This window comes from Colletotrichum graminicola, assembly GCF_000149035.1.
Source record: "Colletotrichum graminicola M1.001 genomic scaffold supercont1.56, whole genome shotgun sequence".
Taxonomy (NCBI): domain Eukaryota; kingdom Fungi; phylum Ascomycota; class Sordariomycetes; order Glomerellales; family Glomerellaceae; genus Colletotrichum; species Colletotrichum graminicola.
Genome location: NW_007361060.1, coordinates 170,092 through 304,561, shown reverse-complemented (window position 1 = coordinate 304,561; position 134,470 = coordinate 170,092). Strand labels below are relative to the sequence as shown.

Sequence of the window (134,470 nt, the reverse complement as noted above, 5' to 3'; positions counted from 1 at the left end):
TATAAATAACTATAATAAGTAAACTTATAATACTTTAACTTTTCTATAAGTATCTTATAGTAATAACCTACTAACTAGTAAAAAGAATTAAGTATAACGTTAAAACTAAACTCCTTTATTACTAAAGTAAGTTTTAAGTAACGTTATATAAAAAAAGCTTTTTAATAATCCTTTTTACTAGATATTATATTAGTATTATAGAAAAAATGAAAAAAGTATAATTAATAACTCCTTAACCTAGGAGATATAACCTACTTATATAGGTCTTAAGGGTAAGACCTTTTAGAGAAAAGACCTAATATTATAACCTAATAAGTTATAAGCTATATTACCTTATATAATAAATAAATAGTAAGTAGTAGTAGTATTTATATAAATTAGAAATAAGGAATAAATAAATAACTCCTTAAAACAGAAGACTATAGTATAAGTTATATAAAGATAAGGAAGTAATAATAAAATAAAGTAATTACTAGTAATTATAAAAGTAAGCGCTTACTAGTATCTACTAAGCGCTTACCTTATATAAAGATAGTAATTACTTATAACTATTAGTTAAAGGAACTATTTAGGGAATAGTTAGGACTTATATATAGGATAGACTTAGACGTACTTAAGGATAGACTCCTATAGCTCTTTAGTAATTAACTTATAATATATTCTCTAAATACCTTTTAGTATCTAACCTTAGTAATTTAATTAATAAGAAGCTATATAAGCTGCCTTATAACCCTAAGCCTTAACTAATTACTAGGTAATTAATAAAGATAATAAGAAAGAGGAATACTATTAACTAGGTACTAACCTCTGCTTACTATTAGTAGAAACCTTACTGTCTAGAAACTAGCTGTAACACAGGAGAGATTCTATTCCTTATATAGATATATCTAGCTTACTAGAATATTCTATACTTACGTAAGCTGCTTATAAATTAACTTAGTAGACGTATAAGATTATAACCCTAACTAGATAACCTAAACTTAAAGTAATAACCTAGATAGTTAAAGAGGAGTAGTAGAGCTAATCTTACTCCTCTTAGAATCTTCTAGCATCTTTAATTAATTATGTAATTATACTGCTTACGTAGTTATTATATATATTAATCTGCTAAGTTGGTAGATTATTAATATATATATCTTATATATATATAACCTCTATAATAGAGGAAATATAAGATAAAGAAGTATAAGAATACTAGAGATATTCTTACTTCTAACACTAAGTAGTATACTACTACTAGGACTTACTTAGATACTATTAAAATCCTTAAATAGTATATATATATTATTAGTAGACCTATTTAGTAGAATAAGTTTACTTATAGCCTATATATAATACAATTCTTTTAATACTACTTATAAGATAATATCTTTAATATCTACTAGAGCCTAACCTAAAGGGATATTTATAACCTAAGTAGAGAAGAAATTATTAACCTTATTTTAATCTAGTAGTAAAAGTAAATTATACTAAAGTTTAGCCCTAATAGTAACTACCCTAAGGACCTATAGGCTAAGCCTAAAATAACTATAGAATTCTATAACTAAAAGCTTATAATATAAGCTACTATAAAGGTAGTTAAGTCTAATTAGAGTAAGATAAGTATACCTTTAGATATAGTTACCCTAAGAATAAGTAACTTTATATTATAAACTCCCTAGCTATAGTATAAAGAACTACTAAAAGGACTTACTTTAGACTACTTAAATTAGGGTAGCTATAATAATAAAAGACTAAAGCCTATACTAAAATTACTCTCTATAAGTCTCCTTAGGAATCTAAGAGCTATACCTAATATTATACCTAAGTAGTTAATTTAAGGCTCTACTATACCTAACCAGGATAATAAAGAGTAGTCCTTAGTATCCCTAAGTAATTAGTACTACTATATTTAGTAACCAGCTTACCCTCTAGATCTAGCTTCTATAACTAATATAGCCTTATTAGTCTATATAGAATAAAAAGAACTATAAGTATCCCTAAAGCTTTTAATACTAAATATATAAGATATATAAAAGATAGTAAAAGTAACAAAAGTCTTATATATAAGAGAGCTAACTAGAGAGGAATATATTAAGATAGTTAATAGCCTATATAAGGTAGTAGCTGCTAGAACTAAGGCTTAAGATTTATTCTTACTACTAATATAAGTACCTAGATAGGAGGGATATTAGTAATACTACTAAGGTATTATATATAATAATACTAAGGCTAAAGAATAGGCTAAGAGGAAGAAGAAGTAGAACTATAAGAAGGGATCTAGATAGTATTAAATAAGAAAGAGGTAACTATTACTAGGTATAATTAGGATAAAATAAGTATATATTAAGGAATTACTTTAGTCTTTAAGTTTTTTTACTTACTTAGGTAGTATAAAAGGAAAGTATAGAAGATAATTAGAAAAGAATTAGGTAGGCCCCTTATTAAAAATATATTTTCCTCTTAGTATTATAACTATAATTTAAGTCTTTTTATAAAAAGGTCTAGCCTATCTTACTTAAAGTAAAGAGATTATTATATATATACTTATTAATTAGTATAAGAAACCTAAAAAGCAGGCCTACTACTTAGTTATAACAGAATTAGCCTTAAGTAGGAATATTAACATTCTAATAGCCCCCTTTAAGGGCATTTCTAGTACTAACCTTATCTAGTTAGTCTGTGCGCCTGCTAGTTAAGGACTTACGGTCGCACGCGACTACTTATTAGATTACTATTATAATTACCTACTCTTTAGACTTATAGTAGTGTAAATTAAATACGTAATCTTTATAAGCGTGTAGGGTAACACGTATATAGTTAGCTAAACCACTAAGCTAACTAGGCTTATAACCTATAAGAAACCTAAAAAGTAGGCCTACTACTTAGTTATAATAGAATTAGCCTTAAGTAGAAATATTAATATTCTAATAATTAGTTAAATACTTATTCTTTTAGAAGTTAATTAGTTACTTATTTAAATTATTATTATATAAAAGCCTAGTTAAGATAAAAAGCTATAATAATTATAAACCTTAAATAAAAGCTAATAAGTAGCTAAAGCTAATATAGTTATAATAGGTAATAGATTAGTTAATTCCTCTAATCTAGAGCTATAGCTAGTAGTAGCTATAACATAAGCTAGTACTAGGTAGGGTTAGTAGGCTACTAGTTAGTATATATATTAGTATAATATAGGGCTAATAAGTAGATCTATTAGTAGAGCCGACTAGTATAGGATCTATCTATTCTTATAGTTATTAACCTGTAATAAAGGCCCTAAAACTATTAAAATATACTTATCTAAGTCTAATTAGGCCTAAATAAGTAGTATTACTATAGATTTATCCTTAGTATAAGACTAAGTTAGTTACTCTTTATAAGGTAACCTAGAGTATACTAAGGCTATAGATATAGTATAGTAGTATTATTAAGTACTAACTTACCTATTATTCTTACTCTATATTTTACCTTAGTTTTAATAAATATAAATTTTACTAAATAATAATTAGGTTTATAGGCTTTATAATCTTTATAAATATAATATTAATAAAGTAAGGATATATTAAGGTAGTAATATAGTATCTACTCTTATAAAATATAAAATATATATAAATATTCCTTAGTTTTACTAGGTTCTATAAATACTTTATAAAAAACTACTAAAGTATTACTATACCCCTTATAGATAAGCTTAAAAGGACCTAAAAGAAGTAACGTATATATATAGCAAGCAAGCTAACATAGTAAGTAAGCCACTTTTCCTACCTTTCTATTATTTTAATAAGTTAATTTAACTATATTATATAAAATTAAATAAAACTACATGTTACCTTATTCTTTATTACTATCCTAAACTACCTTATAGGTTTATACGTTATGTCTAGTCTTTCTATAATTACTATATTATTACATAAGTAGTTTACTACTCTCTATATAACCCCCCTTTTAGAATATTTCCTTACCTCTAGCTTTAATAACTTCTTTTTCTCCTTATAGTGCCTCTACTTTAGCAGTATTAAGTAACCCTTTAAGATATAGTTAGGTCTTTTTAGCCCTCTAGCGCTTACTAAGTACCTTTATTCCTATATAAAGTTAATAGTTCTCTACCTTAATAATAGTAAGTTAATATACTAACTTACTAATACCTTTTAACTAAAAGTTAATTACCTTATATATTAGTATTAGTAAACTTCCTTAATAGTCCTTAATCCTTTTTTTTAATAAAGTAGAGCTTTATAGGCCCTTAAGTGCTGTTATTAGTGTCTTTAGGTCCTATAAGCCTAAGCTACTTAGACATAAGTTTACTAGTGTTAGTGTCTTTAGCTTAAATTCTAGGTAAGAAATAATAACTTTAGGATTAAAAGGTATAAGACTAGCCTGTTAGAAATCTGCTTATATGTTTATTTTCCTTATTAAAGTAAATAATACTACTTTAAAAGCAGTAAAGAAGTTATTCTTAGTAATATACGTAATTTATATCTATATTATTTTCTTAATTTCCTTACTATATAAGTGCTTTAAAGGGCTAAAATAGCTAATATTAAGAGGCTAGAGCCTATATAGTAGATAGGGAGGTATATATAAAGTAATAATCCCTTTTTCTTTATAGTAGTTATTAAATTTAGTTAATTTATAGCTGCTATAGCTATCTAGGATTAGAAGGTAATAAGTACCTTTTATATAAGACTTTATATACTAATTAAAGTGCTTTAGCTAATTTAGGCTAATCTTATTTATAGTCTATTTATTTTTACTTAAGTAGATACACTATATAGCTAGAAATTTACTATTAAGGTACTATAACAAAAGGTAATATTTACCCTTTATAATAATATATAGAGGTATTACCTAGCTATCTATATATATACCTTAAATAGTAAAAACCTATTCCTAATTACTAGGCTGCTTTATATAAGGCCTTCCCTTATAATTAGAAGTTATAATAACCTTTATATATAACAGTATTCTTATTAGGAACCTAGTCTTATTAAAGTTATAGATATTATAATCCTATATCTTATACTTTATAATTATGTTTTATATAAGTGTAAACTAGCCTTATATAATTATAGGATCTTTAGCTAAGGCCCTCTAATAGTTAATCTAACGTTAAAATTATATTTTTAATTAGGGTTATTACTATATAAAGTTCTCTACCTATTAAGGTCTAATACACGTCCTGTTACATACGTTAAGGAGTTAATTAGCTATTTCTTATACGTCTTCTTGTTATAGAGGAAACCCTTAATTAATTAGGTTAATAACCCTACTGTACTAATAACATACTAAATCACGACCTGATTTGTATAGCACGGCTCTCTAAGCAGCTGGTGTCACCCTAGCTGTGCTAGGATGTCTAAGCGTCTGTAAATCAGGTTGTAATTTACTTTTTATACCTAGCTATATAAGTTCCTTAGAGATTAGTTTATTTTACTAAATTAGGTTATAATTTAGCTTTCTAGGATATCTTAGCCTAAAGAACATATTGTCTAGTATATAATAATTCTAGCTCTAGATTCCCTTTAACTACCTTTATACTATTTATATAAGATAATAGTATATTTAATAAGCTATATATAAACTAGCTACCTTAAAGAAGTAAAAAGAAATACTTTTATAAGTGTCTATTTATTTATTATTAATAATATATAGCTTTTAATTTATTTTTATAAAGATTACTTTATTACTTTATTACTAACCTTAAGTAAAGTTACTAAGTACTTATAGTTATAATATTAGATATTAGTAAAGAGGTATAAATAAGTAACTTTTTTACTATAGTGTTTATATCTCTACCTCTAAAAGCCTAGTTCTACTAGACTATAACCTAATAGTACTCTTATTAATTACTAGCTTTAGTGTTATAATAAGTTTTTTTATAATCTTTACTTATTTTATACTATTAGTAAGCTAATAATTATATAGTATCTTAGTAAAAAGCACTTATAGGCTACTACTATAAGGCTAATAAAAAGTAGTAGTATAATTACTTTATTATATATACTAATATATTTATAAGCCTAGGTTTATAACCTATCCTAGTTATAATACTAGACTATTTCTTAAGCTAATACTACTACTATAGAAGTTAGACCTATTAGACAGCCTAAAGAGCTATGTTACCTATATAATATCCTGGCGCATAAAGAGGCATTTTGTTAGCACGTAAGCCATGCCCTAGACAAGCCTTACTCTGCTGCCTAGGAGGAGGCTTCTAGAAAGGTAGTAGCATACACAGAACTGTAACCCTGGCTGGAACAGACAGGATAGGAGCGGGTGTACGCGAATGTGAACTGCCAGCTTCTCTATTCCCTAACTCTACGGCCAGTAGAGCGTTTATATTGTCCCCTTCTTTTGGCGGCAGGCCTGTTGTAGCAAGATAGTAACATCGTTAGCCCTGCTAATGACGAGGCCAAGATTGGAGCGCTCTGCCGCGCGACATACAATATTATTAGTCGATACAAAGAAACAGCAAAGACGTCCGGCAGAAATCTACTCTGCTGGCTGCGCAGTGTGTAACTAAATAACTGCTACCTAAAACTATTTACACTTATAGTAAGGAAGAATACTTAAGAACGTTATATTTCTATTCTGTAAAGATTTATGTTAATGATCTTCTAGGCTTATTGGTTGTTAAATACTCTCTAACGAGACGTAGCTAGTGTGTTATTTACTAAACAGCACTGGCTTGCCTGTAGGAAGGTCTGGAATCATCCTGGCCTGGATATAAATACTCCTTAACGCAGGGAATATAAGAGTCTAACCACAGGTATCTCTACAGATCTAGAAAGTGAGGACAGGGAGGAAACTAGTGACAGGGATAAGTAGGATGAGGACGACAGCGATTTAGACGACTATAATTAATAATTACTAGCTAGCAGCGATGATGATGATGAGGGTTCTTAGCTTGATAATTTAAAAGACTACTTTTGTGACGATAGCAGCTAGAACAAACGGAGTACTAGTACTGATACATAATGTCTAAGCCCTTTAAAAGACGAGGCGGTAGAAGCTGTAGGCGTAGGGAGCCTAGATAAGCTTCTGTTTAAGCTTATTATACTATTCTATACGTAAGAAATTCCAGATAGGGACCCTAGTTAGACCTTACTGGTTTACTTTTCTAGAATTCTAGGATTTACTACAGACTTCTAGAGCTTCTAGCCACTAAGAAACTATACTAGTTATCTTGCTGCTCTTATCTATATCTAACGCCTCCTCTTTCTTAAGTACGTAGTTCCCTAAAGGGGGTATTCTAAGATAGGTATCCTATAGCAGAGTTGATAAGGTGGTCTTACTAGGCTTCAGGATGTAAGGTATAGGTTTACCGTCTTAGGTGTAGAGTCTCTATTTAAGGAGATGTTTACCCTGCTTTGTTTTGGTAGGAAAATAGCTGCTAATAGTACCCTGCCTTTTATCTTTTATTAGAGCAACGACAAGGAGACAGTAACTGTGTTAGACAGTTGTTCTATTAATATAAATAAATTTAAGAGTTTGCTAAAGGACCTTATCGCTAAGGCAGATTAAGTTTATTATTAGCTTCTATACTATCTTTTACTAATTAAAGACCTTAAAAGTGTCTAGAATGACTTTATATAGACTGATATAGGGTTCTCTTTTATTTACTACCCTGTTAATAGACTATTAAAGGAGTACCTAAACCTGTGTAGTCGAGCTTGCGCAGGAACTGAGGTAAGGCTTGCGTCTAACGGGAAATAGCGTTATGCACTTGTATAGCGTTATATGTTAAAGGAGAGACTGTTTCTTAAGCATCTTGCTGTGCTTATATATATTACTAGTGGCGGTTAGCCTAGAAGCTCTGACATCCTCTACCTCTAGTGTGAGAATATAGGTGCTGCTAAGCGCGGGATATATATGTAGAAAGGATTAGTTGTCTATCTAACATGGAGCTATAAAGCCAAGCAATTAACAAACCTAGAGTTCTATGTTATGAGATTTCTCCCTTAACTAGTTAGGTAACTTCTCTTTTAATACTTAGTTTATATCTAGCCATTTGTTAATATGCTATCTTGCGAAGTCTTTACTACTATTTAGGGCCTGTGCTCTACCTACCTCTTTAGACAAGGACTAGAATTATTAGCGGAGCCCTGGCCTCTATCCTGGCTGTTAAGGCTTATTAAAAAAGCGTCGGCCTAGGTCTGGGGAAATAAAGGCGTCTTGACGTAACTCCTACGTCAGCTCTCTGTAGGAATCACTAATAAACACGTCTGCTATGTAGGCCGGCCGTTTAATCTCTATGACGATTATAGTCTAGAGGCTAACGGAAATATAGTCTTCGCCTGGCAGACCGTACACCGTCCACTCTAACGGGCTAGGACGTACGGACTAGACGGCGCCTATCCCACGCGACTACAGCCTGCGTTAGTCAAGCGTTACCAGTGGGCTTCTTCCTGCTGGCACTCCTTCCTCGATTTAGGGCCAAGAGAGTCATTCAAGGGACCAGAGACTGGTACACGCAGGAGGGCTGATTATCTTTTAACGTTAGAAACACTAAAGAAGAGGGCAAGACAAAGTTATTCCCTAATAGAGAAGGCGTCTTCAGGGCCTACTTAAGACTAGATAAGGGAATCTGTTTGCGTATTGTAGCAGGCTCTTAAGTATTATGACGTGCCTTCTTAGGTACCCCTAAGTCAAATGCTCCTTAAAGGATTATTATAGGTATCTACTTAGGATTTACACCCCTTACTAAGGTTATAACTAGATATAGAGCAAGAGGCATCTATAGACAAAGATCCTTTTCTGTCTAAGCAGTAAGTAGCTCTAAGTAAGGCTAGGGAGCTGTATTTACCTACTCCCCCTCTTATATAGAGGTACTATAAGCCTGATCTAGGAGACCCTAATAATGTAAACGCAGACGACTTAGTCCTTCTGTTACCTTCTTAACCTTATCTAGTTAATAATTCTAAGGTAACCTATATAGAAAATCCGATTAGTAACTCTTAGCCTAGTAAAGAAACCGATACTATTCCCTTAGGACTGAAGTACTTTGACTATCTGCCTGAATTAAGGCTTCTTGTATGCCTTTACTGCTAGACTTGCGTTACTATGCCGCGGATTTGACATCACCTTTGTTAATTCCCCTATTGTCTAGGAAGGAGTGAGGTTAACAAGGTTTTTGAGTTTGCTTCCTTACTAGACGTTATCTGCCGAGATAAAGAGCTTAGGCTACTTATAAAGCCTGATAGATATATACCTATCTGGCAACTTGGTCCACCTAAAGCCAACGGATTCTGGTGTGGAATGAATGCCAGCTGTTTGTACATTAGGACAGATCTCTGGAGAATTTGTGAGCACTTAAGACAATGCTATGGCTGGGAACAGAGGATAACAGTAGGGCGTTATGGTAAAGACTAAGACAAAGCGGTTGGTCTATAGAAAGGCGCCGTGTACTACTAGCGTCTCTTTTTAAGGGGCGTTTATAGCAAGTATTTTAAAGTTTTACTAGCATAAGGTACTGAAGTTTTTAGGGTCTTAGGTTATAGATATTAAGAGAGGCTAAAAACTTAACAGGAGATAGAATTTACTACTACAAAACTGGCTATTTTATTTTTAGACTATAGAATAGCTTGTTTATGTTAGAGAATAGTGTTAAGGAGTTAATAGCTAATTTTGGTAAGGATTAGGGTATGCTTAGACTATATAAAAATAAACTAATAGAATTCTATAGTAATATTAACGTTTAGATTAGGGAACTAAGTAGAGTAAATACAATAGTAGGTATTAGAAGTATCTTACCTAATAGTTAATACTATTAGTAATAGTTTCTATATAAATAGTTTATTTACTAAGGGTATTTAAAAAACAAGGTTTATAGCTAGGTAGCTATAATTTTGTTTTTTCTTAATTCTAGAATTATATCTTAAATAAGGCTTCTTTAATATACTTTACTACTTCTTAAAATATATTTTTAATATCTTTACGCTTATAAGGTTCTTATTTACTATATATATATAACTAGTATAACAAAAAGACATATCTATATATATTTATAGGTTACTATATATAGACTAATAAAGAATAAAATTAATAAGGTAGAATAATAGGCTATTACTATAAATATAATTAAGAACCTAGATAACATTAAGACACTAAGTAATAACTACTAACCTATTTAAGAGCTTAAATAACCTAAGGAAAACAGATACTAGTGCACTTTTAGTAGTAAGATAGGAAGTAGCTACCTATTTATAGGGATAAATCTACATAGGATTAGGGAGTATCTTAAGGCTATACACTATTAGGATTAAGGTCTCTAACTAGGACGTTAGGCTGCTCTTAAATAGGTATAAGATAGGCTATAAAAAGCTAGCGTCTATTACTAACACTTCTTTATATATAGCCCCTAAAGTAAGTACTTTAAGGTAGTAGCTAGCTATTATTTATAGAGAGAGAACTAACTTAAGCTAGTATAAGATAATAATATATATAAGGTAGTAGGCTGTTTTATAGCTAAGGTAGCTAGGATCTATAAAAAGAAAGTAAAAAACGTTAATAACCTAGATAAGTTCTTAGTACTAAACGTATAAGTTAACTAGCTTAAGGCAGCTAGGTATCTCTAGGCGTTTAAAGAGAAAAAAAAGCTATTATAGTTACTTATCTTACTTAACTATAGTAATAAAAGTAATAACCTAACGTAATATAATAATAGTGGTTTATAAGTTATCTTTATAGCGTTTAAATAGTATAAAAATAAAGTAAAGTAGTATATAAGACTAAAAATAGTGTTATAAAACCTTTTCTTTAAGGCTAACTAAATAGAGATATCTAAGGAATAGACCTAGCTATTTTACTTCTACTAAAAGCTAGTAATAAAAAAGAAGTATATATAGGTTATTTTCTAACTATTTAGTTATATTATTTGTATTATAATAATTAAGATAAGAGAGAAAAAACTACTATTTAGGTTTATAATAAGGAAGTAGAAAGTATTTAAGTCTATAATATAGGTAGCTAATAAGGCTAAAGAGGAACTTACTAAGGCCTAAGGTAATATAAAAGAGGTAGTAGTTAAGGCTACTATAAATAGGTTAAAAGAGGAGGTTATAAGTATATTTATATTAGTACTTAATTACTAGACTAAGGTAACTAAGTATAATAGTATTCTTATTAGCTTTTTTATAGTGCTTAGTATTAAGGCAGACTATAGGTAAGAGGACTTTAGTAGCTTTATACCTAAGCTATTAGCTATTATAACTATAGCTTAACTCTTTATTATAAAGAGCGTAGTAGACTAGTAAATTAAGGTAGTTATATAGCGTATATAAGTAGGCTAGAGCTAGGAGAAAGTAGAGGACTAGGCGCTAAGCTATTTTAATCTTATAGCCTATATAACGTAGTAGTTTATAGTAATAGTAAATAAGAGGTTATAAATAACACTAATATAGTTTATTTTCTAGCTATAGAACTTCAGTATAAGGGTATATAATAAAATAGTAGTATGAGGTTCTATTAGCTAAGATAAAGATAAGATTATATTTAAGAAAAGCTAACTTAGTGTTATTAATATCTAGGGTATAATATAGGCTATAGTAGCGTAAGTAGAAGAGATCTTATTTTAGAAGCTACTATTTTACTAAGACTTTATTAAGTAGTCTAGCGCTAAGCTTAGTATACCTAAGGTCTTATAGAGTATAACTAGTAATAATATATTAGACACTATAATTAGTTTATTAATTATAGATATAATCTTTTAAGCTAATAAAGATAAGAGCTAGGACTAGCTATTTTATAAGGTCTAGAAAAATAAATAGCTCTAGGCTAGGTTCTTCCTTAAGGCTAATATAAGGTTAATAAATCCTAGTATATAAGTAGCATATAGGTATAAGTAAAATATAAAGAAGTTCTTAGTTATATTACTATTCTTAGTTTATCTCAGCTATAGCTAACTAGTATAAGCACTAAAACTACTAATAGTCTAATACTAAAATATAGCTAATAGTAGTGTTTAAAATATTATAATAGACTAAGGCTTAGTTATAATTATAATAAGTATTTATAAGGGCTACTTATAGTTAGAGGGGGAGAAAGTAATCTACTAGTTCTTACTATATAAGGTTAGATTACTACTTATATACTATTTATAGCTAGTACTACTATTCTAGAAAAGTATATAGGCTAATATAAAGGTAGCACTAGATATATTCCTAGTAACACTATAGGGCTTATAGGAGTCTACTAACCTATTTAAAGATAATATAGGCTATAGTAAGGCTAAGGAGAATAATAGAGAAGTAAGTAATATAGAGGCTAATATAGGCTATATTAGGCCTATAGGGGTAGCTAGAGAGGACGTAAGCTAAAAACAGTAATAGGCACTAGTAGCTAGGCTGTTCTAGACACTAGACTAAATAGTATATATACTATAGCGGTTTAGTACAGCAGGCTATAAGCAGAAGATTAATATTAGCACTTAGTAGTATATTACTATAGCACTAAGGTAGTAGTACTTCTAGATAGGTATATAAGAAATAGTAGCGTTAGATAGGCTAGGTTATAAAGATAAAGACAGTAGTAATAGTAAGGGAGAGGATAACAGCCTATAGGATATATAGGTAAGGTATAAGATAGTAGTAGTAAGGCTTATCTATATATAGCTACTAATAGAGGGCGTGTTTAAGATAAATAAGCAGTAGGTATACTTCTAGTATATTAGTAAGGAGTAGTACTATCTTATAAGGTTTAGGTTAGCTATTAGTAGTATTAATATATTTCTCTAGCTAGGCAGGAAGAGAAAGAGGCTATTACTACACTATAAGGTAATAAGGGAGGTATAGATATAGTAGTAGAAAATAGTCTTCTTAACTAACACTAGGTAAGTACTATAAAGGCTTTATAGGGATAAGGCTTAGTTCTAAGGCCTTTAGGAGTAGGTAATTAGGGCTATTATAGTAAATAAGAGCCTAGTTATAGTAGTAATAAGTATAGGTAAAAGTAAGAGCTTATGCTTTATACTCCTAGCAGCTAGCTACCTAGGTAAGGTAATAGTAGTAGTAGTGCTACTAGTGTCTCTACTTAGGGATATAGTAAGGCGTTACAGCCTACTAGGGATTAGCTATATAAAGTAGAAACATAAGTAGGTGCTAGGGTATATACTAATTATATCTATACCGCTAGAGTTAGTAATAAGTAAATAGTTCTAGGACTATCTTAAGGGGCTTTAGGTTATAAGGTAGCTTAACTAGATTATAGTAAATAAGTGCTATATAATACTAAAAGGTAGTAAGAAGTTCTAGCTATAGCTATAGAAGCTAGGACAGCTTAGGCTTATAAGGGTGTAAATAGTATATCTAATAGTAACGCTACTACCTATACGTTAGCTAGACTTTCTTATATTACTATTTATAAAAGAGATAAAGGTAAAGATAATATAAATAAAGATAATATAGATAAATACTTACTATAGTATATAGATAATAAGGCTAGGGTTAGGGGGTAGTAAGGACAAGATAATAAAGGCAGTAGGTAGGGTGCTAGACGTAAAGCTTAAGGAGTATATATAGCTAGCTAAGATAATTATATACTATTAAATAGTAAAGAAGACTAGGTTACTAGTAGAGCAGCTAGGGTGTAACGCGTACTACTATAAGATTAACATAAGGGATAGGAAGGCGGAGCAGGTCTAGGTGTAGGCTAGTAGGATAAAGCAGGGCAGGTATAAAGAGAGGTAGGTAATTATAGTAACTAATACGCTAGGGCTAGTGATTAATATAGCAGATATTTAGGTGGTATTACACATAGGGATACTATATAAGATAGCAGACTATATATAATAAAGTAGAAAAGTAAGGTAGGATAGTCTAAGTAGTAAGGCTATTATAGTAAAGGGGGCACTAAGAGGTAAGGCAGTAGCAGTAGGGCTAAGTATAGGATTTATAGTAAGTAACTATATTAGTAGGGCGTACTGCTAGCAGGTTATGCTTAACTTAGTTATAGATAGGCAAGAGGACTAAAGCAGGTGTAAGGAGGGTAAAGAGGTGTGTAACGTGTGCTAGGCAGAAGGGGAAGGAGGGGAAGAGGAGGAGGAGGAGGAGGAGGAGGAGGGGGAAGACAGGAATAGGGAGAAAACAGAAGTAAGAGCGGTCTAGAGGTTAGGCGTAGAGGGTTTCTAGGTGGTTAGGGTTAAGGAGCAAGAGAGACAGGTAGTAACGTTGCGAGAGCAGGCGCGACGTAGGCTAATAGATAAGGTAAGGGAGGTATAAAGGCTTAAGGCGATTCTTAAGGAAAGGCTGGTGGTGGGGTGTCTGGTCTGCGCGGCTGGTGACGGGGATAAGGCAAAGGAGTATATAACACTTAAGTGTAGGACGGCACTAGAGAGAGGCGTAAAGTTTAAAAGGGCGGTGTAGGAAGGGTAAGCGATATAAAGGTAGCTCTGGTAAGGGCGGGGCGCAGAGGCGTACGGGTGTTGCTTTAGGTGCTTTGCGCTACAGGCGTTATGCCTAAGCTAGGAGGAGATAGAGACAGGTAGGTGGCAGAAGAAGAAAGGGATTAGGCGGTGCTAGTATATAGAGGTTATTATAGGGACGGTTAGGTACGTAGCAGCATAGCAGGTAATGTAGGGGGACGTAGAGGAATTATATTACAGGCTAGGGTATAGAGGTAACAATGTTAAAGGAGAGGAGGCGTAGGGGTAGCTAGGGAAAAGGATTTTATAGGGGACAGTAGAGGGGATTAACTTATGCCAGGCGTTTGCTTATATAGTAGATGGCGTAGAAGGGTTAGATTAGAGGAAAGGGGGAAAGCTATAACTACTAGGGATTCTACTGTAGTAGGATACTAAATAAGATTAAAGCGAATAATAACGGTGTTTAGTAGGGTTATAAGGACCTATAAAGGAATAGTATACTTTGTATCTATTTTATAGGGTTACTTATAAGGCTAGGAAGCTATTACGTAGGGTTAGACGACGTGGGTATTGTTTGTCTGGACTAGCGCTCTTGTGGCTTAGTCTATTAGGATTAAAGGGTATCTGGGGTTGAAGTTAGGAGGGGCGTTTAAAGTGTTTAATAAGGTAGGGACGGTATTAATAGGCTGGGCTAGCGCTCTTAACAGGGTTATAGTAGAGGAGGACTGGGCGTTATAGGCTATATAGTGTATAGAGGCGGGTAGTACTATAAGACGTGGGGAAGGGTAAGGAGGGTTATTAGAGAAGATGTATATGTCAAATGTGGTGGAATTACACGTGAATTAACCGGCGAATGCACAGTTGCCATACGGCAAATCGTCAGGGAATAGGCAGTAAATTAGCCCCACTTTTAGGGCAAGTCTACTAATAATATTACTAGGATTAGCTAGGGATTTCCTAACTAAGAAATAAAGGGTTTTCCTTATTTCTATAGTAATTTACTATAGATATATAATATATAATAGAATTAATTAAGTAACTATTATAATCCCTACTATTAGATAATTAATAGTCTAATATATATATCTATAATAACTAATATACCTATCTACTAATTAAATACTATTATAATAATTAATAAGAACTATAATAATAAAGTAACTATCTTATAATTATATAGTAATTAGTTTATATAGCTTAACGCTATCTAAGTAAAGGTAAAGCGTTATAATCTCTAGGAGTATATTAACCTAGAGGTTATAACAGCAGACTAATTAATCCTTAAGATATATCTAAAGAAACTAATAAAGCTGCTTATAATATAATATTTATACGCCTTAACTAAGGATAAGCTTACTACTTACTAAGAGGTTACTATAGCTATAGTAATTACTAGGATATCTTAGTAAGTAACTATATAGCTATATATAGTAAGAAGTAAGGCTATTATAGCTATATCTAATAGGCTTATATATAAAACTAAATACATAATAACACTAAATAATCTTAACTTATATAATTTTATATACTTAAATAGTAAGATAAGCTACTATTATAAGGAAGTATATAAGTATACTACTTAGTAAAAAGACGTTAAAGACGTAGCTAACGTAGTTAAATCTACTATATCTATAGATCTTTAAGAAAGATATTATAAATCTAATAAATTACTAGCTAAATAGCTTAATAAGCTTAGCGTAGTAGTAAGAATAACTAAAAAAGAGCATATAAAGTACGCCTATAATAAATATAGTAAAGTGTTAGTAAAAGCCTAGTAAAAGGCCTTAACTATTAAGAAAGATCTTACTATATAGCTTAATAAATAGAACGCAGCCTATAGTAAATTAGTATAAGTTAATTTACCTAACTACTAATAGCTATTAATTTAGTTTAATAACCTTACTACTACTTTATAAAATAGTTTACTTAGCTCCTAGCTAGATTTATATATAGTAACTAGTAAAATAATAAGTAACTAGAATAATCTTAACTAGTAGTCTCTCTATAAGATAACGCTAGAGAGGGTTAAAGCCTTTACTAATAACTTACTATACTATAGCTAAGTAGGCTATAGCGTATTTAGCCTAACTAAAAGTAATAGTAATAATAACTTAACGTATAGTAAAGACGTAGTAAAGGAGAATAAATTAACTAATAAGAGATATTACTATTAATAAAGTGTAAGTAAAAAGCTAAAGTACCTTATATACTTTAATCTTTATTTACTATAACTTTACTACTTTATAAATAAGTTATAAAGGCCTAATAATTAGTAGGTAAATATATAACGTTAGTAATAAATTAATAAGTATATAGTAAGTAATCCTAACCTTACTAAATAAGTATAAAGAATTAAGGCTAAGTTATATTAACTATATAGTAGATACTATATAAAGGTAGCTTTTTACACTACTTTATAAGGCTATAAGCTAGGTAATTTAGCCTTACTTAATTTAGGCACTACTAACTATATGTTTAACTATATATTATAGTTTATTATATTAGTAGTAGCCCTAATTAGTAACTATATCTAGGCTAGTACTACTTAAGTTATAATTAAAGGATATAGTATTATAGAGATTACTTTAAATAGCGCTAATAGCTTACTAATAAAGCTCTATATATATAACGTAATATATTATAGCGTATTTACTATATTACTTATTTTCTTTATAAGGCTATATTAGTAAGGTATATAGTAAGATATAAGCCTAGGTAATAATTACCTAAGGCGTATAGATTATAGCCTTATAGGCTATATTAAGGAATAAGCTAACTAATAAGTGCTTAAATATTATAGGTAATATAGCTATAGCTAAGAAAGTAAAGGCGCTATTACTACGTACTCTACTAATAATTTACTACTAACCCTATAAGTAAGAAATAAATATATAACGTTAACATAATAATAACTACTTTATAGTAATATAATAATATAGTATAAGTATCTTAACTACCTAGGTGCTAAGGCTTTATAAAGGATTATAAATACTATATATAAAGTACGTCTAACCTAAGTTAACGCTATAATAATATAAGACTATAATTTATATAGTCTTAGTAAGATAAGGCAGTAGGTTTACTACTAGCCTTATAAATCTATTATAAATATAGCACTAGGTAATTACCTAGCGCTAGACTTTTATAATCTTAAATAAGGCTATATAGGATACTACTTAGTAATAATAATCTTAGATTAGGTAATAGGCCTTATATAAGATTTCTACTTATATAGCTACTACTAAGATACTATTAACTTAATAATAAGGGGCTTCCTTATAATACTAAAAACTAAATATTTAATTATACTAAAAGTTATTAAGGCTAACTTAGAAATCCTACGCCTTAAGTAACTTATAGATACGCTTTTTAATTATAAAATCTCTATTAAGCTGTTAGTAGTAAATACCTAGGCTTAAAATAGTAGCGCTAAGTAAATTACTATAATTATTAAACTTAAGGCGTAATATATATAAATTAATATAAAATTACCTAAAGTCCTATAGCCTAAAATTATAACTATAGCTATATACCTTTATAATTAAACGCTATTAGCAGCTTAGGGGTAGAAATCCTTATATTAATTATTTTACTTATATTTTATACTTAATAAGTACGCTAAGCCTTTACTAATAGTAAAGCTAGATCTTTTATATTTATAAGCCTATAGCTACTAAGCGTATATACTAATAGCAGACATATAACTATTATAAAACTACTAGTAAAAGCTTATGCCTATATAGATTAGATTCCTTATTAGATATATATTTAGTAACTTATATTACGTCTAGTATTTAGTATAAAATAAGGTCTTTACTATATATAATATAATATTTAATAAGAAATAAATCTTTAATAGATTAATAAATAAATTACTTAATAAGCTCTATAAAGCTAACCTTATAGTAATTTAATAATAAATCAATAAGCTAATTATAGCTAGTAGTTAATCCTTATTATATAAAGAAGCTAATAAAGAAATAGATAAAGTAATAGAATATACTAATATTACTCTACTAGGCGCTTTATAATTAGGTAACGTACTAGAATATCTATATAAGTAGGTAAAATTTACGCTTCTTCTTACTTTACTACTATTACTACTAAGCGCTTTTTTTATAGCCTTTATAGATTCTAACGTAGGGGGTAGTAAAATAGGAACTAATAGCTCTAGATTAATTAATCTAACAGCTAATAGCTAAATAATTACTAATAGTAAAATAATTAATAGGTAAATACCTAAATTAATAGCTAATAGCTTATTAATTAATTTATTAATAGCTAATAGCCTATAAGCTAGTAACTTACTAAGAACTAATAGTTCTAAAGTAATAAGGATAGTAATCCCTTATACTTTATCCTATCCTTATATAATTAATTTATAAGATATTACTAAGCGTAAAAAGGTATTAAATTCCTAAGTAACTACAGCTAGCCTATTAGGTAATCTCTAGCTAGTAGTAACCTTATTTAAAGGCGTTATAAAAGGGTATTATCCTACTATATATATAAGTAGTTAGATTACACTAAGGACTTTATTTAAGGCTGCTTTCCTTATAGGGCTTACTTTATAGTAAAAGATTATAGACTATATATAAGGTAGCTTATAGGTAATAACGTAGTCTAGTATATTATAAAGTTAACTAATAAGTAAAGATTACTACCTTTAGCTAAAGTATACCTAAGGCTACTTAATTAACTATATAACACCTAATAGGTATAATAATTATAAAGACATTACTAGTAAATTACTAGCACGTAATAGAGGAGTTACTAGACTTTATAGGCTAATAGGCACGTATTAGAAGTTACTACACCCTCTACTAATCTATAGATAGTTAAAAGGCTACCTATATAAAAAATAATTTAAAGATACTAAAATAGCGTATCTATATAAGTATAAAACATTAAAGTCTTAGGTAATAGTGCTATAAGTAGTAGCTAAAGGGTATTAAGTTCTTAGCTACTACTAGGTATATACCTATAAGCTTAATAAATATAGTTAATTAACTAAATTTAAAGTAAGACTTATAGTCTATAGTAACTAATAAGCAAAAGATCTATAAGATACCTATATAGCTATATTAGTAAGTATATTATTTAAAATACTTATAGTAATAGCTACTTATTTTAATCTAGAATTACTTTAATATAACGTAGTTAATATGTTTATTTACGCTACTATTAATAAGGTAGTATTTATAAAGATACCTCTAGGCTACTAAATTACTAGCTAGATCTTCTAGCTGTTAAAAGCGCTATATAGGCTTTAGTAATTACTACTGCTATAGTAAAAGCACCTTAAAAAAGGACTTACTATATAGGGCTTTTACTAAGTGCCTAATAAGAATTACTATTAGAAGAAGAATTATATTATATTCTTTTTTTATATTAATAACTATATATTAGCCTATTACTATATAAATAAAGCGTAAGTAAGTAATAAGATAGTAGCTCTTTAGTAATAATACTACCTTAAAGGTAGAGGCCTATTATAGTAGTTCCTTAGCCTTAAGGTAATTTATAACTAAAGTAACTATTATCTCTAGCTCTTATAAGTAGTATATTATAATAAAGTAACTAAACTACTACTAATAAATAAGAAATATAATAAATTATTACCTATAGTAAAGGCTAAGCTATTACCTAGTAAATATATAGCCTTATTATAAGAGGTTAATTAATATTAAAAAAAGGTAGAGATAATCCTATATATAGTAGTAATAACTTAGCTAGACGTCACTTTTATAGCTAGCTAGCTTACCTACTTTAACTATAATCTAAATCTAGATTACTAAAAGGCAGTAAATTATATACTTAGGTATCTCTATTAAATATAGCACTTTTACCTTAAATATAAAGTAACGCTAGGTAGTAAAGATAATATATTAAAGGTCGCTTTAGACGCCTTATTTACTAATAACTTACTAGACTATTATAGCTTATAAGCGTACACACTAAAGCTATTTAGAGGGCTTATCTCCTAGTAAGTAAATAAATAAGATATAGTAATAATATTAACTACTAAGGCTAAATTACTAGCCTTATTATTTACTATAAAGGAAACACTTTTTACTAGTAGATTAATTACTACACTAGGTATTTAACTATTAATATAAATAAGAACTAAATTATTACTTAATAAGTAGGTAGCTACTAAATAGCTACTAACTATTTATATTAGCTATAATAATACCTAGACTATTAGGCTTATTACTAAGGAGCTTATCTAACTATAGATAAGGCTATAGTATATAAATATTTATAACTACTAGCTATAATAAAAAGTAGTAGTAAATTAGATTACTATTAAATATAAGAAGTCTACTAAATTAATAGCTAATAGATTAATAAAGGCGCTTAGTGCGCTATAATTTACTATATTTATAGCTTAATTAAATATAAGTAATTAATACGTACGCCTTAAAGTAAATTAATAATAAGAATTAGCTAATAATAAAGTTAAGCTTTACTACTAAATAAAGGAGGAAAACGTATAAGATATTAAAGGATAATTAATAAATAAATAGGCTATATATAGAGGATATTTAGTATAGGCTCTATAGTGATTAACTACGTTACTAGCGCTAAGGGGGTGTATTAAATATAGTAGAATTACACGTAAATTAACTAGTAAATATATAGTTACCCTATAGTAAATTATTAGGGAATAGGCAGTAAATTAGCCCTACTTTTAGGGTAAGTCTACTAATAATATTACTAGGATTAGCTAGGGATTTCCTAACTAAGAAATAGGGGGTTTTCCCTATTTCTATAGTAATTTACTATAGATATATAATATATAACAGAATTAATTAAGTAACTATTATAATCCCTACTATTAGATAGTATACTTCTTAGTAAGAATAAAGTATTTATTATAATAATTAATAAGAAGGTATTAATTAGAGTAAGAAAAAGTAAATAAGAAGGAGGAATAGAGATATAAGAATAAGATAACGTTATTATATAAATAAAGGACAACTAGTATACTATAAGTATATAGCGTTCGTCCTATAGGTAGGGAGCCTAGAGGAGGGAGTTAAGTAAGGTAGAGGTTAGGGTTAGTAAGGGAGCGTAGGGTTAGGGTTAGCATAAGGCTATAGGAGATAGCAAGCAAGAAGGAGTTAGGACTAGTTAGGGTTAGTAGGAAATTAGGTAGGGAGGAGTATAAGCAAGCAGGTTGTATAAGGTAACTAAGCAGTTATAGCGGCAAGAATAGTATAGGGTTCCGTAGGAGGCTTAGTAACAAAAGTAAGGTTAGGGTTAGTAGTAGGAGGGGGATAGACTAGGGGGTAAGGAAATAGAAGTATAAGTATCTAGGGTTAGGTAGTTTATAAGGTAGTATAGAGTAAAAAAGTTTAATCTAGGTATATAGATAGAGTTTATAGTAAAAGTATAGTATAGCAGTATATATAATAGGGTATAACTTAAGGGTAATTTGTTTTACTAGGTTACTATAATAAAGTAGATTAAATAATTCTAAGATTATAGATAAAGAATAGAGGTATATATTATTATCTTTATAGTTTATAAGGGTAATAATGTTAATATAGTAATTAAGAAGCTCCTGCTTACCGCTTCTAGTTAGCGCATCCCCCCCCCCCCCCCCCCCCCCTACATGCTTACTAAAAGCAGTAAGTAGTAGTTTTTCCCCTACTTATAGTAAGTACTACTTGTAATAAAAATAGGGACTTAGAGAAATTACTATATATAGGCAAGCTGTTTTAAACTTTACTTAATATATAATACTATATACTATATTATTTATAATATACTATATTAATACTACTTTTGTTATTAGTTATTTTATAGTTAATAATAATATTATTAGTTATTTTAAAGTTAGTTATTATATAGTTAGTTATATTATTATTAGTTATATTATAGTTAGTTATTATATAGGTAGTTATTTATAATAGCTTTAATATAGTTATATATATTAATATATATTAAAATCTTAATATTCTTACTTAAGGCTAATTCTATTATAACTAAGTAGTAGGCCTACTTTTTAGGTTTCTTATAGGTTATAAGCCTAGTTAGCTTAGTAGTTTAGCTAACTATATATATGTTACCCTGCACGCTTATAAAGATTATGCGCTTAATTTACGCTACTGTAAGTCTAAAAGAGTAGGTAAATATAATAGTAAGTCTAATAAGTAGTTACGTGTAACCGTAAGTCCTTAACTAGCAGGCGTATAGACTAACTAGATAAGGTTAATACTAGAAATGCCCTTAAAGGGGGCTGTTAGAATATTAATATTTCTACTTAAGGCTAATTCTGTTATAACTAAGTAGTAGGCCTACTTTTTAGGTTTCTTATAATATATAATACTTATTATATTATAAATTAATTAATATATTATTAAATTATATTTACTATTTATATAGTACTTAAAAGTCTTTTATAAATCTTAGTTTTTAAGTATATAATATTTTAAGTAAAATATATAAATAATACTATACTATAAGTAAAAATTTAATAATATTATATATAATTAATTTATTTATTTTTTGTTTTTTTTATTTTATATTATATAGTTATATATTATATAAAATATATTTAAAATATAATATAATGTAAGTATAAATACATATATTATCTCTCCTATATAACATAATATAAATATATATATTATATTTATATTCTATTATATTGTATTTATATTATATCTTTATGTTATATTATATGTTATATTGTTTTAAACTCCTATAAATATATTTAAACGTAGATACTTTAGACTATGAGACTAGTAACAAGGGTAACTAAAGTAATATAAACAACAGAATTAATATAGATACACCAGGAATTAATATAGACGCACTAGCCTTATAGACGCACCACTGTTTACCTTTCTAATTAGTTCAAAAAAATAGTATATCCTTATAAAGGCGGTAAAGGCAATTACACTAACACTGCTATTCTTTATAGCTATAAAAAGGACCCCCTTGGGCTACCTTAATAGGCTGCCTTAATAGGCTGCCTTAATAGGCTGCAATGGGCTGCCGCGATAGCCTGCGATGGGCTGCCGCGATGGGCTGCGATGGGCTGCTGCGATGGGCTACCTCCTGTGGGCCTGGCAGAATTTGGTTGCACTAACAACAATTTTTTAAACCAATCAGGAAAGTGAATAGCGGTGCGTCTGTAAGGCCGGTGCGTCTGTATTAACTCCTGGTGTATCTATATCAATTCCTATAAACAATTAGGATTACTATCCTAGTATAGACAATCTTAAGGAAAGTATAAATAAATCTAAGCACTACTGTTAGATAGACCAGGTAGATAAGCATCTATTAGTATACTTTCAAGAAAAGAAGAAGTAGTTATAGATTATATAAAGACTTTATTAACATAGGACAGCTATAACTAGTTTTAGGTTATCATAGAGAAAATAGACAAGTAGTTAGTAGAGTTATTTAGAGAGTTCTATTAAGTTCTTAAGTATCTTTAGGAGACTACCTACTATAAGACTAGCGCTAAAAGTATCTAGTAGAAGACCATAAATAGTATGAATTAGACTATATAACACTATAGACAAGCTATCTAAACAATAATAATAATATACGTTATTTTATGCTAAAGGATAAATTTAATTTTTACCTGCAAAGCTGTTTATATAATTAGACATCTCACGTTATCTAACCTATATAAAGAGGACTACTTTATAATAAAGGTAGCTTATAACTAGGGTGGGCAGGCTATCTTAACTTCTAAAGTCAATGGAAGTAATGATTACGTATTCTTCATCATCAGGCCCAATCTTCTCAGCACCCATACGGCAGATTCCGATCTTCTCGACAGGCACATCTTCCATCCAGACGTAATCCTGATATTTCTCAATAAGCCCTTTTGCATCAATAGAGCCCGAAAGGGTTTTCTTCCTAGCATTAATAAGTGTGGCGTGAAGCGATAGGCCAAAACCATTCTTGTCCACGACATCAGCTTCTTCAAAAATATGCCTGATCTTGTGGCAAAGGCGATTAAAATCGTAATGAAGGCATATAGGGGGCGCAAAGAGAATATCGGCGTGGCTTTGATCAGCAGTAGGGAAGGCATGAAGTCCGTGGAGCGAAATTTTGACTGGCGTATTAGGAAGTAGGGGCTTTATGCTTTGAAGAACCTCTGTTGCCTTTTTAATATCTTTGGCTTCAGGAAGGCGCATGTTGCCCAGAGTAAGGTGCATGGTGCTAAGAGGCCGCACTACGGAGCTTGGAATTCCCAAGTCAGCAATATTTGTTGAGAGGTCGCGCAGGCTGGCGGACAGCTGAGGCCTCGAAATCGTCGTGACAAGCGGGATACAAAGAAAGTGAGTGTATCTCATGTCTATAGTTTGTGTAAGAAGAGGGCTAGAAAATAGAACGCGTGTTAATTAAGTGATAGTCAAGGGGTCTGCTAAGGGACTGTTAAATTAATATATAGACAGCTAACATATCCTCTTAGATCTAAGATAAATACTATATATAGATCAAGAAAGTATTTCTGCTTTGCTGCCAGTAGTATTAATATTAAAGTAATTAGTATAGTATACTATATTTCTAAGCTGTCTCATAAATAGAAACTACCCCACACCTCTATAAGGGCCTGTTTAGCAATATATGTAATTAGTATAATAGTTTAAAAAAGGTAGTAGTGATAATAGTTAAGGGGGATGCGGCATTTTTAGATGGCCTGGATGTAGGGATGGCCTATAAGTAAAGTAGGGTATAATAATAGTATTTATAACTTTACTACATTTACAAACTAAGAAGAACTAGTCCTCTACAATCTTTATTATATTACCTTTATAAAATTTATATTTTTACTAGATAGTAAGGAATAGAGAATATAATTATATATATTTCTAACGTTTACATAGAATTAACACATTATTAGGATAGAAAAACTTATTTCTACCCCCCTGTGAAGTATAATATAGTGTAGTATCGGCTCCCCCGTAAGGATGTAGTCTTCCGGTTAAAAGTGGCGCTAAGTTCATTTAGACTAGAACCTAATAAAAACGACATAGTAATAAGAAACCTTATTTAATTCATGCTATAGTCTAGACCACCCTTCTCTCTTCCCCTCGCGCCGCAGACACAATTTTATTAGCATATGGCTTAACCCCCCTATAAGCAGGCCACCTCTACATCTAAGCCACTTTACCACTACTCTTCTTATAGGCTTTCCTATTTATAAACAACACTTATAAGCAAGCTTTTAATATATAGTATAATATAAAGTATAAGCATTAATATATATAGCTTTTTAGCTTAATATGTAATATATATATTTTAATATAAATATCGTTTTAGTGAAATAGCCCTTTTATTAACTATTTCAATATAAAGTAATATAAAAAGTTTAAATCTAGGTTAGAATCGTTTTATATAGTATAATAACCAAGATATTATAAAAGTATATCTATAAAGTTAATAAGCTTTACTTATAGATCTCTATATTACTTGAAACTAAACTATTTCTAGTTCTTACTAGTATGTTTAATAAAACCTATTTTCATATATAGAATATAGTATATATAGAGTAGTACAGTATACTATATAAGACTACTTAAAAAGGAGTACTATATATATTATTACTATTTTAGGAATTTCTAGAATTATTATATAGGTTATACTACTATAACTAAGTTTTTAATTTATAATACTATATTATATAAGAGAACTTATATATAATTAATAGTATATAAGTACTTGATATTATTGTATATATTAAAGAAAAATTACATATCTTATATATAAATAGCTATTTAAAATAACCTATTTTCTTACTTTTACTCTCCTTCTCAAAAGCTACTAGATCTATATATAGTATACTTATATACTATATATAGTACTTGTATATACATAAGCAATAAGAAGCTTAGTAGGATTCTTTGTAGAATTATAACTGTTTTATATAAAAAGCTATAAAGATTTATAAAGTTTTAGAAAATACTACGATTTTCTTAGTAAGGAGAAGTAGCTATATATTTACCTCTATTTATTAATACTATATTGATTTAAAAATAGTACATAAATATAGAAGAATAGTATAAGTATTTAAAGAACTCTTTAGATTCTTTTGGAATGGCTTGGATGTAGGAGTGGCCTACTTATAGGGGGGTTAAGTTATTAGTACTTCTTGTATTCCTCCCTTACCTGTTTTGTTTTACACTTGCGCCCTAACTCTTAAGACTGCTTCATTATGCGCCCTTTTGTTACAACTATTTACTGCTTGTGGCTGCTAGCCGCTGCAGCCCTGTCGTTGCCTCCGGGAATAGAACTAAGGCACTATCTTAGCTCCAAAGGTGTTAGCCCATTTCAGCCAACAGTTTCTAGTCAAGACAACAAGCTTGTTGATAAAAGACATCTTTCCGCAAGCCAGCACTCCCCAGTTGATACCCGAGACATCAAGGATGGTATCTATACTAAACAAGAAGGGATATGGCTTCGGGCGAATGCAGAGTCTTGCCCGGGAATCCCTGATCTCATGCACACCACAGCAATGATCAGATCGACTCTGGATGAGGCGGGTATACCTTGGGCCATATCTGGTGGCTTTGCCCTAATACTCTACGGAGAACCAAATCGTTGTACATCGGATATCGATGTCTTGATTCAGACTGATATTGCTCATCTCAGAAATCGATTAGCCATAAACAAAAATTTCATTGTCCCTGGAGACGATTGGTGGGCAAACTCGGGACACTTAAGAACCTATTACAACCATAATAATAGGTTTTTCGAGGTGGATTTCAATATTGCAGGTGAGTGATTCTGGTGGACTTCTGAATAAATTTAACCATGCAACCTAGGTTATGCAAACACACCCAAAAACTTAGAAGGCGTTACCCAAGAGATTAGCCCTAAATGGAACAGCGATAGAGAGCTGGCTTTCGTCAATTTACTGCAGATAGAGAAAATTCTGCTGTCTAAGGTCCGGGCCCTAGCTGCTCCACAGCGAAAGAAGGATGAGAAGGACATGAAAGATATTGCCTGGATTATTGAAGCGCACCCTGAAGCTGTTACACGTGCACAAAGCGAGTTGACTATCGAACAGCGGCAACTAGTGGTCCGTCATCTTGTGGCGACTAATTCGCCCCTTGTATCTAAGGCTAAGAAACTGCTTGGAATTAATTAAGGAGGTCACACTGCTGCCGACAGTGTTAAGTAGAGCATCTGTAATGCCCCTTTGGGATTAATTAACGATAATGTTCCCAATGGTTAAGTTAGACACAGTCAGGAGTACAAGACAGAATACAAGAAGCGCCACAAGAGACACTCAGGAGAACTGGCTAGAGACAAAGAAATAAGAGGGCTCTAAGTCGAGTAAAAGGCTATCTATCCCGCAGGCAGGATGGGAACAAGAATGTAAAGGGAAGGAACAACTTTAAATAGGAACAGTTCTGCTTAGAATTAGAAGACAAACTATTTAACCTATAGAGTAAAAGAATTAAGATAAAGTATACTTATGAAATAGTAGATATTAGAGCTTTAGCAGCGAGGTTAAACATTACTTATCTAGAGACCTACATACACCTAGTTTCTGTCTAACCCCCCCTACACGCCCTATAACGTAAAGCTAGAATAGCTTTGTGTGGCGAATATTAGCAGCAGCCGCTACAGATATGGCCTACTACCTAAGTAGACCTTTAGAGCTACAGTCGCGGCCTAATCAGCCCCCCCCGCCACCGGACCGGCCCCCCTGCCCCCTTTATTTCACGACCGTAAGGATCTGTGGCAGCGACAGCGGCTCCTTACGGCCGTAAAAAGGTAGCACTACCCTCCCCCCCTCTCTGACCTATTAACAATCTTATGGCTGTAAAAGGAAGGTGTACCTATGCCTATTACTTTTACTATCCCTATTGCTACCTTTATCCCCCTGACTTTACAGCCGTAAGGATTTATATAGAACAGGTTACTAACAGTTACAGAGCTACTAATAGACTTCAAACTAGTTGCTTTAACTAATTAAGCTAACTAGTCAAAAGGTCTACTAATGCTCAAGAGATCTATATAAGCACTGCTGTAAACACCACCTATATGGCTATTCTGGCCCTTCTAATCTAGGTAGGGAAGTTATCCTGATATATTCTAGTAGGCAACGTATTAGCGATATCCTAGATAGCAAAGGGTGTCCTAGAAACACAGCACCCTTAGATTTATATAGATATAGATAAGTAGTAAAAATAGTAAAGTATTTTTTATTCTAATACACTAGGTAGATAATGTTCTAAAATAAGATAATCTAGTGTACTAAGAAATAGAGAAGTAATATATTGCCTTCTGTCTAGGAGGCAAAAACACCTTAGAGAATAAGAAATAGAAGCCTAAAATATAAGTATTTTAAGTAATAAGATAATTTATACTAGTAATAGGCTATCTAGACATAAGGTAACAAGAAATAGAATTAGAGGACAATTATAACTTAGTAAGTTATAGTCAGTAAAAGCCCTACTAAGGTAAAAGTGTAAGCAGTATAGCCTTTATACCTATAAGTTAATTAGATTATTATATAGATAACTGCATAAAAAAAAAGAACTATAGTATAAGTTTTATAATAATAAGAAGGAGTAATAAGTAATAAGTACTTTAGGTAAAGGTCTAACTAGTAAAAGTTACTTTTATAAGATAATAGCTATAGGCACTTAACTAGGTAGGGCTTAATAGTAGGTATTAGTATATTATAAGACTTAAGCTTACAGAGCCACAGGAATAAGGGCTCTGCTACTAGAAAACTAAATAGTAGGGTAGGTCTACTAGAGGGTTAGTAATCTGTTACTAAGACCTATAGTTATTACTATAAATCTTTTTATAATTACTTTTCTCCCTATAAGACTTTATCATAAAGTTATTATATAATATTCTTTAAAGAAATAATAATAATAGATATAGCTATAGTCTTTTTTCTTGTTAAAAATAGCCTTATAAACTCTTTTATTACCTCTATAAAAAGGTCTATTATTGTTAGCACAACAGGTAGGCTTAGATCTCTTAGAGAATAATAGCCTAAGAGTATATAAGAGAGTATATCTCTTATATAAAGATATATCCTATAGAAGAAAGGATATAGGATAACAGGGGTAGATATAGAGATATATAGATATAGATATAAAGAAAGTATAATAGTTAGTCTTATTGTTTGATTACTAACTATTCTAATTTACTTACTTAGAGAAAGAATAAGATAGAATAGAAACAAGAAGAAATCTAGCCCTTATATAGACATATCTAGCGTACTAGAATATTCTATACTTACGTAAGCTACTTAGAAATTAATCTAAGATTATGTAACTTAATAGCCTAGTTAGATAACCTTAACTTAAAGTAATAACCTAGTTAAAGAAATAGAGTTAAGAGGAGGTTTCTTAGATAATCTAGTTCTTTCTCCTATCTTCTACTAATTACGTAATTAGACATACTTACGTAATTAATATATATATCTTATATATATATAACCTCTATAATAGAGAAAATATAAGATAAAGAAGTATTAAGAGTATAAGAGATACTCTTAGTTCTTATATATTAAATAGTAGGGATTATAATAGTTACTTAATTAATTATGTTGTTATGTTATGTATCTATAGTGAATTACTATAGAAATAGGGAAAACCCCCTATTTCTTAGTTAGGAAATCCCTAGCTAATCCTAGCGATATTATTAGTAGAATTACTACTAGAAGTAGGGCTAATTTACTACCTATTCCCTAATAATTTGCTGTAAGGCAACTGTGTATTTACTAGTTGCTTTATATGTAATTCTACTACATTTAACACACCCCCTTAGCGCTAGTAACGCAGTTAATTACTACAGAGCCTGCGCTAAATATCCTCTATATATAGCCTATTTATTTATTAATTATCTTTTAATATCCTATACGTTTTCCTCTTTTATCTAGTAGTAGAGCTTTACTTTATTATTAGCTAATTCTTGCTATTAATTTACTTTAAGGCGTATACGTTAGTTACTTATATTTAATTAAGCTATAAATATAGTAAATTATAACGCACTAAGTGCCTTTATTAATTTATTAGCTATTAATTTAGTAGACTTCTTATATTTAATAGTAATTTAACTTACTACTACTTCTTAGTGTAGCTAGTAGTTATAAATATCTATATACTATAGCCTTATCTATAATTAAATAAGCTCCTTAGTAATAAGCCTAATAGTTTAGGTATTATTATAGCTAATATAAATAGTTAGTAGCTATTTAGTAGCTACCTGCTTATTAAGTAATAATTTAGTTTCTAGTTATATTAATAGTTAAATACCTAGCGTAGTAATTAATCTACTAGTAAAAAGCGCCTCCTTTATAGCAGATAATAAGGCTAGTAATTTAGCTTTAGTAGTTAACGTTATTACTATATCTTACTTATTAGCTTACTAGGAGATAAGCCCTCTAAATAGCTTTAGTACGTACGCTTATAAGCTATAATAGTTTAGTAAGTTATTAGTAAATAAGGCGTCTAAAGTAACCTCTAACGTATTATCCTTACTACCTAGCGTTACTTTATATTTAAGGTAAAGGTGCTACGTTTAATAAAGATATCTAAGTACGTAATTTATAGCCTTTTAGTAATCTAGATTTAAATTATAGTTAATATAGGCAAGCTAGCTAGCTATAAAAGTAACGTCTAGCTAAGTTATTACTACTATATAAAGGATTATCTTTACCTTTTTTTAATATTTATTAACCTCTTATTATATATTTACTAGGTAGTAGCTTAGCCTTTACTATAGGTAATAATTTATTATATTTATATTTATTATTAGTTAGTAGTAGTTTTACTATTTTATTATAGTATACTGCTTATAAGAGCTAGAGATAATAGTTACTTTAGTTATAAATTACCTTAAGGCTAAGGAACTACTATAATAGGCCTCTGCCTTTAAGGTAGTATTATTACTAAAGAGCTACTATCTTATTACTTACTTATGCTTTATTTATATAGTAATAGGCTAATATATAGTTATTAATATAAAAGAAGAATATAATATAATCCTTTTTCTAATAGTAATTCTTACTAGGTACTTAGTAAACTCCCTATATAGTAAGCCTTTCTTTAAGGTGCTTTTACTATAGTAGAGGTAGTTATTAGAGCCTATAAAGTGCTTTTAATAACTAGAAGATCTAGCTAGTAATTTAGTAGCCTAGAGGTATCTCTATAAATACTACCTTATTAATAGTAGTATAAACAAACGTATTTACTATATTATATTAAAGTAATTCTAAATTAAAGTAAGTAGCTATTACTATAAGTATTTTAAATAATATACCTACTAATATAGCTATATAGGTATCTTATAGATCCTTTACTTATTAGTTACTATAGATAATAAGTCTTACTTTAAATTTAGTTAATTAACTATATTTATTAAGCTTATAGGTATATACCTAGTAGTAGCTAAGGATTTAATACCCTTTAGCTGCTACTTATAGCACTATTACCTAAGATTTTAATATTTTATGCCTATATAAATATACTTTTATAGTATCTTTAAATTACTTTTTATATAGGTGGGATTTTAACTACCTGTAGATTAGTAAAGAGTGTAGTGACTTCTAATATATACCTATTAGCCTATAAAGTCTAGTAACTTCTTTATTACGTACTAGTAATCTACTAGTAATGTCTTTATAATTATTATACCTATTAGGCATTATGTAGTTAATTAAGTAGCCTTAGGCGCGCTTTAGCTAAAGGTAGTAATCTTTACTTATTAGTTAACTTTATAATATACTAAACTACGTTATTACCTATAAGCTGCCTTATATATAGTCTTAATCTTTTACTATAAAGTAAGCCTTATAAGGAAAGCAGCCTTAAATAAAGTCCTTAGTGTAATCTAACTACCTATATACGCAGTAGGATAATACCTTTTTATAACGCCTTTAAATAAGGTTACTACTAGCTAGAGATTACCTAATAGGCTAGCTATAGTTACTTAGGAATTAAACACCTTTTTACGCTTAGTAACGTCTTATAAATTAATTATATAGGGATAAGATAAGTTATAAGGAATTACTATCCTTATTATTTTAGAACTATTAGTTCTTAGTAAGTTACTAGCTTATAGGCTATTAGCTATTAATAAATTATTTAAACTATTATTAGCTTTAATTACCTTAAGTAAGTTACTAGCTTATAGGCTATTAGCTATTAATAAATTAATTAATAGGCTATTAGCTATTAATTTAGGTATTTACTTATTAATTATTTTACTATTAGTAAGTATTTAGCTATTAGCTATTAGATTAATTAATTTAGAACTATTAGTTCTTATTTTACTACCCCTTATATTAATATCTATAAAAGCTATAAAAAAGGCGCTTAGTAGTAACAGTAGTAAAGTAGGGAGAAGTGTAAATTTTACTTACTTATATAGATAATCTAGTGCGTTACCTAATTACAGAGCGCCTAGTAAAGTAATATTAGCGTGTTTAATTACTTTATTTATTTCTTTATTAGCTTCTTTACGTATTAAGGATTAATTACTAGCTATAATTAGCTTATTAATTTATTATTAAATTACTATAAGATTAGCTTTATAAAGCTTATTAAGTAATCTGTCTATTAACCTATTAAAGGTTTGTTTTTATTAAATATTACGTTATATATAGTAAAGACCTTATTCTACACTAGATACTAAATATAATATAAATTACTAGATATATATCTAATAAGGAATCTAATCTATATATAGGTAGTAAGCTTTTACTAGTAGTTTTATAATAGTTATATATCTACTATTAGTATATATACTTAGTAGCTATAGGCTTATAGATATAAAAGATCTAGCTTTACTATTAGTAAAGGCTTAGCGTGCTTATTAAGTATAAAATATAAGTAAAATAATTAATATAGGGATTTCTACCCCTAAGCTACTAATAGCGTTTAATTATAAAGATATATAGCTATAGTTATAATCTTAGGCTATAAGACTTTAGGTAATTTTATATTAATACGTATATATTACGCCTTAAGTTTAATAATTATAGTAATTTACTTAGCGCTACTGTTTTAAGCCTAGGTATTTACTACTAACGGCTTAATAGAGATTCTATAATTAAAGAGCGTATCTATAAGTTACTTAAGGCATAGGATTTCTTAGTTAGCCTTAATAACTATTAGCGTAATTAAATATTTAGTTTTTAGTATTATAAAGAAGCCTCTTATTATTAAGTTAATTATATCTTAGTAGTAGCTATATAAGTAGAAATCCTATATAAGGCCTATTACCTAATCTAAGATTATTATTACTAAGTAGTATCTTATGTAGCCTTATTTAAGATTATAAAAGTCTAGCGCTAGGTAATTACCTAGCGCTATATTTATAATAGATTTATAAGGCTAGTAGTAAATCTACTACCTTATCTTACTAAGACTATATAAATTATAGTCTTATATTATTATAGTATTAACTTAGGTTAGACGTACTTTATATATAGTATTTATAATCCTTTATAAAGCCTTAGCACCTAGGTAGCTAAGACGCTTATACTATATTATTATATTACTATAAAGCAGTTATTACTACGTTAACGTTATATATTTATTTCTTACTTATAGGGTTAGTAGTAAATTATTAGCAGAGTGTGTAGTAAAAGCGCCTTTACTTTCTTAGCTATAGCTACGTTACTTATAATATTTAAGCACTTATTAGTTAGCTTATTCCTTAATATAGCCTATAAGGCTGTAATCTATACGCCTTAGGTAATTATTACTTAGGCTTATATCTTACTATATACCTTACTAGTATAGCCTTATAAAAAAAATAAGTAATATAGTAAATATGCTATAATATATTATATTATATATATAGAGCTTTATTAGTAAGCTATTAGCGCCCTTTAAAGTAATCTCTATAGTACTATATCCTTTAATTATAACTTAGGTTATACTAGCCTAAATATAGTTACTAATTAGGGCTACTACTAATATAATAAACTATAATATATAGTTAAATATATAGTTAGTAGTGCCTAAATTAAGTAAGGCTAAATTACTTAGCTTATAGCCTTATAAAGTAGTATAAAAAGCCACTTTTATATAGTATTTACTATATAGTTAATATAACTTAGCCTTAATTCTTTATACTTATTTAGTAAGGTTAAGATTACTTACTATATACTTATTAATCTATTACTAACGTTATATATTTACCTACTAATTATTAGGCCTTTATAACTTATTTATAAAGTAGTAAAGTTATAATAAATAAGGATTAAAGTACGTAAGGTACTTTACCTTTTTACTTACACTTTATTAATAGTAATACCTTTTATTATTATATTTACTATCCTTTATTACGCTATTAGCACACGTTAGACTATTATTACTATTACCTCTAGTTAGGCTAAATACGCTACAGCCTACTTAGCTATAATACAGTAAGTTATTAGTAAGGGCTTTAACCCTCTCTAGTGCTATCTTATAAAGAGACTACTAGTTAAGATTATTCTAATTACTTATTATTTTACTAGTTACTATATATAAATCTAGCTAGGCGCTAAGTGTGTTACTTTATAATATAGTAATAAGGTTATTAAACTATATTAATAGCCTTTAGTAGTTAGGTAAATTAACTTATACTAATTTACTATAGGCTACGTTCTATTTATTAAGCTATATAGTAAGATCTTTCTTAGTAGTTAAGGCCTTTTACTAGGCCTTTACTAACACCTTACTATACTTATTATAGGTATACTTTATATGTTCTTCCTTACTTATTCTTACTGCTACACTAAGCTTATTAAGCTATTTAGCTAATAATTTAGTAGATTTATAATATCTTTCTTAAAGATCTATAGATATAGTAGATTTAACTATATTAGCTACGTCTTTAATATCCTTTTACTAAGCAGTATACTTACGTACTTCCTTATAATAGTAGCTTATTTAGCTATTTAAATATATAAGGTTATAAGAATTAAGATTATCTAGTGTTACTATATGTTTAGTTTTATACGTAAGCCTATTAGGTATAGCTATAATAGCCTTACTTTTTACTATATATAGCTATATAGTTACTTACTAAGATATCTTAGTAATTACTATAGCTATAGTAACCTCTTAGTAAGCAGTAAGCTTATCCTTAGTTAAGGCGTATAGATATTACGTTATAAGCAGCTTTATTAGTTTCTTTAGATATATCTTAAGGATTAATTAGTCTACTGTTATAACGTCTAGGTTAATATATTTCTAGAGATTATAGCGCTTTACTTTTGCTTAGATAGCGTTAAGCTATATAAACTAATTACTATGTAATTATAGAATAGTTACCTTATTATTATTATTCTTATTAATTATTATAATAATATTTATTTAGTAGATAGGTATATTAGTTATTATAGACGTACGTATTAGACTATTAATTATTAAATAGTAGGGATTATAATAGTTACTTAATTAATTATATGTTATGTTATATATATCTTTAGTAAAATCCTATAGGAACAGGGAAATCCCCTTTATTTCTTAGTTAGGGAAATCCTAGAGAAATCCTGGCCATATGATTGGTGAAATCACCCTGAAAGTGGGGCCATTTCACCGCCTATTCCCCGACAATTCGCCGTAGGGCAACTGTGTATTTGCCGGTTATTTCACGTGTAATTCCGCCACATTTGACAATTATAATCCCTACTATTTGACAGGTAATTAAGGTGAGTTATATCCTAAGCAGCACTGAGCATGGGTGACGCGAGCCTAAGCAAGAGCAGCGATGCTGACTAACCTAGCTAGGACACTGGGGCCTTAGGTTTTGTGCACGACTACCTAGGTATTCTGTAACGTTCGTCAACCGCACCGACCAGCTCCCTCGCTTTGTTTAACACACTCGCAATATGCCCACGAGTCTCAGACGAAGCGAGCAAGCTCCGCCGCCCCTTACTTGGCCTCCTCCGACGCCGCATCCTTACCAAGTTGGATGAAATCTCTGCAACCTGATGCGCCGAAAGAACTACCGACCAGCAGCTCCAGTCCAGTCCAGTCCGGCCCAGTCCCTTTTGTTATTACCTATTGCCCTTATTAAAATAAGTCTCCTACGCTAAGGGAAAAAGGGGGATGGACAGCTCGCCTCCACCGTTGAGTTGCTGCACCATCCCCAGGGCCCGACTTGCATGCAGCCCGCCCTCCTCTCTCTACCTACTTCGTACGTAGATTACGGAGCAATGAACCCCGACCCTTCCGTCCTTCCTCTCGTGCTAAGCTAACCTCCCACTCACTTCATATACTCGCGCTTCTTACCTTGCCGCCCGTTCATTCGGATGGCGCACCCACGAAGCCCCGTCCCGCCTCTACCTTCACCAAACGCTCCGTGGCATGCCCGGCTGCTAGAGCCGAGTAGGATCGGATTGGCTCCGACAGGGCTTCCAGATGCTTGACATTCGATGGAAAGGACTTGAGGAAAAATCATAATTCAAATAAAGCAAAATCAGCCGACACACATACCCAGGCGCAACGCTATGCTGCCGCCGACCGAAGCGTGGCAGCTGTTGAATCGACCGTTGTTGCGCCCCCCATTCTTCGGCGCCCATGGCATGTATACAAGACATTTTTACTTTCGCACAGGGCCGCCCGCCTCACTTCATCTTCTTCCTCAGCCAGATCTTGCCTATGCCCGCGGGAAGGCCAGGGGCCTGATCAGAGTACTGTTGAAGCGCGTAATTGGCAGCGATAACCTTGCGTTGATTGATTGCTCTGTTGTGTGTGTGTAACTCTTCCTATGGCCCACGGCCATCGCCGATCGGCTGCCTATTAAGGGGCAAAATGCACAGATCATAATTTTTCCTTTGTTTTAGGTAGGGAAATCTATCTAGAAAATAACTAGCGTATTTGCTGTTAATTACCCTATATTTATCTAGGTATTTATAGCCGTATTACCCACTTTAACACGCTCTCTTAGATTAAAGCTATTTACAGCGCTTAATCTAGCCTTTAATTAATAATTTTATAATTATAATCGTTATATAGTAATTAGCTATCTATTATAACAGTCGCTATAACTATAAATTACCTCTATCTACCTATTTAGTTACCTAGGTAACTAACTAAAACTAGAGTGCGTATAGTTAAGTAGTATTACCTACTACTTAATAACGTAATATAAGATAGTAACTTATATTAGAGCTCTAGGGTTTAATCCTAGGTAGAGGCAAAAAGACTTAACTATAGTAACGTCTATAAAGCCTACTAACCCTTATAATTAGTTAGTTATTAGATTATCTGCCTAGAGCTATAAATAGTATAAAATATAGTAACTTACCTAGAGCTATAGATAGCGTAAAATATAGTAACTTACCTAGAGCTATAATAGCGTAAAATATAGTAAAGGTAGGTGTTAATTTACCTAGTAAGCTAATCCCTCTATTCTATTAAATATAGATTACTAGGTGTAAGGTTTAGTTACCTTAAAATTAATATTCTCCTTAAACATATCTACTAATATAGCTAGTCCCCTAGTGGATAGAGTTTTACTAATTTTAATTAAGGTATTTAACCTTTTTTAGTTAGCCTTTTAATAAATCTATAGCCCTAATTAAGGCAAATCTAACTATATAATTTCTAACTAGAGAATCCTTTTTATTATTAAGATATAGTGGTTTAAAGTTTTTAGTATTTACTTATAGTATTCTTAACGATGTTATAGGGGAAAGTGGCCCTACTTATCTAGTAAATACGGCCTTACGTAATAACTATCCTAGTTATAACTATACCTACTAGATCCTATTCCTCTGTTATACCTAGCCACCTATAGTATTATTAATTACCTTATTAATTACTCTATTAATTACCTTTTGTTAATTACTTCTTTATTACGTAATTTAGCTTTATAATTTACTTATATCTATACACTTTAGTTATATAATCCTAATTATTAAATAAATAATTACCACTTTTACTATAGTAAGGCCTTTATTAATCTATCTGCTTTTAACTTAGCTAATAGCGTGTAGATAACGTTAATTTACCTATTAGTAATTTCCTACTATAGCTAGTAATAGTAAATATTAATATGCTATAGTTATGTCTATAATTAAATAAGCTCTTTTATAACTAATCTAATTATCTACTAATTATTATATTAAATTATAATAGGTATAGCTATTATTAATTAATTACTACCTATTAGCTCCTTTATTAATTAATTTATAAATATTAACTCCTTTACAGCCTATAAAAGCGTAAGGAGCTCTACCTCTATAGTTAACATAGTGACTATCTGCTGCTTATTTACTCTCTATCTAATAAGGCTACTAAATAGCTTAATTACGTAAGCCTATAAGCTTTTGTAATTAATTAAGTTATTAGTAAAGCTTACGTTAGAGGTAATAATTATCCCTTTACTAGATCTAAATTTAAGGTAAAGTCCTTTTATATAGTAAAGGTATTATAGTGTGTAATTTATTACCCTCTAATATATAACTAATAGGTTCTAATTAAATTACGCTAACTAGCTAGTAGTAAATATAACGTCTAGCCTTATTATTACTACTGCGTATAGGATTAAACTAACTTTACGTTAGTAATTAGTAATCTTAAAGGTTATAGCAGTCTGCTTTAAAGGTAGTAGCTCTTTATTACCTATTAGCATATAGTCTAGTAGTAGCTAGACTTTATTATTAATTAACTTTAAGATCTTATTAATATATATTACCTATAAAAGCTATATCTTATATTACTTATAGTTATAAATTACCTTTATACTAAGAAACTATTATATCTTATTACTACCTTCTAAGTAATACCTCTCTTTTATCTCTTTTATTACTTTATTAGCCTTACTTTAGGCAGACTTTAGGAAAGTAAAGACGTAATTATTAACATAAAAGAAGAAGGTGATGGCGCCCTTTTGCTAGTAGTACGGCTTACTAGTAACTAGCGTAAATCTAAGGTTATAGAGTCTTTTCTTAAGGTACCTTTACTATAGTAGTAGTAATTATCTTAGACTATATAAGGCTTTTAGTAGCTTAATAATTCTCTTGTTATTATAATTTAGATACCTTAGTAGTAATTATATAAACACTGTTTTATTTATATTAGTATATATAAATATATTTACTATATTAAATTAGATTAGCTCTAGATTAAACTTAGCTATAATTACTATTAATAATCTAAATAATAATCCTACTAACGTTATAGTATAAGTATTATAAATTATGTTCTTTACTTACTAATTACCTTAAATTATAAGCCTTACTTTATACTTAATAAGGTATTTATATTTATTTAGCTTATATATATATACTTATTAGTAATTAAGTATCTAATTATTACTAGCCTCCTTAATACTAACTTTATACTAGCTACTTATTACTTTATAGCTTTATAAGTAATCCTTTTTAGCCTTATAAAAGTTATCTATAAATAGGTAATTTTATAGATTAGCGTGTGTATTAGGCAGACTAAGCAGATCCTTTATATAGATCTTACGCTTTACTAAATTAGTCCTATAAGGGCTTCCCTACTGTATTATCTCTGCCTTATCTTTAGAGCCTTTAGAGGTTACCTCTTTTACTAATTAACCCTTTTACCTAGTGATTTAAGGGGGCTAGCCTGTAAATTTATTAGGTAGATTAATCTGCCTTAAGGATATCTTTACGTTATTTTAACGTTAAAGTGTACTAGCTATAAAGGCAGCTTACTATACCTCCTATAGGAATATCCTTCTTTAGATAATATAGTTAGCGTAATAAATCTTATTACTTTTACCTTCTTACCCTCTTACGTTAAGAGCGTTATTTAATTATATAAAGAATACTAATTATAGTAAATCTAGTAAAGTAATTAATATAAAGTGTAACTTTATGTATTTATAAGTATTTATATTTTTAGTTATAAGGAAATTTACTAGCTAATTCTTAGCCTTATTAATAGTAAGATCTATAGCTTCTCTACTATTAGTAACATCTTTATAACTTTACCTAGTTACTTTTATAATCTATTTATTAATAGTAGCCTTATTAGTATTACTTAGCTTATTAACCTATTTATCTGTTTTACCTAAGAAATAACTATCTTTATTAAAGATTATATTATATATAGTAACTACTTTATTCTTTAGTAGTATATATATATAGTATTAGTTAGTAAATATATATCTAATAAGGTAGCTAATATATACTTTTACTTTAAATTATTATAATTAGTTATAGTTAAGTTATATATTAGTAGTTATTATATATACCTAGTATCTAAATACTTATAGATAGCTAATATATAGTAGCAAAAGTCGCCCTCTTATAGTATACTATATCTTATATAGTAACTACTATCTATATAACTCTAAAGGAGTATAGTTATATAGATACACTACAGCCTTAAGAATCTCTAGCTATAAGTAGTGCAGTAGCTTAGATCTAAGCCTTATTACTATTACTTTCTCCTTAATTACTATAGCGATCCTTTTAGTACTACTGTTTTACGCTTACGTGTTAGGCGCTAAAGGCTTAAATAGGATTCCTAGACTTTCTATAGCTTCCTTTACTTATAGATAGGACGTTATAATCTTATTATTATACTTAATTACTATTACTTTAGTAGCCTTATATACCTTAATTATCTTTATAAAGTTAAGAACTACGTGCTTAATATTATTAGAGTTACGTTATTAGAGGTAATAATCCTATATAAATCCTAACTTATAGTTAGTTAATAGTAAGGCTAACTTAAATCTACTATAGCCTTACTTAAATAGGTAAAAATTAAGCGTAATCCTGTTACCTATTACTACGTATTTAATTAACTCTTATAGCTAGTAAGATATCTACTAATTAATCTTACTTATTATATACACTTTATATTAGTAAGTAAGGATTTCTAGCACTTTGCCTTTAATCCTTACTCCTCTAGCCTTACTAGTAATCCTATAAAGTATACGCCCTCTAGGGTAGCTAAGCTAATTATACTAGCGTAGCGCCTTTACTAGCTAAGATTATTAGTAATAATCTAGGCTGCCTTTAGCGTTAACTACTACTGCTATAGGATAAGTAGTATGCGTATTTTTTACCTTTTTACTAGCCTTAATTACTTATTAGCTTATAAATTTATCTATATTAAATACTATAAAGTAATTATTAGCCTTATAAATATAATTATTAGATAGGCTGTTATCCTACTACTATTTATTTTATAGCTTTAGCGCTACGTATAACACTAAATTATAAGATAGTAATAGGTAATACGCTACGTTACATAAGGTAATAGTAATATTATAGCTATTTACCTTTACTTTAACTACTATATTACCTTATCTTTTAATTAGTATTATTACTTTACCTATATAAATAAAGTTATCTAGATTTACTAGTAATATACTAGTAAAGTAATAACGTAAATAGAAAACGTAAAGGGTTACCTCTAAATTAAGGATAACGTAGTCTTTAAGTAGATATCTAGCTACTATAAATACAGCTAACTACTATAATAGTGCTCCTTTTGCTTACGCCTTTTTACTAGTTAGCTATTAATTTATTATATTATTACCCTTTAGCTACTTTAACTTTAGTAAAGGTAGCTTATTTATCCTCTTTAATATATTAGTAATAGGTATATTTACCCTCTTTAATTAATCCTTTATATATTAATCTATAAGTGCCTTTTACACCTGCTTAATTATATACTTACGTAGTATCTAATTACCCCTTAGCTTTATCTTACTAGCGTAGTAGTAGTTAGGGATCCTATAGCCTATTAATCTATATAAGTTATATCTATTATGTTAATTACAGGCTATAGGCTCCTTTCTTACTTAATTACTATAGTTATTATTAGGCGTAGTAGTTACTATAGTAACAGGGCTAAATACCCTATAAGAAGCCTTTATCTAGGGCCACTCTAGCTCTACTATAATCTAAGCCTAGATTACTAAGATTACATTATAGTAAAGAAGCCTACCTTTATAAGTAAGTAGGTAATTAGTAGTTTTATACGCTTTAACCTATAGCGCTAATAGTATATATTTTAGTGCCTTTATTAACAGTAAAAACTATTTACTAATTAACTTTACTAAATACTACTTAACTTAGATGCCTTTAGATATAGCTTCTTCCTATTTATTTATCTATTTCTCTAACTCCTTTATATTTATAACCTTATAATATATAGCCTTTCTTATAACCTTTTTATACTTAGTAATAGTAAGATCCTTTGCCTTATATAGCAGTATACCTGCTCTAGCCTTAAGATTCTTTACCTATTTATATAGTAATTTCTTACTGTTATAACACTTTACTTTAAGCTTTAGATTAATAGTTAAATAGATATAGGCTATAATACTATTAATATTCTTTTTAGCCTTTTCCTATTTATATAGGTAACAGACGTAGACCTTCTTGTTATATTTAAGTTACTTAATACCTGTATTAGATAGTTAGGCAAGCTTAGTTACCTTAGCTACTAACTACGCTAGTTATAATAGTTAGATATCAATTGCCCTTATAAGTGTGTAACCATTTAATTGCAGTAACAAAACAGGTGACCTGCGTACTCTTTTGTACGGTCTCATTTCTTATTGGTTATGAGCCCAGCTTTTGCAATATAAAGACTGGATAAGACCCTTTTTTCTTTATATCTTTCTAAGATATCTATTAGAGTTGATCTCTAGATATCTTCCTATACTACCTGGATCCTCTTTATCCTTATAACATTACCAACCTTTATCTAAACGAATATCTTTTACCACTATTCGAATCCTCTTTTCAACACAAATCTAACGATACTATCCCCATCTCCATCCAACCACTACAACGATCGATTCCGAGCCGATTCTATAAGATACCTATAAAATAAGAAAAAGATAGATAAAGTTACTATACCTGCACTTTCTAGCAGCCAGAATTACTCTACCTAGGCAACTAGGTTTAAGGCTTTACTTATTAGTAAAGATATCCACTTTCTGGATGTAGTACCTACTACTGCTGCTTAGATAAAGGCTAATTCTAAGGCTTTTGCCTATATAAAGCTTTTCTGTGAGGATAGCCCTCTAAGGGTTATAAAAGATTCTAAATTAGGATTTAAAGCTTGGAAAAAACTAAAGGATCTATATGAGCCTACAGGATTTACCAATGAATATCTTACCTGTAAAGAATTCTTTAATACCTCCCTAGATTCCTTTGACTCTATGGAAGCCTACCTTAATAAGGTTAAAGAGCTTATAGATAACCTAGCTTTAAAATCTATTGCTTTACCTAAACAGGTTATAATAGCTTAGATTTTAAATAGCCTAGATGAGAGCTATAATGGTTTTATTACTAATATTACTTAAGCTTTACGAAAGGATCCAGAAGCCTATAATCTTAATTCTCTCTTTACAAATCTAATAGATAAAGCAAAAAGGAAGCCTAATACTATACTATATACAAAAGGGTTAAATAAAAAGCCCTAGAAAAAGCAGAAAGGATTATACTGTACCTACTGTAAGCTGAAAAGCCACGAAGTAGCAGATTGCCTTTTCTTGCATCTAAATAAGGCTCTAAAAGGCTGGAAAAAGCCTATAAATAAACCTATAGATGGAAAAGAGATATATAAAATCCATAAAGAAAGGTCTAACCTTAAAAGGTTATAACTAGAAAGAAAACAGAAGGCTTTATTAGCTAGAAGGGCCCTTATAGAGGAAACCCTATCTGATGAAGAAGAAGAAGAAGAAACAGCTAATATTACGCTGGATATGGATATTGATAAAGAGGAAAACCTAGAAATAGGTACCCCAGAAGACGAAGATCTAAACTTCAAAGATATAGTAAGTAATAACCCTTCTATATCTTATAAAAATAACTCTTCTAATATATATAAAATAGGTAATATAGATAGACCTATTGTAGATATAAATAAGAATGTATTTTGCCTTAATACTGCTGTAACTATAAATGTTATATCTAATAAATCCTTATTTATAAATACTAGAACTGTAAATAAAACAGTAAATTAGGGAGAAGCAAAACAACAGAAGATAACCCTTATAGGAGATATTGCTATAGAACTGTCTAATAGTAGATTATCTACTAATAATATATATATATTAAAAAACTGTTTCTATATGCCACAGTTAGGTATTAACCTATTAAGCCAAAATAGTCTTAGAAAGCTAAATATTACTTCTTTATTTTAGAATAAAACAGTTACCTTAATAAATATAAAAGATAATAGTACACTTTATAAAGGGGTATTTAAAGATAAGCTATTTTTCCTTAATATAAAAACATATAAAAAGAAGGATCTACAGGCTCTTAATATAGAACCTAATAACTATATAAATACTATTAAGAATACCTCTACTATTAGAAAGAAATATACCTTTAATAAGGTTAAAAATATAGAACAAGATAATTATATAAAGTGGCATAATAGACTTGGCCATGTAAGTCCACAGGTTATAAAAGCTTTAAAAATTAATACTAATATAACTAATAATATAGAAATACCTTTAGAATATAACTGTAAGGTCTGTTTAAAAGCAAATTTTACTACTAAGGTAAATAAAATATCAGATAATAATAAAAAGCAATATAATTACCTAGAAAAGGTAGCAAGTAATCTATATGGCCCTATAACCCCTCCTACCTATAATAAATATAAATAGTTTATAATATTCTTAGAAAAGACCTCTAGGGAAGCTTCTATAACATTATTACGATCTAAAGAAGCAGAAGAAGTAAATAAAGCTGTATTAAAGTATATAAATATTAAGAATATTAATAAGAATAAAATAAAGAACTTTAATACAGATAGAGGCTCTGAATTTAATAATAATCTAATAAATCATACTTATATAATAAATAGTATTAATTATAATATAAAGGTGCCTTATACTTATGAACCTAATGGTATTATTGAAAGAGTTATAAGGACTATAACTAATAAAATAAGAGCTTTATTATTAAGAGCTAATCTACCTCTATATCTATGGGGTGAAGCTGCTCTAATAGTAATAGATCTATATAATATTACTCCTTATAAGTCTATAAATTATAAAACCCCTTATGAGATAGTAAATAAAGAAAAGCCTAATATAAATAACCTAGTTACTTTTGGATCTATCTGTTACTATAAAAATCAGGATCCTAAGATAAAGAAACTAGATAATAAGGCTATTAAGGCTATAATAATAAAGCAAATATATATAAAGTATATGATTTTTAGAAGAAAAAGGCCTTTTGGACTAGAGATATAATAATTCTAGAAAATTAATTTATATTACCTTCTTCTAATAATAATAATATAATAAGTGGTAATATAACTAATAATAGTGGTTTAAAAGCCTTGAATCCTTTAGAAGAAGATATAGAAAATACTAAAGATAAAGATAATAATAAAACTAAGATAATAGTAGAAATTCCTAAGCTAAATAAAAAGGACCTTAGTGATTATAAATGGGTAGCAGATTAAGAAAAAGCGCTTATAACTATAAAAGACTGCCCTAATATTAGTTATATCCTATCCACTATAAACAATAGGCAAAATAAGAATAATATAACTAAAAAGGTAACCTTTATACTATCTATATCTACTTTAAATACACCTTCTATATATAAATTAGCTATTTCTAGTAAAGAATATAAGCTATAGATTTAAGCTATAATAGAAGAAGTAGAAAATTTAGATAGATTTAAAACTTGGTTTATAACTACACTACCTAAAGGGGTAATACCGTTAGGAGGTAGATAGGTATATACTCTTAAGTAAAATAATAATAATAATACTTTAAAATATAAAGCAAGATAGGTAGTATAAGGTTATAATTAATATATAGGTATAGATTACCTAAAAACCTTTTTTACTACTTATAAGCTAGAAAACTATAAAGCTATACTTATATTAGCTATAAAACTAGGCTGGGAATTAAGGCAATTTAACGTTACTAATGCCTTTTGCTATGCTAATATAGATAAGAATATATATGTTAAACAGCCTACTGGTTTTATATATAATTTTAAGAGTAATACCTATAAATATAACTATAATAATAAAGATATAGATAAAAGCTTATACTGTAAGTTAAATAAAGCCTTATATGGGCTTAAACAGAGCCCTAGACTCTGGTATAAATACTTTAAATCTATTATAAATAAATTAGGATTTAAAGAAAATCCTTATGATAAAGGGATCTTTATAGCTAATAATAATAAGATAAAAGGGGCTATAATTTGCCACGTAGACAATATAATAATTATTTGCCTTACTAATAAAGAAATAGATTATTTCTATAATACTATAAGTAAAGATATAAATATAAAAGACTTAGGAATTCTATATACTTTTCTAGGGAATAAAATAAATATAGATAAATATAATAAGATCCTATATATTTATTAGACTAGTTATATAAATAAATTACTAGAGAAATTTAATAAGAATGATATAAATCTAAGAGATAGTCCTGTTAATCCTAACTTAAAAATTAGGAAAAATAATAACCAGGCTACTGAAGAGGATATAAAGATATATTAGCAACAAGTAGGCTCTTTACTTTACACTAGCTTAAAAACTAGGCCAGATATAATATATGCTGTTAATATATATGCCTAATATATGAGTAATCCTTCTAAAGAGCATTTTTTAGCTCTAGATTATATATAGGGATATTTAAAGAAATATCCTAATCTAGGCCTAGTAATAGACTGTAAAGTAGACCTACAGATAGTAGGTTTTATAGATTCTAACTAGGCTGGAGATCTAGATAATAGAATATCTACCTCTGGTTATATATTTATCTTTGGTTACTATAATATTATTAGTTAGAACTCTATAAAACAGAAAACAGTAGCTTTGTCTAGCTGTGAATCTGAATATATGGCCTTAACAGAAGCTACTAAAGAAGCTATATACCTATATAATTCTTATAAATATATATATAAAGAATTAGATCTGGATTTAGAATTAAATAAACCTATAATATTAATAGATAACGAAGCTGCTTAGAGAATAGCAGAAAATCTAGAACTACATAAAAGAGCTAAACATATAGATATTAAATATTACTTCTCTAGATTACATATAAATAATAAGGATATTAAACTATATCATGTCCACTTTGTAAATAATTTAGCAGATATATTTACAAAAGCAGTTAATAATAATATAATTAACTACTTTAAAGATACTATAAATCTTAATATAAAGGGGTTTTTACCTAAGCCTATAAGTAATATAAAATATAAGGCTTTAGAATATAAGGAATAAAAGAGGTTTCCCCTTCTTAATTTTTTTTACCTTATTATAAGGATTTTTTTACTATATATAACTATAAAGGGTTTAAAGTTTTCCCTTATATATATATACTAGGTTTTTTCTTTTTTTTTACCTATATAACACGTAAGCTTTATATAAATATATAAACCTTAAGGAGGTAACTTAGATATAAAAGCTTATATAATTATAACCTTAAATTTAACCTTAAATTTAACCTTATTTATAACCTTAAAGTAACACTACTATATATATATAAGATATCTAATATAACCTTTACTTCTAGATATAGACCTATAGAGATTTACTCTCTAGTACTCTGTCTCTAAGAAGTATAAAAAGTAGATATATATAATTAGTAACTAGATTTACTCTAGGGTACTAAAAATAGAAATATCCACTTAAATAAAACTAGATATCAAACAGACCGTATTATACGGTAACAAGCTGTAACAAGTAGTGTAACAGGCTGTAACTAGCTTAAAACAAGCTGTAACAATATAAGGTTTTAAATCTATATAATAGTATAATAAGTATAATATAATATAAAGGTTAATATATATATTACTAGAAATATAGAAGTTAGTTAATTATATATAGAGATAAGATCCCCTTAAGGGATTCTAGCTCTCTATGCCTTCTAAGCACAATAAAACTACACCTATCTTTCTACCTATCTATTTCCCTATCTATCCAGTTAACCTACTGATCTACCTGTCATTTCTTAGTGGTTATGAGCCCAGCTCCCAGTCAATCTCAATTGACTGAGTTCGATGCACGGTCGCGACACACATAATAGAGGGTCTTTACCTAGGAATCTAGGGTTTCTACCTCACATAACATAACGTGTCCAAGGCCTATAAGCTTCGTAAGCCCTTGAGGGGGTGAGTTAGATATCAATTGCCCTTATAAGTGTGTAACCATTTAATTGCAGTAACAAAACAGGTGACCTGCGTACTCTTTTGTACGGTCGCATTTCTTAGTATAATAAGGTCTATAACCTTATTATTAGCCTAGTAGTTAAATTATCCTAGGCCTATTAGTTAATTACTTCTTTAGTTATTAGGTAGTTAGTAATAGTTAGCTCCTCTAGCCTGCTGTTAATAATATCTACTATAGTTATATAGCACTTATTATTAGCGTCTAGATTAATTACGTCTTATAACTTATATCCCTAGGCCTTTTGCTTAAGCTCTATAAGCTATAGCTACTAATTAGCTAGGCTGTTAAGTACAGCGTTTTAAGTAGTAGATTTATTAGTTATTATAAATATCTATATATATATTACGTATATACTATATATCGCTTTAAGTAATATTAATTAGTAACTTATAGATTAGACTATTAATTATTAAAGTGCGTAATTAGCAGTAATAACCTTACGTTAATTAATTACTCTGTTATATGTATATAACTCTTCCTATAGCCCACGGCCATCACCAATCGGCTGCCTATTAAGGGGCAAAATGCACAGATCATAATTTTTCCTTTGTTTTAGGTAGGGAAATCTATCTAGAAAATGACTAGCGCATTCGCCGTCAATTACCCCACATTCATCCAGGCATTCATGGCCGCATTGCCCACTTTGACAAGTACCTATACCGTATACACTCGATAAACCGACATTCCACTCTTTTTCAGGCTAACGGCAAGGGGTATCGCGGCCGCTAGAAAGGGGTTAGCGTGCTAGCAGAAAGCAGGGATCTAGAGGTGGCAAAAGCAGGGGTTAGTCATGTACGTCAGAAGCAAATTAGGTGGCAAGGGCCAGCAAACAGACTTTAAATTAGCATTAGATTTCCTCCTATCCACATCTTGCTAGATTTCCTATAGCCTCGTTAAACTGCCTCTAATAGCTTACTAGACGTCTTTAGCTAGAGATATATACTCTTAGCAGTTATTATCTATATTAACGTTAGGTATCTCTTCTTAGGTTATTTCCTTCTTAACGTAGGCGTTATAGTTAAAGTTATCCTAGCTATCCTATAATATCTTCTTATTTAGTATGTCCTTAATCTAAATCTTGTTAATGTCGCTCCTATCTAGATTTGTACTAATCCTACACTAAAGAAAGGATTACTAGACTATATTACCCTTTTTAGCTAGGCGACAGGTAGCTGTTATAACTATATATATAACTATTATACGTTTTATTAATATAGACCACTTAATAGGCTGGCCTAGCTGGCCTTATTAAATAGATTAGATAGGTTAAATAGATTAGATAGGTTAGATAGATTAGATAAGTTAAATAGATTAGATAGGTTAAATAGATTAGATAGGTTAGATAGATTAGATAGGTTAGATAGGCTAAATAGGCTTACTAGGCTAGCAGGTAGTAGCTTACTCTATTTACTACATATATTTATCTGTTACTTTAGATAACTACTGCTTAAAGGGCTTATTAATAGCAGTATCTAGAGGTTAAAAGAGGAAGGTTATACTAGGCAGTATAAGGCTAGGCGTAATATAATAAAATTAAAGTTATAATAGTATAGTAAGGGTCTTATAAAAGGTAGTAACGTCTATAACTAATAAATACTCTTACCCTGCTATAAGAGAGAAGAATTTATTAGTTAGCTACTGCCTAAGGAGGTATTTATTATTATAGGCCGTATTATTATACTTAACTATAACCTCCTTATTATATAAGTTACCCTTATATGCCTTAAGGTAACTACTACTATTAGTAGGCCTACTATAAAAAATTAACTTAGGCAGCAGCTATTAAATCCTATTAGTAAAGATATAAAGGATTAAAGTGGCTTACTGCTTACTCTAGCCACTATAGTTAGTCTTACTAGCTATAGTACAGGCCCCTTAAGGTGCCTACGTTAATTTATTAAGGTATTTAAAGGGTATAGGGGTCTTATTAAAGTTAATAATACAGTTAGGGGGAAATTAAAGGCTACTAATAGGCTACTAGGCTAGTAAAGGCTAACTAACCCGTTAGTTAAAGTAGAGGAAGTTAGTAATAATAGTAAGGTATTTAGTAGGTAGCTTTAAGGCTTACTTTATAAGCTAGCGGTGTAAAATACCATATTATATATAAAAACCACTAAACTAGCTTATAGAGAATTAGAAGGGGTAGGTATAGCTAGGTAGGTTACTAGTAATAATAGTGTTAGGGTAAATAGCAGTAAAAAGGGCCTAGGCCTCCTACTTAAACTATCTAGTAGTAATAACCTTCTTATAGGCTTGTTATTACTAAAAGTAGCTATAAAGTTTAGCCTTAAATGCTAGCCACTTTAAGTGCTTATTACGTACAGCAGGATAGATTATTTTATCCTGTTACTAGTACTACTAAACTACTGTTAAGTAAGGTATTTAGAAGTAGGCAGCAGCCTCTTTAAAGGTCAGGCAGCAGAGGCCGTTAGCAGGGTCTAGAGGGGTATCGTTAGCCTGTGTATAGGTATAGGAAGGATTAGATAGGTATTAGTAGTGCTTAAGGTACATAAGTACGTTAACTTACTTTAGTTACTAATATAACCTTTATACTTACTAGATAGGTTTTTTTGCTATATATTATCGCTTTATAATAGGTGTAGGCTTTTTACCTATTTTCTTGCGTACTGGTAGTAATAGGGTATTTTAATTAATTTCGCCTAGCGGCTGGCGGTCAGGCATTATAAATAACGTGGTGGGTTAGATAAGTTAGATAAGTTAGATAGGCTGGATAGGCTAGATAGGCTGGATAGGCTAGATAGATTAGATAGGAAGATAGGATAGGTGGGCTGACCGCTTTCTATTATCGGCCTAGCCTAGGTGGATACACTATACCCCATCTCGTTAGCTCAAAAAAAAGTGGAATGTCGGTTTATCAAGTGTATACGGTACAGATACGCCTTGCATGCAAGCGACTCTTATCGGCGCAAGCGATCAGACAAGCTGATAATGCCCCCCCCCTGACAACCCGAGACAACCCGAGAGTACCGTGCGCGCTGGCCCGTGCAGGCTTAAGCTGACAATAGATACAGTTATAGCTAATAGATAAGGGTATAGATAGAGGGCAAAAGTAGAAATAGAGGTAAAAAAACAGGGGCCACAGAGGTAATAGAGGGAAAAAACAGAGGGAAAAAACAGAGGGAAAAAACAGAGGGAAAAAAGGGATAGTCTTGGCCTATCCCGACCTGGAGCGCAGCAGAGGAAGCAGGGTGGGATAGACTATTCTAACCCTCCCTAGTAGAGCCGTTTTAGAATTACCTAAAGAAAAAGTTAGAGAAAGTTAGAAAAAGCTAGGATTAAACCTATAGCCTTTAGATTATTAGGAGCACTACTTACTACTAGACTATATAGAGCAAGAAGAACAAAAACTCTTGTTTTTCTTAAACCTATAGACCTTTATAACATGTGTGTGCGTATCTATTAGTTAGAGCCTTATCACCTACTCCACTATCAGCTTAACTGTGCACGGGCCCCTATTGGTTATTGTGCACGGTACTCTCGGGTTGTCAGGGGGGGGGCATTATCAGCTTGTCTGTAGACTCTATCGGCGCCTATGACGCAACGTTCCTTGATCCATCCCACCTCATATCCACCCCTCATCCCGCTCATCTACCACACTACCTTCCCGGAGCGCGCTCGACAGGACATGCTTTTCCCCCCTTCCCGCCTCTGATACCCGAGCAACCTCCGTAGCGCATTGGCAAATCAACTGGACGCTCCGGGGGGAGAGAAGGTTGGTACGGTTGGTACGGTTGGTACGGTTGGTACGGTTGGTACGGTTGGTACGGTTGGTACGGTTGGTACGGTTGGCCTGCTCCCCGGCCCGCATGTTCAAAGACACCATACGGATATTGTCCTGTCATTGATGGGTTGAACCCCAAATACGGCATCATACAAACAACTCCCTACGACCTTCACTCGCATCTCGAAAACGGCGCCGCCCAACGCAACTAACCACAAGCGACCTTGCCTTGTTGCCAAGTAACCAGCCGGCCAGCCAGTTCGGTGCAACTTGGCCCTGCAATACTGCCGTCTTGACATGAGTCGCGTCCATGCCAGGTAGCAGCGAGGATCTGACGCCTATGTCATTTCAGCCCCCAGCTAAACCGTTGTTCTTGGATATTTTCCAGGTTTTCCGACTCGACCCCCTCTCCCTCCCCCCGGCCGGCACTTCTGAGGTAGGGGCTGATTTAGCCCCCAGCGGTGATGAGCATGTTCATTGTTGAGTTCCCACGTCCCGCGCCCAGTTCCGGGGACCGTGGTGTGGGCAGGCAATAACGCAAGGTTGCTAGACGAAGCCATCGCGCGCCTAGGACGTTTCGAACGTTCTTTGAAGTCCCGAACGCAAGGCTTAGCTTAGCGGTGGTCCCCCGACTTCGGATGCGCATTCCCTTTTTCCGGTCGCTTTTCGGGTCGACTAGACCGGTCCCGGAAATTTCCAAAACTGACTTTGACGCTCTGGGTAAACCTCCGGCTTTTCCACGCCGAACGCCGTCCGTCCGCACCTCGCCATACGGCAAAGCTGCACACACTTAGTTAGCGGTCAGTGATTTGGGGGGGGGACGCCTCGGCTGAACCATGATTAACAACGCTTGCCCGAAGGGAGGCCCTTCAAGTGCCAAGATGACTCGACACGAGGCATGCCGAAAGCAAAGACGTTCTGCTTCAGATCCCAAAGGTAAATTGAGCACGTTGTCAGGAATTACGAGATGCCAAGTCTCGTCGGCACCCGCCCCTTCGTCTCATGTGTCTGATGTCCGGCGCCTCTCCCATTGCTTCTTTATATATATATATAAATATATTTCCTTCTTCTTTTCTCCACGGGCTACGCTTGATTCCGTGGAACGTGAACGTTTCCGTAATCGCGCGTTTCCCGGTTAAATTGGAAGGACAAAATCCCCCCCTCCCCGAAGCAATGATCGATCCCGGTTACCCGGCCCTCGGGACACCCTTAACCATCTTTCCCTCTCTCTCCTCCCCACTCCTCTTGGAGGGGGCTCGCAATTCTCTCGCTCCGTCGTGCTTCGGGGAACAAGCCCTTGTGGCGTTTACCTTACTTGTACAGAGGCTTCGTCATATACTGCACTGTGCGGGAACATGCGTCTCCAGCAGAGCTCGCTAGAGCATTCTGGGGAGAGACGACTCATGATACAAAGTCTATGGAGGTTTCTTTAAATCATGTTCTCTTCTCATAATCAATGCTCCGCTCTTGCCAATGCTATTCTTGTAATGCAACATCTTTGCCGCTCAGTCCGTCTCGTGTGTATACATAAATCCTCCGAAATGCATGGTAGGGTATCAAGCTCGGCCGCGAATCGACGCCTCCTTTCACGCTCACTGGCTCAGCCACCAAGCGCCTGCGCCCACCGCCAACAGCGTGGCCAGCATCAGCGCCCCCTGTTTAGTAGACCAAAGGAACATGCTCCAGCCAGCAAATACCTCCTTCCGTCTCGCCGCCGCGCGTCGCTCCCAGGCCTCGGGATCAATGGCAACCGGTAATACGAGGCGGGGGTCCACCGGACTGGCCACCGATACCTCCGAAGATGGTCGGGCCAGCTCTTCTTCTGTCAAAAGGGGCACCGCCGCTCTCAGGAACACAGCTCGGTGATCAGAGCTCCGCACCACGGGCAAAGCGTCGTATGACTTAACGTCGACCTTCTGGGGCTTCGCCTTGGCCCAGGGGGGGACGTCAAGGAACAAGATCCGGTCCGTCCAACTGGGGTATCGGTGAGGGGCGAATGCCCATGGAACGTCCTCCACGCCGTCAACCTTGGCACGATTGCTGTCTGGAGGCAGTACGTCGTACTTGTAGGTTGGTGGGAACTTGACCTCTGCCTCGCTGAGACCGTGTAGGGTCCGTCCCGCCTGGCGTTCTCTCGTCAATTGATCCAAGACGAAAAAACGAGAATAGTGGTGTTCGCTGTCCGGGTCCAAGCTGGGGAATGTCGCCATCGGCGGTGGGCTCGTCGTGGAAATGCGGTAGTTGAGGTCGCCGCCGACAAAGAGATGCGAGCTCGGCTTGAATACGGATATCTCCTGCAGCCGCTCTTGGAGAGCTAGGGTCTGGGCATCATGTTCGTCGTGCAACAGGTGCACTCCTTCGTCTCCAGAGCCATCTCTCTGGTTCTGTCCCTCGGTGGGTGCAGCCGTATTGGCCTTGTTCTTATTGGGATGTAGGATTTCCTCTGGGTTCTCGAAAGTCAAACCACGCATGATGGCTGCCCAATTGGCGTTTCGCCGGGGCAAATTCCACTCCATTGCCGCCAGATGGGTAGCCACAAAAGTGAGCTCCGTCTCCTTTTTACCACCGTCCGTAGTCGTGCCTTCGTACAAGACTCGCAGAGCCACGGCGCCCTTGTTGCCCATTTCTGCGGCACCAAATCCCACCTCCGCCTCTTGCACGCGCAGGATGGACTCTGGGTTGCGTGCAAAGAGCATAATGGCGGTCATACCGACGTTTCGAGTCCGCACCAGAGTGTATGGCCGCACAGGAGAAGAAGCGGTGGTCCTCACCGAAGCCGTGTCATCTTCGCTGACATGGTCGTGCTCGTTGTTCGACGTGGATTCGGTTATGTAGCGGGTCGCAGCAAGGTTCAGGGCCTCCTCAAAGCGTGTGAGGTATGGGCTGAGAAAGTAACCGCCGATGAAGGAATATGATAACGGAGCGACCTCTTGCAAAGAGCTGGGCAACGCACGTTAGCTTGCGGAAGAACTCGAGGAGAGTCACGCGAGGGAGGCACTCACAAGGCGACAACCTCTGGCAGCGCAGTGGCATTGTGCCTGAAGGCGGTGTTGAGGTGGGTTGCGAATACGCCGACATCGATAAAGTTCTTGGCGCAGTTGAACGTCAGCATAAACAGGTCGAGGGTCGAGGGAGCCATCTCGTCGGCAGGCGTGGTGGAGTTGGCGTCAGCAAGGGTCGCCATCAGAGCTGTCGGAAGTGATAAACGCCGATGACGGTTATCGGTTGGCTAATCTAAGAATCCTTGGTCGTTTGCTGCCACTTTGTTAGTCAGCGCACCGGTATCACCTCTCCGTTGTGACCAATGATGTCACGAGTCGGTTAGATGATGCAGGCCAAAATCGAGAGTGTTTGAAAACTGACAAGATTATTATCAAGAAAAGAGAGAGAGAATGAAGAGGAGAGAAGATAAAGGGCGAGGGTTTGGTGTCCTGATACCAGACTGCCCGATGCGGCAGGGCCATACGCGGGGCAAAGGCAGATGCGGTACAGCCACACACTAATACTAACAGGCAACTAGTTACCTGGCACGTAGACGATACATCCTGGGCTTCGAGAAATGAAACTTGTCACTTGCGATGTAAAGGAAAGGAAAGGAAAGGAAGGTATGAAGAGCCGCCGTCACAAGACTGGAGGAAAGAACGGTTGCAGGGGCCGTATATATGTACCTCACGAACAAAAAACTGGCCTGAGGGAGTTGAAACTGGTGCAGCCAGTGAGTGCAGTGCAGTGCAGCTGTTTTTGATGCCAATATCGGGTCCAATGATGGTTTTGAAGACGTAGAGGAAGGCAATAATTGTGGCAGCATGCGTGTCATCTTGCTATGATATATATATACTCACCGCCTGACGACCTACCTATATCATATGCTGGAGGGGGGCCTGTTTCTGTATCGGCCAGTCAGCTGATTGGCATCACTACATCACTACTAACTTGGTACCTATTTAGGAAAGCTGCACCTGACCCGTACAGCCCCCTCCTGACAACGACCTTGCTGCTTCGGTCTGCCCATCAACCACCAGTCCAGTTTCCCGAGCTGAGCTGCGTACGCCGAACTTGTCCCCAGGTCCCATTCTAAGGAGGCTGGTTCATTGTCCCTGCACCGCTTCAGTGTACAACTTACCAACAGAGAAATTGCCTTGGTTGTAGGAAGCAATATTGCCTAGAATTCACCCGCGGCATAAGCGCAACTGCATGCGTCGTCGAAACAACCGCCGGACACATTGTCACCAAGCATCGATGCATCTGAGCAGGTTATCGCGTGACACTGTTAAATTGAAAGCTACCATGTGTTTTGGTTGGTTCCACCGCTCGTCGACATGCTCACAACTACCCGTGCCCCGCCTCCACCGAATGTGAACTAGCCAGACCGATAACGATCTATGGATGATGGAGGCGCAGTGTTGAGAGTCCAAGCACCAATGTCCCGAGGGCCACCGGCCTTGCGTGTTTACTGCAGGCAACCGCATGAGGCCGTCAACTTCCCAAGACATTGCTGGACCGCCCCCAAGAGCCCCTGATAGTTGCCGAGGACCGCAGACGTGGTGTGGTGGTGCTTCACCAGGCCCAGAGTCGCCTGAGTGCAAATGTCGAAGTAACGATTTCCCAACCAACCAAATCAGACCAAAAACCAACGAAATGACACTCTCCTCCTCATTAGCTCTGCGTGCGTTGCGTCGGGCCTGCGTTGTCGTTGGAGACCCTAAAGGGGTCGCTTGTTGCCTGACCGTATCTGCAGCTCCCGAAACTTCGCAGTAGGATTTCTCTCGTTGTCGTCCCCTCCCCGAAAATACCTCCCCAGAAGCGGGCCTCGACGCGTGAATGACCAAGTGCGAAGCCATCGAAACAAATATCAACTCGTGACACGCATAAGCTCAAGGAAAAGAGAAGTAGCAAAAGTAAGGAAATAGAACAAGGAAAGACCGTCAGTGGAACGCAACTCCAGCGCATCGACGAGGTGCTAGGTAGTGAGACCAGGGCACTCAGGTTCGGGTGTGGGGGGGGGGGGGCGAGGGAGGGGGGATGTCTCGCGGAGCGGCCCGACGACGGCGCCTCGAAACTGAGGTATCGGACGTGCCGTTCGAGTTCTTCCTGCCATGGAACCCAACTCAAAGAGGCTCGACAGCAAAGTCTGCCGAGTGTCTCCAGCGTCAGGCGTCCCGTCATGGAAAACAACGAGCCATCCGTGAAAATCAACCCAAATATGTCGAAGAACGAAGATGAGAAATGCGTAAAGAGAATGCGACCGGTTCGCGTGGCGAGGCGTATCATCAAAGGAGACCCTGCTGGTGAGCAGAACCCCGTTTTACCAATCGTGATGCCTGGGAGCCATGCCACGGAGCAATGAAGCCAGTAAACCGGTCTGGTCATACCCTAACATGTTGAATAGATGCATATGGTGGCTGCCGTCGATGATCACTTGGGCAGATGGGAGCTCGAACCATATGCTGGACCAGCGCTCTTGGTAGCCGAGCGCAAACTAGATCATCGTCCACTGGGTCAGCATGCTTTTGTCAGCAACGTTTCTTCAGCCAGCGGTCGACGTCATGCCACAGGACTGGTAGGGTGGATAGGGGGGGGGGGGGGCCGCTCACATCCTGTCACTTCCACCGACGGCACGGTTGGTATCCGGGGTGTCGACACCAGATCCTCGTTCAATCACTTTGCGGCGCGAGCTGGGAAGGGCGTTAGGCTTATTAGCGCCAGACTGAGGGGTCGGCTGACCAGCAGTAGCGGCATTCGTGCGAGATGCCCGCGCCTTTTCGTCCTCCTCCTGAGTAGCTCCCGCGGCCTGGGCGATGGCCTGAGCGTTCTTCTGGTACTTGTACACGGTCCAGTCGAAGACGTAGTCGTACTGAAATCCCTCGCGGACGAAGAGATCACGGAAGATCTTGCGGAGGTAGCTGTAGTCGGGCTTGTCGTCGAATCGGAGGGATCGGGTGTAGTTGAGGTAGATGGCGAACTCGTTGGGGAAGCCGCGGCAGAGGACCTCAGTCGGGGTGGTCATCTTCTTCTCCATGATTCGGTCGTACTTCTGCTTCTTGGTAGCGGCCTTCAGTCCCTGCCATGGGAGGGATCCACGGCAGAAGTAGAGCATCACGTAACCGAGGGACTCCATGTCATCACGACGGGATTGCTCTGCGGGCATGTCAGCGGCCATGAGAAACGGGGACGGGGACGGGTGTGCGCAAATAACATACCGACACCCAAGTGGGTGTTGATGGAGGCGTAGCGGGCGGTACCGGTCAGGTTCTTGTTCTCTCTGTAAGGAATGTGGAAGTGTGTCTTGGGGTCACGGTATTTCTTGGCCAAACCAAAGTCGATAACGTTAACCTGGTTTCCGCGCTTACCAATGCCCATGAGGAAGTTATCGGGCTTGATATCACGGTGGATGAAGGACTTGGCGTGGATGTACTCGATACGGGAAATCAACTGGTCGGCAAGAAGCAGAACGGTCTTGAGAGAAAACTTGCGGTTGCAAAAGTTGAAGAGGTCCTCCAGACTGGGACCGAGAAGGTCAAGGACCATGGCGTTGTAGTCGCACTCGGTGCCGAACCAGCGAACGAAGGGGATGCCGACGCCGCCAGCAAGTGACTTATAGACTCTGGCCTCATACTCGAGCTGGGGATGCTTGGCCTTGACGCTCTCGAGCTTGATAGCAATCTCCTCGCCGGAAATGATGTTGGTGCCGAGGTAGATGTCACCGAAGGAGCCGGAACCAATCTTGCGGCCGATGCGGTACTTGTTACCGACGCGAAGATCCTGCCGTCGACGTCAGTAGTGAACGAGCACGAGCTGGTAGGCCAGCCGCAGAACGAGGCTGCATTCGACACAGTCGAGCTCGAGGATCGACCACGCCTCGCAAGTCCACTCTGCCGACCGGCATCTCTCCTGACCGAGCCTAACTTACCATTGTGGTCATCTTGACTGATGTTTGTATACTGCTCCTCGCGGATGCAGATATGGTTCTGATGGGTTAGGTATCGATTGACAAAATTACAGACTAGTCGAGACAGCGAAGCAGACGTAGGCTGGAGAGAGATGACAATGTTAGTAAGGATGCATGAATTGTAGAAAAAGCTTTTGGAGATTGTGACGTCGAGGTGATGAAAAAGTAGGATCAAATCTTGGAGAGTAAAAGGGGATGGAGAGTTTGAAGAGTGGAGAGAGTTGGTCGAGGCCTTGGAAGGGAGAGAGGATGGACGAGGCAAACGGTTGGGCGGGGTCCACCATCGAACCCACGGGTCTAGTCAGCCCAAGGCTGGGGGCTGACCAGAGGGAGCAGGATGAATGGATTCCCTCGCGGCCATGTTCCGAGAAGGGGATGACTGTCGATGGATTGACGACGGGGCCAACGATGATTGAAAATGGCATGCATCAGACGGCAAGAGAGAACTCACCTGTCAGTTGTTTGTACGTGGCAAGGATCGGAAACGATGGGATGAGGCGTTGGGTGCCGGGATCGTTTGGACGTGGTGGTGTTGGTGGTGGTTGGTTGGTTTGTACCTGTGACGAAAGAGGCCGACCGGGCGAGTATGGGTTCTCGGAAGTCAAGAATGGCAGAAGAACGACCAGATGGCGTGATTAATCGTGACGGGAGAGTTGATGATTGTAATTGATGCTGTCGGAAGTGTGCGATTCTCTCCAAACCCAACGAAAAGCCGTGTCCAACGAGGTGGGACAGGATGGGGAGGGCAAGTAGCCTTTGGCAGTCAAGGGCTCAAGAAGAGATCGTGGGGTGAAGAAGGGAAGAGCGAAAGGGAGGAGGGAAGGAGGAAGGGAAAAGGGTACCTTAATGGGATGGGAGCCCAAAAGTGGAGGCGAAAAGGCAGAGCTAGACGGAGAAGGGAGGGGCTGGCTGGCGGGCGGGCAGCGGGCAGCGGACCACTGGGGCAGATAGGCAGGGAGGCAGAGGTGAGGCAAGCAGGCGCTGCTGGATGGACACCGATACGATACGATACGGGAGACTGGAGTGGTGGTCCGGGAGGAACAAAGTACCTTCCTCGCCAGCGAGCGGATGACAGGTACATGGTCTTGCGCCTCTGCTTCTACCATGAATCAAGTACCCTTTCAACCAAAGTACATACACTGAACGTAGGTACCTACCTACCCTACTGCACGGATATGTATTCGTACGATGTACGGTAGTGTGCACTTGCCTTGACTGCAAGCTGTGAGGAAGACCGAAGGAAGGCACCCACGGCCACGACCACGACCACGACGTAGCAAGCGCGCGTGTGTGTAATGAATCTGTCGTGGCCCCCCGCCTTTTCTGCCTTAATCAACCTGACGGCTTCTGGATCTCATCTTCTCGACCGCTTGAGCTGTGATTCCATTTTTAGCCTACCGCTCCTAGCTTGTCATATGCTTCCACGATTGCTTCCAAGACGGCGGTCTGTGTGGCCTTGGCTAGCCAGCCAGTCGCCCAGCTACGATCGGAGTAGCTATCCGGTCAGCCTGTTGAAGTCTATCGCATCCGTACCTCTCGCCTCTCCCGATATCACTCCCAGCAAAAGAGTGACTACCGGCCCGACCGGTGACAAAGCAAGCCAGGTACGACGTTGCGTCAGCAAGGCGTAAATCGCCAAGATTTCGAGGCATACATACATACCTACATAGGTAGGTAAGCCGTCGGCTCCGTCACTTCAACCGGAACACACGATACAACATCACCTCCCAACCGAGGCCCTAAGTGAGGTGATCTGTGGCATGACCAAGTACCAGGTCGTTTTCGCCTCAAGCCCCTTCTCGACATTGCAACACCGCACTGGCCACACAATTCAATGCAACGAACGCCTTCCCACCGGGTCACTGGACAACGACGGGGTCATCCCTGGTTAGGAACATTTTTTTATTTTTTTTGGACACCCCAGGGGCCCTTGGCCGCCCCGGTCCTACGCTCCACCACAAAACGTTCCACCGCTTCTCCAAAGGGGGGGGCAACTTCAGAGCCTGAAAGCCCGCTACCACTGACCCCAAACGAGGTCCCCAGATACTCAAAGAACCCTCCCTGCTTCAAATCGCTGCATTCGGAAGACGACCTTGCAATTTGCAGAATGGGCTCGGATAAGTACCTCACGCAATGGCGCGGAATCGTCGGTACGCGCCAAGGGCGTAAGCACGACTTGTCTGACGAGTGACGACACCTCAACTCAGAATCCACAGATACCACCCGTTTCTACGGCCACCGCATACATGGACATACAGGCGATCCCAACCCAGACAGGCTACTCGTTATTCCAAACAGCCAGCATCATGATACACCATCGAGCACACAGTTTCTCGTCCATCCATCAGATTGCCCTCATGTACCTGGAGCTGACTATAACCCCATTCCGCTGGAAGACATGGAAGGCGCGAACTTCACCATCCTGAATCAAACCGGTGGCTCTGAATCCGAGGGCGAGACAATGTGTGCGCCCTTGTAATTCTTCATTGACTCGTCGGCTCACCAAGCTCTACATGTTGTTGGCCGCAACCCACATACAGCGATACCGGTTTACGGGCCCAAGGCGATTGTCATGCCAACCTCTAGCGGCAATCGGCAAGTGATTCCAGGACCAAGATCGGCTCCTCGTCGCTCGACATCGCCGCAATTACCATCTCCTGCTAATCCCTCAGGTGATGCAGCTCTCACCAAAGTGGCATACGCTAACCACCAGCCAACGAGAGCCTCACCGCTCTTAGCCCTTCTCTCCCCGCAACTGGATCAAGGTCCTCAACCCTAGCATCACGAGGACCGAGAGCAGAATCGTAGTGAGATCAACCTGTCTGCCACATACACGTCGTATACGGGCTCTGCCGTCCGAACCGAAACCAAGCTGGCTATGCACTTGCTGCGTGCCGTGGCATGGCATTATTTGTCTTCTCGGAGCATGTCCTAAGCCAGCGGCAGTGCCGCCCGCGTTTGTAATGCAACGACAGCTTCTCGGTTTGATTGCTGACGCCCGAAATAATTGCAAAAGCCACTTCATGTCCCCCTCCTTAAAACCCTTAAAACAGTAAAGGATATCCCGCAAGGGGCGGCAACAGGGGTCGGGGTTCTCCCTGTGCCCTCCACCTCCACCCCCTTGCGGCGATGCACAAAGAAATAGGCAGATTTGTGTGGCCCTCGGTTCCTATTGCTTATTTCTCTTACCCATCCTCAGGCGCCGCTGCTCATGTGTCTGTCTAAAGGTGAGTTGTAATGTCAGACAGGGCCAAACGCCACGAAAACCATTCGACAGCTCCCACGTCACTTACCGCGCCAGGCCGGCCGGTTTCCATCAAAGAACAAACAAGGCACGCATAAATTTCGGTTTAGGTAATACGACAGTGCCCAGTCGTTCGAGCAAAATAGCCAGCACTTCCCAGCTTCGGCGCCTCAACGTGAATTAGGAGCGTCCGTGAGGTCCAGATCCGGGTTCATGCTCACTGCCTGACGGAGGCTCACGACTCAGACGTCCGAACCCTTTACCCCTGTTCAGCCAACTGTCTCGGAGTTGGGCAGCAACCCCTACACAGCGATCCCTAGTCTCTTGGGTCATGCCTGCTCTTGAATGAAGCGCTTGCTCCCGCGACGCCCTGTCTGCTGGCCCGGCTGGCACCTTGCGAATCTGCATTAATTGCGACTACTACGAAAAGGCTATTATTCCATTACGTATGCATACGAGAGGAGACACATTGTTCAAACATTCCCTTTCGATAAGGATCATCCCCGGCCGTATGGCTGTCCTTGAGAGTAAAGCCCAAAATGTCTCGCTAGGCACATTGGGAGGTGACAAGCGTATTTCCTCGTCTGGTAATCGTCAGTTGCCCGTCTGGCAGCGATGGGCGAGTTTCATTCAACATTGGGGTTGGGAGGTGGTTCCGGCAATCGTGGTATGTTAGCATTATCTCGCCCGAAGCACGAGGCGAGGAACAGACCGCCTCCAGAAGGGATAAATATGGCCTCCTCCCTATATCCATCCGCGGAAGTGTCGATTATTGGTAAGCCTATATCTGACGCCGGAGGGGCAACTCTAATGACATGCATTCTGGCGTCCTAAATTGGAGACATTCGAGAAGCGGCAAAAGCGGTCACGACATTCTGGAAGCCCACGGCCGCTGGCGGCGTTACAATGCGCCTTGGCGTTGTATCATACGAGGGTCACTGCACGCCCGTCTCGAATACCTACCTACCTAGTGGAATATAGGACGACCGTCTCTCACGCTGTCTCTATAGCAGCGGTCCATGAATGTCACTCATTCTTCCACCGGCCAACGGTCATTACCTCCGCTTTGTCTCTCAGACACTTGAGACGACGGACGTGCGTGGGTTTAACTACCCCAGAGTCTATTCCGCGCCCAGACGGATGACCGACATTTCTTCTACCATAGTGTAGAGTGCATGCCATTCCAGGTTGATGCAAGACCCGACTTGGTCCCGACATTAGCAACACCAAGGCAACCAGACTCTACAAACAGGTGTGGAGCTATGGTACACCAAGTCTAGCATGCTTTGTCGGTGTCGGCGTCGGGCGTCGGGGAAGAGATATGGATTTGCGCTCGCCGCCATTCAACTTTTCAATGCTTCCTCAACGAAAACGATTCGAGACGAAGTAGCCAGCCACCAGGGGGGCTGTGGCGATTCACCCAAATACCCCAAATACAGCACTGTTACCGATGCTTCCACCTCGCAAAAGCCAAGCAATCCAAAGCTTACTCTAAGAGTACGGCACCTTTCAACAAAGAAGTCGATTAGCTTCTAGCCATTGCCGATCTTCTTCTCAGCCAATCCACACACACCTTGGGCGGAACGGATGGGCCCCCCATCGCATCACCACCCTGCAAATCGCCTAGCTTGCCCGCCCCTTGGTTCCAATGAGCTTCCGAGGGGTGCTCGGTGCGGTGCTCACCGAGTATATGCGCGTTGCCTGATCTTGCCTGCTTCTAGGCATTCGACTGGAACGCTAAGGTCACCAGATCTCGCCGGCTGCATGCCATGGAACTTCGTGACAGGATGAGTAACATTGTTCGACCTGCTACAGCAGGCTTACTTGAAGACGATAAGCGAGTTAGCCGAGGAGGGCAGCGAGGAGGACGTGAACATGCGGTCGACGGCGGTTAAGCTGATTACAGATGCTGGCGGTTGCCGCGCGTCCACAGAGGAGGGTAATTGGACGTTCTCAGGTTTGGCATTCGCATTCCTGCCGTGTCGCGGTCATTGTACAACTAGCAATGGCCCCCGAACAGCCGTTTTGGAAGTCCATCAGCTCCAAGATTCGATCGGCGGTTTTAAGCGTCAACAAACGAGTCTCAGCCCATGCCGAGCGTCGGACATTGGGACCTTGAAACCACGTCCGACCATCCCACATTATGCTCCGGGCCGCGGACCAAAGACATGAACGCTGTCGCCCACCCTCCGGATCGCCGGTAGGATGAAGCTGGAAGAGTCCGGCCGGGGGTCCTTGCCCGGCCTGGCCCGGCTTGGCCCGGTCGCTTGTGCCTGCTCAACATACCTAATTAAAGCTCTCCAGCCAATTTGTGTTCTGGTGCACGACCTCGGGCAACAAGAGCCGTGGGTAGTGTGTCGTATTTTAATCAACAGGTCTCTCACTCGCAATCTTGGGGGAAACCCGAGATATAGGAAGCCTCTAGAACGGAGCAAAACTTTCCACAAGAAAATCTTGCCATCCACCAAACTCATCTGCCGCGCCATCGATGGCGAAGCCACTGACTCAAATCCCCCACCTTCAAGGATCATACGCATCTCCGAAATTTGAGATGAACTTTCACGACGCTAACGAAGGGGGAAAAAAAACAAAGAAAAGAAGACGAGGGGGCTTCGCTATCCTCTAGTCTATCGTCCGAGCTGTCCCCGGCGCGGTCTACATGGGTGCCCGAGTGTATTAAACTCCATATCGATCCCGACATCGGATCTTGACCTTCAACTCCGGTCCTACGATATGCCGGTCGCTGCCTGGCCCTGGTTTTCCGGTTCCTGCATGCTGGTATCACGCGGGCTCACACGGCTCACATAACTGCGACTCAAACGGGTACGACTCTTCCTACTGGACAATGCTGACACGGTAGATGGCCATTTGCTTCAGGGTCGTCGGGCTGCCATCGATGAGGTTGTTTGCCGAGACCCGGCACTAGCCACATTGCCACTCTATGGTCTTGACACGCATTCGGGACCCGCAGTGCCGATGACTCCGGCCTCTGTCTGATGTTGTTGTTGTTGCCACGGCCACGGGGAAATTGCTCGTTTCACTACGTTGACAATGGCAACCTCAAGTCTATTGGTGACATCATAAATTTGAATCCGACTGATACAAAGGTGGTCCAATCGTGCTCCATGTGTCGTCAATCATTTACATTATTATCGTGATGTATCTTCAAAGGCATCAGGCTACGCATATGTATATGCGGCTGCTATCACAGTGGCCAACATAGCGGCCACGATGTGCCCGTGCTGGAGCTCGAGCTGCCCAGGGAACAGATGGCCTACGTCGGCTCGTGACCCAATCGTGCCAGGACAGGCCCGCAAACACTGAATGACAATTATGTGAGCACCGGCGACCCTCCCCCGCATAAGCGCGCGGCTTGCCTCATCCAACCTGATTCGTTGGCCGAGCCTGTCCAAGTTCCGGATCGATGGACGTGCCCCGCAGATAGTTTCCCTTCTGTACATGGCCCCCCTCCAACCCCCTTTTGCGTCCACGTCGCTAACCAACACGACTCAACTCTTGTGTCGCGTCTGGCGTTACAGCGTGTCACCGCCGTATCAGGATCCGCAGGTGCCTATTTGGCAAGACTCGGCCACCAGGCCAAGTACCTCTGTCTCACCCACTCACTCTCTCGGGGGGGTCTGCAAGCGTCTCTCGTGACTTTCCTCTTTAGGACGGACGAGACACGTCGGTGTTCTGCCGGGCAGCGTACGGGGCCGCATACGTAGCTGCACACAAACGTGTCAGTCCCCACACAACTAACAAAGACCAGGACAGAGTCGCCCCTCGCCCCTCTTGAGGCTGACTACGTACGTTGAGAGGTAGCGTAGCCCTGCTGGTGATATTGGCCCTGCGGCACCGACGGCGGCTGGTTCGGGTACTGGTACTGGTACGTGTTGTACGGCGGCCTGGGCCGGTGGTCCTGGAGGTACGGCGTGATGGTCTGGTCGACGAGCTCCGTCGTCTTGCCCAGCAGCTTCCGTGCCGTGGCGCTGCTGAAGAACCGCGCGTCGGGCCTGGGCGGCGGGGCCTGGTAGTTTGGCCGCGTCGGAGGCGGGGGCCCGTAGGGCCAGGGTGTCGAGTGTTGTCCGTACTGGCCCGGCATCGGCGGGGATGGCCGCGGCGGCAAGGGCGGGGCAATTGGGTGATAGAACTGCGGGCCGTTAACGTAGGACGCTTGAGGGATCGGCGGCGAGGCGTGCGGGTTGTAGGGGTGCTGCTGCTGCTGCTGCTGCGGGGCGGGAGGTGGCTGGTGGGGGTTGAAGCCGAACTTGTCTGCGCCGACGCTGGAGGGGGAGTAGGGATACTGCGAGGGGGGCGGGCTCGTGGGCAGAGGGACGCCGGTTGGGTTCGGGGAGAGAGGCTGCGGCGGAGGCTGGGGAAACTGCGGCAGTGAGGTCGGTGATGTGGTTGCCGGCTGACTCTGGGTCGTGGTAGGGTTGTAGGACGGCGGGGGCGACGTGTACGACTGGACTGGGGAGTGTTGACCGGTCTGGGGGCCTAGTTGGGTGGTGGCGGTGCTCGAGACTGAGGGCGCCGGGCTGTGGTGTGCCGAAGGCGGAGCCTGTGCCGGCCGGGTCGTTTCTGGGCGGGCGTAGGACGGTTGCTGAGGGAAGTAGGAGCCTATGGGCAGAGTCGGGGGCAGGCCGGCCTGGACGACGATGGGGCTTACGGGTGATGCTTGCGTGTATATCGGCTGGGGAGCAACCTGGTAGTGCTGCGGCTGCGGCGCCACCGCGCCCGTGGGCGAGGGTGTCAGTGGTGAAGGGGCCAAGGCCGTGGGCGAAGCCGGATAAAAAGGGGAGCCGGTGGCAGCCGGGTGGATGGGAAGCGTGAGCTGGGTCCTGGGCTGTGGCGCGGGGTGAGAGCCCGGCGTCGGGATGCCGTCGCCGTCGATGGGGTACGGGAGTTGGGACGCCGGCGGAGAGGTAGAGGAGACGGGCGACGTCGAGCCCGGAGGCCGGTGCTGGACGGCGGGGGACTGCGGGCGTATGATGTTCAGCGGCGCCGGGGCCAGTTGCAGCGTGTCGGGGGACCCGCCGGCCGGACGCGACCCACCGCTCATCTCCGCAACCGCGCCGGCTTCCGGTGCTGCGGGCCGCCAAGGCTGCAGCGCAACATGCTCCGTGACGGCGCCGCTGCCGCCGCCGCCTTGGGGTCTGTCCTCGGGATTCCCCTCGGCAGGACCTGTCTTGACGATCCTCAGGGGCTTCACCGCGAGAGTCTGGTCATCCGCGAGCGACTCCTTGGCCGGGAAGGCGGAGGCGGAGGGCTCGGGGGCGTCGTCGTCGTTGGGGAGGAAGAAGCCCCAGGGGTTCGCCTGGATGGGCGGCGGCGGCGGTGGTTTCTGGCCTGCTTGCTCTGCGGGGCTCGCGTTCGCTGCCGCCGGCACCGGTGATGTTGCGGCGGCTACCGTCTGCGGTTTGGAGGAGGCGTTGTCGGGCCTGGGCGCCGTTGCCCCGGCGGACATCTCAAAGACGGCGCCGGTGTCAGGGATCCCATGCTGGGTCTGAGCGGCGGCGGTGGGCGGCGATGACGTGGATGTCGGGGTCAGCCCTGGCTTGGCGGCTGGTGTCGCGGATGACGAGGCGTCCAACTCGGCAAGGAAGTTTTGCTGATGCGAAGGAGTGGCGACGGTTGGTGGAACTTGCGGCGTAGCGGTAGGAGCAGAGACGTACGGCTGCGGCTGTTGCTGTTGTTGAGGGGGATAGTAATACTGCGGCTGCTGCGGCGCTTGGTACGGCTGTTGTTGCTGGTAGTATTGCTGATATTGCTGATTATGTTGATATTGAGGCTGCTGCTGCTGCTGCTGCTGCTGCTGCTGCTGCCCGGCGTAATATTGCTGTTGCGGCGGGTAGGGCGCGTACCCATGCTGCTGCTGTTGCTGCTGCTGGGTTGGAGGTTCTTGGCCGTCAGCGTTCATGGTCGCCGTCCAACTTCCACACGCTCTGTTGTCGGCAGTTGCCTCTTTTCTCTCTTCCCTAGGGCTCTCCGATGCTTTGCTGTTGTTCGTTATGACGTGGCCTACCAGAAATCCAAGGGAAGTATAACAATGGGGGGGCGGGGGATGTTCTCAAGGAATGGTGACGAAGAGAGAGCGGGAGGATTCGTTTTGAGAAAGAAGAGAGAGACAGAGGGAGAGAGAAAGGCTGCCTGGACGGACGCACGCGCGTCACGGGAAAGAGAGACAAGATTAGCTTTGATGTTTCCCGCGCGCCGCCCATTTCACAGCCGCAGCGCGCCTCTCTCCTCTTCTCAGCCTAGCCCGGGGACGGGGCAATAAAATAAAATAAAAAAACAGTACTAATAACAGTTGAAAAAACGGTAGTCGTCCTTATTTGGAGGAACAAACGGTCGGGTTCGGACTCCTTCAGGTCTTCCAGCCACACGAGAACCGGGGAACCGGCACCCTGGGAACAGGGACATGGGGTGGGTTCTGCCGAATGACCTCAGGACTTTTCAGCTACGAGAACCGGGGGCCCTCCCCTCTGCATTCCATGATTCCATATGACTGGGAGGGGGGGCTGTGTGTTGTCCGCCGGCCGTAGGATTGTCGCCGCCGCTGCCGCTACCGTGGAAAAGCAGGGCAATGACGACAATCTTTGTCCCGATGTCTCTTGCTGCAATTCTGCTGCCTATCCGCTGTCCTGGCTTAACCGATGCCAACCCCGGTCGGTGTATGGGGAGGAATGGAGTGCGGTGTGTGTATTTGTGTGTGTGTGTGTGTGTGTGCGTGGAAGCCCAGCTGGAAGCCTGGAGTTTGGGGCTAGGGGCGATCCCCTTGGCGACAGAGCAGGCTTACAGGGGGAGGGGACGGGTCACTCGTTGTCGAAAGACGGACGATGCCGCCACAGGCCGGGTTTATGATTGGGATATGTTCGGTAAAGGGGCCTCCCTCGGGCGGACGTGGCGGTGCTCCATCTTTGCTTTGGTATTGCCGTCTCCCCGCAGGCTGTTGGTTGATCTGGCGGCGCCAATCCAAGAAGATCCTTCCGTGTAAGTGAGAGGGAGAGAGTCAGATAGAGAGAGGCACACTGGGAGGGGCGACCCTAGGCTGGGAGCAGTGCGGCTAAGACGCTAGCAGCGATGGATTGAGAGTTTTAAGCTTTTGAGCCGAGCGTCATGGAAGGGGGGGATGAACCCTTGTTCTCCGGAACCCCCTTGCATCCAGCTGAAGCAATTCAGCATCCGGGCTTCACGAGAGCTCAACAGACGACGAAATGCGGTGACGAGCGAGGCATCGAGATGCCGCAAGTGAGGATTTGTGTGTCTCTTGGCATCTTTACCCTAACCTACGCGTGTTGATGGACCGCAGCCGATGGGCAGCATAACCTGGCGCCGGAACGGCTGAGATGGAGAGAGAGCCAAGGCCGCGAAGGCTGCCAGGTCTGAATTCATCCACCGCCGCTTGCTTGGCTTGCCGCACGCAGCTGGGAAACCTCACGAAGGTTGGGCCATGTGGATCAGGTATCGCAGCGGCATCGGGATGGAGGCGCAGAATGATATCGAGACCCGTCGCCAGCGATTGTCCAAGCTGCGTTTGCTCTCGGAATATAAGTTGCGCTCTGCTGCAGTGTGTGCACGTCGACTGCCAGCGCTTCTCCTTTGCAGTCGATCAACCAAAAGGACAGCATGAATATCACGCCCAACACTTGACACAATATAAGGTTTCTGGACAAGAAGCACGGCACCACGGAACCTCGTAACTAAACCTATCAACCAAGGCAGAGCTTTCCGAGATGGCTCTCCTGGCTGCTGTACCTAGTGCTCCAGACCCTGTTCCTGCGGCTGTCTTGCCATCTGTTTTACACATCAACGCATCATAACGAAACACAGCACTCCAACACAATATGTCACATCTTGCAAACCTCCTGACTGATTACGGGACTGCCAAACGAACGAGTCCTTTGGTGCCCCTGAACACACCATCCAAACACGGCCCCAATGTATCTAGTATCAAACGGCAGACAAAGGCATACGAACAAACGACTGTCGTGATGCTGGTTTCACTATCCCTGAAAGAACAACGCCGGCGGCGACCCCCCCTCCTCCTCGACTCTCGTCAGGGTCAGCGCGAACGGCTTCGGCAGCACGCTCTCGACCCGCCCGTCGTCCCCGTATGTGAGCTCGAAGTGGTCCAGCACCCCCTTGGGCGCGTCCCTGAGCTCCGGAATGAACTTGGTCAGCGGGTCCTCCCACCCGATCACGTCCCCGTGCTGTAGCGCCGCCAGCACGGAGAACAGCTTGGACACGCTCGCGAGCCGGTACGCCGTGTGCCTGTCGACGGCCTGCGCGCCCCGCGGGTCGCGGTCTCGCGGCGCGTCCTCGAGCGCCGATTTCACGCCGATGGAGACGGCGGAGCCGTTGAAGGCCGCCGTCTCGGTCTCGAGCGACGCCGTGAAGGCCGCCACGGCGGCGCGGACGGCCGGGTGCGTGCTCGGGGCTTTGGCCTTGGGGAGGACGGCGCCGAGAGGGGGGCACTGGTAGGACGTCGCGGCCGCGGCCGTCAGGGTGGTGGATGATGATGAGAAACGCATGGCTGGCTGGCTGGTTGGTTGGTTTGTTGGTCGGGGGTGTCTTTGGTTTTGATGTCGGCTGTCTGCCAACCTCCCGAGTCGTGTCGGTCTGCGTCACCGAGGAGAGAACACTCACTGTTTTTGCAACGTCTCACTCGCCGCTCCTCCTTTCTGTCACACACAGAGCGAAGCCTTCAACGCGTACACGGTGGCCGGGTGACGCTCTCATCATGTCCTCCCGGGCCCTCGGCGACAGCACATGGAGTTATATAGTCTCTCGCTTCCGTGTGCCTAGGTAACGATAATGAAGCGAAGGTACTGGATACCAAAGGACCTTCCGCATACAGTATAGGGCGTATTACGAGGCAGGGTCCGGACCCTTTGCCCGAGCTGAGCCGGGCGCCGGCCGAGCCCCAACGGTAGCCGGGCGCGCGGGCATCAAAAAAGTCTGCTGGCAGCGCGCATACCGTGACTCGATTCCATGGCCAAGACCCAAAATCTGACAGATGTGTTGCGACGCGACCCGCAGGGCAATGCGAAATATACTAGAATACCTACGCAATTGCCCCCCTGCCCGCAGCGCTTATTGACTACCCGTTTGAGATGGTGCAGGACTTGGCGGGCGAACGCCATTCGCAGGGTTGTCGTCAGCTTTCTCTCGCCGCGTCAACAGGGGGGGGGGGGGGGGGTCCGTCATGAGAGCAATGCTGACGACTCCATAAGCTCGACGGCTTGGTCCCAACATGCCCTTGTTCGAGAAACACCACCAAGCTTGTAGAGAGGGATTTCAGAAAGAGTACGTCAACGTGGGGATCGTTATATTCCACATATGCAAAGACGTCGTATCCCGCATCTATGCCGCTGTTTCTACAGCCAGCAGCAGCAGCAGCAGCAGCAGAAGAAGAAGAAGAAGAAATTCCCAAACGGAGAACAACAGACCAGAGAGACAAGAAACTCAGACATCCTGGCCGTGGCCGAGGACTGACTTATAAAACCGTCCGCCGTCCATCGGCCCCCTTCTTTCCAACCCGCGCAAGCAAAAACACAACTGCTAAAAGCCTTTCATGACCCACGTTGACCCAAAACGCCCTGAGGTTTGTGAAGCTAGCTTGCGTACCCACAACCTCTTTCTTGCTAAAGAACCACGTGGTACCCCTCTCATCAAATCGTCATGTCCTCCTCGCAAGGCCCGTCCAAACCTACTTCTCCATGTGACCATCGTTGAGAAGCATCTCCATGACAATCTGTATGCCATGCTGCTCAGGATGGCTCATTGCGATCTTGACCGTTCCCTTTGAATCCTCTCCGGTCGGGGTCTGTCCGCTCAACCAGTTCTGGTTGTTTGACGAGTTACCACCCGTAGGGCCCCTGACACCGAAGTCGAGGCATCTCACATCCCGGCCCGCGATAATCTGTCGGAGGCGGCCATTTTCGGCGTTTCGTACTTCCACGTAGTCCCCGTTGAAGAGGAGGAGGTACTGGCCGTACATCGTAGCGCTCGTAGCCTTCTTCTGTTTGCCCGAGTACTCCATAATCAGAGTGCGGCTCACGTCACCGTGTTTGTCGACGTACACGGCACAATCCTCGTACGCAAGCAAAAACTCTTGGTCGTTCAGCTTGAACATACCTAGCGGCCTCTGATCCCGTATCCGGCTAGCGATGTTGGCGATGGCGGGCTGCTTCAGGTCGGGGATCGACATTGTCTGTTTCTTGTCGAGGGTAAGCAGCTCAAAGCCCTTTGCGGTAGACACGGCGATGTAGCTCTGGAAGAGATTGAGCGAGTAGCATTCTGTCGGGAGGTAGAACTCGTCATAGTCGCGGAAGGCATCGGTGCTGCCTCCCATCCCCTTGCGACCACCGAATATTCTAGGCCTCTTTTCGCCCGCCTTCTGAAAGACGGGCTCGAGGACCTTGAAAGTGTTGTGCATGCCTTCTTTCCGCTTGAAAAAGACAAGCATGCGGTCCTTCATGCGGGCGGTGGCGAAGAAGGCAACATCCTTGCCTAACCTCTGCGGCGCTCGTCTGGGATTGTCGTGCGCTGGAGCGGGGAAATTCGAGACTGGGGCGACCACGTCCAACGGATAAGCGACGAGAGACCGGTCCGCAATAATGAGGCAGACAGAGAACTCTTCAAGGACGGCAATCTGTGTCACCCTGGTTGTTTGTACGCTCTGCACAGGGTTAGTAATCGGACCTGCTGAGTATCACCACAGGAGACACTATAGCTTACCTTCATCCAACCACGGGGATTCGCGGCATCCGAGATGTACACGCCGTAGTCCGTGCCGATGGCCACGATGGACTTGCCGAACGCATTGAAGCCGCAGGCACAGTTGACCTGTGCTCTGCATACCGGGGCTGGCCCTCTACCAGGCCCGTAAATCTCTTCAATCTCACGGACTGCTCGGTCGAGAGGGGTACCGCGAATAGGAACGCCCGGCTGTCTGCCAACAGCTGACGCCGCATCATAGACGAACGCGCTGTCGGCGAGAACACGGAGGCGAAAAGGCTCGGCGTTTTGTGAGAAGAGAGCCTTCGCGTGCCTCGTCTTGGCCTCAATGATCTTTTCAACCCATTCCGCGCGGCTCTGGGCCGACGTGGCGTGCAAGATGTACGTCTCGTGGCCCAGATGCTTGATCTTGAAAGGGTAGAGGATCTTGCCCTCGGGATCGTTCGAGTTCATCGAGGAATTCGTTGCAACGTGCTCCAGCCCGGGACGCTCGTTACCGTTGGTGGCAATCTTGTTCAGTCTAGGGTCTGAACCTGCTCCGGCAGTTCGGGCCAAGGGCGCGGTTATGCTCTTCTGCTTTGATATGGGGTCGTCGTTCATGCTGTCAAGGAATAGCAGAGGCATCGGGATGGGCTGAACGGTTAGCACACGACCAGCTCTCGGGTATCATAGCAACTCACCTCTTTCGATACGTCGTACTTCTTCTCCCCCCTGCCGTCTTTGGGTGTCACTACTTTTGCAAGGATAAAGTAGTGATCGAAAAGCAAAGCATGCGTGTCAACCCATCTGACACCCTTGGAACCCTGTCTTTGCAAATCGCCCTGCTTGATAAGCTCTCTGCCGAGGTGGTCGAGGTTGAGGACCGAGTGGAAGCCTGGCCTAAGGACGAGCATATTGTTGAGCTCCATCATTTCCACCTTCTTCTGCATCTCAGCGACCTTGGTATCACATTCCATAGTGACGTGGCGGATTTCTGCGATTGCCCTGACCAGGTTGGCCTTCTCTTCGTCGTCCCGAAGAGTCTTCTTCTCCACAGTCTCAAGTAGAAGCGAGTACCGTTGCAACCGCGTGATGGGGGTCTTGAGGAAATGCTGCCATCCCAGTCGCTCGGAGCGCTTGTGCCTCATGACTTGCTCGAGGAAGTTGCGGAAGAGCAGGTTGCGATCAGCCTCTTTCCGCACCATGTACTCTGCGTAGGGGAATTGGGATGCATAGTCAATGTAGACATCTTTGGCTTTTCGAATCCATTCGCGGAAGAGGTCGGAAAACCCGGCGATCCACGGTCCTTGCTCCTGTTGACGGTATTTCAGCTGCGCCAAAAGGTGGTCCTTGTTGACGGACTGGACAGCATCGGCCTTGCCAAACACAACTAGAAGGAACTTATCAACCTTGTTGGGCGGGATGATGGGAGGCTGGCTGTTCCGCAGGTGGTCTCGGTATAGCACCCGCAGTACCTCGAGCTGGCTGATGAAATACTCCTCGCTGTTCACGATTTCGTGCAAGACGTGCTGGCGTTCGACTTCCTTCTTCGGCTTCTCGGCAAGTTCGGCTTCTTGAATCTTGTAGTGTACGTTCCAATCCGCCGGCTTGACTTCCTCGAGAAGCAGTTCGTCCAGGTTGGCCTTCTTCAGCGTCCTCATGCACTGGTGAGAGTAGCAGCGACCCGGCTGAGAGTCGTCCTCATGAAGCTTTGGCGCATAGCAGCCAGAGCCCGTCAGCTGCGGCAAGACTCCAGACACAGTGCCGTTGCCGAACTTGACCCATTCCTCCTCGGGAACGAGAACCCCGGCGTCCAACATCAACTGCGACACGCGGGTGCTGAGGAGCTCGGCGTCGGCAACGTTGATGGTGGGGACTTTGGCGGTGAAGAGCTTGAGCAGTGCCTCCTCGACCGTCTTTTGTTTAAGGTCCGGCTCAGCGTCGGCCATCTCGCGGATCCAAGCTGCGATTCCACTCAATGCCCACGGCTCTGAGCACCTTCTGAGGTCACCAGATGTGAGCTTTGACGGGACAAACTTCCTCTTCCGACCGCTAGGCAGCGTGATCATGTCATAGGTAACTGATGACGACGGCGTTCCAGATTCGTAGCCGTCGTACGGCAGCCCATTCTGAGCCGCAAGCTGCTGCTGTTGCGTCTGGTGTCTGGCCATCTTCCTCCGCTCTTCCGCCGCGTCAGTCCGTGACCGGACCGGCGCTTGAACGTGGGGCGTATGGCTGTGACTCGACAGAGAGATGGACCGCTCTGGGTGGGGCGAGTTGAGACCCGTGGAACCACCGTAGTAGTCAGAGCCGCCATCATGAAGTGTCCGAGACTCGGTGCTGAGGGTGTGGGAATGGTAACTGCGGGTGGTGGGATGAGCAGAGAGCAGAGAGCTTGTGTCGCTGCCCGGACCTGGAGGCAAGGCTGGAAGCGGTCTGTTCGACAACCCGGGGTGGTAAAAGATGTCCGGATAATCCTCCTTGTAGGGCGACTCGCTGCCACTCTGTTTCGAGTGCAGAGAAGCCGGCTCATCGCCTTCATCGAAGCTCAGTCGGTGAGCAGACGGTGCCTGCAAGCCACCGGTGCCGCCATAGTCAACTCCCGCTTCTGCGAATGGGGATGCCCCTGCGTAGTCGTTGGGGTCGGGCAGCGGCCGGGATCCGTCCTGGGTCGGCACCTCGCCGCCGTAAGCCAGGTGTCCGGCATACCCGCCAGCAAGGGCACCCAGATCCATGCCACCGTAGTCGGTTTCGTCACTTTGCTCTTCAGGAGGCGGCGGAAGAGGATTGGAGGTGACTGGAAGATCGTGCGGGATGAAGGGCGGCAAGCTGCTGAACCTCCTGTCGTCCAGTTCGGCCTGCTGCATGGCCAAAACCCCCGCAGTTCCCTCTGGATCGTCATCATCGTCGTCGTAGTCGAAAGCGGAGAGCTGATTCCTGCCGGCGTTCGAGACAGATGTGGATTGGGCCATGCTGGCCAAGTCTGAGTTGTATCGTCGCAGTCCTTGCAGCTCGTCGTCGGAGAACTGCCCACCGTTGATCGGGAGAGGACGGTGCCGGCCGCCCAGTTCGGCTTCAATGTCTTGCATGATGTTGTCTTGGAGTTGAGCTTGGTCCTCGTCTGTGGGGGTGATAGTGCTCGGGTCCCAGGTGGTCTCTTCCATAGGACGGCTGGGCAGAGGGGCGTTGGTGGGATGTCGCTGCAAGCCGGGCGAGTGCTGCTGTTGAATCTGTGTCGACGAAACCGCTGACGATATCGAGTCGGATCGCGTCGACCTAGTGTAATAGGCCAAAGGGTCGCTGTAACCCGGCCCGACGGGCATAGACGTCTGCATCGGGTACGGCATTTGCGAGTTGTCCGAGGGGTACGGCGCTGCGGCACTGCTACCGTTCGTTGGGTACGAATTGTAGCTGTTGCCGTAAGATTGGGAATAGGACGAATCATAGGTTAGCGCTGGCGAAGTTGCTGAGGGCGCCTGGACAGTCTGGAAAGCAGACGGGAAAGAAGAGGCGGGCGACTGGCCAAACCCCGACGAGGAGTGAGTGGCAGTTGGAGAGCCGTAGCTTTGACCGTAGTTGTTGTAGCCAGAATATGTCGGCTGCCGTTGGGGGGCTGTTGTGCCCGCGTAGGCAGCCGGGTTGTATGCCGCCGGCGTGTAGCTGGACTGAGTGGGAGACGTGTAGGAAGTCGGCGAAGCGGCTGACCCATACCTGCTCGAAGGGGCTGGGTGGTATGGCAAAGACGCGGAGGCGGTCGATGGCGTCCGCGCAAAGGCCTGGGGGTTGTAGTTGGAGTGAGAAGACGTTGGGGGCGACGAAGCCTGGTACTGGTGCTGGTAGCCGGAGAGCGCATTATTGTTTGAGCCGTAGCTGTGACGGCCGCCGCCGGAATAGCTCGAGGCAGTGGGGCTCGTCAGGAAGAGTTCGTCCTCGCCCCTCGAAGCAGACGGCTGATGGCCTCGGGCTTGCGCGCGGGTCTGGTCGAACATGGCGGCGTCATCACCGTTGTTGAAACTCGGGCGTCGGGCGAGGTAAGCAGAAGACTGGTCTTGCGACTGCTCAGGTGTGGGGTATTGCACGGGAGGAAGGTGGCCGTAACGGCGCTGGCCGTCGCCTCGGAAAGACATGGCGATCGCAAGCGAATGATGGCGACAGCGAGGTCGAGACGAGTCGTTGAAGTCAGCCTCTCCCACGGGCTTCTATATCGACCTGTTGAGGATGCTGGAGGAGGTCGATTGCATCTGTTCGTGGCGAGCTCGATCGAGGTTATTGCCCGCTGGACCGTGCAATTCGTGAGTCGACGACGGATTGTTTGGATATACACCTAGAAGTGAATCGTCGCTGGTTTATTGACGGTGCTGCTCGATGGAGAGTTGACCGATCGTTCGTCGCAGGGTGAGGTTTCGTGTGGTTATGGCGGTGGTAGTTGTGTGTCGCGGTGATGTGCTGCGCTGCGCTGTAGTGCGGCGCAGACGGGCGTAATAGGACCGAGGTCCTTGGGCTGGCCTCTGGGTAGTGATATGCGGCGGGGGCAAGTTGGGGAGAAGGTTGTTGGGCTGATGATGGCCTAGGACTGACACACAAGCCAGAGCAGTTGTCGCACTACAGACAGGAAGCTAAGCGACCTGGGGACAGTGGTCAGGCGCAGAATAGCAGTGCGGCTCCGGGGAAGAAGGTCCTGCGCGCAGAACTTTGGGTGTTGTCAGGTGAGAGTGAGTGGCCTTGATACAGAGTCAAGGACGTCAAGGCCGAGAGTGAGGCAGCAATGACAGACGGTGGGTGGGGTGGGGTGCGTCTTGCCAGTTGGGGAGAGCGAACCAAGCCACGAGACCGGGCCTGGAGATTCGTCACAAAGTTACAAAAGCCAGAGTCGTCTGTCGGGTTTGGCTTGGGGCTGGCGGTATCGATCGCGCAGGGCGGACGTGGACGGCTTTGGCGTCCCGAAGTGAGGTGAGGTGAAGTGAGGTCCGAGGCCCGTTTCCAAGGATGTTGCCGGGCAAAACGGGGACTTTGGTCTGCTCTGGTTATGTCTCTGATGCTTGTGTTCCTCTTAATGTCTTGTTTCTTTTTGCGGTTCGAGTCGCAGACAGTGGCTGCGTTCGTCGTGTGTGTTTGCGCGCTCACACACTTCCTCGATGCCTGGCCCGTCGGAATTGGGGTGGGGGTGGGGGAGGTCTTTTTTTCTTCTTTTCTTTCCCCCTTTTCTTTCCTCGGTCAGAAGACGAGTGCAGTGGTCTCGTGCCGGGTCAGGTTGTGGTGCAAGAAGAGAGAGACACCACACCTCACTTTCGGTTTTCACCTTTTTTCGCTAACGATGGGTAGGTAGGTCGGTAAGAGGGAGGCAGGCTGGCTAGGTACCATATGCGAAGGTTGTGCGTTTGTAGGTGGGTAGTGGGAGGTGGGAGGCGGAGGACCGGGGAGGGGAAGCGGCGCACCGGGGCCAAATTATGAGGCACCAACGGAACGGGGGAACGAACAAACAGCAAAGGAAACTAACTAGTCTTGTGTCCTAGGAATAGGCCCGGCGGTCACCGTACCTAGTCGTGTGCCTAATCTGGTTGTATTTCTGTTACCTATCTGCCAGAATATCGCCCTGCTCTGGTGCCAAGAATAAGAGATTGAGATTGTATGTGTGATGTATGTCTAGCTGTGTCGAACAAAGTCTTGGCTTGGCCGAGGCCATGCACCCACGGGCTAGGCACTCTACAGAAAAGTACATTGGCCCGCTTGCCTGGACGTCGCCTGTGTTGGGTCCCGATCCTCGACCTCGACAGCATTCAGAGGAGAGACAAGGGGATGATCCGAGCATGAAAGATACTCAACCACACCCACTTGTATTGTATTGTAACGTGCTACACTGATAGAGACCGACATACTCGGGCCACCTGCCCGACAGGAAGGGTGGGTGTCTACAAGAGAAGTGGAACAAAGGCGGGAAGACACATACGTACGGATACAGGACACCAGACACCACCCATGACTTGATAGTGTAAAGACGTCTGATGTCCGGCTTGGGCCTCCTCGGATAACGTGCATTATCAGACTGCCTGGGGTGTATGTTCACCATCATGTAAACTACCTACCTATAAGAGAGGGTGGTTCATTCCAATACCAACAAGGGTATACAAGAAGAAATTCGACCGTGAACTGGTTTGGAATAGGTCATGTATTCTCTAATTATGGGCCGAGCTGAAATGACGCCTGGCCCTGAACAGCAGGTTAATCTGGAAATCTACCATCAATCATACATCATCATATCACACTTCACTTCACTTCAGGTCCAGCCTGTCCAACGCCCTTGGCGCACGGAAAATTCCAACAATTCAGGGTCCCTACCGGGTGGATATCAATGTTTTAGCGAACTCTATCCTCGTTTAGAAAGTCCTCCAATACTACCTTTGACAAGGACCATACCTCCTTGGCCTCCCGCGGGAGCTCCAGTCTAACCGCCCCCAGCTTCATCTCATTTGACGGTCAGAGACGGAAATGCACTGGTATTTTTTTGCCTTTGTCTTTGTTTCTCGGCCTACTGCCCATCAATATCCATACACTGAGTATCATACCACAACGGCATTGAGGTGGTCGGCACGCCGGCGACCTCCCCCTCCAGACAGACCTAGGCTTGTCTAGTAGGAGAAATGTCTGCAACCATGAGATGCGGAGATGGCCAGTTTCTCTCCACGTGTCCCGCCAGAATCGTGCTCAACCCGTGCGCTGCAGAGCCGTGGCCGTCGCTGTCTCACATCTCGCATCCGGCACCCACGCCCACGGTAGCGAAGCTACCCTCCTCTGGAACCAGCTTTGTTTTCAAGTCAATCCCCTACCTGTCCCGTTTCACTAACCACAGACATTGTTGTTGATAACAAAACAAAAAGAAAAAAAAGAAAGAGGAGTTGTCGGCAGGGCCGGAAGCTTCCCACCATGCTGCGGCATGGACCATGAGCCTCTCTGTCCGTAGGGCTGACTGCATCCGGAGGGCACGGCACACGGTTCGTGGGATTGGTTCTCTGCACTCGTCAGCATTCCTAAACGGACGGATGCCAAACGCGACTGGCCGGTCAGTTCGGCATCATGCAGGAGGCGTGTCGGGGGAGGGGCTCCTTTTGCCTCAAATATGTTCCACTTGTTCGGGTTCCCCGTCCCTTGACGCTCCTGTCTGCGAGCGTCGCGAGACGAACCAGTCGGGTAAGGACGGATACAACTGCAATCCTGATATCGAGACTGCTTTGGCTGCAATTGATTACTGCTCCGAGGGTCTACGTTTACGAAGAGGGCGAGCATTTGTTCTGAATAAGCACAACACACCATAGCACATAATGCTGCTGGGCCTGGAGGAACAGATGTTTCAATGCCGACATGTTAGCCACCGTCCAGCCACGGCAACGACTTGTATGACGCGTTAGATCTGTTTGTTTTCGGGATGAGCCCTGCAACTGCCCCTCCAGCTCAAGGCCAGGGCTTTATGATAGTGTCGGCGGCGTATACAGAGTACAGTGCATCGCGATGAAAATGGCTGCAGCTCGCGATTGCGGGTGGCTTTGTCGACCCGATCTGGACACTTACTGGGCTACTCCCCGCCGTATCAGCGCGTCGTCGACCAACGACAGTAAAAGCCTATTACGGCGCCTCATCTCAGCAAGATGAAATCTTTCAATTGTCAGGACTGCAGATGGATCGGAACAGCCGGATGCCTGCCATGCCTCGTCGTTTTGATTGCTGGCCCAGGCAGGTTCGGACCACGTTTTGCGGCTTGCGGCGATTCTGCTCTGCCGTGCCGCCGTGCCGTGATCGTGATGCTAACCTGCCCGACCTCGGGGGAGGTGTTAGTGAGGGGCTGTTCAGCGAAAATGTGGGACCAGTGCCCTGTGCGGCTGGCTGGCCGACCATCGGCTCCTCACCCTGGTGCTAATGGTTGATGGTTCACGTTCTGACAACGCGGAGTCGAAGCAGCAACAAGGCAACTGGTAAACCTCTCTCTCTGCCTGCTGTTCCTGTCGTGCTGCATCATGCATTTGTAAGCGTTCTAAATGCCACGGCGACAGCAAGCCAACCAGCTGCGCTCGAAAGCTCATCCTGAGCCCACTTCAGTCAAGATGACGACAATGAGATACTGCCAGAGCGGGGCAGAGGCCATCCATCCCCCCACCATCCAAGCATAAGATGGCACCCAGCCGGGCCGGTACGGAGAAGAGGGGGAGATACGGACTTAGGGAGGGGAGGGGAGGGGAGGGGGAGCATCAGTGGGCGAGGAAGGATGCTGGACGAGTAGGAGAGCGAGGCGAGGCGGCGAGCGTCTGGTACTCGGATCTCCGAATTGTTCCCCGTCTTCGGCTCAGAGTTTGTGCAATCTTGTGCCATGCCGCCTTTGCATCCTGTCCTGTCCTATCCTGGCGGGCGTAAGCCTCTTTCTTTGTCTTTCCATCTGGGGCTGGTGGTCCCCCCAAAGGCTCCATAAGGTACTTCCACCTTCTTCCCCTCTTTGCACCATAAACCTTCATCGCTCTTCTCCCCAACAACTGTCGATTGAGTAACCACCTCACGCTACAACAAACCAATTCAAACCAGAAACAAAAACAGAAATCATTCAAAATGGTCAAGGCTGGTAAGTACGACTCTTTATATGTGCTGAGCCGCAGCACTGGGGATGGAGGGGTCACGCAGTCCAACCATGCATTTGAGCTGGATTGAGCGGGTTTTTTCATGAGGAGAGTGAGGCAAAGAGGAAACACCCTGATGGCTCTGCAACATGCCACGACTGGGAACAACTTTCCGTTGGCCAATCTGCAAGCTCGATCGACTCCATTCTCGCGTCCCTTGCCTCGCAGCTCCCGACCTGCTTGGTCCGAGTGCAGATGGTTTCCGTCGTTCCCGTCGTGGAGAAGCCTGGGGTGTTCTGTCCGATGGGGAGGGTGGGAAGGAAGGGGCCCAGCAAGAAATTGAAGACGAGGATCAGCCGGTTGCTAACTTTGTGTTCTAGTCGCTGTCGTCCGTGGTGACTCCAAGGTCACCGGCTCCGTCATTTTCGAGCAGGAGTCCGAGTCCGCTCCCACCAAGATCACCTGGGACATCACCGGCAACGACCCCAACGCCAAGCGTGGCATGCACATCCACACCTTCGGTGACAACACCAACGGCTGCACCTCTGCCGGCCCTCACTGTAAGATCATCCCCAGGTATCCCGAGCCCTGTTTCAGGGCAAGAAAGTTTTGGGTGAAAGAGAAACGAGGTTGCTGACCACGGAACACTGCAGTCAACCCCCACAACAAGGGTCACGGCGCCCCCGAAGACGAGGACCGCCACGTCGGTGACCTTGGCAACATCGAGACCGATGGACAGGGCAACTCCAAGGGCACCGTCACCGACAAGCACGTCAAGCTGATCGGCCCCGAGAGCGTCATCGGCCGCACTGTCGTTGTCCACGGCGGCACTGACGACCTCGGCAAGGGTGAAAACGAGGAGTCCAAGAAGACTGGCAACGCCGGTCCCCGCCCCGCCTGCGGTAAGTACCTACTGCTGGATGCTGTGCCAAAAGAAAGAGACGAGGTCTAACAATATTTTGCAGGTGTCATTGGCATCTCTAACTAAGTGTCTTGGTCCCCAATCTAGCTGTTGTCCGGATCGAAGTGCGGCCCGAGGCGGGGTTATCGAGCTTGAAGGTCCTCGGAAGCTACCATAACCAGGCGACAAGCTTTCGTTGCTGAATTCCGATATCGCGATGGTATACTCGGCCTCGAGCTTCGGTCCGTACTCTGTGCATAAAATAAAATAAAAAGTACCGTAATTTCTGTTCTCGTATCGTGATGTATCGGCCTTTGTGATGTCTTAACTGGTTTGTTCGGTGGTGATGGTGGGGTTGGTCCTTGCACTGTGAGGGGTAAGAGATGACGTGAACAGCGGTAGAACTGGCATCACAAGTGGCTGTGCTTGCTTTTCTACCTGAGCACCGGCCATTTGTGATACTCCATCCTGCTTGTCATACATAGTACAGGTGAGAGAACAGTTGATGCACATAAGATCCAATTGAATCCACGCAGCCCCTAGACCGGTCACAACGCCGAACTATTGCCTCGGTCACCAAACGATGCCTTGTTGTCCTTCTGGCTATGGAGGCTTAGATGCTACGCATGTAATAGGGGAAGGAAGCTGTCCTTACTAGGCACGAAATCCGAAGGTGCAATGCCCTACATAAGCTCTTCTAAGTAAACTAGCTCCAACCCCGCTCTCGCTTAGCCACCCGCCGCCTGCAACTGGCCAGCGGCGAGCTGCTACCCCTGCCTGCAGCCTCCGTGTGGTCCCTGAACCTCCTTTCCCCACACTTGCTTGCTCAAGACCCGGCGAAATTGAGGCAAGCTGTCAAAAAGGCGGTAGGTACGACTGACTGTCGAACCTTCATCGAATGATCACCTGTTGTTACCCCTTCTTCTCTCAACTCTTCCTTTTCCCTGAAATCCATCACCGCATCCTCTCTCTCCCTTCCTTCCTCTCTGTCATATTCGCTCCCATCTCCCTCTCATTATACTGTATCCGTAAGTCAATTGGATTTTCTTTCGTCACAACTGCTACCGAAGGATCCCCTTTCCGTCCATGGTTCAGTCCACGGCTAGCTAATGTCGCTGCCTGGAGACACTGCACCTATCCATGCAGCTTGCAAACGCCCTCATCCGAGCACACTTCTTTGTTTTCTCAGCCGCATGTGCAAAAGGAGTCACAGATTGTGCAGCAGTTCCGCTACTTTTGCTATGCCAAAGGTCTACAAGCAAGCTATTGCTGTAGACTACCTGCGACGGCAAGACCGAGACAATGAACACTAAAGATTCAACGGCCACTGCAAGCAGCTCGAAATGGACAGCGCACTAACTTGGTACAGTGTATCTTCTAGACGCCCGGTCGCTCATTGATCATCCATCATGTCGAAGCCCTTCTTCGCCAAGGTCAAGAGCGTGCTGAGTGGCGACACCCTCGTCTTGACCGCTCCCAACAACCCGAAAGCCGAAAAGACCTTCTCCCTCGCATATGTTGGCGCGCCTCGCTTGAGCAAGGAGGGCGACGAGCCCTTCGCTTTCCAATCAAGAGAATACCTCAGGGAACTCGTCGTTGGCAAGCAGATCCAATGCACAGTAGCTTACACTGTACCCTCTGGACGTGAGTTCGGCACTGCTCTGCTCTCCAAGGACGGCCCCTCGCTTCCCGATGAAGCCGTCAAGGCCGGATGGCTCAAGGTCAGGGAAGACGCTGGCCGCAAGGAAGACGACGAAGCGATTTTGCAGCGTCTCGAGAACCTGCGCAACTTGGAAACCGAGGCCAAGAACGCCGGCAAGGGTGTGTGGTCCGATAAGGGCGGCCACATTGAGGTTCAGAATGACCTCGGCGGTCCCCAGTTCATGAACGAGTGGAAGGGCAAGACCGTTGATGGAATTGTCGAGCGGGTCCTTAGTGGCGATCGTCTGCTCGTGCGACTTCTGCTTTCGGATAAGAAGCACGTGCAGGTCATGACGCTGCTTGCCGGAATCCGCACGCCGACCACTGAGCGAACGATACAGTCTACCGGCCAGACCCAGCCTGCTGAGGAGTTCGGAAACGAGGCCAAGTCGTTCGTCGAGGAAAGGCTGCTCCAGCGTCGCGTCAAGGTTGATATCGTTGGCGCCAGTGCCCAGGGACAGCTGGTTGCGGCCATCATCCACCCCAACGGCAACAAGAACATCGCCGAGTTCCTCCTGTCCGAGGGTCTTGCGAGATGCAACGACTTCCACTCTACCATGCTCGGCGAGAAGATGGCCAGCCTCCGTGCTGCTGAGAAGACTGCCCAGGGCAAGAAGCTGCGCATGCATCAGCACCACGTTGCCAAGGCCGATGCCTCGTCTTCCGACATGGTGGTCGCCAAGGTCATCGGTGCGGACACCATCATCGTTCGCAACAAGGCTGGCACCGACGAGAAAAGAATCAACTTCAGCAGTGTCCGCGGTCCCCGCAACAACGAAGCGTCTGAGGCGCCTTACAAAGATGAGGCGAAGGAGTTCCTGCGCAAGAAAATCATCGGAAAGCACGTCCGCATTAGCATTGATGGTTCTAAGCCTGCTGCTGATGGTTTCGAGGCTCGTGAAGTTGCCACGGTGACTGAGAAGGGCAAGAACATTGGCCTGCTTTTGGTCGAGGAGGGCTACGCTTCTGTGATCCGCCACCGCAAGGACGACACTGACCGCTCGCCCAACTATGATGAGCTTCTCGCTGCTCAGGAGAAGGCCAAAGAAGAGAAGAAGGGTATCTGGTCTGGCAAGGCGCCCAAGATCAAGCAGTTTGTTGACGTTTCCGAGTCTCAACAAAAAGCCAAGATCCAGCTTGGTACACTGTCAAGACAGAAGAAGGTGCCCGCCGTTGTTGACTTTGTCAAGTCTGGATCTCGTTTCACCCTTTTGATTCCTCGTGAGGGCATCAAGCTCACGCTGGTTTTGGGCGGTATCCGCGCTCCTCGCGCCCCGGGTCCCCGCGGCGAGAAGGGCGAGGAGTTTGGCCAGGAGGCCATTGACCTTGCCAACCGCCGCTGCAACCAGCGCGATGTCGAGGTTGACATTTATGACATTGACAAGGTCGGTGGGTTCATCGGCGACTTGTACATCAACCGCGAGAACTTTGCCAAGCTGCTTGTCGAGGAGGGTCTTGCCTCCGTCCACGCCTACTCCGCTGAGAAGTCGGGCAACGCTACCGAGCTGTTTGCCGCCGAAAGGAAGGCCAAGGAGGGCCGCAAGGGTATGTGGCACAGCTGGGACCCGTCACAGGAGGAGGAAGAGGAGGAGGCGCCCGTCGACACCACAACCAATGACACCCCTGAGGCTTACGAGAACAAGCCCAAGGACTACCGCGACGTAGTGATCACCAACATTGATGGCAACGGCAAGATCAAGATCCAGGAGATCGGCAAGGGCACTGCCGCCTTGACGACGCTCATGAACGACTTCAAGAAGTTCCACCTGGACTCCAAGAACAGCAAGCCTGTCGGTGATGCACCCAAGGCCGGCGACTACGTCGCGGCCCAGTTCTCGGCCGACGGCCAGTGGTACAGAGCGCGCATTCGCTCCAACGACCGCGCGGCCAAGGTGGCCGAGGTTGTCTACATTGACTACGGAAACTCGGAGAAGCAGCCTTGGTCCAAGTTGAGACCGCTGGACCAACCCCAGTTCACCGTCCAGAAGCTCAAGGCGCAGGCCACCGACGCCTCACTGTCGTTCCTGCAGCTGCCGACGGCGCCCGAATACTTTTCAGAGTCTATCGGCTTCATCGCTGAGCTGACTGAGGGTAAGGAGCTGGTTGCCAGCTTCGACTTTGTTGACAACAAGGAGGGTGTCAGCTACATTACGCTCTTTGACTACAACGCAAGTGACAAGAAGCCGGGCCCGAACGACTCCATCAACAAGGAGATTGTTGCCAACGGCCAGGCCATGGTGCCTAAGAAGCTCAAGGCGTGGGAGCGCAGCAGCCAGCACGCGGCTTACCTGAAGCACCTAAAAGAGGTGGAGGCCAAGGCGAAGGAGGAGAGACTCGGCATGTGGGAGTACGGTGATATCACCGAGGACTAAAGGAAGCGGACGACGATTATGGGCAGGATAGGGAGATATCTTTGGGTTTGGGGGGCGGCGGTTCAGGAAAAGTCCATACATAATTCCCAGTAGCCTTGCATGAATCAATAGGCGGCATGAGACCTTATCAGGTTGGCCGATACGATTGTTTTTGAGTTCGTGGCATTCACAATCATGGCTGCATGGGAGGTGTTGGTGTGAGTTGGATTTCCGAATTGTGACGGAGATGTGAAAGCCAAACGGTTGTTGGTTCTCGGAGTTTACGTAATGGGGTGGTGTTGTTCGCCGGTGCCGTTTGGTGGGCGGGACGGTCGGCCGGTCGGTGCAACGTCTCCTTCCCACCAAGGCGAGACCAGGGTCAGGAAAACCGAGCAGGTCACGGTACGTACGGTGGGAGGCGGTGGAAGGCCAGAGAAGCACACGGGAAAGAGCCAGTAGAGCCTGCTGGAGCCGGAGTTTCCTGATTCGAGTGGGGGTGTGTTTTTGGGAAAGGTGGGGGAATGACTTGGCGTTTTTTATTCGTTTTTTTAGCGGGCTAGAATGGTGACCGGGAAAAAAGCTCGCCAGACATTGGCGCGGAAGTGCTGCTGTACAGGCTCTCTCTCTCTCTCTCTCTCTCCCTCTCTCCCTCTCTCTTTCTCTCTCCCCCTCTGGGCTTTTATTTTCTCACGATAACGGAACTCGTTCCCTTCCAGCGCGGGGGTGGAGGGAACAACACCTAGCAAATGTCGCCCAGAGATAACGGTAAAAAAGGCTATGGCAAAGCGGCAATTCAAGCGGCTTGCGGATCTGACGGATAAATGACGATTGGGGGATCCCGGCACGAGAGCTTTTGGGCCAATGGCTAGTGATGGCGAGCACGTGGTGAAAGGCGAGAAACACGAATGGTCTGTCTCTCTCTCTCTCTCTCTCTCTCTCTCTTTTCTTCCTCTTCTTTGTCTTATTCTACTCCTCCGTGGGCTTTGGAGGGAGCTGAGTAATAGCCGAACGCGCGGGTCTCGCGATGCTGTACCGTTCTTTCCTAATTCGGCCACTTGGTCACTTTCGGGTGAGTGAAGAACAGGCTGCATAGGTATATGAGAAAGGCCTACACTAGTCTCGAGCAAGGGGCGATGAGTAAACCCAGGGCTCATTCCCGAGCCGGGACGGACGGATGAACGGATAGGTAGTTAGGGCGTTTGACGGCGTCTGCGGTAGGTTTCGATGGCCATGGGGCTCAACATTCGTTCTCGTACATCGCCCATCACCGAAATAAAGAGAGGGACTGATGCTGCTCGAGTCGGGCCTTTCTCATCCCACTTGGTCGCTTGGCCAGCGGTATTCCTCGCTTCTGCAGCCGTGTGCCTTGGTTTTCCAATTTGTCCTTGCATTTCTTGTATGAGCGATTCAAGCAGCTCGGGTAGAGATGCAGTATGGACAAATCCCATGGCGATTCGCGATTGCATGGCTCCGTTTTGGTGTTTTATTATGGGGATGTTACGTCGACGTTGGCCCGTCCGTACATAGTACACTACTCCGTACTGTAGGTGGTATTAAATCATCGAGCGATTTTCTAGGGGACCCGAAACCCCCGGCCACTTGGACCAAGCAGACAACAGATATTCGACAGGGTCTTGCGACGCGGGCGGATCTTCATCGACCCTTTTGAGACCAAGAAAAGTCGACATCTTTCGGCGACCCTCTGCTATTTCCAAACGGCGCATCAACGAGGCGGTTGGTAGGTCGAGGGGGGATGGCCCACGGGTGTCCACGGAACACTGGGGATATGACGCTGATTCTGGGTCATGGAGGGGCGAAAGGTCGGTGGTGGAGGGGGGAGAGGGGTCCCTACATCCCCCCCCCCGTTATGGACCGGACCCCCTCGGCATAGCTAGCCTAGCACCAGCTAGAAAGCGAAGAAGGTACAGGTAGGCAGGTAGGTAGGTAGCCTTACTCACGATAGCCGCGACCGTCGACGTAATACCCCGCCAAACGGTGGGCTACTGCGCGACGGTGGGCTTGTCGTGTTTGGTGTTGCTCGTGTTGTTTCATTGACATGAGCGCAGCGCAGCACAGCACAGCACAGCACAGCACAGCACAGCATGGCATATCAGAGCATTGCGCAGCAGAATAGGATCACAAGATAAACCAACAACCTGCCGAAAATGGTGTCGGCGAGGAAGACGGGTGATCGGCATTCTGGAAGGCCGTCACGTCTATTCATGTATCCAATATCAGTTCAAATGGGGTGTATCCTGGCGGTTTTTCACTATTCTACTCCAGTACGGTAAGTACAGTACACGGATACGCAGCAACCCGCCCCCTAGTGTGGGTCTAGAAAGTGTCAGTGAGGTGAGGGACAAATGCTACCCCTCGTCCCCGGTGGTGCGGTGCGCTCCTCCCTCAACAAAGATCCCAAACTACTTCTATAACCTCACGTCCGCCTTTTTTCTTTCTCACCTATTACTTTCATCTTCCTCTCTCTTTCTCTCTCTCTCCAAGTCAAACTCTTCTTGATACCACCCACCTAACCGTCACCATTCATCCATCATCAAACAAAATGTCTACCTCTCTCGACCAGCTCAAGGCCACCGGCACCGTCGTTGTCAGCGACTCTGGCGACTTTGCCTGTCAGTATACCCCGCCACTGCTAGCCCGTTGACCCCCCCCCCTCGCCCCAAAATGTCTCACATTATGTTGTTGCTGTCTCGTGTGATGGCACGTCTCGCCACCGCCGCACCCCAATCCATCAAGAACAATTGACGACGGAGAATCCCATCAGGTTGCCGACGACGACCCGGACAGAAAGCTAACATGCTACTTTACAGCCATCGCCAAGTACAAGCCCCAAGATGCCACCACCAACCCCTCCCTCATCCTCGCCGCTTCCAAGAAGGCCGAGTACGCCAAGCTGATTGACGAGGCCGTCGCCTACGCCAAGAAGAAGGGCGGCTCCGTCGACGAGCAGGTCGACGCTGCCCTCGACTCCCTCCTCGTCGAGTTCGGCAAGGAGATCCTCAAGGTCGTCCCCGGCAAGGTCTCCACCGAGGTCGACGCCCGCTTCTCCTTCGACACCAAGGCCTCCGTCGACAAGGCCCTGCACATCATTGACGTGCGTCTGCCCCCGGCCCCCTCGTTGAATTGCTTGCTGAGATACTGACAAACCCACCTGCAGCTGTACAAGGAGCAGGGCATCTCCAAGGACCGTGTCCTCATCAAGATCGCCTCCACCTGGGAGGGTATCAAGGCCGCTGAGATCCTCCAGCGTGACCACGGCATCAACACTAACCTGACCCTCATGTTCTCCATTACCCAGGCCATCGCCGCCGCCGAGGCCGGTGCCTACCTCATCTCCCCCTTCGTCGGCCGCATTCTCGACTGGTACAAGGCTGCCCACAAGAAGGAGTACACCAAGGAGGAGGACCCCGGTGTCAAGTCCGTCCAGACCATCTTCAACTACTACAAGAAGTTCGGCTACAAGACCATCGTCATGGGTGCCTCTTTCCGCAACACTGGCGAGATCACCGAGCTTGCCGGCTGCGACTACCTCACCATCTCTGTATGTCCCACCCCCTCCCGGTCCCTGAACCCTCCACTTGCTTGCTGGCACACCACTAACAACCTATCCAGCCCAACCTGCTCGAGGAGCTCCTCAACTCCGACGCCCCCGTCCCCAAGAAGCTCGACGCCGCCGCGGCCCAGAGCCTTGACATCGAGAAGAAGTCGTACATCAACGACGAGTCCCTCTTCCGCTTCGACTTCAACGAGGAGCAGATGGCCGTCGAGAAGCTCCGTGAGGGTATCTCCAAGTTCGCTGCTGACGCCGTCACCCTCAAGGACATCATCAAGGCCAAGGTCGAGGCATGAGTTGTTTGCAACGGGATATGGGAATGAGGGCGTTAGGGATGTGTGTGGAGGATATATCATGATGTGAGAATGACTTAATGAGATGGAAATAAAAAAACAACACAATTCCCACTATACACGCACTGCACCTGAAAAGTGAAAATGAGGCGCTATGCCAGAGAACTCTTTTCAAGACGATATTATGCTTCATTAAAGTAGCTACTGTACAAACGGGGTAGTTGCTTCCGCCTGGTTCGTGGCAACTAGGTTTATATGTATGCGGCGCAACGCCCAATCGTCGCCGATACGATTGTCGACGGGATGCTGTTGCAGTTGTTTGTATCTTCCTGTCCGTCTTTTAGACACACGACTTGGGGGGCATTTTTCATCGACCCAAGTCGTTCCGGCCCTTTTTCTCTTCTTTTTCTTTTTTTTGGAAAAAAAAGAAAATCGGCTTACACTTCCATGCTCCTTAGTTTTATCCGGGAAACACAGATCGCCCCGTTCTTCTGTCTTTTTGCAAGTAGGGTATATATCATGAGCCCCTTTCAACGCTCTGGCATAGGGGAGGGTAAAAAATATAAATAAAAAAAAAGCAAATGGAAAAAAAACAAACGCAGCTCCGACTCTATGATTGGTCTTCCTGCTTCTTGCTTTTCTTGCCCTTCTTGTGCTTCCTGCCCTTCCTCTTCTTCTTCTTGCCCTCGTCTCCGGCGCATGAGACGCTCCGGACGACGTGCGTGACGCCCTCGGCCGTGGCCTCGATGACGAGAGCGCTCAGCTCGCCGCCGTTGACGCAGCCCGAGTCGAGGCCGAACGTGTACTGGCCGACGTGGAGCCCCCGCTTAGAGTCGTGGCCGTAGGCGACAACCGTGCGGGGGGTTGCCTCGGGCAGGGCGCGCTGGTGGGCGTCCCAGGCCTTGGGCCAGCTGCTCGCGCCGTCGTGGCGGTCGGTGGGGATGGCGGGCTCCCGGTCGCCGGGGCGGCGGCGCCGCTCGTGCTCGCGCTCGACCATGGTCTCGGTGATGGGACCGACGGCGATGAGGGACGCGGCGTTGTATGCCTTGCGGGCGTCCTCGAGGGCGCGCTTGGCCTCCTGTCGGCGGAGTTCCTCGCGCGGGTAGACGAGGCCGCGCATGTTCATGACGGCCCAGGGGTCCTGCCGAGGCAGGGGCACGCCGGGGACGAGGCCGGCGTGGACGATGACGAGGTCGCCGAGCCCCTCGATGGTGCCGGCCTCGAGTATCACGGGAAGGGAGGCAAGCCAGGCGAGGTGCTTGCGGGAGAGTCTGCGGGCGGTGGCGCGCTCTTGGGAGTCGCCGTGCGAGAAGACGGCGGGCTCAAGGTCGTCTTCTTCCTCATCATTGTCGTCGACTTCGGCGGCGGTTGCAGACTTCGGCTCGTCCTTCGGTTCTTCCGCTTTGGGTTGACCCTCTATCTCTTCACCCTTTGTCATGACAGGGTTCCCGTGAGCGTCCTCGTTGGCGACGTGGGTATTCTGCATACTCCTGTGGGCCAGCAACACGCGGTCCTCGTGGTTGCCGCGGACGGCGGAGGCGCCGAGGCGGATGGCGAGGTCGAGGACGCCGGGCGAGTCGGGCCCCTTGTTGATCATGTCGCCGGCCAGGACGAGGTGGTCGCCTGCGGCGACGGCGAAGCGGAGCTCGTCGAGGAGGCGTTCGAGCGAAGCGTGCATGCCGTGGACGTCGCCGACGATGACGAGGCGGCGGCCCGGATGGGCGCGCGAGGGGCGGTGGCGCTCGGGAAGGGAGGCGATGTGGACCGACAGGTCGGTGAATCCCGGGCGGGCGTTCAAGCCGTAGGACATGGGGGCGTCGGCGGGGGAGCGTGGCGGGGCCGGGACGTCTCTGGCGGGGGAGGAGCGGCTGGCGGAGAAGTCGAGGGAGGAGGCGATGCGGGTGGCGGCGAGAAAGATGGTGGTGAGGATGAAGAGGGCGCCGATGCAGACCGCACTGCGGCGCAAGGCAGCGAACGTCATTGTAACGACTGTGCCGGGGCCGGGTGTGCTTTCGTGGGATGTACGGTTGATCTCTCGATGGACGGACACGAGAGAGTCAAGTCCCTTTCTCTTCCTGCGGCGTCGACCTTGGAGGGTTTGGGACTCCACGCGCGACGATTGCCCAACCTGATCGCCACTGATATGGTTTATGAAGTCGACCTCTCGGGGGTGTGTGTCCTGCTGAATCCTTTCTTGATTGAGGTTCGTGTCAGCAAGTCCAAGCTCAGCCGTCGGTAACTTTCGTCTTGGAGACGGGCAGGGCGAGGAGGTTCGCGCGCGGATCGACTTCCGAGACCCGACGTTTGGGTCGAAAGGTTGAGATGAGACGACGAGCAGGCACGTAGAGTTTATCGTTGGCCGCCAGCAACTTTCGAGAAGTTCCACGGGCTGCAGGAGGGGGCGAATAAAAAGTGTATATGGGTCGGCGGCTTATCACAATCGCTTAAAAGGGGTGGACATCGTCGTGAAAGGATGGATACGGGTCTAGTCGGGGTGGGTGGTACGTCATCCAAAAATATGTTCAGGGGGTTGTTTATGCGAAATCTTGGATCAAAAGACGACTTCGTTTCTAGGTACTCAGGTGTCATCGCTCGTGCCGTTGGGAAACAGAGGAGATGAAGAAAAGGGGGGGGGGGGGGAATCAAAGCAAAAGGCGGGAAACAACAAAAAACAAAAGGAACACCAAGACCTCCAAGGCCTCCAAGACGGAAAACGGGATGGGAAAGCGGGAGGATGGCTTTTTCGCCAAGTGAAGTGGGAAAGTCGGCACGCGACCCCTGCGAGTTTCCTGCTGGGCGGCTCTTTTTTAAGGTATTACACACTTCGCCCACTCGATCCCGTCAGCAACGTCACGGTTGTACAAACATGACTGTGTACGGAGTATCTGTAGCCTGTAGGTACACATGCAGCCTGCTGCGCCGTGTAGCGGAAAAGTTTATCATGAGATTCTGTAGTGTTTGCCTGTCACCAGATGATGTGCTTTCCTCTACCGGTACTTTCCGTCGCATTCTGCGAGGCGGCTTTCTCAGTGATAGCTCCGTAAAGGTACATTCACTAGGTACCTTATCCGAATACGGGTAAGCAAGGCTCTTGTGCACGGATCAGGCACACCCACACGTGATCTTGTCAGTTGATGACTCATCAAACCTGTCATTCTTCCACGGCCTCGTAATATCAAAGACACTTTAATACCTACCTATCCGCCCACGACTCGCCCCATTCAAAGGTAACAAACAGCATGGGATCCTCAAAGGCTACAGGTGGCCCTGTCACTTGGACCATGCCTATCACCGAAAAACCATGCCTCTGACCTCAGTTCAAGATGACCGTCGAGGTTTGGCAATCGAATACAATGGCTTGTATAATATGATGCTCTTCGACGTCCATCTTGAGCCACATCCTGTACGCACCTCCCGGCCTTCCCGATGTCTCCTTGCACCGCTGCAACTTCCCACCCGGACAGACGCCGTTCATCCTGGTGGACACCCCGGGCCTCTGCACCCGCGCACATAATCTCCCGGATTGCGAGACGATTGACCTCATCAAGGCCCGGCTCGGCCGCGCGGGTGTCGGGCGCAGGTCGACCTTGTGTCCATTCTGGATTCTCGAACCCCGGTGACGAGCCGCTCGCAGACAGCCCGTAGTCCTGGGAGGGTATCCTTGTGAACAGCAAGTGCTGTACAATGTGATTATTTGAAGAAGATGTCGTCGGATGTGATTTTGGGAGAATATCGGAGGCAGGCCCTTGGAAATGCTATCGCAGTCACCGGACTTACATTGATCACGCCATGGCAACTGGTGATGGAGGACGAAAATGGTTGGTGACCGATCTTCTACGACCAATCAAGCAAGGTACCATCAACCCGAGACACCTGCTATGCGTATTTCGGATCAGATATCTGTTGCCAAGCCAAGCCAAGCCACAACCAAAGAAGCAAACATGCATGGCATGCACACACACCGTAGGCAGATGTCATTACTGCGTCGGAGTTCGACCTCGTTCAGGCGTGCCTGCATCCCAACGACTGCACTACCTACCTACCGGTAATTCGCCCGCTTCTCCATCTTTCGTGGAACTTCGGGATAGCCGACGTTTTTAAGCGACCTGACCTGCCGCGCCGCCCCGGTTGGCTGGCAACCGACACAGGCGTTTTCCCTCATGCAGGAGCGTCCCATTTATCTCCGTCTCCCCTGTCGTGAATCCTAGCCTGCTCGGGAACTCATCTCCCTGCCGCAGCCTTGCATCTTCGACCCCGTGTCACTCGCATCGCGAGAGATCCAACGTCTTATCGGGATACCAACGTCTTATTGGGATACCAATGCCATGCTGATCCCACGGCGAACTCTGCGAAAGACTATATACACTGTTGGAGCCAGAGTGCTTTCGATTTCATCTCGGTAAGTCGACAAACTCCCAGCTCGCCCTCCTCCCACCCACCATGTTGTCGTACGCCGTCCGGCTCACTACGATTCTCGTCGCCGCCCTCACATGTCTGGCCGTCGTCGACGCCTCGCCGGAGGCGTCGTGCAAGGCGTACCCTGGCAGCGCTGACTGGCCCTCCGCAGAAACGTGGGCCCGCCTCGATGAGTCTCTTGGGGGCCGACTCCTGCGACCGACTCCTCCGGGAGCTGTCTGCCATCCCGGACTCGCCGTCTACGACGAGGGCCGGTGCGCCGCCGTCACGGCCGGGTGGGGCTCCTACGAGCTGCACGTCGCCGACCCCGTCTCAGCCATGTGGACCAACTTCGGCAATGACTCCTGCCCTCCTGACCCAGCTCGTGTGTGCAGCCCTGACGGATACCCTGCTTTCGTCGTCAACGCCACCACGCCGGAGCACATCAAGCTCGGCGTCGATTTCGGTTGGTTAAACATGTTCTCTTTCTCTCTCTCTTTCTCTCTCTCTCCCTCTCTCGCGCGCGCGCGCGCATGCGCGTGTCGGAACCCTCCGGCGGTGACTAATTTTGTTTTTTTTTGCCCCCAGCACGGGAGAACAACGTGAGGCTCGTGGTCAAGAGCACCGGCCACGACTATCTCGGCAGGTCGATTGCCCCCGGCGCCCTCTCCATCTGGGTGCATCACATGCAGGATGTCGAGTACCACCCGGGTGAGTTCAAGCTGGCGGGCAGCGACGTCACCATCGCGGGCGACGCCGTGTCTGCCGGCGGGGGCACCGAGATGTACAAGCTCTACAGGGCCGCCGCCGAGCACGGCCGGGTCGTGGTCGGCGGCACGGCCAAGTCGGTGAGCGTGGGCGGGTATGTTACTGGAGGCGGCCACTCGCTGCTTGCGCCGCGCTTCGGCCTGGCCGCAGATAACGTCCTGCAGATGGAAGTCGTCACGCCCTTGGGCGAAGTGCTTACTCTCAACGAGGCCCAGAACACGGATCTGTTCTGGGCGATGCGCGGTGTAAGTTGAGCCGGGATTCCAAAAAAAAAAAAAAAAAAAAAAAAAAAAAAAAAAAAACAGAACCAACATGAGATCTGATGGGCTTTTAGGGAGGCGGGACAACTTACGGCGTCATCACGTCCGTCACCTTCGCCACGCACCCCACCCCTCCGATATCCAGCACGGCGTGGGCCATGCTCACGGAACCCAGGGCCCCTTACCTCCCGGGCCTCGCCGCATACTTCTTATCCCAGGCGCCGTCGCTCGAAAAGGCCGGGATGTCGGGCTACGCCTTGATCAACTCCCACATGCCGAACCCCATCAGCGCGCCGGGTCTCCCGCCCAACGCGGCCGGGGTCATCGGCGTGTCCCTCCTGCAGGACGACGCGGACCTGGACGAGGTGGGCAGGATCTGGGCCTCGATCAACCAGACCGTCGCCGAACGCTGGCCTCAGGTGACATTCCTCAGCTCGAACGCGCAGTTCCCGACCTGGTTGGACTACTACGACGAGAACTACGACCACAACAAGGCGGGTTTCAACAAGCTGCTGGTATCGCGGCTCATAGACGAACAGACGCTGACGGGGGACACCGGCGCGCTGGCCGGCGCGGTAGAGACGATGCTCGGCAACGTCGGCGGCATGTACGCCTTCCTGGTCTCGGGAAAGGGGGTGCACGGCGCGGAGCCGAGGGGCGGCGGGAACGCCGTGCACCCGTCGTGGCGGAGAGCCTATATTCTCGCAAGTGAGTCCAGATGACCGCCATGACCTCCCAAGTACTACCGGAGACTGACAAATTGGGGGGCTTACCCGCGTAGTCTCTGCCGTGGGGTGGACGTCGTCCGACGCGGCCTCCAGGGATGACGCCAAGAAGAGCATCTACGATGCGGCCGAGGGCTTTCGCCAGCTCGGGCCCGACATGGGCGCCTACCTGAACGAGGTGAGAAGACGCGTCGCATCGCTCAAACTGCGTGATCGGGCCCGAGTCTCTTGACTGACAGCAACTACAGGGCCTGCCGCACGAGAGGGACTGGCAGAAGACCTTTTGGGGCGACAGCTATGCGCGCCTACTCGATATCAAGAAGTCCGTCGATCCGGGCGACACCTTCTGGTGTCATCCGTGCGTCGGGAACGAGGGGTGGGCGGAGAGGAGTGACGGGCGGCTTTGTAAGGCCTGAGTGAAGGCCCTTGGTAGGTGGTGGTCGCGGTATCATAGCTTGAGGTTTGATGGTAGCCTTACTCAACAATACATACTCGAGTGAATCAATGCCCGTGAACAGGATCTGTTGGTCGAGGGACGCCGGATACGCATTCTTGAGCTACGCGTCTTCATTATTGACAACACATACGCGGTGTACCTCCATTTGATCAGATGGCGTGAAGCTCTCAAGTTATCGATTGGGTATCACGGTCTACTTATCCCCTCAGCTTCGACACACAGTTGACATCGACACATATCCCGAAGTCATTGAAGAAGCCTCCAGTCTCAACAAAAGTACGGTAGTCATCAGCACGATTTTGGTTCTTGAAACATTTTTGATATTCACTCGCCCTGCTGCCTACGGGCAGCGAGGCGCCTACGACTTCCTCGTCGGGTTCATCGCCTTGACCCAGGGTTTCCAGACGCCCTCGATCGTCGCCGGGTGGTTCCACCCGTTCCACTCGTAGTTGGTCAGCCCCCAGCTGTCCGGGACCCCCTGCGCGCCGGAGCGCACGCGGTAGCTGCCGGCGAGGCCCCAGACCATCCAGCTGACGCCGTGCTTGACGGTGTACTCCCGCAGGCACGTCTGCAGGGTGTCGGTCCAGAGGGTGTCGTCCTGGCCGTTGCCGAATTCGGAGAAGATGACGGGCGTCAGCCGGCTCGCCCGGGGGCAGTCGCCGCCAGTGGTGGCGTTGCCGCAGGCGGCGGGCGTGTCGATTCCAAGCGCGTTGAAGCCGTTGCGGTAGAGTCCGGCCTCGATGACCGCGCAGGTGCCCGTGTCCTGGTCCTCGCTCATCTTGTAAAGGTGCAACTCGAACACGAGCTTCCGGGACCAGGCGTGGGCGTCGATGTCGAAGACGCGGGGCTCGCGGCGGGCGGCGTCGCGTATGGCGGTGCACTTGTAGCACGGAGCCGTCAGGTAGTTCGCGCCCGACGTCAGCGCCGAGAGGTCCTGGCCGTACTGCATCCCGCCCCAGAGGATGAGCACGTCCGGGTTGGCGGCGTGGATGGCGTCGGCGCCGGCCGAGAAGTTGCCGACAAGCGTCTCCCTGTTTCGTTCCATTCGCTTGTCTCGATACCACACCCTCCTAGGTCCAACCAAACCATGTTGTTGGGGTGGGCGCGGGCCCAGCCGGCGACGTGCGCGAGGCCGCGGCGCCAGCGCGCGGCGTCGAAGTGCACGTCGCCGAACCAGGCGTTGCCGTCCGTGTGCGAGCAGCACCACGAGGCCTTGCTGACGTGGACGTCGGGCGAGATGAAGATGCCGCGCTCGAAGGCGGCCGCGGCGATGTCGGACCAGATCTCGAAGCGCGTTGTCTCGCGCGTCCAGGACGGGTTGTTACGGATGATGTCGTTGGTGACCCTGGTGCCATTGACGAAGCCGAGGGCCGTGATCATGGCCACCTCGAGGGGCACGTCCTCGCCTTCGCGGTCGTATATCTGGTCGACCATCTCTATGGCGTAGCCCCTAGGGGGGAGATGCGTGTCAGCGTGTCGTCCTGGTGGCCGAGTGGACTTCGTCAGGGGGGACTCGGGACTCACATGCGGATGTAGTTGAAGCCGACACTCTCGACGTCGTCGAGGATCTGGTCGATCGAGGCCCATTCCACACCCTCGGGGACCATGGTCTCGCCTGGGGTTCAGATCAGCAACAGCTCCAAGGTCTGGCCTGGGACCGGAACGCAGACGAACCACTCATGGGCCAGTTGACGCCGGCCCATGTCACAACCTCGCCGCGGCTGTTGACGATGTCACGCCCGCGGGTGCTAAAGGGGCCGTACGGCCACGCGCTGCCAGTCTGGTTGCCCTCCTGTCTCGAGACAGGTTTGCGAGAGGTGTACCGAGGCATCCCAAGCCTCTTCATGTACTGGGCGCATGTCGACGACACCAGCGCCGCGATGGCGAATGCGAGGCCCTTCATCTTGGAAACAAGCCCACGTCAAGGTTCCACGCGGTGTAGGAAGCTGCGGTGAAACGACAAAAAGTTGGTCTCGAAGCCCTAGAGAAGCGAAACGGACAGGAGCGAGCAGGAAACCGTCCTCTTCTTAAAGCTTAAGGAAGACGTGACATCAAGATGCTGTATTCTAGGGGGCACAGCGATCCACTGGGCAATTGGCATCGCCATTCGGCTCCGCACCCCCCCCCCCCGCACCGTTGGTTTCCTCGCTCTAGCTCTACTGAGCATCGTCATTCGGACCCCATTCCCCCAGCGGTGGCCTAACGTTGGTGCGATAGATGCCGGCGGTGACCTTTCTACCGAAGCTCTCCCAACCGAGGGAGGCTTGGGCCACGGCGCCAAGGACCCTCACCCCCAGGTTCCCGATGACGGCATTGGACCGCTTGAGCGAGTGGAGAGAAGCTCGAATCTGTGGCTTGCTTTACCCCGCATTCGATGATGGAGATGGTGGAGAATGGAGAAGGCATTCTGGGGGTAAGGGGAAAGTAGACGGCGGGCAGCGGACTAGGTGGTCCGCGTGGTGACGGTCTTCCGGAGCGGGGGAAGGTTACACGCGGGTCACCTCGGGGCCGGCCCGGATTCGTGGGCGACCCGCCGAGTCTATTCGAGAAGTTTACCCCGACTCCCGTACCATTTCGGATGAAAGGGCCGGAAACCCGGGGAGTTTCGTCAGTCAAGGCCTGTTCTTCTTCTCTGCAAGTCGAGCGAGAGTAGTGTGCGGACTGGCCCTCGCTTCAGCGACATGCGGTAGTTTCCCAATCATGTGACGGAGGTCCCTGTTGGGGTTGGACTTCGACGCGCTGCGCTAAATTATGGTGAGATGCAAGTTTAAGCATAACTAACTAGCCTGGGTGCTGCATACAACCAGTCCCACGGGGTTCAACTTGTGTCCTGAACCTTGAATGGCCCCGAATCACAACCTACTGAACTTCTGTGCAGCTGTAGACTTTCGCCGCGGACCGAGGAAGCAGCCAGATAAGGTCCGAATGTTCTCAGTCGTGTGATAATTTAGGCAGACGCCACGGCCAAGACCAGTGAGGAGCGGGTCACTCCCTCGCGCAAGATGAGGTTGCGAGACCTTTCATGCAGCAAAGTAGCCGGGGCCAGGCAGGCGAGTGAAGTGTCGTTATGCCCCCGAAGACGGCATTGCGGATCAAGCGGAAGAGCCGGCACGTAGGCAGACAGAGTCATAAGAGGGGTAAGATATTTAAGCATGAAGATGGGACTGGGGTAATGACGTTGTGGAAACAGACGAACAAAAAAAAAACCGGCCAAGGGGAACACAGTGCACCGAAGGAAGAGGGGTCGGGCAAAGCTCCTAGGGACGGAGAGTTTCTCCCCAATCCATGACTGAAACAGTAACGAGTTTTGGTCTACACAAGATGGTGGGATGGGTGGTGACGAAATAAACTGAAAATCATAAAGAAGCAATAAGGTATTTGAAAAACGAAAAGAGTGTGTGGTCAAGCGACATGATCCGAACATGCCGACCTTGCGGAAGCGAGCGAACTTCAGTCACAAGAAAGGGGAGAGAAAGGAAACTCAGTTGAAGGTTGGCGAGCGGTCCTCTGACCACCGGGATGCACCTGGCTATGAGAAAGGTTACGATAGCCTCTCTCTCTCTCTGTGTGTGTGTTTTCCTTAGTCTACTTCGCTTCAACTGATCAAGGTAGCTTTTCAACCTCGCGTGAGCTTCGCATCGACTGAGTCACGAGGGCTGAGATATATAAATTTCGTATGACTTTTAAGGATAGACTACATACAGGTTGCACAGCTTCGGGTGGATTTGCCCAACCCTGTATGCTGCAGAATATTTCGACATGAAGGCCCCCTTCCCCCCTTCCCCCCCCCCCCCCCCCAAAACCAAAACGTTGCCGGTCATCACTTGCTCAGGCTCTTCTCCGGGTTCTTCTCGAACCGGCCGCACCACTTGCGCCACTCCTTGGCCGCCTTGTGCATTACCACCCGCAGGTCTTCTTTGACGTCATTTACCTCCCACGCCTCGTCCTCCCAGTTCTTCTGCCCGCGCGTCAGGGCGGGGGACCAGCCGATGGCCTCCAGGCACTCGCTATGTCGCGCGGCCGTCAGCACGTCGAACACACCTGACATGTGATTTGGATCGGGGAGGAGGATGGAGGGAGGGAGGGGCAAGACTTACACTTCTGTAGGTGACGACGTGTATCTGGGAAACATTCTCGAGTCGACGCGGTGGCACTCGGCCTCGAGGTACCGCGCGAGGACGTCGAGGCGGTTCGCCGGTTTAAAGCTGAGCTTCAGCTTGTCCTCCTCGGCCATCTCGGCCTCGGACTTCTCCGGATCGATGGACTCGGGCTTCTTGGAGGAGGACGCGAGGCGTTTTGTGACGGAACGCGCCGTCTTGGAGCCCTTGATTGTGAAGTACGCCCACACGGCTGTACACCGTTAGCAGCATGCTCGAAGCAAGATAGGGGCTGTGTACGTGTTGAAGTACTGACCGTTGACCTCAAAGAGTCCAGAGACGGCGATCATGAGGGTGTCGATCGCCAGCGATATGGGCAGCAGCCCCGTCGCGATGATGGCGTCCCGCTGCGCCTTGGACTTTGTGCGCAAGATGGAATTGATGAACTCCTCCCGCATGGCCTCGGGCGTCATATTCATCGACGGCGAGTACACGAAGACGATCTCCTCGACCCCGACCGTCCTCTTCGTCTCATGCGACGCGTGGGCCGGGTCGTCTTCCATCAAGTCGCCGTGCTCGCCCTTCTCCTCGTCCTTGTAGCCCTGCTCCTCGGCGAGCTTCTCCTGCCGCGCCTGCTCGTCGACGACTTTCCCTTCTTGACCCCTGTTCGGGTCGTTGAGTAGTGTCTCCGTGTCATCCCTCTTCTCGGACGTCTCGCCTTTCTCCTTCCCGTCCTTCTCATCGCCGTCGGCGGCCTTGTCCTTCTTATCCTTCTTCCCCTTGCCCTTGATCGCCAGCTTGTGGGAGATGGACGACGGGGGCTTCGGCGAAGGCGTGACCCTCGCGAGGTAATCCAGGTTGCTCGTAGTGGTGTACTGCATCGCCTTGTCCACGCCGCGGGTGCACTTGGCTTTGAACCCCGCCCAGCTCGTCGTTTTTGCATCGCTCGTCTTGGCCTGCCGGACCTCATTCTGCCACTTACGCTGCACCTTGTGCGCGACGCTCTCCTTGACGCCCTCGGGCGGCGCCTGGAGCGGCGGAGGCGGGGGCGTGTAGATCAGGAAGCGCGTAGGGATGGCGTCAGAGGGCGCCTTGGCCTTCAGCCAGGGCTTGGGGAAGGGCACCAGGTATGTGATCAGCTTGTGGGGGTCCCGGGAGTAGTGGATGGGGTTGGAGGGGTCGTCGTTGCCAAAGTCTGAACCCTGACGCTTGGGGGGAGGCGCGATGCCCTCTGTTGAGGGTGTTTTGGAGAAGGGGGGTGACACTGGGCTCTGGGCGAGCAGCTCCTCGACGGCTTTGGGGTGAGGACGGGCTGGCAGAGGTGGTGCCTGTTGAAACTCTTCTGACTGTCCAGCCTCTTCTGCCTGGAGACGCTGAGCAAAGGCAAAGTCCTCGTCTTCGGGAGATGTAAAGGGGTTGGATGACAGAGGCCCGTTGCTGCTCCACGCGGGCTGGCTAGACCGGTGCGGAAGAGGAGGCGCCTGGTTCTCCTCTTCTTGGAGAGCGAGCGCCATGGCATAGTCGCGATCCTCCTGCTCTTGAACTGCGGGATTCACACCATAGCCACCGCGTTCTTGGGCATAATAGTCGGGGACCTCTGTAGACACGGGCCTTGGACCGGGCAGGGCCGGCCGGTCTTGGTTGTTATGATAAGTCTCGGCGGCTTTACCCTTATCGGGTATCGCGGGGCCATCGTTATAGCCCGAGTGCTCTGTGTTTTGATGCTGCAAGACGGGCTCCGGATGCTGTCCAGCCGCCCTGACATGATTGAGGGAAGACGGACGATCGTACTCAGGCGAGCCCGGCGCATCGTTGTATTCCTCTGGACGTGTCTCGGTGGCTTTCCCTTTATCGAATGACGAAGGCGGCCCATTTGGTTGGTCAAAGCCAGTGGCGTTATAAGCAGACGAGGTGCCATGGGCTGGGACCCTGGACTCGCCGTGTGGCGGCGAGTTGTTCCTGATGCCTGGCGGGTCGTAGATATTATCCTCCTCCGTCACCTCGGGCAGAGGGTCAGACATCTGCTGCCTGTGGTCGACATACTCGGGATAGGAAGCATTTGAGCGCACGCTATTGGAGCGAATGGTTGTGGGCGTAGCCGGGATGATGTTGACGGCAGGGACCCCGCTTCTTGGTTCCACAGGCGAGTCGTTGTTAATGTCATCATACCACCGAGGCTGCAACTGCTGGCCAGTCTGAGGCTGGCCATGGCTGTGGGACCCCGACGACTGGGTGAAGAACAGCTCCTGCTCTGCGATGGAGTTTGTGGTATGGCGTTGCCGCTCCTGGGTGGTGTCCATATTGAAGGCTCCTGGCGATGCAGATGGCGAGGTGAACCGAGTTGTCAAGAGATCCGCGAGGTCTTCCCAAGAGAGGAGGAGCAGGGCTTTACGGCATGGAGGGGAAAGGGAAAGAGAGTTCGGATCAACGGGTGCGCATCACGATGGTCTATGAAAGCTTAATATTGGGCCCCAAGAGGCGGCAAACAACTTGACTCTAGAAACGCGCAACACAACGACTGCGGCGTGGGCGGGCAAGGGTGGATGAGCGGCGAGGTGGATGACGTGTATCGAGATACTCATGGTGTGGCGCAGTCCTGCGGATTGTGGCAATGGCCGCCAGCGATTGATAGCGATGGCCATGTCGTTCAGACCGTCTGCTAACGGGAGTCACAAGTTCACGCGAGTCGGCAAGGGTTTGGGAAGCGAGTATTGTGGCTAGAGAGCGTTTCACAGCAAAGAGGGGGCGAGGCGTCGGTGGTTGTTTGTTGGGCAAGGCATAGAGAGGTGATCCCGGAATTTCACTTGGATCCCCGGGAGGCCAATCCGCCCGGAAGAGAGGGGGGGAAACGTCACGTGACCGTTACGATGGCCTGCCCGGGCATTTGGTCTGGACCCCTGCCACAGCAGGCCACAATGTCCTAGGGCGTCATGATTTTTGTAAACAAAAATCCCGAGAAACTTGGAATTCCGGAATGGTCAGGGCGGCCCAAGACAGGCCCGACACAATGCAAAGACCGAATCCGCGATGCTGCCCACATCGAGAATGTATATATAGCGAGTTGCCCCTTTCGTCAATAACGGCGGCCAAGGTCTTGGTGGGTTTTGAGTGGGTTGCGATGCAATAGCTGGGCTATTGTCAGGGTTAGGAAAAAATACTTAAGTATAAGTAAAAGTACAAGTATACTTAAGTAAGTAAGTATAAGTCCAGGGTTAAAATACTTACTAAGTATAAGTAAGTAAAATTCTCTAAAGCAAGTACTTAAGTATACTTAAATACTTACTTATATAAGAAAAAGATAGATAACAAGGTGTATAAAAGGCTAAATTAGCTAGCTACCTAGGTTATATAACTAATTATATAACTAGAGACCTAGTTTATTAGCTTTATCTTTTTTACTTTGCCAAGAAATTCTTTTAAAATATTATATAATAAGTATTTAAGTATACTTAAGTAAGTACCTTCTTAGCTTAAGTAAACTTAAGTAAGTATCTTATAGGCCTAAGTATACTTAAGTAAGTATTTTTTTAGAAATAATTACTTAAAGTTACTTATTCCTAACCCTGGCTATTGTGGAAACACAGGCGAGCCCAAGGGTTGGTTCCTTCCGCTGTCTAAAAAAAGACGGTGGGTCGGTGATGCTCTGGAAAAAGAACAGTACTCGATCGGGACGAGGAAAAGGTGACGGATCGAATAGAGCAAGAGGCGCGGAAAGATCAGGTTATCGGGCTTGTCGTCTGTCGAACACGGCTTGGAATCTGAGCCCAGAATAAACCCTTACCTTTGGGGGGTTAGAGATGGATGTCGCGTCGCAGGGCAAGGCCATACGCATCAAGGGACGGCTGGAGTCACAGTCGACAGCTCCGATATTTCCCGGCGGTGCTACTGCTTGATTGTCGCCCAACGCGTCGCTTGGTTTTGGGGCCGACATTGCGGGTCTTGCTATGCCCAGACGGCATTTCGGAAGTGAAGTCCGTCATGAGAAAAAGGAGGAGTCCCAAGCAGTTCGCGACCGGGTGCAGAGCCGCACAGGTCATCGAATCGAGGACTCGAGGACGGACTCGCCGTCCCCACATTTGAAGAGCTCGTGGGAGCCTGTCAGCCTGACGACACTGGATGTCTGGTACTGGGCTGGTGAAATAGCAGCTGATAAGGTACACTAGGTAGCAAAGTGATAATGTCGATCCTGATGCTTGGGCCGAATACGACGACGTGGAGCACCTGGATGACTTTGCGTGTCTTACTGACGTCTGCTATAGCCGTGCGCTCGGCCAACTGGAGTTCAGGACATGCCGTGGAAGAAGGTGATGGGGATTGTCGCGTCGTGTACGGAGTAGAATGCGTGGTAGAATAGGTAGAATAGAGCAGACGGGGAGATGGAAGACGTACGTAGGTACTGTATCCGTAGTAGGGAGTACGACCGGGAGAAGGAAAGAAAAAGTAGGCAAAGCGCGACTAGGTAGGTACGTACCTGCTTGAGTAGGTACTGTACTGGTAGTACCGGTAGTGCAGCTGAGTCATGCCCCTCCCCCTTTCCCTTTCCCTTTCCCTGCCCCTGCCCCTGCCCCTGCCCCTGCCCCTGCCTTCTCTTCCCGTCGTCAGGAAGGCGCCCGACTACCATCCGTCCCGGCCCCACTCCGGCCGTTCCCACTTTCTACCCGGACCCTCGTCCGCGAATATCTTCAATCCAGTCCAGTGTGTCTCAACTAGGTCAAATCACGGCGCGCATCAACAGCCTGAATGCACCTGCCAAGTCCCGTCAGGTGTGGCTCTCTCATCCGTCACCCGTCACCCGTCACCCGTCACCGCCAGTACCGTGTACACACACACCTTTTGCCAATTGCATCGTGGTCAGTGCGGCTCTCCCAACTCGGCTCGCTTTCTCCCCGATGAATGCGGCTCTTGCACTGAACTGTGCTGTGTGCTATACCTACAGGCTACTGTAGGGATTGTACTAGACTCGATTCGATTCGACTTCGGATGCATCAAGCAGGCATGCGCTTAACTTTCTAAAATAACCTTTCCTCTGTATGACAAAGTCTCAAGGCCCCCTCACCTCGCATGGATGCGTTTCCGCCCGTTCTCTCCTGAGGCATGTTTCACCGTCATCCCCGTCGCTGCTGCTCGTCGATCTCCCGCCCACACACACACACAACACACACACACACACACACACAACAAAATACACACACGCGCATACTCTCTACAGCGGCGCTTCTCTCTTCTTAACCCCCACTCTATCTCGCCGGTCGAGAAGCTTTTGAAACATATTTTGATTCGTCCGCCGTATCCGTCTGTCACCACCCGACTGTACGTACAAACATAGTACATACGCATGCTGATGGGTCCACCTGCTTCGGACCTGTCATGCCCGATACTGGGGCGTGGGACCCGTCTCTCCCTCCGTCGTCTTGGGATCCACCTACAACCAAGCATAGTTGCACCAGACACGACTTAAAATATATGAGGCATACCAAAACACAAAACACTCTGTCCTGCGGCCCACCTCCCCCCCAGTGCTTATTTTGGCAGCCCTTTTTCAGTCGGCCGGCACTTCAAAGATAAGCTGCAGAGCAGAGCAGCCAGGCAAACCGTCTGCCCCCCTTGGCTAGCATCAAGGCCATGCCTCTCTTCCCCCCCCCTGCCCTTGCTCCCCCCCCTACCCGGACCCTCCGACCCGAAGAATGGGTTTGGGCTGTATAAGTAATACCCAATGGCTGCTTTCCGTAGATCTATGCGGACTGCCGGAAGCCTGGACCTAGGCCCGCGTCTCTGATTCTCTTCCCTTTTCTTCATACCCTCCCCCCCGGGCTGGTTTCCCGTTTCCTCTTCCGCCTGCCACCGCGACCATGCAGGTGAAGAGCTTTCTCACGCTTGTTTTCGCTGCCCTGGCGGCCGCGGGCGATCCTCTCGACACCGTGCTGAGGAAGAATAATCGCACCTTGAGCACATTCACGAGTAAAGACCTCCCCTTCTCCCCAGCTTCCAGACTTCCGCCCTGCCACTAACACGCTTCCAGCCCTTCTCACCATCGTCCCGGAGCTCAACGAAACCCTCACCAAGACCATCGATGCCACCGTCCTCGCACCCTCGGACGACGCCTTCGCCAAGGCGATGCAGGCGGACCCCACGTTTGCCCAAAAGGTCACCAACGCCACTTTCGTCGCCCAACTCCTCTCGTACCATGTCGTTACCGGCAAGACTATGGCCGCGTCCTTCCCCGAAGTCCCCAAGTTCGCCCACACCCTGTACGCGGCCCCTGACACCAACCTCACCGGCACCCAAAGGGTCGAGCTCGTCCGCAAGGGCGAGCAGGCCCATGTCTTCAGCGGCTACAAGCAGATGAGCGTCGTCACGAGCCCCGACATCACCTTCTCCGGCGGCGTCCTGCACGTCATCGACTCGGTCCTCACCTTCCCCGGCACGCCCGCCGACACGGCCCTGAACACGGGCCTCACGAGCATGGCCGGCGCCCTGATGCGCGCTGGCCTCTTCAACGACCTCAACTCGCTGCAGGCCGCCACCGTCTTCGCCCCCACGAACGACGCCTTCCGGGCCATCGGCGCCACCGCCGCCGCCATGGAGCCCCAGGACCTCGCCAGGATCCTCGAGTACCACGTCCTCACCAACCAGGTCCGCTTCACCCCGAGCGTGACCATGGCCAAGATGTCCCACAAGAGCCTGATGGGCGAGAAGGTCACCCTCCGCAAGCAGGACGGCGCCGTCTTCGCGAACTCGGCCAAGATTACCATTTCCGACATCATCACGAGCGACGGTGTCATGCATGTCGTTGACAGGTTAGTTCCTTTGCCGACTTTTCTTCCGTCTGACGCCGAGTCGTGCCTAACATCATGCAGTGTCCTCAACCCTGCGTCGCCCAAGTTGGCCCCCGGCAGTTCACAGCCCGCCTTTGAGGGTGCCTTACAGGCCGCTACCGCTCCCTTCACCGAGGATGTGAATCCCACAACCAATTACATTCCGGCGTCGTCGACTATGCGAAGCTCTAGTGTGTCTCTCGGGCTCGCTATGCTCGGAACCCTAAGTTGTTTAGCCGTTGTGTACCTGTAGGCAGGAGGTGGGGGTGGTGGCGGCAGGTATGGTGTTGCTTATACTCGATTCATTCACAAGCTCTGGAGAGGGGGCGGTAAAGAGAAGGATATTTCTCTCGTTACATAGTTTAATTCGAACGATTTACATACAAATAACGGGCACACAAATTGCATACCGCTATTCAAGACTAGGCGCGCGGTTACCCACGATGAGATGCCGACGGGGAATGTGGCTTCTGTTTGACATCTGTGAAAGTCGACCGGAATGAATTCTACCAAGCGGCACACGTAAATGACACACAAAGAGTACTCATAATGCTCTGTCTCCGAGCGTGTCTTGTATGTCTGCAATGCATACATGCCTCAACATGCTCTCTGCCTGGTAAAAGAGGAGAAGGCTTCCCAGTGGCTGCAGAAACCATACGAACCACACCTGACCTATCCATCCTTGCGTGGACGTCCGGACGAAAGGCGGCTTTGGGCATTGAAATAGGCCCACGTATCTTTTTAGGCCGAGTCGCCTCAAGATTTTTTTGGCTTGGCGCTAGCTTATGATCAACCGCAGTAAACCCGCGGCCGGCTCATGAACAGAGTGTGCTCAACATCAAACAACGGGATCAATACTAGCAACTGTCTGTATCACCAGCCATCAACGCAGAGAGGAGGGCACGACACGTCCTGCCCGTATACACGGTGCCTTCATGAGGGCAGTGGGCTTACGTCGGATGGCAAGACACGTGTGCCAGGCGTGGGCTTCAAGTCCTTTGAGCGTGCCAGCCTTGCAAAGGCATGGGTTGATTCAGAAGAGGGTAGCAACAATAAAAGATACGTCCGACTCAGCAAGGCGACTTGCCCGTCTTAATGGAACAACCTCAGTCCTTGCAAGAACAACGCTCTACATCTAGTTTATAGCTTCTACAGCCAACGCTATAGGCATAAACATGTTTTCTGAGGGTGTCAAAAAAGCACTTAACATGATGAGAGACACAGCTTTTGAGGTGCAATTATTGTAACAGTAACACAGAACTACTGTATGATTAAAAGGTCGTTAACAATGAATTGAGTTTAAAGCTAGGTAGGTAGTAATGAGCCTAAATTATACTACCATTATAAAGGAGTATTGGATTCTCTAACTTATTCTGCCAAGTGTATAGTATTTCTCTACTCACATAGGTAAACAAAGAAAGTCGCTACATATTAATGTTGATACCAGCGATCAAAGTCGGCACCCTCAGAGGCAGCACAAGCAAGTACCCAGAACCATCTCTCTCCGCTTCAGATTAAGATTCAAGGCAGCTAATACAAGTGTAACCCAGTATTCAGGCCCAAGAGAGATATTTTCTAATACCTCCTCAACGTCCGTGGACCATACCCCACGCAACCAAGTGCATATACTCATTGCGTGGTTCGCGTCGTCGCTGCGGCCACTTTGGCGAGCAAAATGTCTCTCTGCGGCACAACCACTCCGCCGGACCAACAAGATCAAACACACCAGCTTCAAACGTGACCCTTTCTACTCGAGGTCAAGGAAAGGTGATCGAGATGGTAATTGTGTAGACGATAGATACGGGACCTTTTGCTCTAACTGTCGGGATATTCAACTGTTCAATAGTGGAGCTAATCTATGGTCACGTGATTTACTATCACGTGACTCACCTTAGCGGCTTACTTACACTACTATAAATATCTATAGTAATAACTTCTTCTTCTTTTTCCTATTATCTATCTTAATAAGTAACTAGTAGTTAATTAAACTATTACTACTTTATAATTATAATCCTTATAATACTAATACTAATTAGTAGTTAACTTTATAGTTACTACTACTATAGATTAGTAAGGATTATTAAAAAAGGCTATAATACTTTACTTACTATAGTAGCTTAAATTAAAGTATTAAAGTGCTAACTAGCCTAAAGATTATTAGTACCTAGGATCTTATAATACTTAGTAAATAACCCTTTAAGCCTTATGTTTACTATATAATAACTACTATTACTACTATTAACTTTATTACTTTTAGAGAAGTTTTTTTTTTTATATACTACTTACTTACTAATAACTTTTATAGTATTTAGTATAATTATTTTCTTTTTATACTTAAGTTTTTTTAAGTTCTTTTTTTTTTTATTTTTTAACTTTTTTTTTTCTAATTATTAAGATTTTTATCTTACTAAGTTTTTATTTTACTATAGTAGTAATAGCCTATATAAGATTATAAGTAAATAGACTTTTATAAGTTCTTATTTAAATAAGATCTTACTAGTAAGACTAGCTATAAAGTAGTTAAGTAAGAACTACTTAAGTAATTTACTTTTAATATAGTATTTATAAGTAAATAACTTTTACTAATCTTACCTTTATATACTTCTAATATTATATTATTAGTTAGGTATAGCTTATAGTAATTATAACTTTTTCTCTTAACTAAATAATTAGTAGCTAAGTGTTACCCTTAGTAAGTATACCTCTTTTTGTTCTTTAAGTAAGGTAAAAAAAGTAAAAGTTACTTATATTACTTTAATTTACTTACTTTTTTTTATCCTTTAAATACCTATTAATAACTATACTATCTTTTTTACTTTTTTTTTTTTAAGTAAAGTATAGTTATTAGTAACTAATATAATTTTTACTTAACTTTACTATCTTAATTAATTTAGGAAGACTACTTATTATTTACTTTTAAGTAAGGTATATAACTTTAACTTTTTACTTTTTTTTTTTTAAAAATCTTTAACTATAGTATCTTACTTACTAAAAAGTAAGGTTTATATATATCTTTTTTTAAAGATAGTATATATCTCCTTTTGTTCTTTAAGTAAAATCTACTATAAGGCCTCCCTAGAGCTATCTACTACTATCTATTTATTTATTATTTTATTTTTTTATTTACTTTATCTCTTACTTATACCTCCTTATATTATATTATTTATTTACTTATCTTATTATTATCTATACTAATAGTAGTAATTCCTCTAACGTATAGATTTACTTTTAACTTTATAAGTAAGGAGTAAGTGCCTATATTTAAGAGGTTAGTAAGGCTAATAGAGGGTAATAATAGTAGAAAAAAGACTAAGTAAAAGGTAAAGTAAACTATAGGCACTAGCTAAAGTAAAGGAGTATATCTATCTATAAGATATTAAGGATTTATATTTTATCTTAAAATATAACTAGCCTTTTATTATTATATAACTATAAAGTATAACTAATTTAGCTAATATTCTTAATAGCCTTACTTAAGTTAGGTAATATAACGCCTTAAGTACTATTATTATACTCTAAATAATATAATATAGCTTTATATAGCTATATAGTTAATAGCTATAAAGATATACTACTAAAGACTTTAAAGAATAGTTACTTAATACCTTTAAAGGTACTACTTATAAAACTATTATTAAATTTAAAGACTACTTAATATATAGGGGTATATAGGTATTAATAGTAAAGTTACTAACTATTACTAAATAAATTTACTATACTCTTAAGGCTAATAATCTAAAGGCGTAGACGCTTAAAGATATTAAAAAAAGGAAAAAAAAAAGTAAGGATTTTTACTTAAAGATTAATAAACCTAACTTTATATAAGATATTATAAACCTACTACTAAAAATAATATTAATATAAGATTAACTAGGCCCCTCTTATATTATTACTCCCTTAGTATAAGTCGCTTAAGTCTAGGAAAGTTAATAAAAGCCTATTAATCTAGCCTTATTATATAATAACTTAAATTTTATTCCTTTACTATTTAAGTAGATAAGTAACACTTACTTTTACTTATTAGTTATACTAGTTACTACTATCTTACTTATAACTTACTAGCTTACTAACCTTATTAAATTATACCTTAATAAAATAAAGTATAGTAAAAAGGTATATAAGTTACTTAAATTAAAGCTTATAATCTTTTATAACTACTATATAAAGGCTAGGATTTAGTAAGAGCACTTTATAAGCGCCTTCTTTATTATACTTAAAGGTAAGGCTATAAAGTACTATACTAACTATTTCTATAACTAGACTAACTTTATTACTATAGTTATATAGATAAGGGGTAATTTTAAGAATAAAGAGACCTTTTAGGCCTACCTTACTAAGCTATAAAGGACTAATTTAATAAGGACTATCTTAGATAATCTAAATAAAAGTAAGGCTAAATACCTAGAGTTACTTATTAAGAGAGTAACTACCTTTATAAGAATAGTTATAAAGATTAGTACTTTATCTAACGTAGCCTTTTATAACTAATTACTTAACTCTTACTATAAGATAGAAGAGTACTTTTTTACCTTTTTTAATTTATTTTTAATATTTACTAGTATATATAGCTAGCTCTAATTAGTAATTAGTAATATAATATAATTTAAATAACCTATATATTAATACCTAACTAAAAAAGTAAATAATTAATACTAGACTAACTATACCTATAATAGCTAGTAAAGTTACTAGTAATTTAGCTAATATAACTATAGCTATAGTAACTTTATACTATAGTGCCCTTTTAATAGTAATCTATAGTAATAAGCACCTCTTTTACCCTTATTATTATTTATAAAAAAATACTATATATATAATAAGCCTAACTATTAGTTAATAAGGCACTTAAAAAACAAAAGGTAATAAGCCTACTATAAGTATAAAGAGTAGTATTTAATAGACTTTTTACCTAAAGCCTTTAACTACTTTATAACTAACTTTAAGGGATATAAGCTATTTACTTTAGATAAAGAAGGTAACTATATAAAAAGTAATAAAGATAAAAAATTAAGTACTACATTTTATATATTAATAATATTCTTTAACTTATTTACTATTAATAAGCCTACTCTCTTTTTATTACTATATAACTAATCTATAACCTATTTTCTTATAAAAAATAACTCCTTATATAAGAATCTATATAATAATAAGCTATCTAATATAGACGTCTTTACTTTTAATAAGTAATATTTATTTATTTTATTCTATAGTATTATACCTAACTCTAGTGTAGCTAAATATTTAATAGCTAGATATAAGTAGTATCTTACTTTTTACTACTAAATAAAAGGAAATCTAGCTATAGATAAGTTATAGGTAGGTAAAGTAAAAATCTGCTTTAGTAGTAGTAACTACTTTAAATTATAAGAGGTAATTAATATACTAACCCCCTTTAGTATACTAACCTTCTATATAATACTATTAAATACCTTATTTCTACTTTACCTTATAGATATAGATTAGTATAGTATTAAATTTAATAACCTTACTAATAAGCTAATTTAAGGTAACACTATTATACTTACTATCTATAAATAGGGCTATATATAAATACTACTTAACTAACGTAAGTAAAGTATTACTTACTACTATCTTATAGATAATAAGTTATAGTAAATTTATTATTACTTTAGCTACTTATTAGTTTAAAGGCTTTATTACGTCCTCTAATAATTTAGTAATAAAGTTAAGATTATAGCCTTAAAGAAATTAACTAAGGTCTACTACTACTACTAGATAAATATAAAGGTACCTAGTTACTTTAAATTTACTTTATATAATAATAAATATAACTTTAACTATAAGATTATTATTAATATTATTTACTTTAATAGTAACTACCTAACCTTATATATAATTAATACTATAATATCTTTTTAAGTAGCCTATTTACTTAAAAATATTACTATAAAGTATATATAAGAGGCACTTTAGATATACTAGATTAATATCTACTTTAGCCTACTTAACTAAATTATTACTAATACTAGCCTAAACTTTTATACTAGTAAATTTAAGTAGTTAGTAAGGTTACTTTATATTAATATTAAAGAAATACTAATTAAAGCTTATAATAGTATTAGTAAGGTTAAAAAATACTATATACCCCTCTAACGCGTATATAATATCCTCTATAATAAGGGCTATACACCTAAGGTTACCCTTTAGCTAGCTATTAAAGTAATTAATAATATAGCTAGCCTAAATAGCCTAGTACTTATACTACTAGTCTTTAGTGCCTACTTATAAATCTTTAACTTATTACTACTTTTACTAACCCTACTTAAAAAAGCTAAAGTAGTAAGAAAAGTAATAAAGGCTATTTACTAGATTTATATAAAAAGGTAAGTTAATAAGGTAGTAACTATATATAATAGCCTAAATACTACTATAATAGTAGCTTTTTTACTTTAATTTATAGTCTATATTTAGTATAAGAAAAAAGGCTAGTAAGGCCCCTTTTACCTTATTACTAGTAATAGGACTACTTATACTATTAACCTTTCTTAAGGCTTATAAACTTTTTATTTAACTATTATTAAACTATACCTTAAAGATACTTATAATAAGTAATAATAGCTACTTTATAAGGTAAGTAGGTAAGGTAATAAGAAGAATAATAATAATAGTATAGTAGCCTTATTACTTACTAACGTCCTTATACCTACTAAAAAAATATATAATAATATTATTATTACTATATATATATAGCTAAAGTAAAAAGCTAGCTACCTATAAAGGTATATTAATTTCTTTAATAAAACTAGCTTTACTATTAGGCCTACTACCTTCTTTACTACTATAAGTATAGTATATATCTTAATAAAAAAAGAAGCTAACTAACTATTATTAATTAAGCTATAGAAAAAGGGTATTATTACTACCTTAAAGAAGCCTTTTAAGTAAGTAACTACTACTAAGATTAAAAGGCTTATTACCTATAAGGTATTTTACTTTATTTAATATAATAAGAATAAGTATACTAAAGTATAAATATTTAAATTATAGATTATTAATAAAGTAAAAGGCTAAAATAAAGAACTATATAAGAAATCCTACCTTATTATTTAAGAATATACTAATAATAGTAAAAAAGTAATTCTTACTTAGTTACTTATAATTTAGTAAGCTAGCTAGCGCCTTATTTTTACCCTTACTTTATTCCTTATTTATAATAATAATAATTTCTTACTTTAGTTATATAATATTACTTAGGTGTATATATAGTTAACTACTTTATTAAATTATATAATTCTTATATGCCTTTTATTATAAATATAAGACCTTTATCTAAAAGGTACTATTATATAAGTAGTAAAGCTGTTATATAGTATTATAAAGGCAGGCACTTACTAGTAAGTAATATATAGTTACTACTATAAAAAAAAGCTCTAAATAAAGACTTTAACTTTTAATTTATACTTACTAATTACTAATATAAAGAGCCTAGACTTTAGGATTATTAGTATATAGACTAATAATACTATTACCCTTTTAAATAAATCCTTTTCTACTTATAAGGCTAATAAGCTTACTAAGGCTATATTTACTACTAAGAAGAAGTAAATCCTTACTATTAATAACTTACTTACCTTTAATAATAGTATAGTATCTCTAACTACTAAGAGGAAGCTTTTTCTTTAGTAAAAAGGCTAAAGTAAGAGACTTTAACCTATTAATAAAGAATCTCTATAAGCACTTAAGTAGTATGTTAAGTAATAGGCCTATAGTATATATATTATATTAGTCTACTAGCCTAAAGCATGCTTTAACTACTTTATTATAGTATAATACTAATTACCTAATATAAATAAAATTAAAGCACTTAACTATTATATTATATAGTATATAAATAACCTTAACTATAGTCTATTATTTTACTTACTTAACCTTAAATCTATAAAGCTTTTTATTCTTATAAATAAATTATTTATAAATAATAAAGACTTTACTTTATAGCTAGGATTTATTATTATTCTTACTAATAAGGCACCTATAAGTACTACTATAAGTAATAAATTTATTATAACTAGTAATATTATTTACTTTAGCTTAATAAAGTATAAGTAAGTTACTTAAAGTGTACTAGCCTTTAAGATCTATAGTATAGTTACTAGTACTAATATTACTTATACACTTAATATAACTATTATAATAATTACTAACTACCTTAAGCTACTATATATACTAATAATCCTTTATACTAACTTATACTTACTTTATAAGTGCCTTATTAAGCTTAGGACTATAAAAAAAAAAGGCTTATAATTAATATTATAGCCCTTTAGTAGTTATATAAGTAATATAAAGTCTATAAAGTATAATAAATATAAGGTAATAATAATCTTACTAATAGATTTACTAAATTATTACCTAATAAGGCACTAAAATAACTAGTTAGAAATAAAATAGTTTAAATTAGTATAAAGAGATAAGTTTCTTAAGCTATATAACAGATTATATAAATAAAAAGTATTAAATACTTTTAGGCTTTTAATTTTTATTACGTTTTTAAGCTTTTTAGCTACTAGGCAGTATCTAGGCTATTTATAGTAATTTTCTTTTACTTTAGAAAGTTACTAGTGTTAGGATATTTAACTATTTAATAGTAAAGCTAATCTATAGTCACGTGATTTACTATTACGTGACTTACTTTAGTGGCTTACTTACACTACTATAAATATCTGCAGTAACAACTTCTTCTTCTTTTTCCTATTATCTATCTTAACAAGCAACTAGTAGTCAATCGAACTATTACTGCTTTACGATCGCGATCCCTGTGATACCAACACTAACCTTATTCTGGGGTTATTAGATACCGAATGTACCTTTTTTGACTTACGAGACTTGCTTGGAATGCGATAGAAAGATGAACTTGAAGCCTGTACATCTGAAATGAGTATCTGAGGCTGGTTAGAGACACTGATCATATCTGTCTTTATGACCCTATTTGGACGCCCCTTTGAGCACGCCAGGACTGGAGAGCACGACCAGAGAATTTATAGTAGAAAGCGGGCTAGACAACTGGAATAAGGCTTTGAAAAGTCCTAGGAGATACCGCTTCCTTATCTTAAGTTTGCCCTTCGTGAATATTGCAATTTTTCTATGCAGCTTCTTTTGGCTAAGTATACGGAAAAAAGAAAATATAGAAAAGAAAGAAACAACAAAAACCTTGATTTAGAACTTGCTCTCAAACTTTGATCACGTTACTTACAACTGATGGGACCTCTGACTTCCTGTTCTTCGCTCCCTGTAGCGTGAACTTGGACTCATGAGTCCTATCCATAGTGTGCTTGCGAATTATCAAGCTGGACAGAAACCCAAAGGCTGCGGTGGCCGTCATGACCCAGAACACACCCCGAAACCCCGTCACGTAAGCCGACAAAGCCCCAATACGCTCCGGATCCGCAGAGTCCATGGCAGCCAGGTGTGTTGCGTATATCTCGGCGTTCTTGGCGATGGCCTCTGACATGCCAAGCTCCTGCAGCCGGTTCGTCATGACATTCTGAAACGTGGTGCCCCCGACAGCGACGCCGACGCTCATCCCCAGCGTGCGCATGAAGGCATACATGCACGCGGCACGACCGCAGTCCTCAACGCGGCTGATGGCCTGGGTGCCAACGTTGACGCTCGTGAGCACCATGCCGTTTCCAATGCCAAAAACGGCGAGGCAGATGGCCCACATCATCGTCGTTGTATTCTCATCCAGCAGTACAAGCAAGCCGCAGCCTGTGGAGGTAATGGCCCAGCCTGACCAGATGGCCCAGCGGAAGCGGCCGAGCCGGGAGGTGAGGACGGAGACGATGATGGAACCAGGGAGGAGGAGGCAAGTGACAGGGAAAAGGTTAAGGCCAGACTGGGTGGGCGTAACGAAGCGGACGGAGAGGAAGTAGAACGGGATGTAGTACAGGCCGCAGAAGAGTAGGAAACCCTGGCAAAAGGCGCCGAGGTAGGCGGCCACCGCGGACCACGAGTAGAAGAGGGAGCGGCGCAGGAAGGGCTCCGCCGCGCCGTATCTCTCCCAGAGCAGGCAAAAGGACACGGCCGCGGCGCCGGCACTGATGGGGGCTATGACGGCTATAGAGGTCCATTCATACTGAATGCCTGCCCAGGAGAGGCCAACGAGGAAGCTGGTCATGCCGCCAATGAAGAGGAATCCGCCCAGGAAGTCGACGCGGAGTAGCTTGGACCCCAGTGACGATTTCTCCGTCGAAAGACGGACAAACAGCGGCACCATGACGAAGCCGAGGGCGCAGAACGGGAACTGTTGGGTGGAAGAAAACAAAATCATGTCAGAAACCTTTGCCAAATCTCACACATTGATGACAGGGAAGTGGGGGGGGGGGGGTAAAGCTAAGAAGCCAACTCACGTTGATGTAGAAGCACCACCTCCACGTCGCGTGCTCGACAAACAGCCCGCCCAACAACGGCCCCAGCACGCTCCCGATAGCCCAGGCGCCGAGCACGAAAATGAAGTACTTGGGCCTCAGCCTCAAGGGCACGATGTCGGCGAAGATGATCTGGCCCATTGTGATGATGCCGCCGCCGCCGACGCCCTGTAGGGAGCGGCCGGCCAGCAAGGCGGTGAAGTCTCGAGCGAGGGGGGCGCAGAGCAGAGTGCCGAGGGTGAAGAAGAACAAGGAGACCAGAAGCATTTCTTTGCGGCCAAAGATGTCGGATAGGGCGCCGATGAACGGCTGGAAGACGGCGCAGGGTAGAAGGTAGGAGGTGCCGGCCCAGAAAGCGTCGGTGGCGGAACCGCCCAGGTCGAGGGCAAGGTCCTGGCGAACGGGTTCGTTGTCAGCATGTTTGTTTTGTCTTGCAGATCGGTGCTCTTATGGGCGAGCATGGAGTTATGGAAAGGGTGGCGACCTACAGGCAGCACAGGGACTAATACGGTGGCATCCAGAGCTACCATGAGAGAAATCACGGATATGGTAGCCATGGCTGCGTATTCTGCCCGCCCTGGCGTCCATTCCGGCTCTGTTTCCTGGATCTCGCCCAGGATCGCTTGCGTATCAGGTTTCGGGACGAAATACTCTCTTGGAGACTTGATTGATTCGAAAGTGGGATCCAACATGATGGGGGTTTATAGAATGAGAGTACGGTAAGGGAAGACGAAGAACCACAGACGCTGCCGAAAAGCCAAGGACGCAAGTCTTTGTGTGATTTTCTCGATATCACACGATGCAGGAGTAATGACAATGTAGACTAGGAACGATCGCCAGGGCGGCACTGCATGATGAGGTTCAGTGGCGAGCTTTATTGCATCCTACATGCACGTAAGACTAACTAGCAAATGGACTACTAAACCCCATCATTCGTCACGGCCGACCGAGCCGTGCGCGGCCTCATTTCGAGGAATCCTCCGTCAGCCAGCTACACTGTCGGTTCGGCAAGCGAAGAGTCCGGCCAGTATCCCGATCCTCTCATGTCCCGAGACATGGTCCTTTAGCATTCTGGTACACACATTATCTGGCCGAGACATCCGCGTACGAAAGCAGTCCGTTGAAGCCAGTTCAGCCCAGGTTTCACCCTATTTGTGGCGGATACTAACTAGTACCAGGGGAGAGCCGCCTGGGGGCTTGAGGAGATGGGACAGCCACGGGGCATCTAGAAAGACAGGGTGCGCTTCTTAACCCATAGGCCTGGTTCCCATCCATTTTACCATGTGATTCTTGTATTGGTCTAATCAAATTCGAAACCCAGGTGCCGTTGAGCCTCCTTCCAAGCGCCGATCCCGCTAGCTTCAAAGATCAATGGACAGCTAATAAAAGCTTTGCTACTAGCACGCGTTAGTAAGTCGCGACTTTTTGCCACAAAGGTCGTATGTACGGTAGGGTCAGTTGCCGTGGAGCAACAAAACCTTGGCCGCTCATCTGTTTTTTCCCTTCTTTTTTCGTTGTCCATCAGAGCTATCCATGGAGATGATGGATAGGGCTCCCAAGTTGGCTTGATATCCGGGTATTTGGGTAGATGTCTCAGTGCATTCGGAGGCGGATGGCTGTGTCCCGGAAGCGGCGTCTACGCCTGCCTATCTACGTGGTAGACCCGATCGACTGGATCGTGCGTTGTCCGCTCCACCAGATAAGGTGCCTATAGGAGAGATTACTGTCCAATCATATTAATGGACTGGCACCTAATCAGGTAATAGGCCAATATCGCGCCACGCAGCCCAAAGGCCGCGTCGCGTTCCCATCCCGCACTCCTTTCTTGGCTGGCCGGTTGGCTTGCTTGGCAAATGCTTGCATGCTCTTGGCAGATATGGTCGACAGCTTATTCTGCAGTCTGGTAACAACACATGCCGCCCGTTGATAAGTGTCCGAGTAGCTGCTGTAGTCTGGCTGTTTGTCAAAACGGTGGGAGCTGAGCTGAGATCGGGTCTATTATGTCTTAGTGTCGGCAACGTCACTGCTAGTCACCGGGGGGCTGCGTCGCGTCCCATTCGAATTCTCTCCCTTCGATCCCCCGTAAATCCCCGCCGTGGCTGTCTGGGTTGCATGTATGCATGCTTGCTGGCTCGCTTGCAGCTCAACGAACATGGCCGTCGACTCATTATGTAGTTCGGTAGAAACTCAGGCCGAGATCCCTCTTTCATCCTCATATCATGGCAGCCGGAAATGGGTCAGAGCCCGAGCGGCTGCACTCTCTCCACGCGGCTGCCTGTTGGGATGACGAGAGATTTGGGCTCGGAGGAAGAGCTAAAGGACTAGAGTCAGCAACTGGCTATCAGTTTCAAGTAAAATTAGAGAGCCACTCTGTTACATAGCCTATATAGAATGAGTGAAGGCAAATTGGAGGGTTATTATGTAAGTCCAAGCTCATCTGCACCATGGGGTTTGTCTCCCCCTTAGGGGCCTAAACACTTCCCATCCCCGAGTGCCCCGGGCCCCAAACGATGGATTTCGAGCCTGTAGAAGGGATCGAGTCCATGGTTTCAGCGTTGATAATGTTGCTGCCAATTTCAGAAGCCGCGTTGCGCTCCCTCCTACACTCGTGCCGCCGCCGGCTGGCTTGCGCTACGGACCTGACCGACGCCTCATCCTGGAAGCTAGAAACAACTAAATGCCGAGATCATGTCCTCCTTCTGCCTCCGATGACACACCCGCCGATTGGCCAGAGTCCGAGCGGCTGGTTGCCTGGCCTCGGGTGCCGGACGTTGTCGCCTCAACGGGATAAGCGCGCGCGGGCTATAAGCGCCACATCTGCCTTATTTTTGCGAAGGGATCGATTCCCTCACGTTTCCAGCGCCCACAAATCTCACAATTTCAGCCTGGACATGACTGACTGTTTGCGCCTGTTTTGCTGGTGGAATCCAGAGGGCGATGGCGGATGATAAGTGTGGTCTTGGACCTTCATTTCAACCCATTTCATCACTGTTCCTGTTGGGAGGTTGAGGTGGCATTGTCCATAATACTCTGGCCTTGACGGGTTCTTGGTTCTGAGTTTCGACTTAAAATGTCCACTCCTCCTTTGAATCCTGATCCTGTGTTGAGAGTGCCGAGGCCACTAAGATTCTAGATCTCAAGGCTATCTGGTCGACATTCTTCTTATTTTCTTCTCTTCTTTTTTTATCCTTTTTTGATACTCGCTCTTATAATCCATATTCCCATCCTTTCCCAGATCTAATCTCCATCAGTATGGGCAAATCCTCACCCCGCTGGGCATTGCTGGGCTTCAGGGCTCTCGCACCGTCGATATACATCAAAGAAGCCCCCCGCTCTTCGTCATCCGTGTCATCGACCGCTTCTGATCTCAGCTCCGACTCTTGGGCGAGCCGCATCAGCACGACAAGCCCCTCCCTTATCCTCCTCACCTCCTGGACGGGTGCCGACCCGAGACACGTCGTTAAATACACGAAGCGGTACCATGAGCTTTATCCGTACGCAACCGTCATGGTCATCACGACGGTGATACAAGACCTCGTCTTCCGCTCAGCCCAGGAAAAGGTCGCCGCGCTGGCCCCGGCTGTCGAGTTCCTCCGCCGGCACGTCAGCACGCAGCTGAAGCGGCCCACAATGCTCCTACACGCCTTCTCCGAGGGAGGATCCAACAAGGCCGTCTGCCTTGCCCAGGCCTACCTGGACGGCACGGGATGCCGGCTGCCCATAGGCGCGTTCGTTTTCGATAGCACGCCAGGCAAGCCGCACTTTTCGTCCAACGTTGCCGCCTTCAAGCGCTCGCTGCCGTCCAACAAGGCCATCCGCGCCGTAGGGGTCCCGGTCGGCATCGTGGTGTTGGGCGCAGTGTACGGAACATTCCACGTGATCAAGGGGTATGAGAATAACGTAATCTGTCAAACGCGGAACTCGCTCAACGACGAGACGTTGTGGGACGTCGCGGGCACGCCGCGGACGTATGTCTTCTCCGAGGCCGATGACCTCATTGTATGGGAAGACATCGTAGACCATGCGCAGGAAAGCGCCGAGCTACTGGGGATCGAGAGCGCTCTGGTTCGCTTCAAAAAGAGCGGGCATTGCAACCATGTTCGAGAAAACGAGCAGGCGTATTGGGCTGCCGTGGTGAGGACTTGGGAGGCGCAATATGTCGGGCAAGCCTTCTGATTCGGCCCCATGACAACCAAATTTCTTTTGTGTTTAGCCACCAGGCCGAACGATGTATCAACAGGATATGATACACGCGGCATTAAATCATTCTCGCGTTTCCAAGATTACCTTCACGGTTTCCCCCCTTAGATTCTTTTCAGGCTTAGATGCGGAATTAAAAAAAGAAATTCCACAGGTTCAAATAAAGACCCTCTTTTCTTGCCACTTGATGAGCATAAATGGTTCAAGATAACCTGTAGGTCTCGGAATAGATGGCTGGCCATAGCACGGCAGCGACGTCAAGAGACGCATTGAAGGTGTGAAGTCAAGCAATGCGCGCGTAACGAAACGACTAAAACAGGGGATAAACAACTGGCACAGACAATAACAGGCAAAGACAGGTGTGAGAAAAAGTAATCTTCTAATTAATGGTTGACCTCCTCAAGGGTGAAGTCCTTGAGGAAGTTGACTATATAGATATATACCACGTCAACAAACACGTGCATATGGTATTCTGGTAATCTACTCATGTGAGGCTTGTGACAATACGTATCGTAACATTTGTGACACAAAAAGGACGCTGTTAATTAAAGATAGTGATTAACTTCTTATATCCCAAGTAACAATATCCATATGGTGGGTGGTGAACTGAGCCAGAATCACGGGGTTCTTAAACAACCATACTCAATAAAAAAAGGGGCGTCGCATATCAATCCCCCTCCCCAAAAACACTATTCTCTAAGACGGCTTCTTTTCTGATATATAATTAGCCTTGTTCGTACACCCACACGAGAAGAACCGCGACTTCCGAACCAATCGTTGTTACTGAACCCCAATGGCAACATACGAGGAAAGCATTCGCAATGAATGGCGCATTCATTGAAAAAAGTCAAGACATGGCATAGACGAAGACGGAGCAAGCAATACGCTTTTGGAAGATCTGTGTGTAATTACTTCTCACCTCGTTCCCGGTATATACAAGCATACACACACACACACACACACACACCACGCGTCGTCCGTCACACGTCCCGTCTGTGACGACCCGACCTTCGGGACCCCCCCGGAATGACTTTGATGGGAGAAACATGAAAACAACCCATCCGTGAACACGCAAGAAGTAATAGACGACAACAGTGAGACAAGGAACAGAACTACCAGTGACGGGAGGTACAAATCAAGGGGGAAAATGGAAAATGGGAGGAAATGCTTTTTGAACCGGTTTACTCCATAAGTCTGAGTGTCCGCGCCGAGCCTTTGTGAATCTAGATTCGTTCAAAACATATTGGTCGCCGTTCCTTTACATGGTGGGGATACCCTCGTATTCGGCGTAGCCGAGGGCGAGGTTCATGTTCTCTGTGTGGTCGTTAGCCAGGGCGCTTGAAAAGGCCACAAAAGTAAAATCCAAATCAAGCCGGTTACGGGATAGAAGGGAACCGAAGCGGAATTCGGGCTAAGGAATGGGACAACTTACGAAGGCACTGGGTCGCTGCACCCTTGAGCAGGTTATCAATGGTTGAGCAGACGACGACGCGCTTGCCGCTGCTGTGAACTGCGAAACCACCAATCTCGACACCGTGCTTGTTCATGATGTTTTTGACTAGCGGGGGCTCGCCGACAACCTTGACGAGCTTCTCGCCTGCGTAGCGGTCTTGGTAAATCTGGCGGATGTCACGCGAGGTCATGGTCTTGTTGAGGGGGATGTGGATGGTGGCCTGGATGCCGCGGAACCAGGAGGCCACGTGCGGGGAGAAGGCGACGTCGGCGCCGAGCTTGACGCTGATCTCGCGCTCGTGAATGTGGTCCGTCAGGCTGTAGGGCATCAGGTTATCCTTGAGCAGGTTGACGTCGTTCTTGGGCGAGGGCTTCGTGCCGGCGCCCGAGTATCCGGAGATGCCGAAGACGGAGGGGGAACCGCCGAGGTGCTCAACCAAGGGGGCAATGCCGAGCTGCGCGGCGGTGGCGTAGCAGCCGGGGTTGGAGATCTTGTCAGCCTTGTAGATCTCGGAGCGGCCGGTTAACTCAGGAAGACCGTACGTCCAAGTGTTGTCGAAGCGGTAGTCGGCGGAAAGGTCGACAATGACGCTGCGGTGGTCGGCACCGGCCTTGCGGGCGTCGTTGATGGCCTCGATGTAAGGCTTGCAAACGCCGTTGGGGAGAGCCATGACCCAGCAGTCGATGGCGCCCTTCTTCTCGAGCTCGGTGACCTGGTCGGGGCTCAGGTTCTCGTAGACGACCTCGCGCTTGGTGTAGCCCTCAAGTTTCTGGCCGGCGAGCTCGCGAGACGAGACGTGGCGGAGATCCATGTTGGGGTGGGCGTTGAGCATCTCAATCAGAGCCTGGCCGGTGTAGCCACGGGCACCAATCAGGGCGACGCGGGAGGGGGCGTTGTTGGAAGCGTTCTTCTTGCCCAGAGGAGGGTTGGGGTTGGTGGTGGTGTAGGTGGCGAAAGTGCGCTTGCCGGAAAGGCTGGCGGCGGCAGGAGCCCATGTCGGGCGGCGAGCCATCGTCGAGAAGCCGCGGGCCTGGGCGGGCGCGGCGGCCTGGTTGAGGTTGCGGTTCGAGGTCTGGGCGGCGCGGCGCAGGCGGGCCTCGAGGTTGGAGTCGCCAAGCATGGCGCGGCCGTGGGCGTTGAACTCGTCGGTCAAGACGCCGAGCTCCTGGAGGTTGTCGATGCCGTACCAGAAGAGCTGGTTACCCTTGCTGGAGAAGCTGCCGTCGGCCTTGTCGAAGAACCAGGTGAGGTTCTCGTCCTCCTCGCTGACGGTCCAGACGAGTTTGGGGTGGTCCTTCTTGATGGCGTGGAAGACGTTCTCGGTGACGTTGCTCAGCCATCCCTCCTTGGTGACGGTCAGGGTAGCCAGAGTCGGATGGGATCGCTCCTCGTTGGGGGGCAGGACGATGGCGAGGCAGTTGAGGGGCTCGTCGTAGTAGGCCTTGAAAGGGGTACCCTTCAGAAACTCGATGTAACGGTCGACGGTGGCCTCGGCGTCCATGCCCTCGCGGTCGCGGATGAGCGTCTGCTTCAGCTTGGCAAGGTCGGGGAACGAGGAGATACTGTCGGCGAAGGCAATCTTGTCTCCGCGGCGGATCAGGGTACCGGCGCCAGAGTCGGTAAAAAGCTCCTTCTGCAGGTCACTTGGGTGGATGATGGCGACGCTGGAGGTGCGCGGCAGGGTCTCGAGGAGCTCCTTGATCTCCTTGATCTTGAGGCGGGTGCCGTAACGGCACCATGACTGCGACATGAGGTGGTCGTACTCCTCGTCGAGGTTGATGTGGGAGATCTTGTCGCCAGTCTCGCCGTTGAAGAGACCGCCCTTCTCGGAGAGGTAGACGATCTTCAGGGGCTCGAGGGCGCGTGCAAGCTCAGCGGCGGCGACATCGGCGTTAACGTTGAGGATCTGGCCCTCGGTGGTCTCGGCCATGGAGGTGAGGATGGGGACGTAGCCCTGGGAAATGGCCAGCTCGACGGGGGCCTTGTCGACGCTGGTGACCTTGCCGACCAAATTCCACTTCTCCTTGTCCAGGTAGTCGGCGGTCAGGACGGTAGTCAGAGGGCGGGTGCGGACGCCAAGGCTCTCGAGCTTCTCGACCAGCTTCATGTTCTCCTGGAGGAACAGCTTGCGGGCGACGGTCAGGGTCTTGCCGTCAGTGACGCGGATGCCCTCCTCGAACTGGGGCTCGACTCCAGCCTCCTGGAGCAAGCGGTTCAGCTGCGGACCGGCGCCATGGACAATGACGGGGTAGAGGCCGACCTCGTAGAGGAAGGCAATGTTCTCGCAGAGGTCATCGAGGTAGTCGGTGAGAATGGCACCGCCGACTTTGATAACAGCAAACTTTTGGGAGGAGACGGAGGTGAAGTATGACAGGTATTGCTGGCCCTCGCGGCGGCTGCCGATTTGGCTCAGGGTGCGGATGATGATGGCTCGGGTGCGGTCGCGGTTGGCCTGCTCGGACTGGGAGCTCGTGCTTGAGAGTGCTCGGATGGCATTGAGGCGCTGGAAGGGGTTGCGGACAGAGGCGACAGTCTGGTGACGGACGACGCGGGGAATGGCTCGGCGGGTGCCGGCGCGGATGACGGCAGCTGAGAACATGGTGACTATCAGCAACGGGTCAGTGGATTGGATCCCTCAAGGTCTTATCTTCTGGCTCGGTTGTTTCTCTTTTAGCCGTCGCCTACTTCGTAGCAGGCGTCCTAGGTCACGGCGATTTCCGAGAAAGGAAAGAAAATTGACGAGAAGGAAGGATAGAGAGATTGCGCCTGAGTCAATGGCGAGAGGGGCTTCCGCGTGGTTGCACGAAGACGCAACACAGCCTATATAAATGGCAATATGCGGGAGGGAAGCGTTGAGTACACACCTCTTTCGAGCTCTAGTTTTAAATCCTCGGGAGTAGGTGTTTATGGCACACGCTCGGGCGGGTATAGCTTGTCACTCTGACTCCTCTCTCCGACTCTTTTCAAACGCCAACAAGGTCCAATTGGGTGCCGACCAACGGAGGGAGCAATTGAGTCAGACAGAATTAACCGACGACGGAGAAGGCCCTACGGATCGGATCGAAGATGGCGAAGGGGACGGACGGAGGAGCAATTGGACCAATTGTTTGCAAAGAAGGGTCAAGACGGAAGGAAGGAGAGGAGAGGAGAGGAGAGGAGGGGGAAAAGGAGCACCAGGAGATGAAAATGCGAGCAGCAAGAGGGCACGGCGAGGCTTTTTACTTTTTGAGGCCTGCGAAGGTGCCGGGCGTGGGCGTGGGCATGGGCGTGGTGGGCATGGGACAACCGGTATGATGCAGTGGAGGTGGTGCGGACTGTGGAGGAGGGGCAGGGGGGCCTAAGCCAACGTGTGAAAATTCGACCGAAACCGCTCTGTCTCCCCTCTCTCTGCCATTGCGCTGCTTCACTCGCCGCTTTCCTCGCCACTCTGTGCCAGCTGGCAAGGCTGTTGCTGGTACCGAGTGACCAAAAGAACCTCGCTTTTCACACTAGATACCTAGGTACCACCTACTTACCTTAGGTCCTGTACTAGCTGAGGTGCATACTTTTTGCTACTCGAGATCGTCTGTACTTGTTCTATTTCCCCTCAACCAATCATCCTCTGACTACTACGCTCCCTAATTGATATCCCAAACTGACTCGCATAGTCTGGCCTCTACTATAACAAGCCGGGAAAGATGAAAAAAATAAAATAAACAAATCAGTAACACACGCTGACGGGGCACCCACTCCTTGGTCAACCGTCTTATACGCATTACGCTACGCCTGCCCTGCGCACGGTGGAGTAAATCCGCACTTCTCTCTCTATTGATTGGGAAGTGGACTCTCGGCTATTGGTCGGATCTGATAAGGAATGCCCTGGTGCGTACAAGATCACCAAGAGAGCCCGCCAGGATCCGCACTTTGTGGTCCCATCTTTCACAAGCACGCACACACCCTAGGCAAGGAAAGGGAGAAAAAAAAAAGAGAAAGAGAGGCATTTCCTGCTTGTTCCTTGCCCTCGGAAAAAGTTTCCTGAAAGCCTTCATTTCAGTGGCGGCGGAACAATGACCGAGGAAGAGCGAAGCTGCGAGCAGGGCCGACGCGAGCCGAAGCGGGACGAGATACTATAACTGTCGGCGGTCGACCTGCGAGGCCGCCGGACATAGCATTGACTTCGTCTTGGAGTGACAAATTTATGGAAGGCACCGAGGTGAGCCCTTTGAGCACCGTTGACTGACCACGGCCGGCTCAGCCTGGATGGCGGCGTATAGGCCAGAAAGCGACACGTCTCCCAACCCCCCTCGCCATCCGTTCCCGGCCGGGTGGAAACATGACAAGTGGACACGCAACTCTAAACGCCTCCTCGGATCTGTCGCCTCTCACGCCGGCCCATCGTCAACGCAATCCCGGCCCGGTGCAGGACACCGCCGAGCTTGAGATGAACCACCAACCATGCAACCCCTCCGTCAGGTGCTGGGCTTGGGTTGGCCTTGACCTTAGGTGGCGTCCCGTCCATACACTGCCCGAGATCGTGGATCCCCCGTCCTACCTGAGGGGTCTCGACTGCCGGTGGCCGCGACCCCGCGACACATCCGCCGTCAATCTGCGAGCGTCGGTTTCAGAACTCCATCCAATTACCTATCTGACCCCTCGAAAGCCAGACCTGGCTGTTCGCCAGTGTTTCGTAGCCCCTAATTGGCTGGCTGGCTGCCTCTTCCTGAAGTCGACATCTATGACAAATGAAGGCATACACACGCACATGTCACGTCACCGTAGACTCGGAGCTCGCCAACGTGCCCGTGAGAGATGGTTTCGAAATCTAGCGCGACTTTTCACTTCATTTTGTTGAAAATACGGGAGAAAGGGCCAGTCCGAGTCTGGTCCGTCCAGGTGTGAAATCAGGGCCAGTGGAATTCAAAGTACGCAAACGCCTGCCATCCCTCATACATACATGCGGTGGATCCGCAGCCGAGCGGCCCCAACTGCGTCGGAGCAAGTCCCCGAGTTGGCCAGCAGCCCTCTTTGCATGCAGACCATCGAAGTAGATCGAAGTCCGTTTCGAACAACCTCCGCGCTTCCCAAGTCATTAACCCGTCGGGATGGTCCCTGAGTAGCAGGGTGCCCGACTCATCGCCTCGTCTCCCACGGTTGCTCGAAGCCTGCGAGATATCTGACAATTCATTCCATATCATGACGGCGAACCATGAACCCAAGGGGCCAGCGCAATGCAAACAAGTGTGGTATCTAGTTACTAGTGGCGGGTAACAACAACTGGCCGGCCAAGTTAGCGTGTTGCAACGACTATATTCGACAACAGAGGACTGGTTAGAGCCACACAGTGACAAGGATACAACGCAATCCAAGGGGAAAGCGCTCGAGGAGATGGGGGTAAATACCTGGAATGACGATGATGAGGATGAGAATGATGACGCCGGCAATCAGGCACATGCGCATCTTCATGTCCTTCCACCACATCTGCTTGCGAACGCGGTTGGCGCCCCGACGGAAGCCCTGGGCCGAAACAGCCAGGTTGTCCGTCTTATCTTGCAGCGCATCCAGACGCTCACCTCTTTGGGAGACCTTGTTGATGTTCTCGCGCATCACGCCGACGGTGTCGTCGATTTGCTATAAATAGAACGTCAGCACATGACTCTGGTGACAATCTTCCGACTACGTAGGCGAAACAAATTTGCCCCTGATTACGACGCCAGCGACCGTCGAAAGAGAAAAAAAATTTCCGCGTGGTTCCGTGCGAGGCGCTCGTCAAGTAGCGAGGCCCCTGAATTCATCGTGATGACATGTTGCCAATGTGTCAACCATGTTTGTTGTTGATGCCAAAAGGCTGATGTGCGACCGGCATTGTTACGACGCAACACCGCCCAACATAACACAACGCAATGCAACAAGAATCAAGGCTCGTGATTGAAGAATCAATGTGGTGAGGCCGTCGTTATCATCATGTTCGACCCGGAGCGCTGAAGAATTGATGCGACAGCCCAATCAGGCGTCGTCATGTTGGGTCGCGCGGATAGCTCGGTCGGTCGGTCGTCATCAGGCGTACATTCCGGGGCCAACCCGATGGACAGAAGGCGATGACAAAAAAGGAAAGGAAGATTCTCGCAACGTCAAAAAGGTAGCGCAACTTACAGCTTGCAGAGCTTGAGTCCTCGCATTGCCGCCAGCTCCTCCTTGTTGCGTCGCGGGCTGGCCGCCGCTGGGGATGTAAGGGTCGTAGGGGGCGTCCTCGGGCATTGTCGCTGTGGTGACGGAAGAGGTCGAGGTAGGTGTAAAGTTGGGGCTCGCTGGCGGAGCTCGAGGCTGCAGCTGGTAGGATTAAAGTGTTTGTTGCGGACTGCCGAGATGCAAGATTGAACTGGACGACCGGTCGGAGTTTGTTCGATGGAGATCGGGCGCGGTTGTTGATAAACGGATGGGAAAAGTGAGGTGTGGTTGGGAAGAGGAGAAAAGGTGGTTGGCGGGCGTAGGAGGGTTGATGAGGTGGTTAAGTTCGGGTTCAGGTGATGAGACGTCTAGGAGCAGAGGCGAGCGCCCGGCCGAAACAAGGTGTCCGTCTGAGGATTTTTGGGGGGGGGGGGGGTTGCTGGGGAGGGGCGGACAGAGAGAGAGGGAGAAAGAGAGGGACGTTCGAAAGGGGACAACAACCAAGGCCACATTGGGGGATGCTGGTCCACCAATTTTAGCAGAGCTGGGAACGACCCAGCCACTGGAACAAACCAGCACCTCACCTGAAAGGATGCAGCGCGCGGCACAACACGACCTCAGCACGGCCACCCACCCACCACTGGATATGGATGGATGGATGGACAGGCAACGCAAAGGATGATGGATGGGGCGCCGAAGGGAAGGACAGAGGTGGATGCTGCGCTGCGCTGCGCTGCGCTGCGCTGCGCTGCGCTGCGCTGCACTACAACAGCTCATAAGGGCCAATCAAGACAGGTGTTTCGACCAAGTCAGAGTCAGACCAGCTATACAGGGTACGTACCTGTCGTCTGGTGCCTGGGGAACCTGGGAAAAAGTGGAAAGCGAGAAAAGTCATGGACAAAGTGAAGTCTCTCCTCTCTCTTTCTCTCCTTCTCTACACGAGTTAGCCGGCTAACTATCTCTAGTGTAAACTCTGCCCAGCAGTCCATGCGGGTGCCCTAACATGACAAAAGAGGCGGAAGGTCCCTCCTTGAACAAGAACAATCTGGACTTGTCTCGACGCAGCACTGCCATTTCCCTCCCTACTTGCCTTGTCTTGATCGCTGCACACGCAGTCTTGAGCCAGGGGGCCACTTCCATGGAGACCCTACTTCGTACCCCAGTTGCTTGTATATAATCCGAGCCTTGCTGCGGCAACGCTGACGAACTCGGGGCTTCTGATGTAATTGTTGAGGCGGTGCTGAAGTGTCGTCACGGCATGGACCCCGACACAGCCGGATTGGGCCAGAATTTGATCGCATCCCATCCCATCCAACCTGTTCGGTTCGATTCGTATTCCACTGCATTGTCCAAGAGACGGCACGTGAAATCGTACATCGTACCACGTGATGCGTATATCCACCCTCTTGGCCCGGACCTGAGCCCTGTGGCGCTGGGAGCTCATCTCCACACAGTCGGCGGCGCAGCCATGTGGCTTGCCCATTCTCCCTTAATCCCTCCTTAATTCCTTCCTGCTCTCCTCGTCTACACAGATCCAATCGACATATTGCCGCAACCTTTTCTTTCTCTCTCTTTTTTCCCTTAACTGACTGGCAGGTTTGATTCGCATCTGCGATTTTCGAGAGTGTGCTCATGCATCGGCAGTACGGATATAGTGCGAGGAAACCTAAGAGACCGATGCTCTGAGCAATCGTTAACTTGCCGTCTCAAGACGCCTAGACAGACGCTGAGCAACGCTTGTTAACCATAAAAAGAACGATCGCTTTGTTGTCGTCGAGCAACGATACCTCTCCAGTACTTATATGCTGCTTGATGCATGCGGTTGACGCGCGTAAAGAGAACTAATACTACACGGCAGAGGACATCGACTGCCACCTCGAAGGCGATCACAACGGTAGCGTTTGACAAGTCCCGCGTCATGCTTGCAGACACGCTCCCCCTTGGCTGCTGCTGCGACTGCGATGCCCCCATTTACCCCCGAACTGTTGCAATGATGTTTCACCCGCTTGCCGTCCACACGTTGGCTAGCAACGAAATTGTGCGTTTTCGTCCGCATGCTGACTGGGAGAGGTCGAAACATCCATCAACTTGGTCGCGACGATCATCGGGCCTGTTGTCGAGTAACTGGAGTCGGTTCGAGGAATGGATTCGCACGGGTGTTAATTACGCTCTTTACGACGCTGGATTGCGGAATCACAAGCCTTAATGCCAAAGAAATGGGCGATGCTCCACGAACTGCCTGATGCGGGCTCCCGCTGGCATGCTGCTTCTCTGTTTCCTGGATCAACGCGAGATGCATTCTCGTCGGAAATTAGTTGAGCCAAGAATGCGGGCTCTACTGCCTTGACATATGCGTCGCCATACTGATCCATCATCACGAACGCGCTTTCTGTGTCTGTCCATCTCATGTCTCGGGCCTCCAATCATGTCGCTTGGGCGCTGGATGCATTGAAGGGGTGGAGTGGCGGGCTAAGTCGTTCGCAGATGTTGAGCACCCGCTCGCACGAGCGCCGAGCTTCACAAGCCCAGGATCGGCTGGAGATAAACAACAACCAAAACAACAACAAGAACAATGGTAAGGCTTCGGCGGGAAACGACCAACGATTGAGTTTATGTCTCCATGTCTACCAGCGCCGCACCTCACACGTACGACATCCAAAGTTGGAGGAGACAAAGAGGTGCCGTTCTCGACAGTATGCACGTCTTGGCAACGGTCCATGACGATTTCCCCGTTCGCTACCATGTCTCGATCCTGCGCAATGGTTGGCTTCCACGTTCTGGGAGCAGGGCTTCTGGGTTATTGTGCCACTCGTTGAGCTCGGCACCCACGGCATTGGCCCTGTTTATCGGAAGCCAACCACCCCCGAAGCTTTGTGATGATCGCCGACGTCAACCAGCCCCGGTTTATTGAGTTATTTTCCTCGAATGCCAAGAAGGCTGCGCGCAGTTGAGCGCGATGAGGTCGCGAGACTACCGGTAAGAGTTTTTGGTCGTCCACCAGTACTACAAGCTTCTGGGTCAATCAGTTCATCAAATCTCGGTATACCTATGGCTATGGCCAGAGCTGGGGAAGACACGTCAGATAGGACGACATGGTAACCCCGGTTTCAGTGGTGGAAGGACAAGCCCCTTGGCCTGCCCCTCGTACACCTCGAATAAGAGAGAGTCAGCTCCCCAGGCCGGGCATACCTACGAGAGTTGACTTCCCGGCAACCAAACGCGCTGTAACTTGGAACATGCGCCAGTGACAAGTCAGCAATGTGCAGCTGCAGCACCAAGCTTATGGGACGGCAGGGGGGGCTCAGGCCACAGCCGGACGGACTGCAGATGGGATGAGGTAATACCTAATGCTCAATCACCAAAATCATGTCATGGTAAACAAGCGTAGCTGCCTACGGACGGTACTGTTTACAGGCGGCGGCTGCTGGGGACAGAGCGGAAAGGGGCAAGGGGGATCATCACAACACGACAACAACAAGCACACGAGCGGTAAGACATTGTTACGCTGAACATCGCTCAGCTGGTTTCGTGAATAATGCTTAGTTTGCCCCCAAGGTCTCACCAGACCCGTCATGTTCACGTTCTCCCGTGCCTCTCTCTGCTTCCTGTCTTAAATTTGGTTTTGTCCCGGTAGATTAGTCGCTCGGCAGAGCCGAGGGCAAATCTTGTCTGTCAGAGGGGCCTTCGTATTTGATTTCGAAGCTATTATTAGTGGACATCCGCCGCTTGTCGCCTGCCTTCCCGCGATCCCTTGATTGAAGCGGTTCCATCTTTCTTCTGGTATCCTGGACCCCTCCTGACCAGAACAGAACTCGTATTTACTCGGACGGTTATAAGCACCTCTTTTGCACCTGTTCTCTTCCCCCTTCTCTCGGGTTCTTTGGGTGAACGCACGAAACATAGAGGTGGAAGCAGCAACACTCAAGCGAGCGCAACTCCGCCGTCGTCATTCCTTCCATCCGACTCCTCCTGGTTCCTCCGAGCCTGGACTCAACTCGACTCGACACTCACAAAGTGTCCCTTCTCTTCTGGGGGCGTCTGGCCTGCATGCACATGCGGTGCGCAAACGCATACATACATCATACTACATACCTACCTGTATTAGTACACGTACTTCCCCCAGCTGTGAGCTGCTAGCGCTTGTGTGGCTAGTCCAACCACGCTGTACGAGGAGGAGGCCACAATAGTAACTTCCAACCTTGCCGGCCGTCCCCTCTTAGGACCTACTTCATCGC

At 44.3% G+C, this 134,470-nt stretch overlaps 19 protein-coding genes across 19 annotated transcripts; 6 read left to right on the top strand and 13 right to left on the bottom strand.

Annotated features, from left to right (window-relative positions):
• Nucleotides 1-24,048: 24,048 nt before the first annotated feature.
• On the bottom strand, nucleotides 24,049-24,666 carry GLRG_10153 (uncharacterized protein; the record flags this gene model as incomplete). The annotated part of the gene is made up of 1 exon (XM_008100838.1): nucleotides 24,049-24,666. One exon carries the CDS (start codon nucleotides 24,664-24,666, stop codon nucleotides 24,049-24,051), a length of 618 nt encoding a protein of 205 aa, XP_008099029.1.
• A 27,469-nt stretch (nucleotides 24,667-52,135) lies between these two features.
• GLRG_10152 (uncharacterized protein) lies at nucleotides 52,136-52,288 on the bottom strand (the record flags this gene model as incomplete). Its single annotated transcript, XM_008100837.1, has 1 exon — nucleotides 52,136-52,288. A coding segment is annotated over one exon (153 nt), but the record flags the coding sequence as incomplete, so codon positions are not given.
• Nucleotides 52,289-53,793: 1,505 nt separating this feature from the next.
• Nucleotides 53,794-55,385, bottom strand: GLRG_10151 (endonuclease/Exonuclease/phosphatase; the record flags this gene model as incomplete). Its single annotated transcript, XM_008100836.1, has 2 exons — nucleotides 53,794-55,141; nucleotides 55,204-55,385. The coding sequence occupies 2 exons, from the start codon at nucleotides 55,383-55,385 to the stop codon at nucleotides 53,794-53,796; spliced, it is 1,530 nt and encodes a 509-aa protein (XP_008099027.1).
• A 2,231-nt stretch (nucleotides 55,386-57,616) lies between these two features.
• Nucleotides 57,617-59,114, bottom strand: GLRG_10150 (uncharacterized protein; the record flags this gene model as incomplete). The annotated part of the gene is made up of 4 exons (XM_008100835.1): nucleotides 57,617-57,680; nucleotides 57,796-58,339; nucleotides 58,402-58,963; nucleotides 59,112-59,114. 4 exons carry the CDS (start codon nucleotides 59,112-59,114, stop codon nucleotides 57,617-57,619), a joined length of 1,173 nt encoding a protein of 390 aa, XP_008099026.1.
• A 7,082-nt stretch (nucleotides 59,115-66,196) lies between these two features.
• On the bottom strand, nucleotides 66,197-68,314 carry GLRG_10149 (uncharacterized protein; the record flags this gene model as incomplete). Its single annotated transcript, XM_008100834.1, has 1 exon — nucleotides 66,197-68,314. The coding sequence occupies one exon, from the start codon at nucleotides 68,312-68,314 to the stop codon at nucleotides 66,197-66,199; it is 2,118 nt and encodes a 705-aa protein (XP_008099025.1).
• Nucleotides 68,315-70,400: 2,086 nt separating this feature from the next.
• GLRG_10148 (uncharacterized protein) lies at nucleotides 70,401-70,928 on the bottom strand (the record flags this gene model as incomplete). The annotated part of the gene is made up of 1 exon (XM_008100833.1): nucleotides 70,401-70,928. The coding sequence occupies one exon, from the start codon at nucleotides 70,926-70,928 to the stop codon at nucleotides 70,401-70,403; it is 528 nt and encodes a 175-aa protein (XP_008099024.1).
• A 1,178-nt stretch (nucleotides 70,929-72,106) lies between these two features.
• GLRG_10147 (CNH domain-containing protein) lies at nucleotides 72,107-77,243 on the bottom strand (the record flags this gene model as incomplete). The annotated part of the gene is made up of 3 exons (XM_008100832.1): nucleotides 72,107-73,078; nucleotides 73,138-73,770; nucleotides 73,818-77,243. 3 exons carry the CDS (start codon nucleotides 77,241-77,243, stop codon nucleotides 72,107-72,109), a joined length of 5,031 nt encoding a protein of 1,676 aa, XP_008099023.1.
• A 4,462-nt stretch (nucleotides 77,244-81,705) lies between these two features.
• Nucleotides 81,706-82,701, top strand: GLRG_10146 (copper/zinc superoxide dismutase; the record flags this gene model as incomplete). The annotated part of the gene is made up of 4 exons (XM_008100831.1): nucleotides 81,706-81,718; nucleotides 82,094-82,273; nucleotides 82,367-82,615; nucleotides 82,679-82,701. The coding sequence occupies 4 exons, from the start codon at nucleotides 81,706-81,708 to the stop codon at nucleotides 82,699-82,701; spliced, it is 465 nt and encodes a 154-aa protein (XP_008099022.1).
• A 1,322-nt stretch (nucleotides 82,702-84,023) lies between these two features.
• GLRG_10145 (tudor domain-containing protein) lies at nucleotides 84,024-86,687 on the top strand (the record flags this gene model as incomplete). Its single annotated transcript, XM_008100830.1, has 1 exon — nucleotides 84,024-86,687. One exon carries the CDS (start codon nucleotides 84,024-84,026, stop codon nucleotides 86,685-86,687), a length of 2,664 nt encoding a protein of 887 aa, XP_008099021.1.
• A 2,539-nt stretch (nucleotides 86,688-89,226) lies between these two features.
• Nucleotides 89,227-90,533, top strand: GLRG_10144 (transaldolase; the record flags this gene model as incomplete). The annotated part of the gene is made up of 4 exons (XM_008100829.1): nucleotides 89,227-89,296; nucleotides 89,495-89,778; nucleotides 89,842-90,225; nucleotides 90,297-90,533. 4 exons carry the CDS (start codon nucleotides 89,227-89,229, stop codon nucleotides 90,531-90,533), a joined length of 975 nt encoding a protein of 324 aa, XP_008099020.1.
• Nucleotides 90,534-91,140: 607 nt separating this feature from the next.
• Nucleotides 91,141-92,511, bottom strand: GLRG_10143 (calcineurin-like phosphoesterase; the record flags this gene model as incomplete). Its single annotated transcript, XM_008100828.1, has 1 exon — nucleotides 91,141-92,511. One exon carries the CDS (start codon nucleotides 92,509-92,511, stop codon nucleotides 91,141-91,143), a length of 1,371 nt encoding a protein of 456 aa, XP_008099019.1.
• Nucleotides 92,512-94,970: 2,459 nt separating this feature from the next.
• On the top strand, nucleotides 94,971-97,094 carry GLRG_10142 (FAD binding domain-containing protein; the record flags this gene model as incomplete). Its single annotated transcript, XM_008100827.1, has 5 exons — nucleotides 94,971-95,391; nucleotides 95,514-95,938; nucleotides 96,028-96,661; nucleotides 96,735-96,856; nucleotides 96,927-97,094. 5 exons carry the CDS (start codon nucleotides 94,971-94,973, stop codon nucleotides 97,092-97,094), a joined length of 1,770 nt encoding a protein of 589 aa, XP_008099018.1.
• Nucleotides 97,095-97,493: 399 nt separating this feature from the next.
• Nucleotides 97,494-99,038, bottom strand: GLRG_10141 (beta-1,6-galactanase; the record flags this gene model as incomplete). The annotated part of the gene is made up of 4 exons (XM_008100826.1): nucleotides 97,494-98,166; nucleotides 98,202-98,585; nucleotides 98,660-98,750; nucleotides 98,810-99,038. 4 exons carry the CDS (start codon nucleotides 99,036-99,038, stop codon nucleotides 97,494-97,496), a joined length of 1,377 nt encoding a protein of 458 aa, XP_008099017.1.
• Nucleotides 99,039-100,955: 1,917 nt separating this feature from the next.
• GLRG_10140 (uncharacterized protein) lies at nucleotides 100,956-103,532 on the bottom strand (the record flags this gene model as incomplete). The annotated part of the gene is made up of 3 exons (XM_008100825.1): nucleotides 100,956-101,142; nucleotides 101,233-101,485; nucleotides 101,549-103,532. 3 exons carry the CDS (start codon nucleotides 103,530-103,532, stop codon nucleotides 100,956-100,958), a joined length of 2,424 nt encoding a protein of 807 aa, XP_008099016.1.
• A 3,549-nt stretch (nucleotides 103,533-107,081) lies between these two features.
• On the top strand, nucleotides 107,082-108,300 carry GLRG_10139 (fasciclin domain-containing protein; the record flags this gene model as incomplete). The annotated part of the gene is made up of 3 exons (XM_008100824.1): nucleotides 107,082-107,190; nucleotides 107,252-108,029; nucleotides 108,090-108,300. 3 exons carry the CDS (start codon nucleotides 107,082-107,084, stop codon nucleotides 108,298-108,300), a joined length of 1,098 nt encoding a protein of 365 aa, XP_008099015.1.
• Nucleotides 108,301-117,240: 8,940 nt separating this feature from the next.
• On the bottom strand, nucleotides 117,241-119,130 carry GLRG_10138 (major facilitator superfamily transporter; the record flags this gene model as incomplete). The annotated part of the gene is made up of 3 exons (XM_008100823.1): nucleotides 117,241-118,314; nucleotides 118,421-118,831; nucleotides 118,927-119,130. The coding sequence occupies 3 exons, from the start codon at nucleotides 119,128-119,130 to the stop codon at nucleotides 117,241-117,243; spliced, it is 1,689 nt and encodes a 562-aa protein (XP_008099014.1).
• Nucleotides 119,131-121,690: 2,560 nt separating this feature from the next.
• Nucleotides 121,691-122,614, top strand: GLRG_10137 (uncharacterized protein; the record flags this gene model as incomplete). Its single annotated transcript, XM_008100822.1, has 1 exon — nucleotides 121,691-122,614. One exon carries the CDS (start codon nucleotides 121,691-121,693, stop codon nucleotides 122,612-122,614), a length of 924 nt encoding a protein of 307 aa, XP_008099013.1.
• A 1,282-nt stretch (nucleotides 122,615-123,896) lies between these two features.
• GLRG_10136 (N-acetyl-gamma-glutamyl-phosphate reductase) lies at nucleotides 123,897-126,690 on the bottom strand (the record flags this gene model as incomplete). The annotated part of the gene is made up of 2 exons (XM_008100821.1): nucleotides 123,897-123,952; nucleotides 124,071-126,690. 2 exons carry the CDS (start codon nucleotides 126,688-126,690, stop codon nucleotides 123,897-123,899), a joined length of 2,676 nt encoding a protein of 891 aa, XP_008099012.1.
• A 2,634-nt stretch (nucleotides 126,691-129,324) lies between these two features.
• Nucleotides 129,325-130,325, bottom strand: GLRG_10135 (synaptobrevin; the record flags this gene model as incomplete). Its single annotated transcript, XM_008100820.1, has 3 exons — nucleotides 129,325-129,344; nucleotides 129,470-129,698; nucleotides 130,221-130,325. The coding sequence occupies 3 exons, from the start codon at nucleotides 130,323-130,325 to the stop codon at nucleotides 129,325-129,327; spliced, it is 354 nt and encodes a 117-aa protein (XP_008099011.1).
• Between the last annotated feature and the right edge of the window lie 4,145 nt (nucleotides 130,326-134,470).